Source organism: Lethenteron reissneri, chromosome 53 (genome assembly GCF_015708825.2).
Source record: "Lethenteron reissneri isolate LAM-NWPU_2019-01 chromosome 53, ASM1570882v1, whole genome shotgun sequence".
Taxonomy (NCBI): domain Eukaryota; kingdom Metazoa; phylum Chordata; class Hyperoartia; order Petromyzontiformes; family Petromyzontidae; genus Lethenteron; species Lethenteron reissneri.
Window position 1 is genome coordinate 246,953 of NC_083831.1, and position 127,616 is coordinate 374,568.

The 127,616-nt window shown below is 48.2% G+C and overlaps 1 protein-coding gene across 1 annotated transcript; it reads right to left on the reverse strand.

Moving 5' to 3' along the window:
* Positions 1-18,523: 18,523 nt before the first annotated feature.
* Positions 18,524-121,384, reverse strand: LOC133356269 (ATPase MORC2-like). The gene is made up of 24 exons (XM_061573690.1): positions 121,266-121,384; positions 120,517-120,570; positions 111,784-111,818; positions 110,192-110,257; positions 109,083-109,167; positions 106,913-107,021; positions 106,431-106,525; positions 104,480-104,544; positions 102,067-102,178; positions 99,856-99,984; positions 99,440-99,519; positions 85,677-85,759; positions 84,527-84,612; positions 83,279-83,419; positions 83,017-83,171; positions 81,586-81,717; positions 80,861-80,966; positions 33,932-33,986; positions 32,589-32,690; positions 31,783-31,896; positions 29,180-29,259; positions 21,991-22,084; positions 20,194-20,331; positions 18,524-18,946 (listed from the first exon to the last, which is right to left on the reverse strand). Exons 1-24 carry the CDS (start codon positions 121,382-121,384, stop codon positions 18,641-18,643), a joined length of 2,541 nt encoding a protein of 846 aa, XP_061429674.1. The 3' UTR covers positions 18,524-18,640.
* Positions 121,385-127,616: the final 6,232 nt, after the last annotated feature.

Sequence of the window (127,616 nt, forward strand, 5' to 3'; positions counted from 1 at the left end):
TGGTAAACCTGTAATAGTTGTCTGTCAAATAAGATTGGCAAATAAGTGTAGTTAAATCTTTTTTGTATGGTTAATCACATCTTTCCAATGATTACTCAGTTTGTAACCGTCATCACGGTTGAAATTATGTCTGTGTTTGTATATTTGTATGGCTTCGTGTACAAACCTTTGATGGTAGCCAGGAGGTTTGCAGAGAACCTTGGTCTCGGAAAAGACAATTTCATGAGAGCCCACAGAGTTGTAGCAATGATCGGCAACGGCCGAAGAATAAAAAGTGTGCTGCACTTGGCCTTTACCCCCCCTCCCTTCTCCAACCATTATATAAACGGAGTGGTAGCTCCTGCAATCTCTCATTTACTTGATACAGCTGTCGTGGCTGTGACGGTTCCACCTAGACGGAAGCTTGTGTTGCCTCCGAAACGTCGTGATTTTTATTTTATTTTACTTTTATTAATTTTAATGTTTTACCTACGTGACTTTACCGAAAAACCTAAGAATATGAATCCTTGCAGTCACGAAAGCTTCAAATCTAGAATTTTCACTCCAGTTTGCCTAGAAAACAAATCAATACGTACATTTGCCCGTGACTTGATTGTATTACCTCCATTGGACGTTTATAGTAAAAAATTGCATTTTATCCACACCATATATCCAAAAAAAATACACGTTCCTTCGGAGTGGACAGGTAGGTACTTGGTTGTACAGCGCATTTGTGCACGACAGACAAATAATTCCTGTGGGCAGTGTAAAACCTGGTGTTCCTACCTGTATAAGTGTAGTGTATCGTGTCGTTGTATAGTGTAGTGTGTTGGTTAAACGTTAAGTTTTATAAGGGCACCACGGGGTGAGCAGGCCCTCCGCACCCAGCCCCACCCTCCCCACCCAGCCCCTCCCCTCCCAGCCCCTCCCCATATGCACGACAAATAATCCCTGTTGGGCAGTGTGGAACCTGTTGTTCCTACTCTTAGGTTCTTTTGGTAAAGTCACGTAGGTAAAAAAATAATAATAAATTAAAATAACTGCTCCAGTAAAATTACTTTAGCGTGTGAAGAAAGCTATTCAAGACACGTGTTTTTTTTTATATAAAATGTTGGGCAGGGAGGAGCCAATGAGTCGGGGGAGAGATAACCATCTCGGTGCTTTTACACTGTAAGTACGGTGCTTTTACACTGAAAGTACGGTGCTTGTACACTGCAAGTACGGTGCTTGTACACTGCAAGTACGGTGCTTGTACACTGCAAGTACGGTGCTTGTACACTGCAAGTACGGTGCTTGTGCACTGCAAGTACGGTGCTTGAACAATGCATGTACGGTGCTTGAACAATGCATGTACGGTGCTTGTACATTGCATGTACGGTGCTTGTACGATGCCTGGACGCTGAATGGCGAATGGGAATGAAAAACTGTTGTAAATCAGACTTTTTTCTCTTTAGTGATGGTGGTGTATCAGGCTGGATGACTGTAAAATTATAAGAATCAATATGCATATGATTGAGAGTAAATATAAACTGGCTGTTTAGCAGTAAAATGCACGGCAGCTAAAATTTAAACTTGGTTAATTACATCCTTCTTCAGGTGGGGAATGCGAAGCGTAAGCACAACAGCTTAAGTGTGTCTAAGAGGTGGCTTTGACGAGGCGTTAAATCTTTTTTACATGGTTAATAACATCTTTACAATGATTGCTCAATTTTTACCCATCATCACGGTTGAAGTTATGTCTATGTATATCTGGATGGCTTCATGCACAAACCTTTGATGGTAGCCAGGTTTGCAGAGCACCTTGGTCTCGGAAAATACAATATCATAAGAGCCCACAGCGTTGTAACAATGATCGGCAACGGCGGAAGACTCAATTTTGCCGTGTTTCAGATCTGACTTGTGTTCGCGGACACGATCGGAGACATGACGTTTCGTTTCCCCAATATAACAATCACCACAGATGCAACTCAGTTTATATACTCCAGGGTATTGCAAGTCAGGAATGACATCTTTCACAGATGGGATTAGATCACGGATGTTATGTACTGTACTGAATCGGACCTGGATCTTATGTTTGTTTAGAATTTGAGATATTTTGGTCACGCCTGCTATGTATGGTAACGTGATGGGTTTGATCGGAGTTTCAGGTGGTTGTTTCTGTATGGTGGGAAAAACAGCTTGGCGGATAGTACGGTCAGAGTATCTGTTCATCTTGAGGGCCAGGTGTACATGTTTTAATTCACTGGTCAGGTGGTGTTGGTCAGAGATGCAATGAGCTCTATGGTATAGTGTTTTGATGAGAGCATTCTTTTGAGCCGGGTGGTGGTGGGAATCAGGTTTCAAGTAGGAATCTGTGTGGGTGGCCTTCCTGTAAACAATGTCCCAATGAGCCATCAGGTCTCCTCTCAAACAGAGCATCCAAGAATGGTAGTTTGCCATCTTTCTCCACTTCCATGGTGAATCTGATGGATGGGTGTCTGGAATTGATGTGGTCCAGGAAATGGTTCAATGCTGGGAGGCCATGTGGCCAAATGACGAAAGTGTCATCCACACATCTCTTCCACAGGGAAGGACGCATGGTAGATGTCTGGATGGCGTCCGATTCAAACTTCTCCATGAAAACATTGTCTATCACTGGTGACAAGGGGGAGCCCATAGGGGTACCCTCATTCTGTTTGTAGAAAGTGCCATTCCAGGTAAAGTGTTGGTGAGGCAATGCCTATAGGTGTAGGGGTGTTACGGAGGGGCTGTATACATAGGATCACACGGGAAACAAACACAGTGGGCGGGGCTCCGGGAGCACACGGGGAGGTGCTCGCAGCGACGTCCGCACCGGGCAGCCTGGGGGGCTGGCCCGGAGTTGTGATCCCCCGGGGGCCCCACCCCTCAGCGGGGGGTTGTGGTATAAAGGGGGATGAGCCGGAGGGCTCGGGGCACAATGTTACAGCTAAAGGAGTGAAGACCCAAGATCGTCTAGCTAGAGCCCTGGACTCCCCTGGGACGCCGCCCTTGTCAGGGTCGCGCAGGACCGAGCCAGCGGCGTGGTCCCGAGAACCAGAGCTAGTGCTCTGGGACTCTGGGTACCGCAGCCCGACTTACCAGTGTCGGGCCAGACAGCCTCCCCTAGCCCGTTAGTGGAGGACTAGGAGGTAGGTCAGAGATAGCTAGCAGTGTATTCCCAGCTAGCCGGGTGAGGGGGCCGATACCCCCTCCAGTATCGTATGTTCGCGGTTGTAACCACTGTTGCGGAATAAATACGTGTGCCTCAACCCCGAGTGTCCAAGAGTCCTCAACGGTACTACATCTGGTGACAGAAGTGAACGACCACGAACATGGACACGCGCCGGACAGCTCGAGCCGGGGTACCGGAGGCGGAGGACACCGCTGAAATTGTGGAGCCCGAGACGGCTGCAGAAGGCATCGAGCAGCCGGGGCCGGACGCATCCTTACCTGGGCGTCGGGATGAAGGGGAGCCGGCATCAGAAGGACTGAGGCTGGCTCACGCGAGGCTGGCGGAGCTGCTGTACGCTGCTGCCGCCACGCTCGAACACATCACACGGCTGGGCGCTGGTGGACCGCCACGGGGCGAGGATAGCCGACGACCGGCGCGCCTTCCCGCCATTTCAACGGACTCCAACTTTGAATCTCCCGCCATCGCCGCTGCAGCTGCTGAGGGCGTGGCCGGCCTGAACCTCGGGTCCGACATCGGCCTCACAGGGGCTGCCGCGTCATCACCAGCGGACAGAGCGTCACCACTGGTGCGACCGGCGATGCCATCCGTCGTTCGCGCCGAGGCACAGACGAGTAACGGGGACAGCAAAGTGCGAGCTTCCACGGCGACCGCTGCGCTGCACCAACGGCTACCCCCGCTCAAAGAGTTTGTGGGCGAGGAGGGCGACTGGGGCGGCTTCCAGCGGCGCTTCCTCGCGCACCAGGAAATGGCGCAGTGGTCGGATGCCGAGGCGCTCTGCGCGCTGCCGGCGCTCCTCGACGGCGACGCCCTCGCCGCTCTTACATCGGCGCCGAAGGAAAAACGCTCCACGCTACAAATGGCGCTGCAGTTGCTGGCTGCGGTCTACGGACCTTCAGCGGAATGCAGGCAGCGCTTTAATGATCGCCAGCGGGGTGCAAAGGAGTCGCCCCTCGCGTACCGTACGAGTCTCCTGGCGCTGGCGAAGACGGCCTTCCCTCGAATGGACGACGAAGGCGTGGACGCGATGGTAACGGAAAAAATCCTCCTGCTGGCGGACGACCTGGACATCGCCGTCGTTGCACAGGAGGACACAGAAATGGGTTCCCTCCAGGCGGCGCGGCTCCTCCACGCCAACCTGCTGTCGCAGCGACGGAAGGCCAGCAGGGCAGCGGCCAGGCGTACGGTGGCTGCAGCCGCCCTCCCGACGGAGGAGGTTTACGCCATCGACCATCGACAGCAGCAGAGGGCGGGTGTACGGGCGGGCCGCGACGGGTCGAGCCGCTCCGACCGTCCCTCATCGCCGCCAGCGCTCCCGCGCTGTTACAACTGCGGCATCCGGGGCCATGTCGCCTCGGGGTGCCGCTCTCCTCGGCAGCGCGGGGCGACGCCTTGACAGGACGCCGGCCCTCCTCCTCCCAAGCTCCATCAACATAACCCGGCGAGTCGCGGCACCCCTCATGTTTGGCCCATGCACACACCCGTCACACACTCGCACACCGCAACGAACGGGGGGCCGACATTGCGCACCGTCGGGCCAACACGCACCACTATGGGGACTCAAATCGAACCCAGCCAGTGGTCCATGTTGGCCCATCGCGTTGTGGCTGCGTCGTCGGGCTCGTCGGCCGTGGTAGGGCACATTGACGGGGTTGAGGTGCGCATCCTGGTCGATACAGGAGCATCGGCGACCATCATTTCGGAACTAATTTACAATATTCTCCCTGTCCAGAGCCGTCCTTTACTGCCGGTTAACGTCCCATTCTATTCTGCTAACGGGGGCTCACTGGGCATCATTGGACAGATTCGAGCCCAAATTTGTATCGGTGATATCAAATTGTCCGGCCCGATTTTTGTTTCCTCCTCGCTGGCGGTTCCGTGCCTGCTGGGGACGGACTTCTTGGGCAAAATGCCGATTCGTATTTTAATAGACCAGGGCTGCATTGAGCTCCCGTCGGGACGACGCATGGCGTTTCTGCCTTCCCCTACTGCGGCTCGGACGGCGTTCGCGACAGTACCGGCGTTCGTCGTCAAAACGGTTCGCGTACCGCCAGGGGCACAAATGTTGGTGCCTCTCAAACTTCGTCGGCCCTTCGCTAAGGGCATTGGGGACCAGGGAATTCTGCTGGGGCCATCTAGGGCCGGGGTTAGCGGACCTGATTTAATTCCGGCCCAGACCATCGTAAAGGGGGACGGGGACCCTTTCATCGCGGTCCTCAATGTGGGGTCGCAGACAGTGGTAGTTCCTCAAGGGACCGTGCTTGCTCACGCAACGCCGGTGCCCTGTGAGGAACCTGTCGCGAATCACGTCGGCACTGTCCCTCTGCCGCATCCACATTCGGACACCGATGAAGGGTGGCTCGAGGCGCTTTGTGCGGGATCGACGGACCTGTCGGATTTAGAGCATCAAAAACTTAGTACACTGCTGCGCGATTTTTCCGACGTTTTCAGTCAGAACAAATTCGATTTAGGCTGTACCCATCTGCTGCGTCACCATATTGATACGGGTGACAGCGCGCCAATATGCCAAAATCCCTTTCGGTTAAGTCCCGCCGAAAAGGACCATGTCAAATCGGCTGTTGATGACATGTTAGCCGCCGACATCATTTCTCCCTCTACCAGCCCGTGGGGAGCGCCGATCGTCCTGGTTAAGAAACAGGATGGCTCGTTGCGGTTTTGCGTCGATTTTCGCCGCCTTAACAAAATTTCCGTTGCCGACGCATACCCGCTCCCACGGATTGACGAATCGCTGGACGCCTTGGCGGGAGCGCGATTCTTCTCCACATTGGATTTGCTTTCGGGATTCTGGCAGCTTCCTCTGGACGATGATTCTAAGCCTAAAACTGCATTCCGTACACCGCACGGTCTCTTCCAATTCAACCGGTTGCCGATGGGACTCCACTCGGCGCCGGCGACTTTCCAGCGATTGATGGAATTGGTTTTGGCTGGATTGCAATGGGATTCGTGTTTAATTTATTTGGATGACGTTATCGTCTTTAGCAGAACATTTGACGAGCATCTCCAGAGGTTGCGGGCGGTTTTCCTCAAAATGCGGGCTGCTAATTTGAAATTTAAACCCCAAAAATGTCATCTGTTACGCGAATTGGTGCGTTATTTGGGGCACATCGTCGGACGCTCAGGTATTGCTACCGATCCCGCCAAAACGCAGTGCGTCAGCTCCTGGCCGACTCCCACCTCTGTGGGAGAGGTCAGGAGTTTCATTGGATTCGCGTCATATTACCGACGCTTTGTCGCGGATTTTGCCACGATTGCTAAGCCCCTACACGCTTTGACGTCAAAGGGGGTCCGCTTTCATTGGGGACAGGAGGAGGAGGCTGCTTTCAGCTCCCTTCGGGACGCTCTGGTTAAAGCCCCTCCCTTGGTATACCCCGATTTTTCTAAACCCTTTGTGCTCGACACCGATGCGAGCAACACAGGTATTGGGGGCGTGCTTTCCCAGGTGGTTGATGTGGTTGATGGCGTGGAACGGGTAGTCGCGTATGGCAGTCGGGTGTTGTCTCCAGCGGAGCAACGATATTGTGTCACCCGTCAGGAACTGTTGGCAATTGTCTATTTCATCCAACAGTACCGGCCATATCTGTACGGTCAGCGGTTCACCGTCCGTACAGATCATGCGGCACTACAGTACGCCCTGCGAGTTCAACAACCATCGGGACAATTGTCTCGATGGTTGGAGGTTCTCCAGGATTTTTGATTTTGAAACCACGTACCGTAAGGGCGTTCGCCACACCAATGCGGACGCTCTGTCGCGCATGCCAACCACCCCCGAATGCGCATGCCTCCTAGGGTCGGGTCGTTGCAGGCATCCGGGTGAAATATCTGTTCCGGTCTTGGCGGCCGCAGACGACGCAGCGTCAATGACGAATTCGATCGCACAACAGGGATCAGATTCCCTGTTGGGGTTTGTTGTATGTATCGGGTTATGAAATTTTGATAAAAATAATAAAAATTAATAATTTTCCGAAAAATGCGCAAATCGCATTAATTATGATAGTGTGTGTATTAACATGCATAAATTATGATAATGCATGTAATTATATGCATAATTTATGATAATCACGGAGATAATCGTAGTAATTTATGCGGAGGCTTGCGATTATGTTAATGTGTGCAGTTATGATAATTTGCTTAGTTTCGTTTATCCAGAGTTATCAATCAGGATAACACGATTATCATCAATTAAACGTTTACCGATTATCCTAGTGTGTGTTATAATATTTTAGGTCTCCATTTTCATATCTCATCGCAGGTAACAGCTCTTATGAATAAGACAGTTTTGCATGGACTTGGAAAGAACACTCGATATGCTTCTGTGATAACAATTTTATTCTAACAAACACGTGACATTCTATCACGCAGGTCAAACATGCGTCAATAATTCATGGGCAAGATTATGCAATTAACTAATATGAACGACAAAACTTATGCAGTTGCGAAATTATGCAATTATGCAATATGAATAACGAAAACTCTTATGCATTTGACTAAAATGAATGAATAAACACTTATGCATTTAACGAATTGAATGACTAAAAACACTTCTATCAATTGTAACCTCTACTTTTCCTACCAGGCATCTCATTAGTTCGCCCATGTATCGATCACAATCGGCGACTGGTCGAGTTTGAAAACAAGCATGACACACTTCCTATGGCGGTAATATAGCACTTATTATACCCAAGAGGCGAAAGTATATGTCAATAGATTCATCGGCAAGTATAAAAATCCTCTTAACGGAATGTTTGATACAATGGTGGGTGAGGGCGTGTTGCGGGAGAGCTAATCTGGCTCTGTTTTAATTAATTCTTCAGCGAGACTCTTTGACAAAGGAACCGGTTTGACAAGATTTCTCTGTTTCCTTGAGTCTGTATGTGGGGAGCGATACGACCTCTCTGCTGTCTGTGCGAGCGGCAGCTGAGACTTTCTCCGCTGTGAGGTGAGCGGCGGCGCTCGTTCAGAAGACTTTGACTCTTTTTCTCCACGGCGGGATGACGAGTCGGTTTTGGTTGATGCTGGTCGATCTGGGTGTCGCTCGTTGTCGCTCGGTGTCGCTCGTTGTCGCTCGGTGGCGCACGGTGGCGCAAGGTGGCGCACGGTGGCGCAAGGTGGCGCACGGTGGCGCACGGTGGCGCAAGGTGGCGCACGGTGGCGCACGTTGGCGCTCGTTCAGCGATCTCCGCCTTTCCTGCGGGTTGTTGGCTGGTCGTCACTCTGACGAGGAGCGATGCTTCGTTCGTGGCAGGGTGGACGTTGGCGTCTTTGTTGGCTTCACTCGCAGCTCTGCGACTCAGGGTAGCGATTCTTCTCAGGTGGTGCAGACCTCGGCTTGTAGCTACGCGTCGCTACTCCGCGAACCTCGTCATTCTGAGTGACGAAAACTTCTTGACGATCTGTGGTGGAGTCGAAGCCCTGGCGACGAGTTGGGGCTCAGAGCCCTGGCGATCTGCTGGTGGAGCCGAAGCCCTGGCGACGAGATGGGCTCGTGGCCCGGATGATCTCTGGTGGGCCTTAGCCCGGAGACGAGATGGGCTCAGAGCCCTGGCGATCTGTGGTGGAGTCGAAGCCCTGGCGACGAGTTGGGGCTCAGAGCCCTGGCGATCTGCTGGTGGAGCCGAAGCCCTGGCGACGAGATGGGCTCGTGGCCCGGATGATCTCTGGTGGGCCTTAGCCCGGAGACGAGATGGGCTCAGAGCCCTGGCGATCTGTGGTGGAGTCGAAGCCCTGGCGACGAGTTGGGGCTCAGAGCCCTGGCGATCTGTGGTGGAGTCGAAGCCCTGGCGACGAGATGGGGCTCAGAGCCCTGGCGATCTGTGGTGGAGTCGAAGCCCTGGCGACGAGTTGGGGCTCAGAGCCCTGGCGATCTGTGGTGGAGCCGAAGCCCTGGCGACGAGATGGGCTCGTGGCCCGGATGATCTGTGTTGGAGCCGAAGCCCGGACGAGATCTGCTTTGAATGGATTTTTCTTCGGTTTATATCTGGAAATTCCACTCAGTTTCCCGAGTTGTTCAAAGGCTGTCATAAAACCCTCCTGTGGGCTGAACCATCTGTGTTCGTTGTGTGTGTGTCCGTCCGTGTGTTTCGCGTGCGTGTTTGTCCGTGTGTTTATTAGCTTTGAAGACACAGCTGTGTCGTTCTGGAAGAAAGGGGTGGGGGTGCCTCGTGACGGCGCCACCGAAGTTATCCATTAGCCAGACCGATGATTCGCGTCGAGTTATATATAAAAAAAACATTCGAATCCATGTTTTGTTACTGAATAATATTTGTCGAGAAAACCTACGCGTTAAGCGAGCTTAATTGTTCTCTCCCTTGCTCGGGGATCATATTTTTTGTCTCACACAGCTTAAGTTGTTTTGGTTTGGAAGTTGAAATGCAACTTATTTGCTGCTTGGTTCCATCTGCACAGTTATGCCGAAACCGTGTTCACGATGTTATTTCCTCGCGTGTGCAATTTTTTTCCTGTCCGTGTTGTGGGAAGACAAAGACGGTTGTTTCCACGGTGGAAGCACCCGGCGCATGCTTTTATTTATTGATCTTCGAAGACGTGTTAATTTCCTTTGAGCCATTGCCCCCTTTATGGGTGTCATTTCCTAGCTTTGTGCCTGCGTGTGGAGATCCTCTCGGAAAGACAAAGACGGCCGTGTTGCTCGCTTCCCATGGGTTGTTGTGTTTGGTTAATTTTGAGAGCCTTCTCCGCCCTTGATTCCTCTTCTACTTTAATTCCGTACTTATTATTTGACTTCTTGTGATTATTTAATCTGATATCCCGGCTTATCTTTGTTCAGAATATAATTATCTCTTCCTCCATGGTGCCCGGCCCTGCAACCCCCCGCCTGCCATTCCCCCCCTCCCTTGTTTCTCTTGTGTGAATTTAGGGGAGTTTTTATTACCTTATTGCCCCCCTTTCATGTCCTCTTTCCTTTGAAATGAGGTGTGCGCACATCTGTGGTAGTGTGGGGGCCTCTGTGGAAGTGTGGGGGCGTGTTCGTTCCACGTTGCCCCGTGTCTATTAAAAAAAAACATATTATATATGATGGCAGAATAATTCTTAAAAAAAAAAAATAACATTAAAAAAAATAAAAAGGGGGTATATACACAACAGGTTGCCTGTCACTGAATGGGGGCGCTTGCAGATGGAGGATACCTCCCTCCTCACGTTGCGTCGTCGCGTCGGGGATGCTGGACGGGGGAGGGGTGATACCGACGCATGGGAAATGCTCGCGGGTCTGCTGATGCATTGGGACGGGAAATCCCATCGACACCGGCTGGTGGTCCCTTCGGGGTTACGGGGTAAGGTGGTGTGGGCCGCTCATGAGCGCCTCCTCCACCTGGGGACCCATAAGACCCTCGCCTTGCTCCAGCTTTATTTTTTTTGGCCAGGCATGACGAGGGATGTCGCAGATCTGTTGGGGTCATGCCCTCAGTGTGCGCAGCGAAAACCACCAGCACGGGAGTCAAACCCGCCTTTGCAGTCTATCAGAGTCTCCAGAGTGAACGAACTTGTCGCGCTGGATATTCTGGGCCCATTCCCCGCCACCCCCAGGGGAAATAGATATTTGTTGACCGGGGTGGAGTACTTTACGCGCTGGCCTATGGCCTGGCCCCTGGCCAACCAGTCGGCAGCAGCCATCGTGGAGGCCTTTGTCCAGGGATACGTCCTGGACAAAGGTGCTCCGGAGCGGCTGCTGACCGACCAGGGCAAAAAATTTTCCGGCAAACTGCTCCAACAGGTCTGTGAGCTCCTGGGCACGAAAAAAATTCGTACCTCTCCCTATCACCCGCAAACTGACGGGATGGTCGAGCGTCTGCACCGAACCATCACGTATATGTTGTCACAGCAGGTTTCGGACTCACAGACCGATTGGGACTTGCAAATTCAAGGGGTCCTCGCAGCATACAGATTGGCCCCCCATGCTGCGACGGGATTTTCCCCCTTCTTCCTCGTGTATGGCCGCGAACCTGACCCACCTGTTCGGGCCCAGCTGCAGATCCCCGCGCCGCAGGGAAAAACTAAATTGGCTGACCATGTTAAATTTAACCTTGCGAAATTGACAGAGGCGCGGGATGCGGCCATGCAAAATTCCGACATGCGTCAGAAAGCTAATGAGCGGCTCAGATTGGGTCGCGTGCACGTGCTACAGTGGAAGCCGGGAGACAGGGCATGGCTGCACTGTCCCCAGGTACCACTCGCGACCTCCTCAAAACTGGTGCGGCCGTGGCGGGGCCCCGTCGAGGTGGTTGAGGTTTTGCGCCCTCAGTGCGTGCGCATCAAATGGAGGAAGCGCCGGTGGTTTGTACACCCCTCCAGACTGAAACCCTTCGTTGCGGTGCGAGGTCCCACTCCACACACGCGTGGCCAAACATGTGGGGGGTCGACCGACTCAAAGGGTCCGTCTCCGCTGCTCTCGCCTGACGTGTTGCCGGCTGTCCCGCCCCCAGGTGCACCAGGAATGACGGGCTCACGCCCGACAACCCCGACGGGGGATGCCGAGGGTCTCGCGACATCAAGAACAGACCCACTCGGAAATGGACAGTTGCCACCCGACGGGCCGCCATCCGGGGTTGCCCCGTGTGACGGGCCAGCGGCAAGGACGCGCGCAAGAATGCGCAGACTCTTGTGATGAAATTTTTTTTTTTTCACATGTTATGTTCACTGTGTGCTGCGTTGGTGGTGTGTTCCTGGCACAATGGATCGTACGTATGTTGTGTTCCTGGTGTGTTGTGTGTGTGCTGGGGTTCCCTGAAAATTGTATATAGGTTGGTTTTACGGAATTCGTATTTATTCGGGGGTGGGGTGCGTCGGGTTATTTTCCCTTCTGGCTTTTCTGGTTTTTCTTGTTGTTCTCGTCGCGTTATGGTTCAAAAATTGTGAGGCACACGCGGGGTCAAGGGGTAAATAAACTTTTATTGTTGTTTTTGCAGCCGGGACGGCTGCGGGCTATGTAGGGGGGGTGATGTAGGGGTGTTACGGAGGGGCTGTATACATAGGATCACACGGGAAACAAACACAGTGGGCGGGGCTCCGGGAGCACACGGGGAGGTGCTCGCAGCGATGTCCGCACCGGGCAGCCTGGGGGGCTGGCCCGGAGTTGTGATCCCCCGGGGGCCCCACCCCTCAGCGGGGGGTTGTGGTATAAAGGGGGATGAGCCGGAGGGCTCGGGGCACAATGTTACAGCTAAAGGAGTGAAGACCCAAGATCGTCTAGCTAGAGCCCTGGACTCCCCTGGGACGCCGCCCTTGTCAGGGCCGCGCAGGACCGAGCCAGCGGCGTGGTCCCGAGAACCAGAGCTAGTGCTCTGGGACTCCGGGTACCGCAGCCCGACTTACCAGTGTCGGGCCAGACAGCCTCCCCTAGCCCGTTAGTGGAGGACTAGGAGGTAGGTCAGAGATAGCTAGCAGTGTATTCCCAGCTAGCCGGGTGAGGGGGCCGATACCCCCTCCAGTATCGTATGTCCGCGGTTGTAACCACTGTTGCGGAATAAATACGTGTGCCTCAACCCCGAGTGTCCAAGAGTCCTCAATGGTACTACATAGGTAGGAGTTGATCGTGGACACTATAGGCCGTAGTGGATGATCTTGTTGGTAGCCCTCAGAGGCATAGGACACATCCAAGCGGACGTAGCAAGAGCTGATATAGCCACCATTCTCAAGAATTCTAAGAAACCTACTAGCAACATTAGCAAAAACGAACGCTCTGAACTCACAAATTTAAAAAAAGAGATGATATCGTCATCCTCTCGGCCGACAAGGGCAATGCTATGGTTATCATGGATAAAGACTCATACAACAAAATCCAGGACCTATTCATCAATGATGGTAGTTACTCCAAAATTAAAAGTGATCCTACTAACAGCCTAACGACAAAAACCAACAAGATCACGAGTTCGACTTCCCTAATCGAACCAACCAAACGTCCCTCCCTAAAACCCTCGGCTGCAAGACCTCCCAGATTCTATGGTCTTCCCAATATCCATAAAGGCACCCCACTATGGCCCATAGTGTCCACGATCAACTCTCCTACCTACAAGCTAGCCCGTTTTCTATCAGATACTCTGCTTCCCTTCACTTCAGCAGTATTTAACTCAACCCAATTGGTTTCTACGGTCAAGGACATGGTACTGTCTCCTGACGATATCATGTACATCTGGCCCTCAAGATGAACTTGATGTTTTCATGGAGAAGTCTGAATCAGACACCATCCAGACGTCTACCCTGCGTCCTTCCCTGTGGAAGAGATATGTAGATGACACTTTCGTCATTTGGCCACATGGCCTCCTAGCATCGAACCATTTCCTGGAACACATCAATTCCAGACACCCATCCATCAGATTCACCATGGAAGTGTAGAAAGATGGCAAACTACCATTCTTGGATGCTCTGTTTGAGAGGAGACCTGATGGCTCATTGGGACATTGTTTACAAAATTAAGATTCAGCCAGTTTATATTTACTCCCATAATCATATCCATATTTATTATTATAATTTTACAGTCATATCCAGCCTTATACACCACCCACACTAAGGAGAAAAAAGTCTGATTTACAACAGTGTTTCATTCCCATTCGCCATTCAGCGTCCAATGCACCGTATATGTATTGTACAAGCACCGTACATGCATTGTACAAGCACCGTACTTGCAGTGTACAAGCACCGTACTAGCAGTGTAAAAGCACCGAGATGGTTATCCCCCCCCCCCCGACTCATTGGCTCCTCCCTGCCCAGCACCCTATATAAAAAACACGTGTCTTGAATAGCTTTCTTCATACGCTACATTAATTTTACTGGAGAAGTTACACCTGACGGAAGCTTGTTGCTTCCGAAACGTCGTGATTTAATTTAGTTATTTTCATTTATTTTAATATCATTTTTTTACCTACGTGACTTTACCGAAAGAACCTAAGAGTATGAATTCTTTCAGTCACGAAAGCTTCAAATCTAGAACTGTTGTTCCTTCCTGTATAATTTATCCAAATTATGAGGGGTGGGTCCGAAATGACCTCTCTCCAACCCCTCGTGAAGCAGTCCAGCCCACCCGAGCTCCCAGCACACAGCCACTCCTCAGCGCAGTTGACCAAAACGAACCATCGGCTCTTGCAAATAAAACTTTAATAAAACACTTAACCATTTTAACCAACCCACACTTTAACCAACCCACTCGCATGCTGCACCAGCAGAACGTGCTGGAGGTGGATGGAGGCAGCTGCCTCGAGTTCCATCCTCTTAACACTACATTTAAGGCGACCACGCAGTCGTGCCGCGCCGATGGCCGTCTCTCGTGGCCCTCCTGTCACTCACTCAGCCTTGCCCTACCCTCCCGGGGTGGGGCCTCCCGGGTATCGCCTCCCCTTTCCCACAACAAACAGCACGAAACAGGGGGAGGGGTGGAACTCTGGTGGGGGGGGGGGGGGCTGCAATGACATCACATATTCTTGGTTCTTTCAGTAAAGTCACGTAGATAGAAGAGATACGTAGATGACACGTTTGTCATCTGGCCACATGGCCGACCGGCTCTGAAACAATTCCTCAACCACATCAATTCCATACACTCAGCAATCAAATTCACCATGGAGGTAGAAAAGGATGGAATGCTACCTTTCTTGGATGTCTTAATCAAAAAGAGACCAGATAGCTAATTGAGCCACTCTGTTTACCAAAAGAACCAAAGAGTAATTCCTGCAGTCACGAAAGCGCCACATCAGGAAAGTAACCATGACTGATGCCTACCAAAACTTGATTCCCACCACCATCCATCACAGAAGAATTCCCTCATCAAAACGCTAGACCATAGAGCTCAATGTATCTCCGACCATGAACACATGACCAGTGAACTCAACACATACACCAGGCTCTCAAGGCATATGGATATTCTGACTACTCAATCTGTGAGGAAGGAGCCATCTGAAGATCCAATCTTAACCATCACCTTGCCTTATATAGTAGGGATAACCAAAAAGATTTCCAAAATCTTGAACAAACACAACATAAGATCCAGGTCCGAGTTAACACAGTGCATAAAATTCGTGATCTGATCCCATCTGTGAAGGACAAGATTCCTGACATGCAATATCCCGGCGTCTATAAACTAAGCTGTATCTGCGGCCGCAGTTACATTGGGGAAACTAAACAACATGTGTTCGTGAACATAAGGCATATATGAAACACGGCAGGACCAATACTTCTGCCGTGGCTGATCATTACTTTAATGCGGCTGGCTCACACGAAATCGATTTATCTAGGACGATGGTACTTCACGAAGCCATCCATATATACAGACACAATTTAAACCGAGACGACGGTTTTAAACTCAACAATCATTGGAAAGATGTCATCAACCACTTTGGGTCATGACTTGATTTGTTTTCTTGTCAACCTCTACCGTCAGCAGTGTGGATGGGTGTAGCGAGGTGCAATGCCCCCTCCCCACCTCTATTCCCTTCTCTCCCCCCCATCTCTACCCTCTTCCTCCCTCCATTGTTTAACACTTGGACTGCGCCCTCGCCTTTCAGCTCTACCCCCCATACTCTCCCTCCCCCATTGTCTAACGCACTCGCTTTACTTGTACTTCTGGTGCTTTGCTCTTACATGTGCGCTGGCTGCCCCACCTATGCTATTTACGCCGCACAGCTTTGCTCAATTTGAAAGCCCTTATAAGGAGTTGCATTTGGAGGCTTGCCCCCTCTTTTCTCTCCGCCTGATGAAGACCACTTGTGTTGCGATCGAAACGTCGTGGGTTTTTTGCTTGTATAATTTGAAATTTATTATTTATTTAACTTTATTATTTGTATTTCTTTTATTTTCTATCTACGTTGACTTTACCGAAATAACCAAGAATATTAATTCCTTCAGTCACAAAAGTTTTACGTCAAAACGGCATCACATCCAATGAGAAGCGAATGATTGCCATTGTATTTATATTGTTACCGACCCGCGTGAAATGTATACATACGGAAGTGTATGTGTGGGGTGCGGTGGTGCACTTGTTGATGCACTCCCTTATGAACCCGACAGTTTGTTGCTGATGGCAAATATTATTGAAAAGTGATAGCTGAACTTATTGTGGACCTTCATCGGGTTTATTGCTACTCAGTTGAGCAGATGAAGGTGGCCAGGCATGGTTGACCACACCACCACCTTGTTCACTGTGCCTGTGAGTGTAAAGTTTTACTGATTCCCGGCATCCTTCAATTAGCCACACACGGTGCGGTGCGAAAGAAATGCAAAAGACGTTCAACATACATATTAACCCAATTAAACTTGTAGATTTAAATAAAACTATATTTTTTTTCCTATGGAACTTTTTACAAGCATGAAGGCAGAATACGAAAACAGCTAAAGAGAAATCTGAGCCTGGAGTCACACCTCTAAGTTGCGATTGAACATTAATTTGTCCATTTCTCAAAATGTATACGCAAAAATCAAGAGTTATATTAACACGCTTTGCTAGTGTTCCCTGAATTTTGTTTAAATAAATGTCTTCAGGAGCCAGACAGATTATATACAGGTGGATTCATGGGTTAACATTGATTTTGAAGATATAACAGCCTCCAGGCATAATGCTGACCACTTGCACTCACACTGTGTGCCATGATAGGCCAACAGATAAGTGGGTAAGTGAATTGCTGGATGGGTGAGTGGGTGATTGGGCGAGTGAATGAATGGGGCGAGTGAGTGAATGAATGGATGAGTGGATAAGTGGGTGAGTAAGCGGTTGAGTGGGTGCATGGGTGAGCGGGTGAGCGGGTGCATGGGTGAGCAGCTGAGTGGGTGAGTGGTTGGGTGGGTGAATGGTTGAGCGGGTGACTGAGTGGGGTGGGTGGGTGAGTGGTTGAGCTGGTGAGTGAGCGGGTGTGTGGGTGAATGGTTGAGCGGGTGAGTGGGCTGGTGAGTGAGCAGGTGAGTGGACGAGTGAATGGTTGATGCGGTGAGTGGATGGGTGGCATTAAGTAGCCATGTAATAACTCATCCCACCCTCACAATTCCCCTTAGCTTTGGTTCATTAATGTCCAGTATGTTTTATATGTTAAACATATCACCTCAAGTTATCCCATTATAGTACAGCCAGATTATAAATTGTAGTTCCCACACATTGTGAGCATGCCGAGTGTACAGGCGGATTACAGCCTAAATGTTTCACTTCCACTGTGAGCCATGCATTGTGAACATGCCGAGATCAAAGTGCAGCGCGCTAACCTTAACACTTACCACTCCCTACGCATGTGTGCAAGCCTGGGAATTATCTACGTCTCTGCAACTCCAAACCAGTATAAACTCCATTCCTGCCCTGGTTGAAGTCAAGATTTAACTCCCCATTAGTTTTCCTGTACATATATATCGTAATATATATTTATATAGATTTAAAGTTTTCGTGACTGCAAGGATTCATACGTTTTGGGTTTTTTGGTAAAGTCACGTAGTTAAAAATAAAATAATAAAATTAATTCTCGATTTGAAGCTTTCGTGACTGTAATGATTCATATTCTTAGGTTTTTTCGGTAAAGTTACGTAGGTAAAAAACATTAAAAAGTAAAATAATATAAAAATCACGACGTTTCGGAGGCAACACAAGCTTCCGTCTTCAGGTGGTACCGTCACAGCCACGACAGCTGTATCAAGTAAATGAGAGATTGCAGAAGCTACCACTCCGTTTATATAATGGTTGGAGAAGGTGGTGGGGCAAGGGCCGCATACTTTTATTAATATGGTAAGGTGAGGCTTAAGACTAAGAATAGACTGCATAACAAAGGCTGAGCCTTTGTTATGGAGAGGTGCGGTTTGTGACTCAACCTGTAACAGGGAGACCACCACTAGACATGGTAAAACTGTGATGGTTGTCTGTCAAATAAGATTGGCAAATAAGTGTAGTTAAATCTTTTTTGCATGGTTAATCACATCTTTCCAATGATTACTCAGTTTGTAACCGTCATCACGGTTGAAATTATGTCTGTGTTTGTATATTTGTATGGCTTCGTGTACAAACCTTTGATGGTAGCCAGGAGGTTTGCAGAGAACCTTGGTCTCAGAAAATACAATTTCATGAGAGCCCACCGAGTTGTAGCAATGATCGGCAACGGCCGAAGAATCAGTTCTGCTGTGTTTCAGATCTGACTTGTGCTCGCGGGCACTTTTTAACCGTCACAGAAAAATAACTGTATCAAGTAATTTTGCTGTGACGGTTCCACCTGAAGACGGAAGCATGTGTTGCCTCCGAAACGTCGTGATTTAATTCAGTTGTTTTTTCTTTTATTTTTAACTATGTGACTTTACCGAAAAAACCAAAGAGTATATTTATATTTTGCTATGCATATACACAATCTTTCCCCCCTCTGAAGTGTTTGGAGACCCGCTTGCATTTAGATGCTACTAGTGCACAAATGTTAATCGTATGAGGGGGTGGGAGGGCTAATTATGCAGGGGAAGGGGGTCTATCTCCTCTAACAGAACCTCCACGACCTTCTACTCCGCCACCGGCACATCCATCGTCACGTCCTGCAGGGTCTGCACATCCACCGTGGGCCTGTCCTGTGGGCCCAGGCTGAGCGGGGACGCAGCATCGTTCTCCTGCCCCTCCTCCTCATAGTCAGCGAAAAGCACGGTGTGGGGGCCCTCCTGGGCGTGGGCCTCCCCCCCCCCTCCCGTGTCATCCTTCCCCCCTGCGTCATCGCTCGACCGCTTGGATTCTGCCGTCTGCGCATAGGTTGCGACCAGTCGCGCGAAGAAGGCGTCCGTGCCGGCGTCCGTGTTGTCGACGGGATTTTCGTCCTGCGTGAGAGGGAGAGGAGGAGGGTGTACGACGGTAGAGATTCGCAGCTCAAATCCCACAGGCCGCCCCGGTTAATACCATGGCGGTGCGTATTAACGCTACCACCGCGCCGTCTGTTTAGTTCGCAGTGGTCGTGAAAGATGCCGTGACGGCACTCGGTAAAAGTTAAGCCGCTGCGCCAACGTCGCAAAAGTCAAAACAACACAAGGATACACCACGGCAATTATTGGATTGAAATTAAGCGCAGCACCTGCAATGATCGCTCACCCACCACCCCCCCAAACTGCTAAACACTCAGCAGGACCCGTCTGCTAAATGAGACTCCGCAAAGCTGTTCTGGGTGAGCAATCACGACAAGTAAAAATCAACAACTGCCATTCACCATATTCTTTGGGTCTTTCGGTAAAGTCACGTAGATAACAACTGCCATTCACCACTAAGTGGTGAATGGCAGTTGTTGTAGGTGCACTTTACGGCCACATGAAGTGTCAAAGGCCCGCTGGCAGGTCAAGGGACAGACCCAGGTGCCACGGGTTTACTGAAATGACTGGCGGATGCACCACCTGTGCCCCCTACTGTGCTAAATCGCTGTGTTTTAGCTACTCGGCACTAAGCTCGTTGTTGCAAGTGTTGCTCCTCTGCCCTCCGTTGTTGCTGGAGGGTGACTGCCTCCAACTGCCCAGTAGCGTTCTTTATGAGTATCATCCACAGAGGCTGATCTTGACACCGCTGGAACCAGTCATCATAAAATCCACTCAGCCCCATATCCTCTTGTACCACATCAGTCCATCTCTTCTCTAGCCTGTACCGCGCCCATTTAGCCCCCTATATCTGGCCAAATAAAAGCTGTTTGGGTATGCAGTGGCTTGGCATGCGGGTTACGTGCCCCAGCCAATGCAGCCTTGCCTGCTGGAGGAGCTCACCTATGGCAATGTGTCCACATCTTCCAAAGATTTGTGAGCTCCTCACAGAATATAACCTAGTTCCAGGATGGATCGTAGGCAGGCTAGCCTGAATGTTTCTAACCGGCGCAGATGTTCCATTAGGGGGAACCAGGTTTCGCAAGCATAGAGAAAGAGGGCGTGACCGTGGCCAAGAATACCCAAATCCTTGGCCTTGCCTGCATCCCTCCACTGATGTTTATCTTCAGTGGGGGCATAAGCCACCACCACCATTCCTTGTCTCGCGTTGATAGGGAGGCGAGCCCACGGTAGACTGGGTAAACACTTCCACCATGTACACGCACCTTCACCATGACGCTTCTAAGCACTCGCACTTTCTCGCGGAAGCAGCATAGCTGCTCCTCAAGGTGCTGCTGGTTCTGCACCACCACCTGCTCCATAATTTGAAACATCCTCTGCTGGTACATCTGCAACAGCTGCACCTGTCGCAAGCCAAGCAACACAGAGCACCAAAGGAGATGTGGGCACAAACAAGAGGGAAAGAAGGATGTAAAGGCTCTTTATTGATAGATGAGGCAATAATCACCTTATATCACTCATAGGTCATCTCGAGCATTTAAATGCGCTGCTGCAGATTAGCCTGGGAGAACCTACTGTCCCCCCCACCACCCATAATCCCAGCAGCAGTTGTCTCTGTGTGGCACAAGGTGTACGCAACACCAGCCTGAATAAGTATAACCCGTAAAAACAAAGTTTTTCACTATAAATCCTTTATATGCGTGGCAGCGAACTTAATATAAAGGATTTAAAATATATTCGCCTGTGGAGGACGCGGGGATCGATCCCACGACTTTTGGCATGGGAAGCGAGGGCGCTACCAACTGCGCTACTCCGCCACGGCCTGTGGAGGGGTTACGCTCTGGGCTCTTATACTGTGACGTTCAGCCAAAGCGATGAGTTATATTTGAATATATGTAAAATAATTTTTTTTTGCCTAAGAAGTGTACAATTTTGGGAATTTTTTTTTCACGAACAATAATTGTCTGGCACAACGAGTCTGTGTGGAAAATGTCAGCTCGATTGGATCACGGGAAGTGGGTTAAAAAACGACTGAAAGATTTGCACGGTCCTAAGCAAGCAAGCACGCAAGCAAGCAAGCATGCGAACTTAATATAAAGGATTTAAAAATGGTAAGACCCATGGACTTGCATCACCACTATGACAAATGTTTAACCCGAGCTATGAATACTTTGGTACTTGCAATTTCCTTGTACTGCTCGCCTTGTCTATCTTGTAATATCTTGATAATGGAAAAAAGGGGTCCCATAGATACCATCACCACTACCATTATCACCACCAACACCATCATCATCACGACCACCACCATCTCCAACACCATCACAACAACCACCGACAACAACCGCCGTTCACCACTAAATGGCAGTAACGTCACCATAGTGCATGTGCCATGTTATCTGCATCTTGAGGCCCGCTGGCAGAAGGTCATGAAACACTCAGGTGTCATGAGTTGACTAACAGATGCACTATCAATTTTCTGTGTTTTAGCAGCCCGGCGCTCTGCTCCTTTTGAGCATCGCTCCTCTGCCCTTTGTTATTGCTGGAGGATGACGGCTTCCAACTCCCCATCAGCATCCTTCACGAACCGCACAGACGCCGATCTGGACACTGCTGGTACCAGCCATCGGCACGTCCAATCAACTCCACATCCTTCTGGATCACATACGTCCATATCTTCTCTAGCCCATGCCTTGCCCGTTTAGCCCCATCTATCCGGCCAAACAGGAAATGCTTGGGCATGCGGTGGCTGGGCATATATAGGCTACATGACCCAGCCAGTGCAGCCTCGCTTGCCTCTAGCACTGTAGGCAGCAACGGTCACCACCATCGCTACCACCATTGTCATGACCACCATCACCACCGCACAGATTCGTACAGAGCTATACATTTATAAAGACACACAGACTCGCACAGAGATAGAGATTTACAGAGAGATAGACTCACATAGATACAAACTCACAGACACACATACTCACTTAGAGACACATATAGACACAGATTTACATACACACAGAAACAAGCAGAGATGCAGACATTGAGACTTACACAGAAACGCCTCTTACCAGTGGAAAAGCGTTGAGTTCTTCCACGCTCATGGTGCGGATGTTGTCCAGAGAAATGTGGTATTCGGGGAACCACAGGAACTCCAGACAATTCCTGTTGAAAATTCAAATTATCGGCCAAAATCTATTCACTGCTGAATGACGCCCCAACCCCACCGAGCTCCCCCGCACCATTGCTATTTTCTATGCTCTCCCAATTTCACGATGCAACACTATCCATCTACCCCCTCCGCACGAGAAGATTGAATCATTCCATCACCGTTCCATCTCCGCGGTGGGACGTAATTTTCTTGGAGGCATTCCCTGCTTTGGCTCTCACTCCATCGCTATTCTTGACCACTGGCTACCATGACTTCTGGCCGTGAAGTATACGGACACATGGCCTTCTGGGAGTGCCTCCATTCAACGCAAGCAAACAAAGCTAATGATTGTTGTGTTGTGTAATGTGTAGATTTTGTATCGAATTAAAAGTAATTTTTTTGTCTGTCTGTGGACGAAACTTGCCCAGATACCACGTGATCAGCCCCGTGGTGAGCCAGCGCTATTCATATTTCACGCCGGTCAACTTTCAAGTAGTTAATTTAACAATTTATTACTATTAATTATTATATTACTATGCTGAGCGCGTGCCAAAGCACGCATCTGCGCATGCTCAAGAAAGTTGAACCGTGGTTGCCCCTAGCAATGCACACACGCGATCGGTGGGGGTAATTCTCATTCGCGTCAACAATGCAGAAAAAAGTACACACAACGCTGAGGTAAATTCTTCAAAGTGTGATGTCCTCTTCTCCCCCCCCGCCCCAATGTGTGCACTTACTACTATATAGTCGGTAGATACTACTACTATAGTCCGTAGCTACTACTGTAGAGCGGGCGGGGAGAGGGTAGCAGCGCAGCCCCAGCCTGCCAAGGTGCCACCTCGGCCGGCTGAGCAATCTAGGCGAGGCCGGGGATTCTGCACATTACTAGGACTCACCACACCACTCTGTTAAGTTAGTACTATTATAGAGTTTATATATACTATTATAGAGTCGGTATATATGACTATAGAGTAGGTAGATACGACTGTAAAGTTTGTAGTTACTGCTACTGTAGAGCGAGCGATGGGGGGGAGGGGGGTTATAGCAGCCCAGCCCCAGCCTGCCAAGGTGCTACCTCGGCGGGCTGGGCAATCTAGGCGAGGCCGAGGGGTCTGCACGGGACTAGGCCTCACCACGACACTCTGTTAAGTAGCAGTTAACTGCTATAAAGTCGATAGATACGACTATAGAGTCGGTAGATACTACTGTCGAGTCGGTAGATACTACTGCAGAGTCGGGAGATGCTACTTTAGAGTTGGGAGATACGACTGTAAAGTCGGGAGATACGACTGTAAAGTCGGGAGATACTACTGTAGAGTCGGTAGATACTACTGTCAAGTCGGTAGATACTACTGTCAAGTCGGGAGATACGACTGTAAAGTCGGTAAATACTACTGTTGAGTCGGTAGATACTACTGTAGAGTCGGTAGATACTACTGTAGAATCGGTAGATCCTACTGTAAAGTCGGAAGATACTACTGTAAAGTCGGTAGATACTACTGTAAAGTCGGGAGATACGACAGTAAAGTCGGTAAATACTGTTGAGTCGGTAGATACTACTGTAGAGTCGGTAGATACTACTGTAGAGTCGGTAGATACTACTGTAAAGTCAGGAGATACTACTGTAAAGTCGGTAGATACTACTGTAAAGTCGGGAGATACGACAGTAAAGTCGGTAAATACTACTGTTGAGTCAGTAGATACTACTGTAGAGTCGGTAGATACTACTGTAAAGTCGGGAGATACTACTGTAAAGTCGGTAGATACTACTGTCAAGTCGGTAGATACTACTGTCAAGTCAGTAGATGCTACTACAGAGTCAGTAGATACTGCTATAGTCAGTAGATACTACTATAGAGTCTGCAGGTACTCCTATAGTCTGCAGATACTAATATAGATTCAGTAGGTACTACTAAAGTCATTAGATACTTCTGCAGTCAGTAGTTACTGCTATAGTGTCGGTAGATACTACTCTAGTCATTAGATACTACCGTACGGTCAGTAGATACTATAGTCAGTAGATAATACTACAGTCAGTAGATTCCACTACAGTCAGTATATACTGCTGCAGTCAGTAATACCAACTATAGAGTAAGTAGATACTGCTATCGAGTTAGTAGTTACTACTATAGTTAGTGGATACTACTGTAGAGGAGTAAAATGGGGACGTGACGTCAGGTGTGCCGTTCAGTGTGATGACGTCACGTCTCCTAGGGTACTTAAGGGATACCCCGTGACGTAAGCGGGGTCACTGTGGGAACGGGTAGAGTAAGAAGGGTGAAGAGGGAACCAGGGGTAGAGAGGGATCGAGTAGTGAGTCTGGGGAGAAGCCGGTGGTAGCCGATAGAGGTGCTTATCTCTCCGGTCGGTGGAGTCGGCAGAGTCCCCGATCCGACACGAGAGAGAGAGACCGGAGCTAGCCGGCAGGGACCCGGACTCAGAGTAGGACCCCTAGCCCCTGGGAGTTGTGTACCCTGCTGTGTGTTATTGTAACAGCTTTAATAAATCCTCGGCGAAAGCCCATAACTTACCTCCGTCTCCGAGTGCGTCCGTGGGAGCTTCTCTACACTACTATCGAGTCAGCAGATACTACTATGGAGTTAGTAGTTACTACTATAGAGTCGGTAGATACTACTGTAGTGTCAGTAGCTACTACTACGGTCAGTAGTTACTAGTCAGTAGATATTACTAAACAGTGAGTAGCTACTACTGGGCTCAGTAGATACTACTGTACAGTCAGTAGATAAAACTAGTCAGCAGATACTACTATAGAGTCAGTAGATACTACTAAAGAGTAAATAGATACTACTATAGTCAGAAGATACTACTGTAGAGTCAGATACTACTATAGTCACTGGATACTACTCACTCTAGTGAATGTAGGGTGTTTAGCCTACGCGGGGGTAAACATATTTTTTGAGGGGTGGGGGGTCAACAATTTTCGGGAACCTTTTAGATCAACCATTTACCCCCTACTTTCTATAACTTTTTGGACTTCTGCAAGCCTCTTCTTGGTTCTTTCGGTAAAGTCACGTAGAAGGGAAATAATAAAAATAACACGTAATAAAAAACAATTCTCACGACGTTTCGGCCACAACTCAAGCAGACGTCCTCAGGTGAAGAACAGGTCTGTCGGAAAGACAGCGTCTGAATGAGCACCACCACGCTTGGCAGCGTATATTTAGCTGGGTTGGAGGGGGAAGGGCGCCTTGACAAAGCAATTTGCATATCAAGATAAATTCAGCATATTTATGGGAAATGCAGATATGGGATTACTCACTACTTGTGGAATGTGTAGGAGGTGGGGGGGGTTTCAAAATCATATTATGCCCGTGCATTATGTAAGATTAGCAGCAACAAAGGGAGGAAGTAGGGTTAGCAGTAATAAAGGGAAATAATTTTAATAGTAAGGAGCTGCAGCAGCTAAACCACCACGTAAAAAACTAAAATATAAACTACATCAGTATCATCAATATACTAAAAATACTCTCCAATAAGCTGAGCTACTAACAGTAAGGCCAGAACCACTCAACGATGGCAGCGATACAAAAATAAAAAGAGACCCCACCAACAGCCTCGTCATTAAAACCAACAGAATCATTCCTGATTCAACCGCATTAATTGATCAAACCAAACAGTTCTCGTTGAAACCTTCTGCAGCCAGGCCACCAAGATTATATGGCTTGCCAAAGATACATAAAGAAGATACACCCCTTCGTCCCATTGTCTCTACTATCAACTCCCCCACCTACAAACTGGCTCGTTTTTTGTCTGAAATCCTGCGGCCTTTCACTGGAAAAACCACCTCTGCGGTACTAAACTCTACTGACCTGGTATCGACAATAAAGGGAATTTCCCTGTCCCCAGACGACCTGCTTGTCAGTTTTGATGTGGTTTCCTTATTCACCAAAGTTCCTGTACGTGACACCATCGCAATCATTGAAGACTTGGTTCATCAAGGACTGAATACTGAGGTACCCCCCCTGGTGAGACACTCCCCCCTATCATGGAGAAATTTGAGACTGACGCCATCCAGACTGCCACTCTATGCTCGACCTTATGGAAGAGGTATGTAGATGACACATTTGTCATCTGGCCACATGGCCGGCCTGCTCTAGACCAATTCCTCGACCACATCAATTCCATACACCCAGCCATCAGATTCACCATGGAAGTCGAAAAAGATGGCAAGCTACCCTTTTTGGATGTCCTAATTAAAAGGAGACCTGATGGTTCAATGAGCCACTCTGTCTACAGAAAAGCCACCCATACGGATGCTTACCTAAAACCGGATTCCCACCACCATCCATCCCAGAAGAATTCCCTCATCAAGACTCTACACCATAGAGCCCAATGCATCTCTGACCAGGAACACATTGCCAGTGAACTCAAGCACGTACGCCAAGCTCTTAAGGCTAATGGTTACTCCGACTACACAATCCGCAAAGCCATCACTCCAACCATCAAGAAGGATCCTGTTGAGGAGCCTTTCAAAACCATCACCTTACCCTACATTGCTGGGGTCACAAAAAAGATCTCCAAAATCCTGATTAAACACAAGATCCAGGTCCGATTCAACACAGTACATAAAATCCGTGATCTGGTCCCGTCTTTAAAAGATGTGGTTCCAGACATACAGTACCCTGGCGTCTACAAACTAAGTTGCCTCTGTGGTAGCAGTTACATTGGAGAAACCAAACGACATGTCTCGGACCGCATCCGTGAACATAAAGCAGACCTGAAACACGGTAGGACAAACACCTCAGCCGTGGCAGATCACTGTTACAATTCAGTGGGCTCACATGACATTGACTTCTCCAAGAAAGAGGTTCTCTGCAAGCCATCTGGCTCCCATGAAAAATTCGTTCATGAGGCGATCGACATATACAAACACGGAGACAATTTCAACCGAGAAGATGGATTCTGGCTCAGCAATCATTGAAAGAACGTAATAAACCATTTCAGATCTTAACTGATTGTTTACGGTGACTTTCAGACCGCGTTCCACTCACTGGCATTGTATTCTTTGCAGGGAATGGATTCTTTGCTCCGCTGCAAGTTTCCCTCACTTCTCTCCCATTGACATATTTCGATGCTTCCTCTTAGTATCTTTCATACGACGGTCAATGGTACAGTGTATAATAACAAATAGTATTAAAAAATTATATGCTTAATACAATGTACAAAGTAATATATAGTATCGTAATTGTATAGTGAATATACAGCAGTGTGATATACATTAGGGTGGGTAGAATAATACATACTGTATAATACAATGTATAAGGTTTAGGGTGGTTTATAGCAATACAGTATATAATTTAACATTGGGTTTGTCTATGGCAGTATATAGTACGGTGTAGACTCGTTTGATGTAAGAAAATAAAGTTTAGATGGAAGCATATATTTTTTTTACGACGTAGAATTGTAACGTATTACTTACTGTTAGTAACTCAGCTTTATTGTAGAGTGTATTTAGTATACTGATGATACTATGTAGTTTATACTTTGTTTACGTGGTGGTTTTAGGTACTGCAGCTACATATTATTAACACTCCTTCCCTTTATTAATGCTACCCCTATCCCCTCCCTTTGCTGCTAATCCTGCATAATGCACGGGCATAAGTAGTACTAATCACATACCTGCATTTCCCATATCCCCTCCCTTTGATGCTGCTAATCCTGCAAAATGCACGGGCATAAGTAGTACTAATCACATACCTGCATTTTCCATAAATATGCTAAATTCCTCTTGATATGCAAATTCCTTTGTCAAGGCGCTCTTCCCCCTCCAACCCAGCTTAAATATACGCTGCCAAGCCTGGTGGTGTTCATTTCGACGCTGTCTTTCTGACAGACCTGTTCTTCACCTGAGGACGGCTGCTTGTGTTGTGGCCGAAACGTCGTGAGAATTATCTTATGTTTCATTTTTATTATTTTATTATTTCCATTCTACGTGACTTTACCGAAAGAACCAAGAAGATGTAATGTATGACTTACTGTTAGTAGCTCAGCTTATTGGGAGTATATTTAGTATATTGATGATACTGATGTAGTTTATATTTTAGTTTTTTACATGGTGGTTTAGCTGCTGCAGCTCCTTATTATTAAAATTCCTTCCCTTTATTACTGCTAACCCTAATTCCTCCCTTTGATGCTGCTATTCCTGCACAATGCACGGGCATAATATGACTTTGAAACCCCCCCTACCTCCTACGCATTCCACAAGTAGTGACTAATCCCATATCTGCATTTCCCATAAATATGCTACATTCCTCTTGATATGCAAATGCCTTTGTCAAGGCGCCCTTCCCCCTCCAACCCAGCTTAAATATACGCTGCCAAGCTTGGTGGTGTTCATTCAGACGCTGTCTTTCCGACACACCTGTTCTTCACCTGAGGACGGCTGCTTGCGTTGTGGCCGAAACGCCGTGAGAATTGTATTTTATGTTTAATTTTTATTATTTCCCTTCTACGTGACTTTACCGAAAGAATGAAGAAGATGAATCCCTGCAGTCACGAAAGCTTTAAATCGAAATTCTGCAAGCCTCTTATAATATTGTTGACGGACAAATGGACAAACGGCACGCTGATCTTTCATAATAGCTTAGAAATGTATATGTTATGTTTTTAAAAGAAGTTTTGAAATATATTTTTCCCCCGGGCAACGCCGGGCACTTCCCGCTAGTAATAAATAAACCTCTCGTACCATTCGCCAGCATTTAAGTGGGAGTTACCTCCCACTTTAGCCCACCACGCATCAGATGATTCTGGAGGGTCGGGAGGTGGAGTCGAACAGGAGATCTCTGCGGTCACGGTGCGCCCAGTGGAGCTGCTGACCGAGGTTGGGCCCACCAAATACAAAGATCCCCCGTATAGCCTTAATAGAATGCTGAGGCAATTGTTAGCGAGTAGCACCTATGGAGGCCGGCACGGCACATGAGGGGGTGGGTGGATAAAACCACGCCGGGCTGCCTTTGACCTCCTCAGTGGCAATGTTTACACACTGCACCAGGTATTCATTTGAGGCCGAGCCGACCAAGGGGAGGCCCAAGACAGGTTCAGATATTCATCACCACCACTATCAACACCACCACCATTATGACCATCACCTGAAGAGGTCGGATATCCCAGTCACGACATCGGCGTCACGCGACACGCCGGCCTCTGTCCGTGTCGTCTCGTTACGCTCCTGAGAAAGTGGAGGAAAGGTAAAGGAAGAGCCCCTGAAATTGCAGACTCAAGCCACTGCTTGTGAAGGATACGTCATCAATTAGGGCACCTCTGAAGGTGTTAAAGTGCAGTGAGAGCGGTGGTGCAACGGTTAGTGTGCTGCACTACAAACTTGATGTCAGCCTTCTTAGGTTTTTTCGGTAAAGTCACGTAGGTAAAAAAAAATTACAATTACTAAAAGTAAAATAAAATAAAAATCACGACGTTTCGGAGGCAACACAAGCTTCCGTCTTCAAGTGGAACCGTCACAGTCACGACAGCTGTATCAAGTAAATGAGAGATTACAAGAGATACCACTCCGTATATATAATGGTTGAGGGGGGAAGGGCCAGGAACGGCACACTTTTCATTAATATGGTAAGGTGAGGCTTAAGACTAAGAATTGACTGCATAACAAAAGACTGAGCCTTTGTTATGGAGAGGTGCGGTTTGTGACTACGCCTAGCCTACATAACAAAAGTGTGAAAAAAGAAAAACTAAAACTGGTAAAACAAAACTGGCTGTCTATCAGTAACCCGTAATAATTGTCTGTCAAATAAGATGGTCCAAATAAGTGTAGTTAAATCTTTTTTGCATGGTTAATCACATCTTTCCAATGATTACTCAGTTTGTAACCATCATCACGGTTGAAATTATGTCCGTGTTTGTATATTTGTATGGCTTCGTGTACAAACCTTTGATGGTAGCCAGGAGGTTTGCAGAGCACCTTGGTCTCAGAAAAGACAATTTCATGAGAGCCCACAGAGTTGTAGCAATGATCGGCAACGGCCGAAGAATCAGTTCTGCCATGTTTCAGATCTGACTTGTGCTCGCGGACACGATCAGAAACATGACGTTTCGTTTCTCCAATGTAGCAATCACCACAACTGCAACTCAGTTTGTAGACTCCAGGATACTCTAAGTCAGGAACGACATCCTTCACAGATGGAATCAGATCACGGATTTTATGCACTGTACTGAATCGGACTTGGATCTTATGTTTGTTTAGAATTTTGGAGATCTTTTTGGTCACGCCTGCTATGTATGGTAACGTGATAGTTTTGGTCGGAGTTTCATGTGGCCGTTTCTGTATGGTGGGAGAAACAGCTTGGCGGATGGTGCGGTCAGAGTATCCGTTCATCCTGAGGGCCCGATATACATGTCTTAATTCACCGGCCAGGTGGTGTTGGTCAAAAATGCCATGGGCTCTGTGGTATAGCGTTTTGATGAGAGAATTATTTTGAGATGGGTGGTGGTGGGAATCCGGTTTCAGAGCCCATGGCATTTCTGACCAACACCACCTGGCCGGTGAATTATGACATGTATATCGGGCCCTCAGGATGAACGGATACTCTGACCGCACCATCCGCCAAGCTGTTTCTCCCACCATAAAGAAACAGCCACATGAAACTCCGACCAAAACTATCACGTTACCATACATAGCAGGCGTGACCAAAAAGATCTCCAAAATTCTAAACAAACATAAGATCCAAGTCCGATTCAGTACAGTGCATAAAATCCGTGATCTGATTCCATCTGTGAAGGATGTCGTTCCTGACTTACAGTATCCTGGAGTCTACAAACTGAGTTGCAGTTGTGGTGATTGCTACATTGGAGAAACGAAACGTCATGTTTCTGATCGTGTCCGCGAGCACAAGTCAGATCTGAAACACGGCAGAACTGATTCTTCGGCCGTTGCCGATCATTGCTACAACTCTGTAGGCTCTCATGAAATTGTCTTTTCCGAGACCAAGGTGCTCTGCAAACCTCCTGGCTACCATCAAAGGTTTGTACACGAAGCCATAATTTCAACCGTGATGATGGTTACAAACTGAGTAATCATTGGAAAGATGTGATTAACCATGCAAAAAAGATTTAACTACACTTATTTGGACCATCTTATTTGACAGACAACTATTACAGGTTATTGATAGAAAGCCAGTTTTGTTTTTCTTTTTTCATACTTTTGTTATGTAGGCTAGGCGTAGTCACAAACCGCACCTCTCCATAACAAAGGCTCAGTCTTTTGTTATGCAGTCTATTCTTAGTCTTAAGCCTCACCTTACCATATTAATAAAAAGTGTGCCGTTCCTGGCCCTTCCCCCCTCAACCATTATATATACGGAGTGGTATTTCTTGTAATCTCTCATTTACTTGATACAGCTGTCGTGGCTGTGACGGTTCCACCTGAAGACGGAAGCTTGTGTTGCCTCCGAAACGTCGTGATTTTTATTTTACTTTACTTTTATTAATTTAAAATATTTTACCTACGTGACTTTACCGCAAAAAACCTAAGAATATGAATCCTTGCAGTCACGAAAGCTTCAAATCTAAAATTGATGTCAGCCACCACAAACACCAGTAATGAAATTAGTACATGGTGCGGTGTGTAGTAAACATTACATAGGCGCTGTTACTCGCTTACAGCGCTTGCCAGAACAGTCCGTTAAAGGCTTTACGGGGGACATTTGTCTTTGCTCGTGTGTAGCAGGCAGTCGAAAACCTTGCTCTGCTGGGATCTGCGCTTGGGATCAGAAGAGGTGTCGCTCTCTTCTCCTCCTCCTTGTTCTGTTTCCGAGCTGCTAGAAATGATGACCGTAACGCTCGCTTCTTCGTTCTGCAGGAACCATTTATAATAAAAAATATATATACAGGGGGCCCAAAAGTCAGGACACATAGGGTTATATTTTATCTATTATAATTATTAATATATCTTTGTATGCTTCCTATTTAGATAACATTTAAATGGAAATAAAATTGACTGAATCGAAACAAAACATAATTGATGAATGTTGATGGATTACCCCTGTAATGTTAAAAAGAAAAAATACTAAATTCATAAATAAATATAATTAATGCATCATGAATTGAACTTATGGCAGGACCCCGGGGTTCCGAATAAACGGAAGTCAAAATCGTGTATTTATTTTTGGCGACTCAGTCCCACCGCGCACATAAACTCCGCGAACCACCTGGCGCGGATCATTCTGTTGTCATGTCATCCAAGCGCAGCAAGGACAAATGCGCAGAAGAAACGTAACTTTTAAACTTTGATTAGCGCATCGTGTAGATCTCGTCGAGAGGAATAGATTGCCGTATCGTTCGCCTTCAACAGACATAAAATTACGTCACAACGCAGTTTATGTGAGAGCCGGGGGCTTATGGGACACCGGGGTCCCGCCATAAGGTTCAATTGATGTTAATAACGTAAACTAGTTTGGGGTCAAGCCTAGGGGCACGGCCCAGTAGCAGCAGTCCCTGTGCATTAGTCTGCCAGTAGGGGGCGATGATTTCCACGTGCAACCCCACCCTCGTCGTTATCCGTCGCTTCTTCCCCCGAGCTGTGGAGCCACAGGAGGTGCTGGGGCTGTCTCTGCAAGCGTGCGAGCTGCCGCCAGAACTACGCGCAACCTGTATAGAAAAGACAAATTAAAATCAGAATTTTTATTTAGAGCGAAGGAGGAATCTGTTGAGCAATGATGCCCCATTGTGGCATTCAACTCTTGCGCAACTGCCATTCACCGCCATCATCATTCATCAGCCATGTTTTATCCACTGCTGGATGATGGCCACCCCCCATCCACCCCAAGCAGTTGCCACCTCTTGGGGTCTGACCATGCAACGACTCGGTTCCAGTTTCCTGCGCACAACACAAATTAATCGCTCCGTTTCCCGTGTGTGGACGTCCCTCCTCTCTGGCACTCGTTCCCTTCCTTTGCCTGGCGCTCTGCTAGTCAGAATCATAACCTTTTTTTATCCTGGAGGAGGAATCTGATGAGCTATGCAGCTCTCTTTTCCAGATGTCCAATAAGGGTGGGTGGTCAGCAAGTTACAATAACAAATAATACAAAACAAAGACTTGGAATGCAACATAGAGAAGAGGTAAGAAAGTCACAAAAAAATTAGAAAAATAAATCAAGTATATAAGTACAAATGGTATAAGTACATCAATTCCTACTGGTTTTTCAACACTAAATTCAAGCTTGGGCAAGGCAAAAAAACAACAACCACAGTCTCAGACCACACCAAGACAACAACACACAGTATCTCACATTAACATTGATCGATACACAAGTGAGGATAAACGTTTCAAATCACATTTGCAAATGTGGGAGGAAATGTGAATGTACGATGTTAAGGGAGGAAACGTTGTTCCAAAACATTGGTGCTGCCATCCCTTCCGGCCGTGACACATCCAGCCCAAGTCCATTAAACAATTCAACACCCCCCTGACATCCACCATCCTACTCTAAGAATAAAATGCCAAATGACGAGTGGGGAAGAGCTGGTAACAATTTGGAAGGAGGCACCTTCTCTGACTCTCTCTGTGCCAGCTATTGCCTGGAGGCAATTGTGTCCAAGAGACAAAAACCCATTGTAGGTTACGACTACAAATGATGGCAGCTGCTGCGTCTAGAAGCGATATCACACACAGAGTGACACGTGTTGGACTGTGCCTCTGTGCGAGTCTGGGTGTCTGCGCGAGTCTGTGGGAATCTTTACAAATCTGTAGCTCTCTGCGTACATCCCTGTAAGATGCAGTGACACACCACTTGCTTATAAGAGGCTATGGCGAGTAATTGTCCCTGCACAGTGTCCATGCTGCAGCCTGCTCACTCCCCCGCTGTGTAAGCACTATGCACTGGTTCAACCTTTTGCTTCATGATCTGCAGGGGAATGTGAGGGTCCTGTTCCACAGCCTCGCAACTGTAAAACAGCAGCAACAACAACACAACCCATCACTCAATCCCTACAACTGTACACCATCTCACCCATGTCTTCATTCAGACCCATTAATTTGATCCCATTTAATCGAAACTTGGTCAACTTTTGAAAAACGACATTGTGAATCACTTGTAATTGGATCGCACACATACAGCAGCAATAGTTGCCCCCCACTGGCAAATTGATGCCCCCAGGTCACCCACTCTTGCAAATGAGACTGAGTATATTAACCACTAGCGGTAAGTACTCGGCGTTGCTCGGGCAAAAAAGGCAGACACACACATGGACTTACACACAGACATCGACCCACACACATAGAAACACATCGACTTAGACGCACACACACATATGGTTAAACCCAGGATGGATCGTTAGCAGGCCAGCCTAAATGTTTATAACCGGCAAAGATGTTCCATTAGGGGGGTGCAAGTTTCGCAAGCGTAGAGAAGGGAGGGAATTACCGTGGCCGAGAAGACCTGGAGCTTCATGCGGAGCAAGAGACCAGGTAGCTTCCACACAGCGTTACGCAGCGGATGAAAAGATAATGGCGCTCGACTGATTCGGAGTGAGACCTCTGCTGTTTAACCGGGCAGGTATGGGAACTCTGTAATCTCTCCACAACTGGCCCAAATAACCGGGCAGGTATGGGAACTCTGTAATCTCTCCACAACTGGCCCATCAGCAATTGTGAGTTCTGGGGGTGGATTGTCCGATGGTACAAAATACCCAGGCAGGTGCTTAGTTTTGGTGGGGCTGATGGTAAGGCCGCACCTCATAGTGGCAAGCTCCAGGTTCAGCAGCAGTGCCTCCAACTCCTCCTCTGAGTGAGCAGCAATCACCAGAGCATTGGCATACACAATATGGTTGAGCAATAGGGAGCCATCCCTCGACCGCACCCCAGCATCGATCAGCCTTCCAATGTATCTGTACCATATGGTAAATCCTCCGGTACAGCCATTGCAGGCATCACGAACTACGTGGTCAAAATAGATGTGAAATAATGTGGGAGCCAGAGGACATTCCTGTGGCACCCCAAGGTGAACAGGGAATGGCTCTGACTCCCGGGCACGTAGTTTGACCTGTGCCCGCTGACTATCATGAAGGTCCTTAAGGATCGTGAGCAAAGGTTGAGGGACTCCGAAAGCATGAAGAACAACCCAGAGGCCAGGCCTACTGATGGTATCATAGGCCTTGAGCAGGTCAAGAAAGCACACACATGGACTCACACGCACACATGGACCTACAGACACGCAAAGAAATGGACTCACACTGACTCACATGGAGGCACGCACACAAAGCGACTAACACACACGCACATGGACTGACACATATCGACTCACCCACACACACACACATAGACGCACACACACATACATAGACTAACACACACATTGCCATACACACACATACGGACTCTCACATACAGACACCGACTTTAGATACACACACATGGATGAACACACACATATCGACTCACACGCACGCATTGAGTTACACACACACATCGAGTGACACGCACACATGTATGGACTTACACACACACATGGACTGACACGCATAGACACACAAACGCACATTGACTTACACACTCAGATGGAGGCATGCACACATGTCGACGAACACGCACACATGGACTAACACACACACAGCAACTGATACGCACACAAATGGACTGACACGCACACTTGGACTGACACACAAACACTTAGACGTACAGACACATACATTGGGCGTTGTCCGTTAGAAAAAGACAGACACACACATGGACCTACACGCACACACATATCGACTCAAACACGCACACATCGACTCGCACACACACATGGACGTGCACAGCAATCCCCGATGATGGCACAGCTATCAGCATCACAGTACAACGTACGAGTAAATAGCGTGACGTGAGCAATCGAAATAGAAATGCATAGAAGAAATACGTTGAAATGAGTGTAAATTAAAGAGCAGCAGTATGCACAGGTAAGTAGAGAAGCAGGCTACAGTCTAGATTATAGACTGGCAGTTCGCCGACTCAATGATATAAGCATTTCCACAGCCGACATAAAAAGCTTGCAATACGGGCAGCAGCTAAAAAAGCAGGATACAGTGACATGAAAGGCTCGCAGGATACTTAGTGAGGTAAAGAAGCAGGCAACAGATTATAGACTGGCATACAATCATAATGGGCAAAAGCAAAATTAAGTGTAGATAATAGAGTGGCAGTGCAATGACATTAATGAATCAGCAGGCAGCAGGCCATATCGCAGACTGGCAGTACACCGTCGCAGCGTAATAAAAACACAGGTAAACAAGAATTGAGGAAGCTAATAATGAAATATTAGTTTTCTGCACAGAAACATTATTATTGTAATATTTGTTTCATAATAGTAAGCAATGAACGTGATGAATAATCTGCACACAAACATTATTATAGTAAGATTTGCCAACTGATTACTTTAATAATCGTAAACAATGAACCAGAGTTGTTATGTGCACACAAAGATAATTATTGTAATATCTGGCGACGTATTTGTTTTATAATAGTAAGCAATGAAGTTGAGTTTTGATCTGCACACAAACATTATTATTGTAATGTTTGTCAACTAATGTTTAACAATAGTAAACAATGTACTTGAGTTGTTAGCCTAAGAAGCAAGCAAATTTGTACTTACCATAGGCATGTTGAGGCCTTGTGCCATGCGTAGCCCCCATCCTGGGCGAGGTGGCAGAGTTGTCACGTTGCCAGGCTAGGGGCTGGGCTGCTACCCCCCGCCAGCATCCCTCGCCCGTGCAAGAATAATGCTAATTAAGCAGTTAAATATTATAATCTACGGAGTCTGTAGTATAAACTGGACGCATCGTGTTGGGGGGGGGGGGGGGGGGGGGGGCGATGAGGACATCACACTGTGAAGAAATATCCGCAGTCATGTGTGTATTGCCTGTAAAACGCATAAAAGGAAATGTCCCCCATGAGGTCGAGCGAACGCGCATCACTTGGCAGGGTCCGCCCCCCCCCACGCAATTGTGTCAGTTGGTACGGTCGACGTCGAGCAATAAGTACATAATTAATATTCTTAGGTTTTTTCGGTAAAGTCACGTAGGTAAAAAATTAATAAAAGTAAAATAAAATAAAAATACAGACATAATTTCAACCGTGATGATGGTTACAAACCGAGTAATCATTGGAAAGATGTGATTAACCATGCAAAAAAGATTTAACTACACTTATTTGGACCATCTTATTTGACAGACAACTATTACAGGTTATTGATAGACAGCCAGTTTTGTTTTACCAGGTTTAGTTTTTTCTTTTTTCACACTTTTGTTATGTAGGCTAGGCGTAGTCACAAACCGCACCTCTCCATAACAAAGGCTCAGTCTTTTGATATGCAGTCTATTCTTAGTCATAAGCCTCACCTTACCATATTAATAAAAAGTGTGCCGTACTTGGCCCTTCCCCTCTTCAACCATTATATATACGGAGTGGCATCTCTTGTAATCTCTCATTTACTTGATACAGCTGTCGTGGCTGTGACGGTTCCAACCTGAAGACGGAAGCTTGTGTTGCCTCCGAAACGTTGTGATTTTTTATTTTTATTTTATTTTACTTTTATTAATTTACATTTTTTTACCTACGTGACTTTACCGAAAAAACCTAAGAATATGAATCCTTGCAGTCACGAAAGCTTCAAATCTAGAATTAAATAATTAATAATAGAAACGGCACAAATGTGTTAATTAAACTACTTTAAAGTTTACGGATGAGAAAACGGAATAGCCTATTCCCAACGCGGGGCTTAGGGCGTGTCGCCTGGCAAATCTTTTTCTACGTGAAGGCCACCGTCCGAGAGCCAAATCCCCCGCAAGCGCGCGGAGACTTTTATCTTATATATAAAAAAAAGTCTCCGCGCGCTCGCGCTTGCGGGGGATTTGGCTCTCGGACGGTGGCCTTCACGTAGAAAAAAATTGGCCAGGCGGCACGCCCTAAGCCCCGCGGTGGGAATAGGCTATTCTGTTTTCCCATCCGTAAACTTTAAAGCAGTTTAATTAACACATTTGTGCCGTTTCAATTATTCATTATTTGCTTATTGCTCGACATGGACCGTACCACCTGCCGCCAATTGCGTGGAAGGGGGCGGACCCTGCCAAGTGATGCGCCTTCGCTCCACCTAACGGGGACATTTCCTTTTACGCGTTTTACAGGCAACACATACACACATCATGCTGCCGATATTTCTTCACAGTGTCATGTCCGCCGCCTCGCCAATGTAAGCCAGGACGGGGGGCCACGCATGCCACAAGGCCTCAACGTGGCTATGATAAGTACAACGTTCCTTGCTTCTTATGCTAACTCAAGTCCATTGTTTACTATTGTTAAACACATTAGTTGACAAACATTACAATAATTATGTTTGTGTGCAGATCAAAACTCAGCTTCATTGCTTACTATTATGAAACAAATACCTTGCAAGATATTGTGTGCAGATAACAACTCAGGTTCATTGTTTACCATTATGAAACAAGTTGACAGATGTTACAATCATTATGTTTGTGTGCACAAAAGTCTTTTTGGATTTTTACGTTGCTAATTTTTCCCTTTTTTGCTGCGTTTTTATGACGCTACAATGGTCTACTGCCAGTCTGTGATTTCTGATTATTTCTACATTTCTATTGATTCCATCGCTCACGTTACGCTATTTCATCATACGTAGTACTGCCATACTGATAGCTGTGCCATCATCGGGAATTGCTGTGCCCGTCGATGTGTGTCTTTGAGTCATATGTGTGTGCGTGTAGAGCCATGCATGTCTTTAACTCCATATGTGTCTGTCTTTTTGGAATGGACAACGCCTCATGTGTGTGTGTACGTCTAAAGTGTTTATGTGTGTGTGTCAGTCCAAGTGTGCGTGTCAGTCCATTTGTGTGCATATCAGTCGCTGTGTGTGTGTAAGTACATGTGTGTTTACGTCAATGTGTGTGTGAGTCCACGTATTGGTGTGAGTCAGTGTATGTGTGTGAGTCGCTGTATGTGTGTACGTCCATATATGTGTGTGTAACTCCATGTGTGTATATCTCAAGTGGATGTCTGTGTGACAGTCCATATGTGTGTGTGTACGGCAATGTGTGTGCCACTCTATGTATGTATGTATGTGAGTCGCTGTATGTTTGTGAGTCGCTGTATGTGTGTACGTCGACATGTGTGTGTATCTCAAGTCGATGTATATGTGTGTGTGACTCCATATGTGTGTGTGTAAGTCGATGTGTTTGTGTGTGTCAGTCTATATGTGTGTGTGTCAGTCTATATGTGTGTGAGTCTCAGTCCATGTGCATCTGTGTTAGTCAGTGTAAGTCCATTTATTTGCGTGTCTGTAGGTCCATGTGTGTGTCTTAGTCCAAGCGTGTGCATTATTGACCTGCTCAAGGCCTATGATACCATCAGTAGGCCTGGCCTCTGGGTTGTTCTTCGTGCTTTCCGAGTCCCTCACCCACTGCTCACCATCCTTAAGGACCTTCATGATGGTGAGCGGCCCCGCGTCAAACTACATGGCCGTGAGTCAGAGCCATTCCCTGTACACCTTGGGGTGCGACAGGGATGTTCTCTGGCTCCCACATTATTTTACATATATTTGGACCACGTACTTCGTGAAGCCTTCAATGGCTGTACCGGAAGAATTCCCATCTGGTACAGATACAATGGGAGGCTGATCGATGCCCGGGTGCGGTCAAGGGATGGCTCCCTATTGCTCAACCACGTTATGTATGCCGATGATCTGCTAATTGCTGCTCACTCGGAGGAGTTTGAGGTGCCGCTGCTGAACCTGGAACGTGCCACCAAGAGGTGATGCCTTACCGTCAGTCCCACCAAAACTAAGCACCTGCCTGGGTATTTTGTACCATCGGACACTCCACCCCCACAACTCCCAATTGTTAATGGGCCAGTTGTAAAGAGAGTGGAAAGTTTCCCATACCTTGCCAGTGTGCTAATGACCGGCTCCGGTTTAACAGCAGAGGTCTCACTCCGAATTAGTCGAGCGGCAATATCTTTTGATCGATTGCGTAACGCTGTGTGGAAGCTACCTGGTCTATCACTCCGCACGAAGCTTCAGGCCTTTTCGGCCACGGTCATTCCCTCCCTTCTCTACGCTTCTGAAACTTGGACCCCCCTAATGGAACATCTTCACCTGTTACAAACATTTAGGATGGCCTGCCTACGATCCATCCTGGGTTTAACCAAGCTGCATTGTGTGAGGAGCTCACAAATCCTTGAAAGATGTGGACAAAGTCCCATTGGTGAGCTTCTCCGGCAGGCAAGGCTGCGTTGCCTAAACAGCTTTTGTTCCGCCGGATCGAGGGGGATAAATGGGCGCGGCATGGGCTAGAGAAGACATGGAGTGATGTGGTACAGGAGGACGTGGAGCTGAGTCGACTTGCCGATGACTGGTACCAGCGGTGTCAAGTTTGGCCTCTGTGGAGGAGGCTCCTGAAGGACGCTACTGGGCAGTTGGAGGCAGTCGCCCTCCAACAACAACGGAGGGTGGAGGAGCGACGCTCAAAACAACGAGCGGAGCGCCGGGTGGCTAAAGCACAGCAAGTGGCCACAGTAGGGGGCACAGATGGTGCATCAGCCAGTCGTCTCGGTCAGTCGACCTGTGCCATCTGGGTCTGTCCTGTGACCTCCTGCCAGCGGGCGTTCGACACTTCACGTGGCCTCAAGGTGCACTTAGCCTGGCACAAGCGTTGTGGTGACGTCACCGCCACTTACTGGCTAATGCCGATTGTTGTTGTTCAGTCTATGTATGTATGTGTGAGTCGATATGTGTGTGTAACTCTATATGTGTGTGTCAGTCGATTTTTTTCGCCCGAGCAACGCCGGGTACTTACAGCTAGTATATAAATAAGTATCATAGGCCTTGAGCAGGTCAATAAAGCACACACATGGACTAAGACGCACACATGGACCTACAGACACGCAAATAAATGGACTTACACCGACTAACATGGAGGCATGCACACACAGCGACTAACACACACGCACATGGACTGAGACACACACACATATCGACTCACCCACAAACACACATAGACGCACACACACATACATAGACTAACACACACATTGCCATACACACACATACGGACTCTCACACACAGACACCAACTTTAGATACACACACATAGATGAACACACACATATCGACTCACACACGCATTGAGTTACACACACACACATCGAGTGACACGCACACATGTATGGAGTTACACACACACATGGACTGACACGCATAGACACACAAACGCACATTGACTTACACACTCAGATGGAGGCATGCTCACACGTCGACGAACACGCACACATGGACTAACACACACAAACACATCGACTTACACACACACATTTGGACTCACACATAGACATCCACTTGAGATACACACACATGGAGTTACACACACATATCTACGTACACACATACAGCGACTCACACACATACACACAGAGTGACACACACATTGCCGTACACACACATACACATGCAGCGAGAGAAAAAAGTATTTGATCCCCTGCTGATTTTGTACGTTTGCCCACTGACAAAAAAATGATCAGTCTATAATTGTAATGGTAGGTTTATTTGAACAGTGAGAGACAGAATAACAACAAAATCCAGAAAAACGCATGTCAAAAATGTTATAAATTGATTTGCATTTTAATGAGGGAAATAAGTATTTGACCCCTCTGCAAAACATGACTTAGTAGGTAAAAAATAAAATTGAAATTAATAAAAGCCGCACCAACCTCACAATAATAATACAAAACTCCGATCCAGGTGCCTACCTTGGCTCCTCCCCCCCTTAACAAGTATATATACTTGTGTTGCCTCCGAAAAGTCGTGATTTTTATTTTATTTTACTTTTATTAATTTTAATTGTATTTTTTACCTATGTGACTTTACCGAAAAAACCTAAGAGTATGAATCCTTGCAGTCACGAAAGCTTCAAATCTAGAATTAATACCCTCTACGGGGAGGAATTTCACCTATCTGTTAAGAGTTTTTAACAGACGAGACAAGAAGTCACAGCTTCTCGAGACGCTGACCTTCCTCAAGAGATGCCGTGATAACAAGATAATACCCATAGCTTTCACACTCACATCTGCTGCTGTGTCCTCACCGAACTCTAAACAGATTTTATTTAAAGCTAGCCTATCACTAATCTCGGAGAGAATAAGGTTACTCCGATCTGAACTCGATAATTTAGACAAGACTCTCTTACAAACACATTTAATGTTAATACTAAAAATGTCCCCTTCTGATTGGAACCACGTTGACAACATGACTTCTGCTTCTGCTGACTCAATGTCAGCCAAATGCAAAGCTAACCTGATTTCTAAATTCAACCTCCTATCTAAGAAGAAACCAGAGCCACACATCACAAGGCTGGATGTCAACAAGACCGTTATTAATCAGAGTAACATCCCAATTTCTGACAATCTGAAAACGGTACTGGCCAAAGGGCTAAATTTCGCTGTCACCCCTAAATATATACCAATAGAGGATGTGATTTCTCAGATTGATGTAGCCCTCAGAGGCATAGGACACATCCATGCGGATGTAGCAAGAGCTGAAATAGCCACTATTCTTAAGAATGCTAAGAAACCCACTAGTAACATTAGCAAAAACGAACGCTCTGAACTCGCGAACCTAAAAAAGAGAGATGATATAGTCATCCTCTCGGCAGACAAGGGCAATGCCACGGTCATCATGGATAAAGAATCATACAACAACAAAATCCTGGACCTACTTAATGATGGGAGTTACTCCAAAATTAAAAACGATCCTACTAACAGCCTAACGACAAAAACTAACAAAATCATCACGAGTTCAACTTCCCTAATCGAACCAACCAAACGTCCCTCTCTAAAACCATCGGCGGCAAGACCTCACAGACTCTATGGCCTTACCATGATCCATAAAGGCACCGCGCTACGACCCATCGTGTCGACGATCAACTCTCCTACCTACAAACTAGCCTGTTTTCTATCAGATACTCTGCTTCCCTTCACAGGCAAGACCTCTTTGCCAGTACTCAACTCAACCCAATTAGTCTCTATGGTCAAGGACATGGTACTATCTCCTGATCATATCCTTGTCAGTTTTGATGTAGTATCTCTGTTTACCAAAGTCCAAGTGCCTGACACCCTAACAATAATTGAGGACTTGGTCCAACATGGATTGAATTCGGATGTACCTGCGCTGGTTAGGCATTGCCTCACCAACACTTATTTTACCTGGAATGGCGCCTTCTATAAACAGAATGAGGGTACCCCAATGGGCTCCCGCCTTGTCACCAGTGATAGCCAACATGTTCATGGAAAAGTTTGAATCAGATGCCATCCAGACATCCACCCTGCGTCCTTCCCTGTAGAAGAGGTATGTGGATGACACTTTCGTTATTTGGCCACATGGCCTCCCAGCATTGAACCACTTCTTGGACTACATCAATTCCAGACACCCATCCATCAGATTCACCATGGAAGTGGAGAAAGATGGCAAACTACCATTCTTGGATATTCTGTTTGAGAGGAGACCTGACGGATCCTTGGGACATTCTGTCAACAGGAAAGCCACCCACACAGATTCCTACTTGAAACCTGATTCCCACCACCACCCATCTCAAAATAATTATCTCATCAAAATACGATACCACAGAGCTCATGGCATTTCTGACCAACACCACCTGGCCAGTGAATTAAGACATGTACATCGGGCCCTCAGGATGAACGGATACTCTGACCGCACCATCCGCCAAGCTGTTTCTCCCACCATACAGAAACAGCCCCTTGAAACTCTGATCAAAACTATCACGTTGCCATAAATAGCAGGCGTGACCAAAAAGATCACCAAAATTGTAAACAAACATAAGATCCAAGTCCGATTCAGTACAGGATATAAAATCCGTCATCTAATTCCATCTGTGAATAATGTCATTCCTGACTTACAATACCCTGGAGTCTACAAACTGAGTTGCAGCTGTGGTGATTGTTACATTGGAGAAACGAAACGTCATATCTCTGATCGTGTCCGCGAGCACAAGTCAGATCTGAAACATGGCAAAACTGAGTCTTCCGCCGTTGCCGATCATTGCTACAACGCTGTGGACTGCAAACCTCCTGGCTACCATCAAAGGTTTGTACACGAAGCCATACAAATATACAAACACAGACATAATTTCAACCGTGATGATGGGTACAAACTGAGTAATCATTGGAAAGATGTTATTAACCATGCAAAAAAGATTTAACTACATATATTTGGATCATCTTATTTGACAGGCACTATTCTTTAGTTACCGTACAGTTTACTGATAGACAGCCAGTTTTGTTTTATCATATTTAGCTTCTCTTATCACACACTGGTTTCCTGCTTTAAGTTTTACCCACCCAGCAACATAGCAAAGGGCTGTTTCATCTACATAACAAAGGCTCAGTCCCATTTACAGCAGCCGAACCTTAACAACTGTGGCATCTCCCAGTTCAACCAGTCTACACAACAAAGGCTCATTCCTAGCATCAGCCTCAGCCACACCAACCTCACAATAATAATACAAAACTCCGATCCAGGTGCCTACCTTGGCTCCTCCCCCCCTCAACCAGTATATATACAAGGATGGGTCTCTTAGAAATTATCTTACTTGATACAGCAATTGTGCTGTGACGGTTCCACCTGAAGACGGAAGCTTGTGTTGCCGAAAAAAACCTATGAATATGAATCCTTGCAGTAATGAAAGCTTCAAATCTAGAAATGACTTACTACTTTATGGCAAAACCCTTGTTGGCAATCACAGAGGTCAGACGTTTCTTGTAGTTGGCCACCAGGTTTGCACACATCTCAGGAGGGATTTTGTCCCACTCCTCTTTGCAGATCTTCTCCAAGTCATTAAGGTTTCGAGGCTGACGTTTGGCAACTGGTACCTTAAGCTCCCTCCACAGATTTTCTATGGGATTAAGGTCTGGAGACTAGCGAGGCCACTCCAGGACCTTAATGTGCTTCTTCTTGAGCCACTCCTTTGTTGCCTTGGCCGTGTGTTTTGGGTCATTGTCATGCTGGAATACCCATCCACGACCCATTTTCAATGCCCTGGCTGAGGGAAGGAGGTTCTCACCCGAGATTTGACGATACATGACCCCGTCCATCGTCCCTTTGATGTGGTGAAGTTGTCCTGTCCCCTTAGCAGCAAAACACCCCCAAAGCATAATGTTTCCACCTCCATGTTTGACGGTGGGGATGGTGTTCTTGGGGTCATAGGCAGCATTCCTCCTCCTCCAAACACGGCAAGTTGAGTTGATGCCAAAGAGCTCCAATTTGGTCTCATCTAACCACAACACTTTCACCCAGTTGTCCTCTGAATCATTCAGATGTTCATTGGCAAACTTCAGACGGGCATGTATATGTGCTTTCTTGAGCAGGGGGACATTGCGGGTGCTGCAGGATTTCAGTCCTTCACGGCGTAGTGTGTTAACAACTGTTTTCTTGGTGACTATGGTCCCAGCTGCCTTGAGATCATTGACAAGATCCTCCCGTGTAGTTCTGGGCTGATTCCTCACCGTTCTCATGATCATTGCAACTCCACGAGGTGAGATCTTGCATGGAGCTCCAGGCTGAGGGAGATTGACAGTTCTTTTGTGTTTCTTCCATTTGCAAATAATCACACCAACTGTTGTCACCTTCTCACCAAGCTGCTTGGCGATGTTCTTGTAGCCCATTCCAGCCATGTGTAGGTCTACAATCTTGTCCCTGACATCCTTGGTGAGCTCTTTGGTCTTGACCATGGTGGAGAGTTTGGAATCTGATTGATTACTTCTGTGAACAGGTGTCTTTTATACAGGTAACAAGCTGAGATTAGGAGCACTCCCTTTAAGAGTGTGCTCCTAATCTCAGCTCGTTACCTGTATAAAAGACACCTGGGAGCCAGGAATCTTTCTGATTGAGAGGGGGTCAAATACTTATTTCCCTCATTAAAATGCAAATCAATTTATAACATTTTTGACATGCGTTTTTCTGGATTTTGTTGTTGTTAATCTGTCTCTCACTGTTCAAATAAACCTACCATTACAATTATAGACTGACCATTTCTTTGTCAGTGGGCAAACGTACAAAATCAGCAGGGGATCAAATACTTTTTTCCCTCACTGTATGGACTGTCACACATAGACATCCACTTGAGATATACACACATTGAGTTACACACACATATATGGACGTACATGCATACAGCGACTCACACACAACAACAACAACCGCCATTCGCCACTAAGTGGCGGTGACGTCGCCACGATGCTTGTGCCAGGCCCTGTGCACCTTGAGGCTACGTGAAGTGTCGAACGCCCGCTGGCAGGAGGTCCCAGGTGTCACGGGTCGACTAACTGAGATGACCGAGATGACTGGCTGATGCACCATCTGTGCCCCCTACTGTACCAACTTGCTGTGCTTTAGCCACCCGGCGCTCCGCTCGTTGTTGTAAGCGTCGCTCCTCCGCCCTCCGTTGTTGTTGGAGGGCGACTGCCTCCAACTGCCCAGTAGCGTCCTTCACGAGCCTCCTCCACAGAGGCCAATCTTGACATCGCTGGTACCAGTCATCGGCAAGTCCACTAAGCTCCACGTCCTCCTGTACCACATCACTCCATCTCTTCTCTAGCCCGTGCCGCGCCCGTTTAGCCCCCTCGATCCGGCCGGACAAAAGCTGTTTAGGCATGCGGTGGCTGGGCATGCGGGCTATATGACCCAGCCAATGCAGACTTGCCTGCCGGAGGAGCTCACCGATGGGACTTTGCCCAGATCTTTCAAGGATTTGTGAGCTCCTCACAAAATCCAGCCTGGTTAAACCCAGGATGGATCGTAGGCAGGCCAGCCTAAATGTTTCCAACCAGCGAAGATGCTCCATTAGGGGGGTCCATGTTTCGCAAGCGTAGAGAAGGGAGAGAATGACTGTGGCCGAGAAGACCTGAAGCTTTGTGCGGAGCGACAGACCAGGTAGCTTACACACAGCGTTACGCAACCGATGCAAATATATTGCCGCTCGACTGATTCGGAGTGAGACCTCTGCTGTTAAACTGGAGCCGGTCATAAGCACACTGCCCAGGTATGGGAAACTCTCCACTCTCTCCACTACTGCCCCATCACCGATTGAGAGTTGTGGGAGTGGAGTGTCCAATGGTACAAAATACCCAGGCAGGTGCTTAGTTTTGGTGGGGCTGATGGTAAGGCCCCACCTCTTAGTGGCATGCTCCAGTCTCAGCAGCAGCGTCTCGAAATCCTCCTCTGAATGAGCAGCTATTACCAAATCATCGGCATACATAACGTGATTGACCAATAGGGAGCCATACCTTGATCGCACCCGGGCATCGATCAGCCTCCCATTATATCTGTACCAAATGGAAATTCCCCCGGTACAGCTATTGAAGGCCTCATGAACTACGTGGTCAAAATAGATGTTAAATAATGTGGGAGCCAGCGGACATCCCTGTCGCATCCCAAGGTGTACAGGGAAAGGCTCTGACTCCCGGCCACGTAGTTTTACCCGGGCCCGCTCACCAGCATGAAGGTCCTTAATGATCGTGAGCAGAGGGTCAGGGACTCCGAAAGCACGAAGAACCCAGAGCCCAGGCCTACTGATGGTATCATAGGCCTTGACCAGGTCCATAAAGCAGAGATGTAGGTCTTGTTGGAATTCCCTACATCTATGCTGTAGCAGACGGACAGAAAATATGGCATCTGTGCAGGACCGCCCTTTCCTGAAACCGCATTGGGGCTCCGCAAGCCTCTCCTCAGCGTGCCTAGCAAGGCGATGTTGAATAATCCTTGCCAGGACCTTTCTCGGCACACTGAGGAGTGAGATGCCCCTGTAGTTGTTACAGTCTGTGCAGTCCCCCTTCTTAAAGAGGGAGACAACCAGGGCATCCTTCCAATCCTGCGGAACCCGTCCAGTGGTCCAGACTGTTGTTATGATGTCATATAGGGCAGTCTGTGCACAAACGTCACCCTCCCTGAGCATTTCGCTTGGGAGATAATCTCTGCCCAGTGCCTTTCCTGGTCTCAGACTCCGGATCGCCTTCAGTACTTCCTCAATAGATGGCACCTCAGCCAGCCACTCACAGGGGGTGACCTCTTCCAATATTTGAGGCACCGCAGCCTCAGCAGAGTTATCCCCACATTATGCCATGATGTTTTCCTGGCTGAGGGATTTCCCCTCCCCCAGGACCTCACAGAAATGCTCAGCAAATTTTTAAACCTGTTCCTGGGGGTCGGAGATTGGATCACCGTTTTTTCCCCTAATGATGGTAATAAGTGTGTCGCTGCAGGTCACTTTTTTGATGGAGTTAAATAGTGATTTGTGATCGCGGGCCACTGAGGCAGACTCCATCTCCTCAGCAATCCGCGACCACCACCCATCCTTGCAGCGCCTTACGGCTCTCCGAACCTCCGAGCGAAGGCTGCGGTAAACCTCCTCATTCTCTGACGTGGGATGCTGTAGCCGATGAGTGGGCCTGTCGCTTTTTCTCAACTAACCTCAACACCTCCTCTGTCAGCCAGGGTTTCTGGGGAGGTCTGGACTGCGTACCCAAAGCAGCCATTGCAGCTGCATGAGTCACAGTCCTTAACCTCGCCCATTTACCCTCGACATCAGGAGGAGTGGGGGACGATGCCAACCTCAGCTGCAAGCGATGATGAAATTCTCGCTTACAACTTTCATCAGCTGAGACCAGGCCACTTTAGGTTGGAATGGGGTCCTGGGTGTACACCCACCACCGGAGTGGAAGAATGGCAGGCGCATCTTACAGATGACTAGTCGATGGTCAGAGGGCAGATCAGCTCCACGGTAGGTCCTGGTGTCAAGGACATGGGCTCGCATCCGCTGGTCCGTCACTATGTAGTCCAGCAGATGTTCTTGCTTGGACCCGGCATGCATCCATGATGTTGTGTGGATGCGCCGATGCCGGAAGAGCGTGTTGGTAATTACAAGCCCATGGGCTGCACACAAATCTAGCAGCCTCCTACCGTTGTTATTGAGCTGATCTGGCCCATGCCTTCCAATCACTCCAGACCAGGTGCCAGTATCATGACCAACTCGGGCATTGAAGTCGCCCAACAAGATGACTTTATCCCGAGAGGCCACTTTAGCCAGCACCTGTGACAGGTCATAGAAGGCATCTGACTCATTGGCTTTGCCTGCATCCCTGCACGGATGTTCGTCTTCGGTGGGGGCATAAGTAACCACGACCACCACTCCTCGCCTCCGGTTGATGGGAAGGCGAGCCCAAAGTATCCTGGGGCTTACAGCTTCCCACACCTCACCGCCACGCTCCAACGCCCCCTTCAATATTTTGTTCAGAAGAAGAGCCACACCCTGTTGTTTGGCAGTCTCCTGCCTCAAGTGGAGGACTGTCCACCCCTCATGGTGGCAGGAGCCCGAACCGGTCCACCGGACCTCCTGAATGCCACCGAGATCCAGGCAGTACCGGTCCAGCTCCCGACAAAGGAGTGGCAGCCTCTCCTCCGCAGTGAGTGTTCGAACATTCCACGTGACCATCTGTAGTAGGTTTTTCGTTGTTTCTGGAGGAGCCCCGAGGGTGAAGATTCAATCTCCTGGCTTCGCCAATTGGGGTTTGGCCAGGAGACGTCATACACGCCTGTCCCCCCGGGGCCTCCGGCACAAGCTTATTTGTTACATATTTATGTTTAATTCGTAGTCTCGTGGTAATGAATTTAAGGTGGATGGGTTACCAGCCCCTCGCACCCATCCAGAGCCCCCGTTTAGCCACTGTGGTGGTCAGACGCCATGAGGGGAGAGGGCCAATGGGCATTGGCCCTCCCCCCACAGCACTGTCCACGACAGTGTTGCCCGTCCGGCACCACGACTCACACACAGACATACGTGGACTCACACACACATTGACGTAAACACACATATGTACTTACACACACACATATGGACTAAGACACACACACATGGACTTAGACACACATACATAGACTGACACACACATAGCCCTACACACGCATACACATGGACGTACACGCACACATCGACTGACACACATAGACACACATAGACACACAAACGCACATTGACTTACACACTCAGATGGAGCCATGCACACACATCGACTAACACACACACATGGACTAACACACAGACACAGCGACTGATACGCACACAAATGGACTGACACGCACACTTGGACTGACACAGACACATAAACACTTTGATGTACACACACACATGGGGCGTTGTCCGTTCGAAAAAGACAGACACACACATGGACTTAAAGACACGCATGGCTCTACACGCACACACATATGGACTCAAAGACACACATCGACGGGCACAGCAATCCCCGATGGTGGCACAGCTAACAGTATCGCAGTACTTCGTATGAGTAAATAGCGTGACGTGAGAGATGGAAACAATATAAATGCATTGAAGAAATAAGCAGAAATAAGTGTAAATGAAAGAGCAGCGGTATGCACAGGTAAGGTGAGAAGCAGGCTACAGTCGAGATTATAGACTGGCAGTATGCCGACTCAATGACATAAGCATTGCTACAGTCGACATGAAAGGCAGGTAGTACACTGAGTGAGGTCAAGAAGCATGCAACAGATTATAGACTGGCATACACTGTAAATGTTGAAAATGAAAATTAGCAGTGTAGATGATAGGTTGGCAGTGCACTGACGTTAATTAATCAGCAGGCCACATGATAGACTGGTAGTAGACCGTTGCATCATAAAAGCGCAGCAAAGAAAGTGAAAATTTAGCAAATTAAAAAAAAATTGTGCACACAAACATTATTATTGTAACATCTGTCAACTTGTTTAATAATAGTAAACAATGAACCAGAGTTGTTATCTGCACTCAAACATAATTATTGTAATATCGGCAAACTTATTTGTTTCATAATAGTAAGCAATGAACGGGATTATTATGTGCACACAAATATTATTATAGTAAGATCTGGCAACTGTTTAGTGCAATAATAGTAAGCAATGAACCCGAGTTGGTATGTGCACACAAAGATAAATATAGTAATATCTGGCAACATTGTTGTTTCATAATAGTAAGCAATGAAGCAGATTTTTTATCAGCACACAAACATTATGATTGTAATGTTTGTCAACGAATGTGTTTAACAATAGTAAACAATGGACTTGAGTTGTTAGCGCAAGTAGCAAGGAAATTTGTACTTACCATAGCCGTGTTGAGGCCTTGTGCCATGCGTACATTGGCGAGGCTGCGGAGTTGGCGTGTTGCCAGGCTAGGGGCTGGGCCGCTACCCCCCCCCCCCCCCCCCGGCATCCCCCGCCCGTGCAAGAAGAATGCTATGCAAGCAGTAAAATATTATAATCTATGGAGTCTGTAGTATAAACTGGACGCATCGTGTTAGGGGGGGCAAAGACGACATCACACTTTGAAGAAATAACCGCAGCGTTATGTGTGTATGTATTGCCTGTAAAACGCATAAAAGGAAATGTCCCCTGTGAGCTCGAGCGAACGCGCATCACTTGGCAGGGTCCGCCCCCCCGACGCAATTGTGTCAGTTGGTACGGTCGATGTCGAGGAATAAGTAAATAATTAATAATAGAAACGGCACAAATGTGTTAATTAAACGACTTTAAAGTTTAGGGATGGGAAAACGGACTAGCCTATTCCCACCGCAGGGCTTAGGACGTGCCGCCTGGCAAAAAAAATTTTCTACTTGAAGGCCACCGTCCGAGAGCCAAATCCCCCGTAAGCGCGAGCGGAGACTATTATATATAATAACTAGCGGAAGTACCCGGATTTGCCCGGGTGAAAAATATATTTCTTAAAAACCTTACATATATATACACAGATACTAAGGTATTGTCAAAGCCCGGTGGGCTGTTTGTACATTTCTCCACCAACAAATATATAAGAGGCTCGATTTAAAGCTTTCGTGACTGCAGGGATTCATCTTCTTGGTTCTTTCGGTAAAGTCACGTAGAAGGGAAGTAATAAAATAATGAAAATAAAACATAATAAAACAATTCTCACGACGTTTCGGCCACAACGCAAGCGGCCGTCCTCAGGTGAAAACCAGGTCCGTCGAGGCGACAGAGTCTGAATGAAACAGCACACGAGCTTGGAGCATATATCTAAGCTGGGCGCATTGACAAAGGAATTTGCATATCAAAAGGAATTTAGCATATTTATGGGAAATGCAGGAATGTGATTAGTACTGCATATGCATGTGCATTATGCAGGATTAACAGCATCAAAGGGAGCTGCAGTTACTGCTGCTGCAGCAGTTGCTGCTGCTGCAGTTTCTGCTGCTGCTGCAGTTGCTGCTGCTGCTGCACTTGCTGCTGCTGCTGCACTTGCTGCTGCTGCTGCACTTGCTGCTGCTGCTGCACTTGCTGCTGCTGCTGCACTTGCTGCTGCTGCTGCACTTGCTGCTGCTGCAGTTGCTGCCTTATTCCATTTTAATATAACACTATGTATTATTCTACCCACCCTAATGTGTATCATACTGCTATATGTTTACTGTACAATTACGACACCATACATTACTCTGCACACTGCACCATGCCAGTGAGTGGAACGCGGTCTGAAAGTCACCGTAAACGTGAACACAATCAGTTAAGATCCGAAATGGTTTATTACGTCCTTCCAATGATTGCTAAGCCAGAATCGATCTTCTCGGTTGAAATTGTCTCTGTGTTTGTATATGTGGATCGCCTCATGAACGAATCTCTCATGATAGCCAGATGGCTTGCAGAGAACCTCTGTCTTGGAGAAGTCAATGTCATGTGAGCCCACTGAATTGTAACAGTGATCTGCCACGGCTGAGGTGTTTGTCCTACCGTGTTTCAGGTCTGCCTTATGTTCACGGATGCGGTCCGAGACATGTCGTTTGGTTTCTCCAATGTAACTGCTACCACAGAGGAAACTTAGTTTGTAGACGCCAGGGTACTGTATGTCTGGAACCACATCTTTTACAGACGGGACCAGATCACGGATTTTATGTACTGTGTTGAATCGGACCTGGATCTTGTGTTTAATCAGGATTTTGGAGATCTTTCTTGTGACCCCAGCAATGTAGGGTAAGGTGATGGTCTTGAAAGGCTCCTCAACAGGATCCTTCTTGATGGTTGGAGTGATGGCTTTGCGGATTGTGTAGTCGGAGTAACCATTAGCCTTAAGAGCTTGGCGTACGTGTTTGAGTTCACTGGAAATGTGTTCATGGTCGGAGATGCATTGGGCTCTATGATATAGAGTCTTGATGAGGGAATTCTTCTGGGATGGATGGTGGTGGGAATCCGGTTATAGATAAGCATCCGTGTGGGTGGCTTTCCTGTAGACAGAGTGGCTCATTGAACCATCAGGTCTCCTTTTGATTAGGACATCCAAAAAGGGTAGCTTGCCATCATTTTCGACTTCCATGGTGAATCTGATGGCTGGGTGTATGGAATTGATGTGGTCGAGAAATTGGTCTAGAGCAGGCCGGCCATGTGGCCAGATGACAAAAGTGTCGTCTACGTACCTCTTCCATAAGGTCGGGCGTAGAGTGGCAGTCTGGATGGCGTCCGTCTCAAATTTCTCCATGAAGATGTTGGCTACAACCGGAGATAGGGGGGAGCCCATTGGGGTGCCCTCAATTTGCTTGTAGAAGGTTCCATTCCAGGTGAAGTATGTATTGGTTAAGCAGTGTCTCACCAGGGGGGGTACCCCAGCATTCAGTCCTTGATGAACCAAGTCTTCAATGATTGCGATGGTGTCAGGCACAGGCACCTTGGTGAACAAGGAAACCACATCAAAACTGACAAGCAGGTCGTCTGGGGACAGGGCAATCCCCTTGATTGTCGATACCAGGTCAGTAGAGTTTAGTACTGCAGAGGTGGTTTTTCCAGTGAAAGGCCGTAGGATTTCGGACAAAAAGCGAGCCAGTTTGTAAGTGGGGGAGTTGATAGTAGAGACAATGGGACGAAGAGGTGTATCTTCTTTATGTATCTTTGGCAAGCCGTACAATCTTGGTGGCCTGGCTGCAGAAGGTTTCAACGAGAACTGTTTGGTCTGATCAATTAATGCGGTTGAAGCAGAAATGATGTTGTTGGTTTTGGAGACGAGGCTGTTGGTGGGGTCTCTTTTTATTTTTTTGTATAGCTGCCATCGTTGAGTAGTTCTTGAATTTTGTTGTTGTATTCTATTTTGTCCATGATGACAGTGGCATTGCCTTTGTCGGCTGAGAGGATGACAATGTCATCCCTCTTTTTTAATTGAGCTAATTCAAAACGCTCATCTTTGCTGATGTTGCTAGCTGGCATCTTAGCGTTTTTGAGGGTTACAGAGATTTCAGATCTTGCTACGTCTGCAGCGATGTGACTCAAGCCCTTGAGAGCTACATCTACTCGAGCAATTATATCATTAACTGGTAAGTGTCTAGGTGTGACTGCAAAGTTTAGTCCTTTAGCTAAAACGGATTTCAGACCTTCAGAAATAGGACTGTTACTACGATTAATTACGACTTTGTTAACATCTAGCTTTTCAATGTGTGGGTCCGGTTTCTTGTTTGAGAGGCGGTTGAATTTGGAAATCAAGTTGTCCTTACATTTAGTCGACATAGCGGCAGCTGAAGAGGCAGTCATTTTTTCCACATGTTCCCAATCCGATGTGGACATTGTTACACTCAAAGATAAGTGTGATTTGTAGAGTGTCTTGTCTAACTGATCTAGTTCGGTGCGCGTAAGTCTGATTTTCTCTGAGATAAGAGCTAAGCTAGTTCTAGACAGAATTCGTTTCGCATTAGAAGAAGTTACAGCAGCAGATGTTAGTGTAAATGCGTTTGGTATTACCTTAGAGTCGCGGCATCTCTTCAGAAAGGTGAGAGACTCGATTAGCTGAGCCTTCTTATCCCGGAGCTTGTTGAAGGATCTCAAAGTTATGTGGAAACCCTCCCCGTAGAGGCGGTTAAATTTCGATTTAAAGCTTTCGTGACTGCAGGGATTCATCTTCTTGGTTCTTTCGGTAAAGTCACGTAGAAGGGAAGTAATAAAATAATAAAAATAAAACATAATAAAACAATTCTCACGACGTTTCGGCCACAACGCAAGCAGCCGTCCTCAGGTGAAAACCAGGTCCGTCGAGGCGACAGAGTCTGAATGAAACAGCACACGAGCTTGGAGCATATATCTAAGCTGGGCGCATTGACAAAGGAATTTGCATATCAAAAGGAATTTAGCATATTTATGGGAAATGCAGGAATGTGATTAGTACTGCATATGCATGTGCATTATGCAGGATTAACAGCATCAAAGGGAGCTGCAGTTACTGCTGCTGCAGCAGTTGCTGCTGCTGCAGTTTCTGCTGCTGCTGCAGTTGCTGCTGCTGCACTTGCTGCTGCTGCTGCACTTGCTGCTGCTGCTGCACTTGCTGCTGCTGCTGCACTTGCTGCTGCTGCTGCAGTTGCTGCCTTATCCATTTTAATATAACACTATGTATTATTCTACCCACCCTAATGTGTATCATACTGCTATATGTTTACTGTACAATTACGACACCATACATTACTCTGCACACTGCACCATGCCAGTGAGTGGAACGCGGTCTGAAAGTCACCGTAAACGTGAACACAATCAGTTAAGATCCGAAATGGTTTATTACGTCCTTCCAATGATTGCTAAGCCAGAATCCATCTTCTCGGTTGAAATTGTCTCTGTGTTTGTATATGTGGATCGCCTCATGAATGAATCTCTCATGATAGCCAGATGGCTTGCAGAGAACCTCTGTCTTGGAGAAGTCAATGTCATGTGAGCCCACTGAATTGTAACAGTGATCTGCCACGGCTGAGGTGTTTGTCCTACCGTGTTTCAGGTCTGCCTTATGTTCACGGATGCGGTCCGAGACATGTCGTTTGGTTTCTCCAATGTAACCGCTACCACAGAGGCAACTTAGTTTGTAGACGCCAGGGTACTGTATGTCTGGAACCACATCTTTTACAGACGGGACCAGATCACGGATTTTATGTACTGTGTTGAATCGGACCTGGATCTTGTGTTTAATCAGGATTTTGGAGATCTTTTTTGTGACCCCAGCAATGTAGGGTAAGGTGATGGTCTTGAAAGGCTCCTCAACAGGATCCTTCTTGATGGTTGGAGTGATGGCTTTGCGGATTGTGTAGTCGGAGTAACCATTAGCCTTAAGAGCTTGGCGTACGTGTTTGAGTTCACTGGAAATGTGTTCATGGTCGGAGATGCATTGGGCTCTATGATATAGAGTCTTGATGAGGGAATTCTTCTGGGATGGATGGTGGTGGGAATCCGGTTTTAGATAAGCATCCGTGTGGGTGGCTTTCCTGTATCTAAAACCGGATTCCCACCACCATCCATCCCAGAAGAATTCCCTCATCAAGACTCTATATCATAGAGCCCAATGCATCTCCGACCATGAACACATTTCCAGTGAACTCAAACACGTACGCCAAGCTCTTAAGGCTAATGGTTACTCCGACTACACAATCCGCAAAGCCATCACTCCAACCATCAAGAAGGATCCTGTTGAGGAGCCTTTCAAGACCATCACCTTACCCTACATTGCTGGGGTCACAAAAAAGATCTCCAAAATCCTGATTAAACACAAGATCCAGGTCCGATTCAACACAGTACATAAAATCCGTGATCTGGTCCCGTCTGTAAAAGATGTGGTTCCAGACATACAGTACCCTGGCGTCTACAAACTAAGTTGCCTCTGTGGTAGCGGTTACATTGGAGAAACCAAACGACATGTCTCGGACCGCATCCGTGAACATAAGGCAGACCTGAAACACGGTAGGACAAACACCTCAGCCGTGGCAGATCACTGTTACAATTCAGTGGGCTCACATGACATTGACTTCTCCAAGACAGAGGTTCTCTGCAAGCCATCTGGCTATCATGAGAGATTCATTCATGAGGCGATCCACATATACAAACACAGAGACAATTTCAACCGAGAAGATGGATTCTGGCTTAGCAATCATTGGAAGGACGTAATAAACCATTTCGGATCTTAACTGATTGTGTTCACGTTTACGGTGACTTTCAGACCGCGTTCCACTCACTGGCATGGTGCAGTGTGCAGAGTAATGTATGGTGTCGTAATTGTACAGTAAACATATAGCAGTATGATACACATTAGGGTGGGTAGAATAATACATAGTGTTATATTAAAATGGATAAGGCAGCAACTGCAGCAGCAGCAGCAAGTGCAGCAGCAGCAGCAAGTGCAGCAGCAGCAGCAAGTGCAGCAGCAGCAGCAACTGCAGCAGCAGCAGAAACTGCAGCAGCAGCAACTGCTGCAGCAGCAGTAACTGCAGCTCCCTTTGATGCTGTTAATCCTGCATAATGCACATGCATATGCAGTACTAATCACATTCCTGCATTTCCCATAAATATGCTAAATTCCTTTTGATATGCAAATTCCTTTGTCAATGCGCCCAGCTTAGATATATGCTCCAAGCTCGTGTGCTGTTTCATTCAGACTCTGTCGCCTCGACGGACCTGGTTTTCACCTGAGGACGGCTGCTTGCGTTGTGGCCGAAACGTCGTGAGAATTGTTTTATTATGTTTTATTTTTATTATTTTATTACTTCCCTTCTACGTGACTTTACCGAAAGAACCAAGAAGATGAATCCCTGCAGTCACGAAAGCTTTAAATCGAAATTTAACCGCCTCTACGGGGAGGGTTTCCACATAACTTTGAGATCCTTCAACAAGCTCCGGGATAAGAAGGCTCAGCTAATCGAGTCTCTCACCTTTCTGAAGAGATGCCGCGACTCTAAGGTAATACCAAACGCATTTACACTAACATCTGCTGCTGTAACTTCTTCTAATGCGAAACGAATTCTGTCTAGAACTAGCTTAGCTCTTATCTCAGAGAAAATCAGACTTACGCGCACCGAACTAGATCAGTTAGACAAGACACTCTACAAATCACACTTATCTTTGAGTGTAACAATGTCCACATCGGATTGGGAACATGTGGAAAAAATGACTGCCTCTTCAGCTGCCGCTATGTCGACTAAATGTAAGGACAACTTGATTTCCAAATTCAACCGCCTCTCAAACAAGAAACCGGACCCACACATTGAAAAGCTAGATGTTAACAAAGTCGTAATTAATCGTAGTAACAGTCCTATTTCTGAAGGTCTGAAATCCGTTTTAGCTAAAGGACTAAACTTTGCAGTCACACCTAGACACTTACCAGTTAATGATATAATTGCTCGAGTACATGTAGCTCTCAAGGGCTTGAGTCACATCGCTGCAGACGTAGCAAGATCTGAAATCTCTGTAACCCTCAAAAACGCTAAGATGCCAGCTAGCAACATCAGCAAAGATGAGCGTTTTGAATTAGCTCAATTAAAAAAGAGGGATGACATTGTCATCCTCTCAGCCGACAAAGGCAATGCCACTGTCATCATGGACAAAATAGAATACAACAACTAAATTCAAGAACTACTCAACGATGGCAGCTATACAAAAAAATAAAAAGAGACCCCACCAACAGCCTCGTCTCCAAAACCAACAACATCATTTCTGCTTCAACCGCATTAATTGATCAGACCAAACAGTTCTCGTTGAAACCTTCTGCAGCCAGGCCACCAAGATTGTACGGCTTGCCAAAGATACATAAAGAAGATACACCTCTTCGTCCCATTGTCTCTACTATCAACTCCCCCACTTACAAACTGGCTCGTTTTTTGTCCGAAATCCTACGGCCTTTCACTGGAAAAACCACCTCTGCAGTACTAAACTCTACTGACCTGGTATCGACAATCAAGGGGATTGCCCTGTCCCCAGACGACCTGCTTGTCAGTTTTGATGTGGTTTCCTTGTTCACCAAGGTGCCTGTGCCTGACACCATCGCAATCATTGAAGACTTGGTTCATCAAGGACTGAATGCTGGGGTACCCCCCCTGGTGAGACACTGCTTAACCAATACATACTTCACCTGGAATGGAACCTTCTACAAGCAAATTGAGGGCACCCCAATGGGCTCCCCCCTATCTCCGGTTGTAGCCAACATCTTCATGGAGAAATTTGAGACGGACGCCATCCAGACTGCCACTCTACGCCCGACCTTATGGAAGAGGTACGTAGACGACACTTTTGTCATCTGGCCACATGGCCGGCCTGCTCTAGACCAATTTCTCGACCACATCAATTCCATACACCCAGCCATCAGATTCACCATGGAAGTCGAAAATGATGGCAAGCTACCCTTTTTGGATGTCCTAATCAAAAGGAGACCTGATGGTTCAATGAGCCACTCTGTCTACAGGAAAGCCACCCACACGGATGCTTATCTAAAACCGGATTCCCACCACCATCCATCCCTATATCATAGAGCCCAATGCATCTCCGACCATGAACACATTTCCAGTGAACTCAAACACGTACGCCAAGCTCTTAAGGCTAATGGTTACTCCGACTACACAATCCGCAAAGCCATCACTCCAACCATCAAGAAGGATCCTGTTGAGGAGCCTTTCAAGACCTTACCCTACATTGCTGGGGTCACAAAAAAGATCTCCAAAATCCTGATTAAACACAAGATCCAGGTCCGATTCAACACAGTACATAAAATCCGTGATCTGGTCCCATCTGTAAAAGATGTGGTTCCAGACATACAGTACCCTGGCGTCTACAAACTAAGTTGCCTCTGTGGTAGCAGTTACATTGGAGAAACCAAACGACATGTCTCGGACCGCATCCGTGAACATAAGGCAGACCTGAAACACGGTAGGACAAACACCTCAGCCATGGCAGATCACTGTTACAATTCAGTGGGCTCACATGACATTGACTTCTCCAAGACAGAGGTTCTCTGCAAGCCATCTGGCTATCATGAGAGATTCGTTCATGAGGCGATCCACATATACAAACACAGAGACAATTTCAACCGAGAAGATGGATTCTGGCTTAGCAATCATTGGAAGGACGTAATAAACCATTTCGGATCTTAACTGATTGTGTTCACGTTTACGGTGACTTTCAGACCGCGTTCCACTCACTGGCATGGTGCAGTGTGCAGAGTAATGTATGGTGTCGTAATTGTACAGTAAACATATAGCAGTATGATACACATTAGGGTGGGTAGAATAATACATAGTGTTATATTAAAATGGATAAGGCAGCAACTGCAGCAGCAGCAGCAAGTGCAGCAGCAGCAGCAAGTGCAGCAGCAGCAGCAAGTGCAGCAGCAGCAGCAAGTGCAGCAGCAGCAGCAACTGCAGCAGCAGCAGAAACTGCAGCAGCAGCAACTGCTGCAGCAGCAGTAACTGCAGCTCCCTTTGATGCTGTTAATCCTGCATAATGCACATGCATATGCAGTACTAATCACATTCCTGCATTTCCCATAAATATGCTAAATTCCTTTTGATATGCAAATTCCTTTGTCAATGCGCCCAGCTTAGATATATGCTCCAAGCTCGTGTGCTGTTTCATTCAGACTCTGTCGCCTCGACGGACCTGGTTTTCACCTGAGGACGGCTGCTTGCGTTGTGGCCGAAACGTCGTGAGAATTGTTTTATTATGTTTTATTTTTATTTTTATTATTTTATTACTTCCCTTCTACGTGACTTTACCGAAAGAACCAAGAAGATATAAGAGGCTTTCACAAGTCCAAAAAGTTGTAGAAAGTGTGGGGTAAATAGTTGATGTCAAAAGGTTTCCGAAAATTGTGGTCCCCCCCCCCCTCAAAAAATATCTTTATCCCTCGTAGGTATATATACTAACAACACCTTACATACAACAGAGGAAGTGGTATCTATTGACTCTGTAGTAGTATCTACTGACTGTACCGTAGTGTCTACTGAGCCAGTAGTAGCTACTGACTGTGTAGTAGTATTAAGTGACTGTAATAACTACTGACCATAGTAGTATTTACTGGGCCTACAGTAGTATCTACCGACTATATACTCGTAACGACTAACTATATAGTATCTGCTGACTCTATAGTTGTATCCACTGACTATAGTAGTAACTACAAAATCTATAGCAGTATCTACTCACTCTATAATAATATCTATTGACTCTAGTCGCTACTCACCGTGGTAGTATGTACTGACTGTATAGTAGTATATACTGACTGTAGCAGTATTGACTGACTGTAGTGGTATATACTGACTGTTTTAGTATTTACTATAGCGGTATCTACCAACTCGATAGCAGTATCTACTATCACTACAGCAGTGTATACCGACTGAGGTCGTACCTGCTATCACTACAGCAGTGCATACTGCTGTGTTGGTACCTGTTATGATGACAGCAGTGCATATTGTGGTGGTGGTACCTGGTATGATAACAGCAGTACATACCGAGTGTGGTGGCACCTGCTATGACGACAGGGGAGGACAGCAGTACATACTGTGGTGGTGGTACCTGCTATGATGACAGCAGTACATATTGTGGTGGTGGAACCTGCTATGATGACAGCAGTACATACCGAGTGTGGTGGTACCTGCTCTGATGAGAGCAGTACATACTGTGGTGGTGGTACCTGCTATGATTACAGCAGTGCATATTGACTGTACTAATCATTCACCCTCACCATTCACCACTCACAACTCACCCTTACCACTCATTCTCACCACTCACCACTCCCACTCACTATTCACCATTCACCCTCACAACTCACCACTCACCAATCTCCCTCACCAATCTCCCTCACCACTCACCCTCACCACTCACCCTCACCATTCAGCCTCACCACTCACCCTCACCACTCACCGTCACAACCACCACTCACCCTCACCACTCAACCTCACCCTCACTACTCACCATTCATCCTCACCAATCACCACTGACCAATCACCACTCACCACTCTCCACTAACCCTCACCACTCAACCTCACCACTCACCCTCACCACTCAGCACTCACCCTCACCACTCACCCTCACCACTCACGCTCACCACTCACGCTCACCACTCACGCTCACCACTCACCCCTCACCGCTCACCACTCATCCATTACCACTCACAACCGTCACTCACCCTCACCACTCATCCTCACCACTCACCCTCACAACAACCACTCACACCCTCACCGCTCACCCTCACCACTCACCCTGACCACTCACCACTCACTCACCAATCACACCCTCACCAATCACCACTCACCCGCACTGCTCACCCTCACCCTCACCACTCATCCCTCACTAATCACCACTCATAACCGCCACTCACCCTCACCACTCACCACTCACCCTCAACACTCACCCTCACCACTCACCCTCACCACTCATCCTCACCACTCACTATTCACCACTCACCCTCACAACTCACCAATCTCCCTCACCACTCACCATCAAAACCACCACTCACCCTCACTACTCACCACTCATCCTCACCAATCACCACTGACCAATCACCACTCACCCTCACCACTCTCCACTGACCCTCACCACTCACCCTCACCACTAACCACTCTCTCACCCCTCACCACTCATCACTCACAACTCACCCTCACCACTCACTAATCACCACTCACAACCGCCACTCACCCTCACCACTCACTCTAAACACTCACCCTCACCACTCACTGTAACCACTCACCCTCACCACTCACCCTCACAACAACCACTCACCCTCACCGCTCACCACTCACCCTCACCATTCATCCTCACCAATCACCAGTCACCCTCACCACTCACCCTCACCATTCATCCTCACCAATCACCAGTTACCCTCACCACTCACCCTCACCATTCATCCTCACCAATCACCACTCACCCTCACCGCTCACCCTCACCGCTCAGCACTCACCCTCACCACTCACGCTCACCACTCACGCTCTCCACTCACCACTCACCATTACCACTCACCCTCACCACTCACTAATCACCACTCACAACCGCCACTCACCCTCACCACTCACCCTCACCACTCACCCTCACCGCTCACCACTCACCCTCACCACTCACCACCCATCCTCACCAATCACACCCTCACCAATCACCACCCACCCTCACTGCTCACCCTCACTGCTCACCCTCACCACTCACCCTCACCACCCACTCTCACCACTCACGCTCACCACTCACCCTCACCACTCACTACTCACCACTCATCCTCACCAATCACACCCTCACCAATCACCACTCACCCTCACCACTCACGCTCACCACTCACCACTCACGCTCACCACTCACTATTACCACTCACCCTCACCACTCACTCTCACCGCTCACCCTCACCACTCACCATCACCACTCACCCACCCTCACAACAACCACTCACCCTCACCAATCACCACTCACCCTCACCACTCACGCTCACCACTCACCCTCACTACTCACCACTCATCTTCACCAATCACACCCTCACCACTCACCCTCACCACTCACCACTCACCCTCATCAATCACACCCTCACCAATCACCACTCTCCCTCACCACTCACCAGTCACGCTCACCACTCACCCTCACTACTCACTAATCACCACTCACAACCGCCACTCACCCTCACCCTCACCACTCATCCTCACCAATCACACCCTCACCAATCACACCCTCACCAATCACCACTCACCCTCACCACTAACCACTCTCTCACCCCTCACCACTCATCACTCACCACTCACCACTCACCCTCACCACTCACTAATCACCACTCACAACCTCCACTCACCCTCACCACTCACCCTCACCATTCACTCTCACCGCTCACCCTCACCACTCACCCTCACAACAATCACTCACCCTCACCGCTCACCACTCACCCTTACCACTCACCCTCACCACTCACCACCCATCCTCACCAATCACCACTCACCCTCACTGCTCACCCTCACTGCTCACCCTCACCACTCACGCTCACCCTCACCATTCACCCCTCACTAATCACCACTCACAACCGCCACTCACCCTCACCACTCACCCTCACCAATCACACCCTCACCAATCACCACTCACCCTCACCACTCACGCTCACCACTCACTCTCACCACTCACCCTCACTACTCACTACTCATCCTCACCAATCACACCCTCACCACTCACCCTCACCGCTCACCCTCACCACTCACGCTCACCACTCACTATTACCACTCACCCTCACCACTCACTAATCACCACTCACAACCACCACTCACCCTCACCACTCACCCTCACCACTCACTCTCACCACTCACCCTCACCACTCACCCTCATCAATCACACCCTCACCAATCACCACTCTCCCTCACCACTCACCAGTCACGCTCAACACTCACCACTCACGCTCACCACTCACCCTCACTACTCACTAATCACCACTCACAACCGCCACTCACCCTCACCCTCACTACTCACCACTCATCCTCACCAATCACACCCTCACCAATCACACCCACACCAATCACCACTCACCCTCACCGCTCACCACTCACCACTCACGCTCACCACTCACCCTCACCACTCACCCTCACCACTCACAACCGCCACTCACAACCGCCACCCACCCTCACCACTCATCCTCACCACTCACCCTCACTACTCACCACTCATCCTCACCAATCACACCCTCACCGCTCAACACTCACCACTCACGCTCACCACTCACCCTCACTACTCACTAATCACCACTCACAACCGCCACTCACCCTCACCCTCACTACTCACCACTCATCCTCACCAATCACACCCTCACCAATCACACCCTCACCAATCACCACTCACCCTCACCACTCACCAATCACCACGCACGCTCACCACTCACCATTACCACTCACTAATCACCACTCACAACCGCCACTCACCCTCACCACTCACTCTCACCACTCACCCTCACCACTGACCCTCACAACAACCACTCACCCTCACCACTCACCACTCACCCTCATCAATCACACCCTCACCAATCACCACTCACCCTCACTGCTCACCCTCACCGCTCACACTCACCCTCACCACTCACCCCTCACTAATCATCACTCACAACCGCCACTCACCCTCACCACTCACCACTTACCCTCACCACTCTCCCTCACCACTCACCCTCACCCTCACCACTTACCCTCACCACTCACCAGTCAAGCTCACCACTCACCATTTACGCTCACCACTCACCCTCACCACTCACCCTGACCACTCACTAATCACCACTCACAACCGCCACTCACAACCGCCACTCACCCTTACTACTCACCACTCATCCTCACCAATCACACCCTCACCAATCCCCACTCACCCTCATCAATCACGCCCTCACCAATCACCTCTCATCCTCACCAATAACACCCTCACCAATCAGCACTCACCCTCACCACTCACGCTCACCACTCACCCTCACCACTCATGCTCACGACTCACCCTCACCACTCACCCTCACCACTCACCCTCACCACTCACCCTCACCACTCAACCTCACCACTCAACCTCACCACTCACCAGTCACGCTCACCACTCACCACTCACCCTCACCAATCACACCCTCACCAATCACCACTCACCCTCACCACTCATGCTCACCACTCACCCTCACCACTCACCCTCACTACTCACCACTCATCCTCACCAATCACACCCTCACCACTCACCCTCACCACTCACGCTCACCGCTCACCCTCACCACTCACGCTCACCACTCACTATTACCACTCACCCTCACCACTCACTAATCTCCACTCACAACCGCCACTCACCCTCACCACTCACCCTCACCACTCACTCTCACCCTCACCACTCACCCTCATCAATCACACCCTCACCAATCACCACTCACCCTCACCACTCACCCTCACCACTCACAACCGCCACTCACAACTGCCACCCACCCTCACCACTCATCCTCACCACTCACCCTCACTACTCACCACTCATCCTCACCAATCACACCCTCACCAATCACCACACACCCTCACCAATCACCACACACGCTCACCACTCACCCTCACCACTCACCCTCACCACTCACTAATCACCACTCACAACCGCCACTCACCCTCACCACTGACTCTCACCACTCACCCTCACCACTGACCCTCACAACAACCACTCACCCTCACCACTCACCACTCACCCTCATCAATCACACCCTCACCAATCACCACTCACCCTCACTGCTCACCCTCACCGCTCACCACTCACGCTCACCCTCACCACTCACCCCTCACTAATCATCACTCACAACCGCCACTCACCCTCACCACTCACCACTTACCCTCACCACTCTCCCTCACCACTCACCCTCACCACTCACCCTCACCCTCACCACTTACCCTCACCACTCACCAGTCACGCTCACCACTCACCATTCACGCTCACCACTCACCCTCACCACTCACCCTGACCACTCACTAATCACCACTCACAACCGCCACTCACAACCGCCACTCACCCTCACCACTCACCCTTACTACTCACCACTCATCCTCACCAATCACACCCTCCCCAATCACCACTCACCCTCACCAATCACGCCCTCACCAATCACCTCTCATCCTCACCAATCACACCCTCACCAATCACCACTCACCCTCACCACTCACGCTCACCACTCACCATCACCACTCATGCTCACGACTCACCCTCACCACTCACTAATCACCACTCACAACCGCCACTCACCCTCACCACTCACCCTCACCACTCACCCTCATCACTCACCCTCACCACTCAACCTCACCACTCAACCTCACCACTCACCAGTCACGCTCACCACTCACCAATCACGCTCACCACTCACCCTCACTACTCACCCTCAATACTCACCCTAACCACTCACCCTCACCACCACCACTCACCCTATTCCCGTTTTAAAAAAAACTTGCTTACGTGTCGCCAAGTATGCTTAACATTTCTTACAGACACACACATTCACTAATTTAGCTTTTGACATTACACATACAAAACGTCAGCTTGTACTACTGTCATGATAGCAGGTACCACCACCACAGTGATGGTGAGTGGTGAGGGTGAGTGGTGAGCGGTGAGGGTGAGTGGTGAGGGAGAGCGGTGAGTGGTGAGGGTGAGTGGTGTGTAGTGAGGAGTGAGGGGTGAGTGGTGAGGGTGAGTGGTGAGGGTGAGTAGTGAAGAAGAGTGGTGAGTGGTGAGGGTGTGTGGTGAGGGTCAGTGGTTAGGGTGAGTGATGAGGGTGAGTGGAGAAGGTGAGTGGTGAGTGGTGAGGGTGAATGGTGAGGGTGAGTGGTGAGAGTGGTGAGTGGTGAGGGTGAGTGGTGAAGGTGAGGGTGAGTGGTGAGTGCTGAGGTTGAGTGGAGAGGGTGAGTGGTGAGAGGTGAGGGTGAGTGGTGAAGGTGAATGGTTAAGGTGAGGGTGAGTGGTGAGGGAGAGTGGTGGTGAGGGTGAGGATGGTTGGTGAGGGTGAGTGGTGAGCGTGAGTGGTGAGGAAAAGGGGTGAATAGTGAGGGTGAGTGGTGAAGGAGAGTGGTGAGGAAGAGTAGTGGTGGTGATTAGTGAGTAGTGAGGGTGAGTGGTGAGGGTGATTGGTGAGCGTGAGTGGTGAGGAGTGAGGAAGAGTGGTGAGGAAGACTGGTGAGGAAGAGTGGTGAGGGTGAGTGGTGAGCGTGAGTGGTGAGGGAGAGGGGTGAGCGTGAGTGGTGAGGGTGAGTGGTGAGGGTGAGTGGTGAGGGTGAGTGGTGAAGGGTCTGTGGTGAGTGTGAGTGGTGAGGGGTCTGTGGTGAGTGTGAGTTGTGAGTGATGAGTGGTGAGGTGGTGAGTGGTGAGGTGTTGAGTGTGAGTGGTGAGGGTGAGTGGTGAGGGTGAGTGTTGAGGGTGAGAGGTTAGGGTGAGTGGTGGTGAGTGGTGGTGGTGAGGGTGAGTGTCGAGGGTGAGTGGTGGTGACGAGGGTGAGTGGTGAGGATGAGTGGTGGTGGTGAGGGCGAGGATGATTGGTGAGGGTGAGCGTATTGAGGGAGAAGGGTGAGTGGTGAGGGTGAGTGGTGAGGGTGAGTGAGGAAGAGTGGTGAGGGAGTGGTGAGGGTGTATATATTTTTGCCTATGATGACAGCAGTACATGCTGACGTTTTGTATGTTAAATGTAAAAGCTAAATGTGTGAATGTGTGCGTCTGTTGGCGACACGCAGTTTGTTAAAAAGGGAATAGGGAGATTCTAAAGTAATCTCCAACCCTCGATTCCTTCACAACGATTTCAAAGAATCGCTTCTTTTCGCGCTTGGGCTACATTTTTAATTACAGAGTTTTATTTTCATTGATATGTTATGTTTTAAAGTTGTCAGGAGTTTTTAATTATATTTTTGACCCGGTCAACGCCGGATATTTCCCATTCATAGCAGTTTATATCAACTCTATAACCAACTTATATTAAACGGGAACAGGGCGATTCTAAATGAATCTACAACCTTCGATTCCTTTGCGCGATTCAGAGAATCGATTCTTGGCGCGGTCGGTTTTACATTTTAAATTACACAGTTGTATTTTCATTGGTATGTTATGTTTTAAAGTTTTCAGAAGATTTTAAATGTATTTTCTCTCCGGGCAACGCTGGGTATATCGAGTTTATAGCACAAAGTCGTCGCCTGACAAGCGTGGGGTGTCGAGGCCTAGTACCGTGCAGAGCCTCCGGCCTCGCCTAGATTGCCCACCCGGCCGAGGCTGGGTGCTGTGGCTGTTACCCCCCCCCCCCCCGCGCTACAATAATACTGTCTAATCGCTATAATTTTATTATCTACCGACCCTATGATAGTAATTGCACACATTGGGGTGGGGGGGGGGGGAGTGAAGAGGACGTGAAACTTTGATGAATTTACCTCAGCATCGCGTGTTAATGCGTGCGCATATTTTTAACGGGAATTAAAAATGGCGTCCACCCCGCAGCGACGGCGTTGCTGCCCGTTGCCAGGGGCTAACCGCCCGTTGGCAGGGGCCAACCGCCCGTTGCCAGGGGCAACCGCCTTCGCGCATGCGCAACGGCGTGCATTGTTACGTGCCGGTCGGCAATAGTAAATAAATAAATAAAGAGAAATCGCACTAAGTCGATAATCGGTCCGATTTAAAGTTTAGAGACGAAAAATCGGAAATGCCTAAGTTTACCACGGGGCCGGGGGCGTGCCCACCTGCAAAATTTAATCTCGGCGAACCCCACGGTCCGAGAGCTAAATCCCCCGGAAGCGAGTGTAAGCAGACGGACAGACGGACAGACGGACGGACGGACAAAAAATGAATTATATAGGTTAGACTAGCAGAAGTACCCGGCGTTGCTCGGGTAAAAAATATATTTCTTAATAACCTTACATATATACACAGATACTAAGGTATTGTCAAAGCCCACCAGGCTTTGACAATACTCATCACTCACGCTCACCCTCACCACTCGCCCTCTCCCTCAACACTCACGCTTACCACTCACCCTCACCACCACCGCTCACCCTCACCACTCACGCTCATCACTCACCCTCTCCCTCTACACTCACCCTCACCACTCACCCTCACTAACCACCCTCACCACTCACCATCACCACTCACCACTCAACCTCACCCTCACTACTCAATACTCATCCTCACCAATCACTACTGACCAATCACCACTCACCCTCACCACTCTACACTAACTCTCACTACTCACCCTCACCACTCACCCTAACTAGTAACCACTCTCTCACCACTCACCCTCACCACTCACAACTCACCCTCACCACTCACGCTCACCACTCACCCTCACTACTCACCACTCACGCTCACCCTCACCACTCACTAATCACCACTCACAACCGCCACTCACCCTCACCACTCACGCTCACCACTCACGCTCACCACTCACGCTCACCCTCACCACTCACCCCTCACTAATCACCACTCACAACCGAGGGAGAGTGGTGAGGGTGAGTAGTGAGAGTGAGTAGTGAGGGTGAGTTGGGAGGGTGAGTGGTGAGCGAGAGTGGTGAGGGTGAGAGGTGAGCGAGAGTGGTGAGTGGTGAGGGTGAATGGTGAGGGTGAGTTGTGAGGAAGAGTGGTGAGCGGTGAGGGTGAGCAGTGAGGGTGAGTGGTGATTGGTGAGGGTGAGTGGTGAAGGTGAGAGGTGAGCGGTGAGGGTGATTGGTGAGGGTGAGTGGTGAGGATGAGTGTTGTGGGTGAGTGGTGAGTGGTGAGGGTGAGTGGTGAGGTTGAGTGGTGAGGGTGAGTGGTGAGTCGTGAGTAGTGAAGATGATTGGTGAGGGTGAGTGAGGGTGAGTGGTGAGGACGAGTGGCGGTTGTGAGTGGTGTTTAGTGAGGGGTGAGTAGTGAGGGTGAGCGGTTAGTGGTGAGGATGAGTGGTGAGGGCGAGTGGTGAGGGCGAGTGGTGAGGGTGAGCAGTGAGGGTGAGTGGTGATTGGTGAGGGTGAGTGGTGATTGGTGAGGGTGAGTGGTGAGGGCGAATGGCGGTTGTGAGTGGTGATTAGTGAGGGGTGAGTGGTGAGGGTGAGCGTGAGTGGGGAGTGGTGAGTTGTGAGGTTGAGTGGTGAGGTTGAGTGGTGAGGGTGAGTGGTGAGGGTGAGTGGTAAGGGTGAGTGGTGAGGGAGAGGGGTGAGCGTGAGTGGTGAGAGTGAGTGGGGAGTGGTGAGGGTGAGTGGTGAGGAAGAGTGGTGAGTAGTGAGGATGATTGGTGAGGGTGAGTGGTGAGGGTGAGTGGTGAGGGTCAGTGGTGAGTGTGAGTGGTGAGGGAGAGGGGTGAGTGGTGAGGGGTGAGCGTGAGTAGTGAAGATGATTGGTGAGGGTGAGTGGTGAGGGCGAGTGGCGGTTGTGAGTGGTGATTAGTGAGGGATGAGTGGTGAGGGTGAACGTGAGTGGTGCGGGTGAGTGGTGAGCGGTGAGGGTGATTGGAGAGGGTGAGTGGTGAGGAAGAGTGGTGGTAGTGAGTGGTGAGGGAGAGGGTTCAGTGGTGAGGGTGAGTGGTGACGGAGAGGGGTGAGTGGTGAGGGTGAGTGATGAGCGTGAGTGATGAGCGTGAGTGGTGAGAGTGAGTGGTGAGGGTGAGTGGTGAGGGTGAGAAGTGAGGATGATTGGTGAGGGTGAGTGGTGAGCGTGAGTGGTGAGGGAGAGGGGTGAGTGGTTAGGGTGATTGGTGAGGGAGAGGAGTGAGTGGTTAGGGTGAGTGGTGAGGGAGAAGGGTGAGTGGTGAGGGTGAGTGGTAAGGGTGAGTGGTGAGGGTGAATGATGAGCGGTGAGGGTGAGTGGTGAGAGATGAGTGGTGAGGGTGAGTGGTGAGGGAGAGGGGTGGGTGGTGAGGGTGAGTGGTGAGGGTGAGTGGTGAGGGTCAGTGGTGAGTGTGAGTGGTGAGGGAGAGGGGTGAGTGGTGAGGGGTGAGCGTGAGTAGTGAAGATGATTGGTGAGGGTGAGTGGTGAGGGCGAGTGGCGGTTGTGAGTGGTGATTAGTGAGGGATGAGTGGTGAGGGTGAACGTGAGTGGTGCGGGTGAGTGGTGAGCGGTGAGGGTGATTGGAGAGGGTGAGTGGTGAGGAAGAGTGGTGGTAGTGAGTGGTGAGGGAGAGGGTTCAGTGGTGAGGGTGAGTGGTGACGGAGAGGGGTGAGTGGTGAGGGTGAGTGATGAGCGTGAGTGGTGAGAGTGAGTGGTGAGGGTGAGTGGTGAGGGTGAGTGGTGAGAAGTGAGGATGATTGGTGAGGGTGAGTGGTGAGCGTGAGTGGTGAGGGAGAGGGGTGAGTGGTTAGGGTGATTGGTGAGGGAGAGGAGTGAGTGGTTAGGGTGAGTGGTGAGGGAGAAGGGTGAGTGGTGAGGGTGAGTGGTAAGGGTGAGTGGTGAGGGTGAATGATGAGCGGTGAGGGTGAGTGGTGAGAGATGAGTGGTGAGGGTGAGTGGTGAGGGAGAGGGGTGAGTGGTGAGGGTGAGTGGTGGTGGTGAGGGTGAGTAGTGAGAGTGAGTGGTGAGGGTGAATGGTGAGTGGTGAGAGGTGAGTGGTGAGGGTGAGTGGTGAGGGTGAGTGGTGAGGGCGAGTGGTGAGGGTGAGTGGTGAGGGTGAGCAGTAAGGGTGAGTGGTGATTGGTGAGGGTGAGTGGTGAGGGCGAATGGCGGTTGTGAGTGGTGATTAGTGAGGGGTGAGTGGTGAGGGTGAGCGTGAGTGGGGAGTGGTGAGTTGTGAGGTTCAGTGGTGAGGTTGAGTGGTGAGGGTGAGTGGTAAGGGTGAGTGGTGAGCGGCGAGGATGATTGGTGAGGGTGAGTGGTGAGGGTGAGTGGTGAGGGTGAGTGGTGAGGGAGAGGGGTGAGTGGTGAGGGAGAGGGGTGAGTGGTGAGGGTGAGTGGTGATGGGTGAGTGGTGAGGGAGAGGGGTGAGCGTGAGTGGTGAGAGTGAGTGGGGAGTGGTGAGGGTGAGTGGTGAGGAAGAGTGGTGAGTAGTGAGGATGATTGGTGAGCGTGAGTGGTGAGGGAGAGGGGTGAGCGTGAGTAGTGAAGATGATTGGTGAGGGTGAGTGGTGAGGGCGAGTGGCGGTTGTGAGTGGTGATTAGTGAGGGATGAGTGGTGAGGGTGAACATGAGTGGTGAGGGTGAGTGGTGAGCGGTGAGGGTGATTGGAGAGGGTGAGTGGTGACGGAGAGGGGTGAGTGGTGAGGGTGAGTGATGAGCGTGAGTGGTGAGAGTGAGTGGTGAGGGTGAGTGGTGAGGGTGAGTGGTGAGAAGTGAGGATGATTGGTGAGGGTGAGTGGTGAGCGTGAGTGGTGAGGGAGAGGGGTGAGTGGTTAGGATGATTGGTGAGGGAGAGGAGTGAGTGGTTAGGGTGAGTGGTGAGGGAGAAGGGTGAGTGGTGAGTGGTGAGGGTGAGTGGTAAGGGTGAGTGGTAAGGGTGAGTGGTGAGGGTGAATGATGAGCGGTGAGGGTGAGTGGTGAGAGATGAGTGGTGAGGGTGAGTGGTGAGGGAGAGGGGTGAGTGGTGAGGGTGAGTGGTAGTGGTGAGGGTGAGTAGTGAGAGTGAGTGGTGAGGGTGAATGGTGAGTGGTGAGAGGTGAGTGGTGAGGGTGAGTGGTGAGGGTGAGTGGTGAGGGTGAGTGGTGGTGGTGAGGGTGTTGTGGGTGAGTGGTGGTGGTGAGGGTGAGTGTTGAGTGTGAGTGGTCAGGGTGAGTGGTGGTGGTGAGGGTGAGTAGTGAGAGTGAGTGGTGAGTGGTGAGGGTGAGTGTTGTGGGTGAGTGGTGAGGGAGAGTGGTGAGGGTGTATATATTTTTGCCTATGATGACAGCAGTACATGCTGGCGTTTTGTATGTTAAATGTAAAAGCTAAATGTGTGAATCTGTGTGTCTGTTGGAAATGTCAAGCAAGCTTGGCGACACGCAGATTTTAAAACGGGAATAGGGCGATTGTAAAGTAATCTACAACCTTCGATGAGTCCTTTGTGCGATTCAAAGAATTGATTCCTGGCGTGTTGGGGATTTACATTTTTAATTACAGAGCTTTATTTTCATTGATATGTTATGTTTTAAAGTTTTCAGGAGTTTTTAATTATATTTTTGCCCCGGGCAACTCCGGATATTTCCCGTTCGTAGCAGTTTATATCGACTCTATAACCAACTTATAGTAAACGGGAATCGGCGATTCTAAAGGAGTCTACAACCTTCGATTCCTGTGCGCGATTCAGAGAATCGATTCTTGGCTCGGTCGGGTTTAAAATTTTAATTACACAGTTGTATTTTCATTGGTATGTTATGTTTTAAAGTTTTCAGAAGATTTTAAATGTATTTTCCCCCCGGGCAACGCTGGGCATATCGAGTTTATAGCACAAAGTCTTCACCTGACACGTGTGGGGTGTTGAGGCTTAGTACCGTGCAGAGCCTCCGGCCTCGCCTAGATTGCCCACCCGGCCGAGGCTGGGGGCTGGGCCGCTATCCCCACCCCGCGCTACAAAAATACTGTCTAATCGCTATAATTTTATTATCTACCGACCCTATAATAGTAAGTGCACACATTGGGGTGGGGGGGAAGTGAAACTTTGATGTATTTACCTCAGCGTCGCGTGTTAATGCGTGTGCATATTTTTAACGGGAATTAAAAATGGCGTCCACCCCGCAGCGACGGCGTTGCTGCCCGTTGCCAGGGGCAACCGCCCTGGTCGGCGTCTCGCGCATGCGCAACGTTGTGCTTCGTCACGTGCCGGTCGGCAATCTAACCTATATAATTCATTTTTTGTCCGTCCGTCCGTCCGTCCGCGTACGCTCCCTACCGGGGGATTTAGCTCTCGGACCGTGGGGTTCGGCGAGATTAAATTTTGCAGGTGGGCACGCCCCCGGCCCCGCGGTAAACTTAGGCATTTCCGATTTTTCGTCTCTAAACTTTAAATCGGACCGATTATCGATTTAGTGCGATGTATCTTTATTTATTTATTTAACGCTTTATTTATTTATTTACTCTTGCCGGCCGGCGCGGACCACGGCGGTTGCCCCTGGCAACGGATAGCAACGCGTTCGCTGCGGGGTGGACGCCATTTTGAATTACCATTAAAAATATGCGCACGCATTAACACGCGATTCTGAGGTAAATTCATCAAAGTTTCACGTCCTCTTCACTCCCCCCCCACCCCAATGTGTGCAATTACTATTATAGGGTCGGTAGATAATAAAATTATAGCGATTAGACAGTATTATTGTAGCGCGGGGGGGGTATTGGCCCCAGTACACAGCCTCAGCTGGGTAGGCAATCTAGGCAAGGCCGGAGGCTCTGCACGGTACTAGGCCTCGACACCCCACCCGTGTCAAGCGACGACTTTGTGGTATAAACTCGATATACCCGGCGTTGCCCGGGGGGAAAATACATTTAAAATCTTCTGAAAACTTTAAAACATTACATACCAATGAAAATACAACTGTGTAATTACTTTTAAACCCGACGCGCCAAGAATCGATTCTCTGAATCGCGAAAAGGAATCGAAGGTTGTAGATTCCTTTAGATTCGGACGATTCCCGTTTACTATAAGTTGGTTAAAGTCGATATAAACTGCTACGAACGAATATCCGGCGTTGACCGGGGCAAAAATGTTATTAAAAACTCCTGAAAACATTAAAACATAACATATCAATGAAAATAAAACTCTGTCATTCAAAATGTAAACCCCCAACATGCCAGGAATCGATTCTTTGAATCGCACAAAGGACGAATCGAAGGTTGTAGATTACTTTTGGAAGGCGCTGTTCCCGTTAAATATAAGTTGGTTATAGAGTTCATATAAACTGCTACGAATGGGAAATATCCGGCGTTGACTGGGGCAAAAATATAATGGTGAGGGTGTGATTGGTGAGGATGAGTAGTGAGGGTGAATGGTGAGTGGTGAGTGGTGAGGGTGAGTGTTGAGGGTGAGTGGTGAGTGGTGATTGGTGAGGGTGTGATTGGTGAGGATGAGTGGTGAGGGAGAGTGGTGAGGGAGAGTGGTGAGGGTGAATGGTGAGGGTGAGTGGTGAGGGTGAGTGTTGAGGGTGAGTGGTGAGTGGTGATTGGTGAGGGTGTGATTGGTGAGGATGAGTGGTGAGGGAGAGTGGTGAGGGAGAGTGGTGAGGGTGAATGGTGAGGGTGAGTGGTGAGGGTGAGTGTTGAGGGTGAGTGGTGAGTGGTGATTGGTGAGGGTGTGATTGGTGAGGATGAGTGGTGAGGGAGAGTGGTGAGGGAGAGTGGTGAGGGTGAATGGTGAGGGTGAGTGGTGAGTGGTGAGGGTGAGTGGCAAGTGGTGAGGGTGAGTGGTGATTGGTGAGGGTGTGATTGGTGAGGATGAGTGGTGAGGGAGAGTGGTGAGGGAGAGTGGTGAGGGTGAATGGTGAGGGTGAGTGGTGAGGGTGAGTGTTGAGGGTGAGTGGTGATTGGTGAGGGTGTGATTGGTGAGGATGAGTGGTGAGGGAGAGTGGTGAGGGAGAGTGGTGAGGGAGAGTGGTTAGGGTGAATGGTGAGGGTGAGTGGTGAGTGGTGAGGGTGAGTGGCAAGTGGTGAAGGTGAGTGGTGAGGGTGAGTGGTGAGGGTGAGTGGTAAGTGGTGAGGGTGAGTGGTAAGTGGTGAGGGTGAGTGGTAAGTGGTGAAGATGAGTGGTGAGGGTGAGTAGTGAGGGTGAGTGGTTGTTGTGAGGGTGAGTGGTGAGGGTGAGTGGTGAGGATGAGTGGTGAGGGTGAGTAGTGAGGGTGAGTGGTTGTTGTGAGGGTGAGTGGTGAGGGTGAGTGGTAAGAGTGAGTGGTAAGAGTGAGTGGTGAGGGTGAGTGACGGTTGTGAGAGGTGATTAGTGAGGGTGAGTGTTGAGCGTGAGTGGTGAGGGTGAGTGGTGATTGTTGAGGGTGTGATTGGTGAGGATGAGTGGTGAGTAGTGAGGGTGAGTGGTGAGGGTGAGTGGCGGTTGTGAGTGGTGATTAGTGAGGGGTGAGTGGTGAGGGTGAGCGTGAGTGGTTAGGGTGAGTGGTGAGGGTGAGCGGTGAGGTTGAGCAGTGAGGGTGAGTGGTGATTGGTGAGGGTGAGTAGTGAGGGTGAGTGGTGAGCGTGAGTGGTGAGTGGTGAGCGTGACTGGTGAGGGAGAGTGGTGAGGGAGAGTGGTGAGGGAGAGTGGTGAGGGAGAGTGGTGAGGGAAAGTAGTGAGTGGTGAGGGTGAGTGGTAAGTGGTGAGGGTGAGTGGTGATTGGTGAGGGTGAGTGGTGAGGGTGAGTGGGGAGGGTGAGTGGCAGTTGTTAGTGGTGATTAGTGAGGGGTGAGTGGTGAGGGTGAGCATGAGTGGTGAGGTTGAGTGGTGAGCAGTGAGGGTGAGTGGTGATTGGTGAGGATGTGATTGGTGAGGATGAGTGGTGAGGGTGAGTAGTGAGGGTGAGTGGTTGTTGTGAGGGTGAGTGGTTGTTGTGAGGGTGCGTGGTGAGGGTGAGTGGTAAGAGTGAGTGGTGGAGGGTGAGTGACGGTTGTGAGAGGTGATTAGTGAGTGGTGAGGGTGAGTGGCGAGGGTTAGTGGTGAGGGTGAGTGACGGTTGTGAGTGGTGATTAGTGAGGGGTGAGTGGTGAGGGTGAGCGTGAGTGGTGAGGGTGAGTGGTGAGGGTGAGCGGTGAGGGTGAGTGGTGATTGGTGAGGATGTGATTGGTGAGGATGAGTGGTGAGTGGTCAGGGTGAGTGGTGAGCGGTGAGGGTGAGTGTTGAGGGTGAGTGGTGAGTGTTGAGGGTGAGTGGTGAGTAGTGAGGGTGAGTGGTGAGCGTGACTGGTGAGTGGTGAGGGTGAGTGGTGAGGGAGAGTGGTGAGGGAAAGTGGTGAGGGTGAGTGGTGAGGGTGAATGGTGAGGGTGAGTGGTGAGGGTGAGTGGTGAGGGTGAGTGGTGAGGGTGAGTGGGGAGGGTGAGTGGCAGTTGTGAGTGGTGATTAGTGAGAGGTGAGTGGTGAGGGTGAGCGTGAGTGGTGAGGGTGAGGTTGAGTGGTGAGTGGTGAGGGTGAGCAGTGAGGGTGAGTGGTGATTGGTGAGGGTGTGATTGTTGAGGATTAGTGGTGAGTGGTGAGGGTGAGTAGTGAGGGTGAGTGCTGAGCGGTGAGGGTGAGTGGTTGTTGTGATGGTGAGTGGTGAGAGTGAGTGGTGACGGTGAGTAGTGAGGGTGAGTGGTGACGGTGAGTGGTGAGGGTGAGTGTTGAGGGTGAGTGGTGAATGGTGAGGATGAGTGGCGGTTATGAGTGGTGATTAGTGAGGGGTGAGTGGTGAGGGTGAGCGTGAGTGGTGAGGGTGAGTGGTGAGGGTGAGTGGTGAGAGAGTGGTTAGTTTTGAGGGTGAGTGGTGAGGTTGAGTGGTGAGGGTTAGTGGAGAGTGGTGAGTGGTGATTGGTCAGTGGTGATTGGTGCGGATGAATGGTGAGTAGTGAGGGTGAAGTTAAGTGGTGAGGGTGAGTGGTGGTTGTGACGGTGAGTGGTGAGGGTGAGTGGTGAGGGTGAGTGGTGAGGCTGAATGGTGAGGGTGAATGGTGAGAGTGAGTGGTGAGTAATGAGTGAGAGTGGTGAGGGTTAGTGGTGAGGGTTAGTGGTGAGGGTTATTGGTGAGAGTGAGTGGTGAGGGTGAGTGGTGAGGGTGAGTGGTGAATAGTGAGTGGTGAGTGGTGAGGATGAGTGGTAAGGGTGAGTTGTGAGTGGTGAATGGTGAGGGTGAATGATGAGTACAGTCAATATGCACTGCTGTTATCATACCAGGTACCACCACCACAATATGTACTCCTCTCATCATAGCAGATACCAACACAGCAGTATGCACTGCTGTAGTGATAGCAGGTACGACCTCAGTCGGTATACACTGCGGTAGTGATAGTAGATACTGCTATCGAGTTGGTAGATACCGCTATAGTAAATACTAAAACAGTCAGTATATACCGCTACAGTCAGTCAATACTGCTACAGTCAGTATATACTACTATACAGTCAGTACATACTACCACGGTGAGTAGCTACTAGAGTCAGTAGATACTATTATAGAGTGAGTAGATACTGCTATAGATTTTGTAGTTACTACTATAGTCAGTGTATACAACTATAGAGTCAGCAGATACTATACAGTTAGTCGTTACGAGTATATAGTCGGTAGATACTACTGTAGGCCCAGTAAATACTACTATGGTCAGTAGTTATTACAGTCACTTAATACTACTACACAGTCAGTAGCTACTACTGGCTCAGTAGACACTACGGTACAGTCAGTAGATACTACTACAGAGTCAATAGATACCACTTCCTCTGTTGTATGTAAGGTGTTGTTAGTATATATACCTACGAGGGGTAAAGATATTTTTTGAGGGGGGGGGGGGGGGGAGACCGCAATTTTCGGAAACCTTTTGACATCAACTATTTACCCCACACTTTCTACAACTTTTTGGACTTGTGAAAGCCTCTTATATATTTGTTGGTGGAGAAATGTACAAACAGCCCACCGGGCTTTGACAATACCTTAGTATCTGTGTATATATATGTAAGATTTTTAAGAAATATATTTTTCACCCGGGCAAAGCCGGGTACTTCCGCTAGTAGTAAATAAATAAATAAAGAGATATCGCACTAAATCGATAATCGGACCGATTTAAAGGTGACGGACGAAAAATCGGAAATGCCTATGTTCACCGCGGGGCACGGGACGTGCCTCCGGGCAAATTATTTTCGTCCTAAACCCCACGACCCGAGCGCCAAATCCCTCGCAAGCGAGCGTACGCAGACAGACGGACAGACAGACGGACAGACAGACAGACAGACAAAAAGTGACGTTTATAGGTAAGATAAGAAAGAGAAGAATAAAATAAAAGAAAGATAAGATACAACACCATAACTACAACTACACGAACGTGCCCGTTACAACACGGAACATGCAGTTACAATGCATAATGGGCCCGTTACGTGGAAAGCGCAGCTGAGCCCTACGATACAGTACACAGAAAAATCGAGTATGCGTCGGCGTACCCTCATCTAAGTTGTTTGTCATGCCACCTCACTGTATCGCGTACATATTCTCTTGCCAAACCTTGTTACATTTATGGGAAAATTGTCTCAACACGTTTTTAGCTTAACAAGGTACTTTTCAGGAAGTCATCTACTCCTGCGTTAAGTGAGGAATTGCTGTGTGCGGTTTTGCTTTGTGCACCCCTCTTTTGAAATGCATCTACCGCAAAAAGTGTGGGAAACCTGTACCACTATGTCGTGGGTATGCCATTAAACCCATTAGTTGAGTATAATAATGCAATAGCTGCTGTAGCTGCATAACGTTATATGTTTTGAGAACATATAACGTTATGGAGTACTCAACTAAACTTTTTAATTTTACCAGGTAAGGCCCACTGTGCTATGTAGCTTATGTTCAGAAGCTACTTTGCCACAAATTATAGCTCAACAGTGGCTTAATCATGTGGAAATTCATAGCAACCAAATACTCTAAACGCATGATTATAAAGGTGGAGGGACAAACCAGAGGTACCGGAGACGACCACAGGGAGAACACGCAAACTACAAATAAACAGGCGTCAGGGTCAGGATCGAACCCACGACCTCCTCAGTATCAGGCAAGTTAGTTAACATCTCACCGCCACGACACCCCGAGTTGTGGGGCCACAACACAAAACAGCATTTAAAGCTGACTTGGGCACAGGGAAGAGTACTCCTCCCCTTTGCTGACCATGAAGTGGATGTCTCACAGCTGTGTAAATATAAACAATGTCTACCTCTGACAGGGGGCACCAGGAGTGGAACATGAGGCCAAACACACACTCACTTGCCTCATAAGAGAGAGCACTTCTTTTTCTCATGAGAAAGATTGGATAAGAAATTAAATAATCAGTATACATTGGTCAATTCATGATGTATCCTGAGAGATGACGCCTGTTCATAGACTCTAATGATAACAAACTGTGCTTAAAGTCCATTTATTAATGAGTATCACAAGTACTTTGGTCTCTAGTATCCTTATTAAATTTGAGTCGTGCATTTACATTACTTTTGATATTGGGTTGTTTTATGTTGATTACTTTTCCATATAGAGCACTGCCCGATTTGATTTGCTGTTTGATGAATACCAATACCTTCGTAACAGTATTATAAGTTATACTGACCAGCGGTTGCCTATTAATGACTGCTTTGTTTTTTGGTAAACAAATGTATTTCTTGCACTAAAGTCCTGTTCCCGTGTGTGTGGTTACCAGTGTGCTAAACCTTTCCATTGCATGTGACAATATAAAACGAATCTGGTTAAATTGGGTAACTGTCATTATCCAATTATGCTCTAGACAACAAAACACCCAAATAATATACAAATAACCTTTGTAACGACAACGTTCGCTAGCCGACGTCAAGGACTCCAGTGACGTCATTCGACAAGAGGAGGCCATCGTGTGCTGGGCATCTCGGTTCACATTTGCCATCGATTCCTAAAATGAGAGCGTGAGTTGGTGTGGTTTTGAGCATGTGTCCCCTGACCCGCGACTGACCGGTTGTCCCTGGGGTCGGGGTTCATGGAGCAAACCCAGACTTCCGGGAAAGGGTTGTGGAGGTCTTCCGAGCAGAAGGGAAGTGAGCGCCACTTGAGACACGTGTCTGCGCCAAACAGACCCCCACCCCCACACAAAGATAAAGGTCCCCCACGTGGCTTGCACAAGGTGGCTGGGGCAAGTTCCATTGGAGAGGAGCGTGGCCGGCACTGCGCACGAGCGTGGTGGTTTGGTCAGCTTTTCGCCCCAGCCATCTTTGTCTGCCAGGTATTGATTAAAGGCAGAGTTTACCTAGGGCAAGCCCGAGACGGATTCAGATATTCACCACCGTTATTGGCCGTAGAGCGGGAATCGAACTCGGGTTGTCGGGTTTGTAGCCCAGTGCCACTGCTCCCCAAAAACACCTACTCAAAGATCCCATATAGCCTTAACAGACTGCTGGGGCAGTGCTGTGGCACCTACGAAGACCGGCACGGCACACGAGGGGGTGGGTGGCCAACACCAGGCCCATCCGCCTTTGTTTCCCTAGTGTTGTAATTACAAAATGCACCAGGTACTCAATTAAGGCTGAGTCGACCTAGGAAAGGCCCAGGACCAATTTAAAATATTCGCACTGGTCGTGGGGTTCGTAGGGCATCGTGGCAACCGCTGCACCACTGCTTCCACACCTCCTACACACTCGCTCACCCCGCCGACGCTCGCTCGCTCAACCTGCACACCCTTACCGCACTGCACGTTGGTCGGTACTTCTATGGCTCTACAGCGGCGGTACTGAGGCTCCGAGCTGGGGACCTGGACCCAGTCCCCCCGGCTCAGGTACCCAAACCTAGCCCAGAACTTGGAGACATCGTTGCCGGCTGCACACCCACACAAACACAAAGATGTCCCATGTAGCATACAGACTAACACGTAGGCTTTCGCGACCAATATTATTCATAATCAACGTTTTTGGGTTTAGATCGCGTTATTTATAAATGTGTCGTAACCCTCCACCACCCGACACGGCCAATCAGTAAAAAAGTGTCACATTGAAAAAAGACAAATAGTTCACTGCTTTAGCCCACCGGTGTGTTGAGGCGTGAAACCACAACATTTACAAAGGCGTGAAACCACAACATTTACAATTGTAAATGTTGTGGTTTCACGCTTCAACACACCGGTGGGCTAAAGCAGTGAACTATTTGTCTTTTGTCAACGTGACACTTTTTTACTGATTGGCCGTGTCGGGTGGTGGAGGGTTACGACACATTTATAAATAACGCGATCTAAACCCAAAAACATTGATTATGAGCATACAGAATGTTGAGGCAAGTGCGGTTAGCGAGTAGCAACTATGACAGCTGGCACGAAACACCTACAATGGGGTGGTGTGGCTAAAACCATGCTCAGCCACCTTTATCTGACGCGATTATGTTTACACATTATACCAGGTACTAATTTATGGCTGAGTTGAATAAGGGGACACCCAGGACCGATTCACAGATATTCGTCGTCACCATAATTGATCATGAGGGAGAATCGAACTTGTGTCGCCGGGTTCGTAGCGTGGCGTGCTAACCGCTGTGCCACTGCTCCCTCTCTGTACAAATACAGCCTTGGTCACTCCACTGCTGGATTAGGCTGGGGGCTGACGGTGGATGTGATTGTGGTTGGGGGGGGGCGAGGGTGTTTGAGGGGGAGGGGGGGATGATGGTTGTGGGGGGGAGGAGAGATGGCGATTGTGGGGGGGAGGGGCAATGGTGATGGGAGGGGAGGGGGGGATGGTGGTTGTGGGGGGGAGGGGCGATGGGGATTGAGGGGGGAATGGTGGTTGTGGGGGGAGGGGCGATGATGGTTGGCGGGAGGGGGCGATGGTGGTTAGGAGGGAGGTGGTTGTAGGAGGGAGGGGCGACAATAGTTGGGGGGGAGGGGGGGTGGTGGTTGTGGGGGGGAGGGGTGACGGTGGTTGGGGGGGAGGGGGGGTTGTGGGGGGTTGTGGGGGGGAGGGGTGACATGTTTGGGGGGAGGGGGGGGGGGATGGTGATTGGGGGGTAGAAGGGCGTTCATCCAACAGCAGATTGACTGTGGGTCAATGACCGTGGTGGTAGCCAGATGGGGGTTCTGGGCAGCTGGGGGTCTGGGGTGGGGTCAGCGCTTCATCTGCTGCTGCTGCTCACCGATGCCCAGCATCCTGCGGTAGTGCTCCACGTGCTCCGCGAGCGCCCGAAGCAGCAAGGTGACCTCAGTGGAGTCGGTAAAGCCCTGCTTGTTGTGCGTCGGCTCCAGTACCATGCAGGGCAAGTCGACCACCGCCACCACGCCGCCACACCCCCTGGGACAACCGCCACGGCAGCGTTCACGTCAACAGGGTTCACCCCCCCCACCTCTTCACCTGTCCCCATGTGTCGCCCCCTCACCTGTCCCTGTGTGTCCCCTCACCTGCCTGAGGTAGACCGAGGGCCCAAGTGGTCGTACATGCGGATGAGGCGGCCGCTGGTGTAGATGCAGGCACCGTCGTGGTGTCTCCTCTCAACATTCAGCCCTAGCACAAAACAGAGCTGCTTGGGCCTGCGTAGATTCCTGTAGGTGTTCACAGAAACACAGAGAGAGACAGAAACTGACTCGGTCTACCAGACTGACCCCTTCGTCTTATCTACAGAGGCCAATCTACCTGGACACCGCTGGCACCTGTCATCGGCAAGTCCAGTCAGCTCCCAAGTCGAGCCGTATCACATCATCAACTCTACTCCAGCCCGTGTTGTGCCTATTTAGCTCTACCAACAACAACCGCCATTCTCCACTAAGTGGCGGTGATATCACTACAACAGTTGTGCCTAGTGAGGTGAACCTGAGGCTACTTCAAGTGTGGAAGGCTCGCTACTGGCAGAAGTACACAGGCAGGACCCAGGTGCCATGGGCTGACTGAGATGACCCGCAGATGCGCCATCTGTGCTCCCCATTGTGCCAACTTGTTGTACAGTATTTTATCTGCTCGGTGCTCTGCTCATTGTTGCGAGCGTCGCTCCTCTGTCCTCCGTTGTTGGAGGGCGACTGCCTCCAACTGCCCGGTAGCATCCTTTACGGGCCTCTTCCACCACAGAGGCTGACCTTGACACCACTGATACGGTCATCGGCAAGTCCACTCAGCTCCATATCATCCTTCACCGCATGAGTCCATCTCTTTTCCAGCCTGTACTGTGCCTATTTAGCCCCTTATATCCTGCCAAACAGAAGCTGCTTGGGCATACGGTGCCTGGACATGCGGGCTACACGGTCCAGCCCCTCATACATTATCTATCTCACACACACACACAAGTCCGCGCGCACGTGCCGAAAGACAAAGGCAATTAACACCCATGTTGCCTCAAAGCAACTGTCGGGACAAGTGTTGTTAGTGAGCAGCCCCTATGAGGGCCGCCACAGCACACAAGCGGTTGGTGTGACCAGCACCACGCCCTGCTGCCTTCGTCTCCCCAGTAGTGATGTTGTTTACACACCGTATCAGGTAACTGTGTGACGAACCGGTAACCCAAGTTAAAGTCCTCATGGCTGATATCAGAATCGAATATCTAAAACGGTTCTGGGCCATGCTTAGGTCACCAACAATACTTCCCTCAATGGTCTTGAGTAGGCTACACGGGGCTCTTTGTCCTTGGACACACACGCACACACGCGCCAAGTAGTTACCCCAGGTTTTGCTGCAACTCGTTGCGGAGGTGTTGCAGCTCACACTGCTGCTCAGAGGCTGCGACCTGAGCCTGGCGGACCTGTGCCTGCACCGACACAGTACGGATACAACCACACAATGCAACCATACAATTATATAATACTACTATACAATTAAACAACTATAGAATACAATTATACAATACTATACAATTATACGTAGGGCAGTCCTCAACTTAAGAACATAAATCGTTCCTGGGACCTGTTCGTAAGTCGAACGGCCCGTAAGTCGGAACACAGCAATGTGCTATATTTAAATGCCCATATGGTCATCTTGCGGAGGATCACTCCACTGAACAAAATAGCTCCCTGATTCAGTTTGAAAGTACGAGTTCACGTTTTAAGTCAATGTTCAACAAAAAAAAATCACGAAAGCTGGTTTGTAAGTGCGAGTGTTCGTATATATGTTGAACTTCTTCCGCACCATGCATAACCAACCATGGTAATTGGAGGTGCGATGGATGGACAACTAAACACAAAAACCATGCAATACAATGAAACAACTATACAATACAATTATATAACTATACAATAAAACTACACAATTATATAATACTATACAATACAATTATACAACTATACAGTACTGCTGTACTATAAAACACTACTCTATACAATAATACCAAGATACTATACAATACAATATTACTATACAATACCACTTTACAACTGTGCCCCTTTTCCACTGGCGCATCCGAGCCAAGTCAGCGGCTTTTCCACTGGCACGGTGTGGGTGTTTTTTTTCCACTGGGGCCATTAAGCAAGCCAAGACTGGAACCAAACTTTGATGTGCACATCTCAATATCGCTCGGGGCTAAGCAGGGCCACGGCCAGGGGCAAGACTAATGACGCGTTGGTCGTGCGCGATGTCAGTGAGCACGCCGCGAGGGCTCCTCGTTATCCATGTGCGTCTCCTCCTCCGCTTGATCACCGCGAGCGAAACCACTGGCATGGCTCGGCTTCTGCAGTGGAAAAAACCTGGCCCCTCCTGACCTGAGCCGCGCCGGGCTGGCTCGGCACGGCCCAGTTACAAAGTGGAAAAAAAGAGGCATTGCGACAACAATGTCACACATTTCTCTGACCGACTGACCGCCCTTGCGCACCCACTTACCCTGGCGTTCTGCCCCATGTCAAAGTCAAGTTTCCTTTCCAGTTCTCGGGCCTGGCTCTCCAACTCACGGGCCTTCTCCTCCGCTGTGATGGAGCAACACCAATCGCACATGAGGGTTGAGTGTGAATGAGTGCGAGTTTGTGTTTGTGAGCCTGCATTGGATGGGCATTGGCTGGGTCGTATCGCCGGCATGTTTGGCTGGATATATGGGGCTAAACGGGCATGGCACGGGCTAGAGAAGAGATGGACTGATGCAGTACCGAAGGATGTGGGGCTGATTAGACTTTCTGATGACAGGCACTAGCAGTGTCAAGATCTGCCCCTGTGGAGGAGGTTCGTGAAGGACACTGCTAGGTAGTTAGAGGCAGTCGCCCTCCAGGACCAACGGAGAGCAGAGGAGTGACACTCACAACGAGCAGAGCGCCGAGTGGCTATGACGCAGAAAGTTAGCACAGTGGGGAGCAGAGTTGGTGCATCTGTCTGTTATCTCAGTCAACCCAATTCACGTGGGTCTGTTCTGTAACCTTCTGCCAGCAGGCCTTGGACGCTTCACGTGGCCTCAAAAGTACACCTCGCATGGTACAAGCGCCGTGGTGACGTCACTGATACTTAGTGGTGAGTGGCTGTTGACATTGTGTACAAAGACAAAGTTATCCCGTGTAGCCTACACACAGCTATTGGGGCAAGTGCTGTTGGTGACCTAAGTGAGAGCCAGAGCCATCTAACCTATATAATTCATTTTTTGTCCGTCCGTCCGTCCGTCCGCGTACGCTCCCTACCGGGGGATTTAGCTCTCGGACCGTGGGGTTCGGCGAGATTAAATTTTGCAGGTGGGCACGCCCCCGGCCCCGCGGTAAACTTAGGCATTTCCGATTTTTCGTCTCTAAACTTTAAATCGGACCGATTATCGATTTAGCGCGATTTATCTTTATTTATATATTTAACGCTTTATTTATTTATTTACTCTTGCCGGCCGGCGCGGACCACGGCGGTTGCCCCTGGCAACGGGTAGAGAGAGACGCGTTCGCTGCGGGGTGGACGCCATTTTGAATTACCATTAAAAATATGCGCACGCATTAACACGCGATTCTGAGGTAAATTCATCAAAGTTTCACGTCCTCTTCACTCCCCTTCCACCCCAATGTGTGCAATTACTATTATAGGGTCGGTAGATAATAAAATTATAGCGATTAGACAGTATTATTGTAGCGCGGGGGGGGGGGGTATTGGCCCCAGTACACACCCTCAGCTGGGTAGGCAATCTAGGCAAGGCCGGAGGCTCTGCACGGTACTAGGCCTCGACACCCCACCCGTGTCAAGCGACGACTTTGTGGTATAAACTCGATATACCCGGCGTTGCCCGGGGGGAAAATACATTTAAAATCTTCTGAAAACTTTAAAACATTACATACCAATGAAAATACAAGTGTGTAATTACTTTTAAATCCGACGCGCCAAGAATCGATTCTCTGAATCGCGAAAAGGAATCGAAGGTTGTAGATTCCTTTAGATTCGGACGATTCCCGTTTACTATAAGTTGGTTAAAGTCGATATAAACTGCTACGAACGGGAAATATCCGGCGTTGACCGGGGCAAAAATGTTATTAAAAACTCCTGAAAACATTAAAACATAACATATCAATGAAAATAAAACTCTGTCATTCAAAATGTAAACCCCCAAAATGCCAGGAATCGATTCCTTGAATCGCACAAAGGACGAATCGAAGGTTGTAGATTCCTTTAGGAGGGGGAGAGTGGTGAGGGGGAGAGTGGGGAGAGTGGTGAGAGTGGTGAGGGGGAGAGTGGTGAGGGGGAGAGTGGGGAGAGTGGTGAGAGTGGTGAGGGGGAGAGTGGTGAGGGCGAGAGTGGTGAGGGGGAGAGTGGGGAGAGTGATGAGAGTGGTGAGGGGGAGAGTGGTGAGGGGGAGAGTGGTGAGGGGGAGAGTGGGGAGAGTGGTGAGGGGGAGAGTGGTGAGGGGAGAGTGGTGAGGGGGAGAGTGGTGAGAGTGGTGAGGGGGAGGGTGAGGGGAGAGTGGTGAGGGAGAGAGTGGTGAGGGAGGAGAGTGGTGAGGGGGAGAGTGGTGAGGGGGAGAGTGTGGTGAGTGGGGGGGAGAGTGGTGAGGGGGAGAGTGAGAGTGGTGAGGGGGAGAGTGGTGAGGGGGAGAGTGGTGAGGGGGAGAGTGGTGAGGGGGAGAGTGGTGAGGGGGAGAGTGGTGAGGGGAGATGTGGGAGGGAGAGAGTGGTGAGGGGGAGAGTGGTGAGGGGAGAGTGGTGAGGGGGAGAGTGGTGAGGGGGGAGAGTGGTGAGGGGGAGAGTGGGGAGGGGGAGAGTGGTGAGGGGAGAGTGGTGAGGGGGAGAGTGGTGAGGGGAGAGTGGTGAGGGAGAGAGTGGTGAGGGGAGAGTGGTGAGGGGGGAGTGGTGAGGGGGAGAGTGGTGAGGGGGAGAGTGGTGAGGGGGGAGAGTGGTGGTGAGGGGGAGAGTGGTGGTGAGGGGGAGAGTGGTGGTGAGGGGGAGAGTGGTGGTGAGGGGGAGAGTGGTGGTGAGGGGGAGAGAGTGGTGGTGAGGGGGAGAGTGGTGGTGAGGGGGAGAGTGGTGTGAGGGGGAGAGTGGTGAGGGGGAGGAGTGGTGAGGGGAGAGTGGGTGAGGGGGAGAGTGGTGAGCGGGAGAGTGGTGAGGGCGGGAGAGTGGTGAGGGGAGAGTGGTGAGGGGGAGAGTGGTGAGGGGGAGAGTGGTGAGGGGAGAGTGGTGAGGGGGAGAGTGGTGAGGGGGAGAGTGGTGAGGGGGAGAGTGGTGTGGGAGAGAGAGGCGAGGGGGAGAGTGGTGAGGGGGAGAGTGGTGAGGGGGAGAGTGGTGAGGGAGAGAGTGGTGAGGGAGAGAGTGGTGAGGGGGAGAGTGGTGAGGGGGAGAGTGGTGAGGGGGAGAGTGGTGAGGGGGAGAGTGGTGAGGGGGAGAGTGGTGAGGGGGAGAGTGGTGAGGGGGAGAGTGGTGAGGGGTAGAGTGGTGAGGGGGAGAGTGGTGAGGGGGAGAGTGGTGAGGGGGAGAGTGGTGGTGGTGTGGGTGAGTGGTGAGGTTGAGTGGTGAGGGTGAGTGGTGATTGGTGAGGGTGAGTGGGGAGGGTGAGTGGCGGTTGTTAGTGGTGATTAGTGAGGGGTGAGTGGTGAGGGTTAGTGGTGAGCATGAGTGGTGAGGGTGAGTGTTGAGCGTGAGTGGTGAGGGTGAGTGGTGATTGTTGAGGGTGTGATTGGTGAGGATTAGTGGTGAGTAGTGAGGGTGAGTGGTGAGGGTGAGTGGTGAGGGTGAATGGCGGTTGTGAATGGTGATTAGTGAGGGGTGAGTGGTGAGGGTGAGCGTGAGTGGTTAGGGTGAGTGGTGAGGGTGAGCAGTGAGAGTGAGCAGTGAGGGTGAGTAGTGATTGGTGAGGGTGTGATTGGTGAGGATGAGTGGTGAGTGGTCAGGGTGAGTGGTGAGGGTGAGTGGTGAGCGGTGAGGGTGAGTGGTGAGTGGTTAGGGTGAGTGGTGAGCGTGAGTGGTGAGTAGTGAGGGTGAGTGGTGAGGGTGAGTGGTGAGTGTGAGTGGTGAGTGGTTAGGGTGAGTAGTGAGGGTGAGTGGTGAGCGTGAGTGGCGAGTGGTGAGCGTGACTGGTGAGGGAGAGTGGTGAGGGAGAGTGGTGAGGGAGAGTGGTGAGGGTGAGTGGTGAGGGTGAGTGGTGATTGGTGAGGGTGAGTGGTGATTGGTGAGGGTGAGTGGTGAGGGTGAGTGGGGAGGGTGAGTGGCGGTTGTTAGTGGTGATTAGTGAGGGATGAATGGTGAGGGTGAGCGTGAGTGGTGAGGTTGAGTGGTGAGCAGTGAGGGTGAGTGGTGATTGGTGAGGGTGTGATTGGTGAGGATGAGTGGTGAGGGTGAGTAGTGAGGGTGAGTGGTTGTTGTGAGGGTGAGTGGTTGTTGTGAGGGTGCGTGGTGAGGGTGAGTGGTAAGAGTGAGTGGTGAGGGTGAGTGACGGTTGTGAGAGGTGATTAGTGAGTGGTGAGTGGTGAGGGTTAGTGGTGAGGGTGAGTGGCGGTTGTGAGTGGTGATTAGTGAGGGGTGAGTGGTGAGGGTGAGCGTGAGTGGTGAGGGTGAGTGGTGAGGGTGAGCGGTGAGGGTGAGCAGTGAGGGTGAGTGGTGATTGGTGAGGATGTGATTGGTGAGGATGAGTGGTGAGTGGTCAGGGTGAGTGGTGATTGGTGAGGGTGAGTGCTGAGCGGTGAGGGTGAGTGGTTGTTGTGAGGGGTGAGTGGTGAGTGGTGAGTGAGTGGTGAGGGTGAGTTGTGAGGGTGAGTGGTGATTGTTGAGGGTGTGATTGGTGAGGATGAGTGGTGAGTAGTGAGGGTGAGTGGTCACGGTGAGTGGTGAGGGTGAGTGTTGAGGGTGAGTGGTGAGGGTGAGTGGCGGTTATGAGTGGTGATTAGTGAGGGGTGAGTGGTGAGGGTGAGCGTGAGTGGTGAGGGTGAGCAGTGCGGGTGAGTGGTGATTGGTGAGGGTGTGATTGGTGAGGATGAGTGGTCAGGGTGAGTGGTGAGGGTGAGTGGTTGTTGTGAGGGTGAGTGGTGAGGATGAGTGGTGAGGGTGAGTGGTGGTTGTGAGTGGTGATGGGTGAGTGGTGAGCGGTGAGGGGTGAGTGGTGAGGGTGAGTGGTGAGGGTGAGTGGTGAGGGTGAGTGGTGAGGGTGAGTGCTGAGTGGTGAGGGTGAGTGGTGAGGTTGAGTGGTGAGGGTTAGTGGAGAGTGGTGAGTGGAGAGTGGTGAGTGGTGATTGGTCAGTGGTGATTGGTGAGGATGAATGGTGAGAGTGAGTGGTGAGTGGTGAGGGAGAGTGGTGAGTGAGAGTGGTGAGGGTTAGTGGTGAGGGTTAGTGGTGAGGGTTAGTGGTGAGAGTGAGTGGTGAGGGTGAGTGGTGATTGGTGAGTGGTGAGGGTGAGTGGTGAGGGTGAGTGGTGAGGGTGAGTGGTGAGGGAGATTGGCGAGGGAGGTTGGTGAGTGGCGAGTTGTGAGGGTGAATGGTGAATAGTGAGTGGGAGTGGTGAGTGGTAAGGGTGAGTTGTGAGTGGTGAATGGTGAGGGTGAATGATGAGTACAGTCAATATGCACTGCTGTTATCATACCAGGTACCACCACCACAATATGTACTGCTCTCATCATAGCAGATACCACCACAGCAGTATGCACTGCTGTAATCATAGCAGGTACCACCTCAGTCGGTATACACTGCTGTAGCGATAGTAGATACTGCTATCGAGTTGGTAGATACCGCTATAGTAAATACTAAAACAGTCAGTATATACCGCTACAGTCAGTCAATACTGCTACAGTCAGTATATACTACTATACAGTCAGTACATATTGCTACGGTGAGTAGCTACTAGAGTCAGTAGATACCAGAGGTGGGACAAAGTCATTGTTATGCAAGTCCAAGTCGAGTCTGACGTCATCAAATTCATGACTCGAGTCTGACTCGAGTCCAAGTCACATGACTCGAGTCCACACCTCAGAGGTGGGACAAAGTCATTGTTATGCAAGTCCAAGTCGAGTCTGACGTCATCAAATTCATGACTCGAGTCTGACTCGAGTCCAAGTCACATGACTCGAGTCCACACCTCTGGTAGATACTATTATAGAGTGAGTAGATACTGCTATAGATTTTGTAGTTACTACTATAGTCAGTGGATACAACTATAGAGTCAGCAGATACTATACAGTTAGTCGTTACGAGTATATAGTCGGTAGATACTACTGTAGGCCCAGTAAATACTACTATGGTCAGTAGTTATTACAGTCACTAAATACTACTACACAGTCAGTAGCTACTACTGGCTCAGTAGATACTACGGTACAGTCAGTAGATACTACTACAGAGTCAATAGATACCACTTCCTCTGTTGTATGTAAGGTGTTGTTAGTATATATACCGATTTAAAGCTTTCGTGACTGCAGGGATTCATCTTCTTGTTTCTTTCGGTAAAGTCACGTAGAAGGGAAGTAATAAAATAATAAAAATAAAACATAATAAAACAATTCTCACGACGTTTCGGCTACAACGCAAGCAGCCGTCTTCAGGTGAAGAATGAGACACTACCAAACTAGGAGCTTATATATAAGCTGCATTGGGGGTTGAAGAGCGCCTTAACAAAAAGAATGTGCATGTGAAGAGGGATTTAGCATATTCATGGAAAATGCGTAGGCGTTGGGCGGGGGGGTGTCAAAGTCATATTATGCCCATGCATTATGCAGGATCAGCAGCAACCAAGGGGGGTGCAAGGATTAGCAGTAACAAAGGAAAGGAATGTTAATGATATGTAGCTGCAGTTACTCAACAACCACGTAGAAAACTAAAGTATAAACTACATAAAAAACTAAAGTATAAACTGCATCGCACCATCAGTATACTTACTATACTCTATAATAAGCTGAGTTACTAACAGCAAGTAATACATTACAATTTTACCTCGTAAAAATGCTATAATATGCTTCCATCTAAACCTTATTCTCTTACATCACACGAGCATATACCGTACTATATACTGCCATAGATAAACCCAACATTAAATTATATACTGTATTGCTGTAAACCAACCTATATCTTATACATTTAATATCACACTATGTATTATTCTACACACCCTAATGTGTATCGAAATGGTTTATTACGTCCTTCCAATGATTGCTGAGCCAGAATCCATCTTCTCGGTTAAAGTTGTCTCTGTGTTTGTATATGTGGATCGCCTCATGAACGAATCTCTCATGATAGCCAGATGGCTTGCAGAGAACCTCTGTCTTGGAGAAGTCAATATCATGTGAGCCCACTGAGTTGTAACAGTGATCTGCCACGGCTGAGGTGTTAGTCCTACCGTGTTTCAGGTCAGCTTTATGTTCACGGATGCGGTCCGAGACATGTCGTTTGGTTTCCCCAATGTAACTGCTACCACAGAGGCAACTTAGTTTGTAGACGCCAGGGTACTGTATGTCTGGAACCACATCTTTTACAGACGGTACCAGATCACGGATTTTATGTACTGTGTTGAATCGGACCTGGATCTTGTGTTTAATCAGGATTTTGGAGATCTTTTTTGTGACCCCAGCAATGTAGGGTAAGGTGATGGTCTTGAAAGGCTCCTCAACAGGATCCTTCTTGATGGTTGGAGTGATGGCTTTGCGGATTGTATAGTCGGAGTAACCATTTGCCTTAAGAGCTTGGCGTACGTGTTTGAGTTCACTGGAAATGTGTTCATGGTCGGAGATGCATTGGGCTCTATGATATAGAGTCTTGATGAGGGAATTCTTCTGAGATGGATGGTGGTGGGAATCCGGTTTTAGATAAGCATCCGTGTGGGTGGCTTTCCTGTAGACAGAGTGGCTCATTGAACCATCAGGTCTCCTTTTGATTAGGACATCCAAAAAGGGTAGCTTGCCATCATTTTCGACTTCCATGGTGAATCTGATGGCTGGGTGTATGGAATTGATGTGGTCGAGAAATTGGTCTAGAGCAGGCCGGCCATGTGGCCAGATGACAAAAGTGTCGTCTACGTACCTCTTCCATAAGGTCGGGCGTAGAGTGGCAGTCTGGATGGCGTCCGTCTCAAATTTCTCCATGAAGATGTTGGCTACAACCGGAGATAGGGGGGAGCCCATTGGGGTGCCCTCAATTTGCTTGTAGAAGGTTCCATTCCAGGTGAAGTATGTATTGGTTAAGCAGTGTCTCACCAGGGGGGGTACCCCAGCATTCAGTCCTTGATGAACCAAGTCTTCAATGATTGCGATGGTGTCAGGCACAGGTACCTTGGTGAACAAGGAAACCACATCAAAACTGACAAGCAGGTCGTCTGGGGACAGGGCAATCCCCTTGATTGTCGATACCAGGTCAGTAGAGTTTAGTACTGCAGAGGTGGTTTTTCCAGTGAAAGGCCGTAGGATTTCGGACAAAAAACGAGCCAGTTTGTAAGTGGGGGAGTTGATAGTAGAGACAATGGGACGAAGAGGTGTATCTTCTTTATGTATCTTTGGCAAGCCGTACAATCTTGGTGGTCTGGCTGCAGAAGGTTCGTTTTTTGTCCGAAATCCTACGGCCTTTCACTGGAAAAACCACCTCTGCAGTACTAAACTCTACTGACCTGGTATCGACAATCAAGGGGATTGCCCTGTCCCCAGACGACCTGCTTGTCAGTTTTGATGTGGTTTCCTTGTTCACCAAGGTACCTGTGCCTGACACCATCGCAATCATTGAAGACTTGGTTCATCAAGGACTGAATGCTGGGGTACCCCCCCTGGTGAGACACTGCTTAACCAATACATACTTCACCTGGAATGGAACCTTCTACAAGCAAATTGAGGGCACCCCAATGGGCTCCCCCCTATCTCCGGTTGTAGCCAACATCTTCATGGAGAAATTTGAGACGGACGCCATCCAGACTGCCACTCTACGCCCGACCTTATGGAAGAGGTACGTAGACGACACTTTTGTCATCTGGCCACATGGCCGGCCTGCTCTAGACCAATTTCTCGACCACATCAATTCCATACACCCAGCCATCAGATTCACCATGGAAGTCGAAAATGATGGCAAGCTACCCTTTTTGGATGTCCTAATCAAAAGGAGACCTGATGGTTCAATGAGCCACTCTGTCTACAGGAAAGCCACCCACACGGATGCTTATCTAAAACCGGATTCCCACCACCATCCATCTCAGAAGAATTCCCTCATCAAGACTCTATATCATAGAGCCCAATGCATCTCCGACCATGAACACATTTCCAGTGAACTCAAACACGTACGCCAAGCTCTTAAGGCAAATGGTTACTCCGACTATACAATCCGCAAAGCCATCACTCCAACCATCAAGAAGGATCCTGTTGAGGAGCCTTTCAAGACCATCACCTTACCCTACATTGCTGGGGTCACAAAAAAGATCTCCAAAATCCTGATTAAACACAAGATCCAGGTCCGATTCAACACAGTACATAAAATCCGTGATCTGGTACCGTCTGTAAAAGATGTGGTTCCAGACATACAGTACCCTGGCGTCTACAAACTAAGTTGCCTCTGTGGTAGCAGTTACATTGGGGAAACCAAACGACATGTCTCGGACCGCATCCGTGAACATAAAGCTGACCTGAAACACGGTAGGACTAACACCTCAGCCGTGGCAGATCACTGTTACAACTCAGTGGGCTCACATGATATTGACTTCTCCAAGACAGAGGTTCTCTGCAAGCCATCTGGCTATCATGAGAGATTCGTTCATGAGGCGATCCACATATACAAACACAGAGACAACTTTAACCGAGAAGATGGATTCTGGCTCAGCAATCATTGGAAGGACGTAATAAACCATTTCGATACACATTAGGGTGTGTAGAATAATACATAGTGTGATATTAAATGTATAAGATATAGGTTGGTTTACAGCAATACAGTATATAATTTAATGTTGGGTTTATCTATGGCAGTATATAGTACGGTATATGCTCGTGTGATGTAAGAGAATAAGGTTTAGATGGAAGCATATTATAGAATTTTTACGAGGTAAAATTGTAATGTATTACTTGCTGTTAGTAACTCAGCTTATTATAGAGTATAGTAAGTATACTGATGGTGCGATGCAGTTTATACTTTAGTTTTTTATGTAGTTTATACTTTAGTTTTCTACGTGGTTGTTGAGTAACTGCAGCTACATATCATTAACATTCCTTTCCTTTGTTACTGCTAATCCTTGCACCCCCCTTGGTTGCTGCTGATCCTGCATAATGCATGGGCATAATATGACTTTGACACCCCCCCGCCCAACGCCTACGCATTTTCCATGAATATGCTAAATCCCTCTTCACATGCACATTCTTTTTGTTAAGGCGCTCTTCAACCCCCAATGCAGCTTATATATAAGCTCCTAGTTTGGTAGTGTCTCATTCTTCACCTGAAGACGGCTGCTTGCGTTGTAGCCGAAACGTCGTGAGAATTGTTTTATTATGTTTTATTTTTATTATTTTATTACTTCCCTTCTACGTGACTTTACCGAAAGAAACAAGAAGATGAATCCCTGCAGTCACGAAAGCTTTAAATCGAAATTTAACCGCCTCTACGGGGAGGGTTTCCACATAACTTTGAGATCCTTCAACAAGCTCCGGGATAAGAAGGCTCAGCTAATCGAGTCTCTCACCTTTCTGAAGAGATGCCGCGACTCTAAGGTAATACCAAACGCATTTACACTAACATCTGCTGCTGTAACTTCTTCTAATGCGAAACGAATTCTGTCTAGAACTAGCTTAGCTCTTATCTCAGAGAAAATCAGACTTACGCGCACCGAACTAGATCAGTTAGACAAGACACTCTACAAATCACACTTATCTTTGAGTGTAACAATGTCCACATCGGATTGGGAACATGTGGAAAAAATGACTGCCTCTTCAGCTGCCGCTATGTCGACTAAATGTAAGGACAACTTGATTTCCAAATTCAATCGCCTCTCAAACAAGAAACCGGACCCACACATTGAAAAGCTAGATATTAACAAAGTCGTAATTAATCGCAGTAACAGTCCTATTTCTGAAGGTTTGAAATCCGTTTTAGCTAAAGGACTAAACTTTGCAGTCACACCTAGACACATACCAGTTAATGATATAATTGCTCGAGTAGATGTAGCTCTCAAGGGCTTGAGTCACATCGCTGCAGACGTAGCAAGATCCGAAATCTCTGTAACCCTCAAAAACGCTAAGATGCCAGCTAGCAACATCAGCAAAGAGGAGCGTTTTGAATTAGCTCAATTAAAAAAGAGGGATGACATTGTCATCCTCTCAGCCGACAAAGGCAATGCCACTGTCATCATGGACAAAATAGAATACAACAACAAAATTCAAGAACTACTAAACGATGGCAGCTATACAAAAATAAAAAGAGACCCCACCAACAGCCTCGTCTCCAAAACCAACAACATCATTTCTGCTTCAACCGCATTAATTGATCAGACCAAACAGTTCTCGTTGAAACCTTCTGCAGCCAGACCACCAAGATTGTACGGCTTGCCAAAGATACATAAAGAAGATACACCTCTTCGTCCCATTGTCTCTACTATCAACTCCCCCACTTACAAACTGGCTCGTTTTTTGTCCGAAATCCTACGGCCTTTCACTGGAAAAACCACCTCTGCAGTACTAAACTCTACTGACCTGGTATCGACAATCAAGGGGATTGCCCTGTCCCCAGACGACCTGCTTGTCAGTTTTGATGTGGTTTCCTTGTTCACCAAGGTACCTGTGCCTGACACCATCGCAATCATTGAAGACTTGGTTCATCAAGGACTGAATGCTGGGGTACCCCCCCTGGTGAGACACTGCTTAACCAATACATACTTCACCTGGAATGGAACCTTCTACAAGCAAATTGAGGGCACCCCAATGGGCTCCCCCCTATCTCCGGTTGTAGCCAACATCTTCATGGAGAAATTTGAGACGGACGCCATCCAGACTGCCACTCTACGCCCGACCTTATGGAAGAGGTACGTAGACGACACTTTTGTCATCTGGCCACATGGCCGGCCTGCTCTAGACCAATTTCTCGACCACATCAATTCCATACACCCAGCCATCAGATTCACCATGGAAGTCGAAAATGATGGCAAGCTACCCTTTTTGGATGTCCTAATCAAAAGGAGACCTGATGGTTCAATGAGCCACTCTGTCTACAGGAAAGCCACCCACACGGATGCTTATCTAAAACCGGATTCCCACCACCATCCATCTCAGAAGAATTCCCTCATCAAGACTCTATATCATAGAGCCCAATGCATCTCCGACCATGAACACATTTCCAGTGAACTCAAACACGTACGCCAAGCTCTTAAGGCAAATGGTTACTCCGACTATACAATCCGCAAAGCCATCACTCCAACCATCAAGAAGGATCCTGTTGAGGAGCCTTTCAAGACCATCACCTTACCCTACATTGCTGGGGTCACAAAAAAGATCTCCAAAATCCTGATTAAACACAAGATCCAGGTCCGATTCAACACAGTACATAAAATCCGTGATCTGGTACCGTCTGTAAAAGATGTGGTTCCAGACATACAGTACCCTGGCGTCTACAAACTAAGTTGCCTCTGTGGTAGCAGTTACATTGGGGAAACCAAACGACATGTCTCGGACCGCATCCGTGAACAAAAAGCTGACCTGAAACACGGTAGGACTAACACCTCAGCCGTGGCAGATCACTGTTACAACTCAGTGGGCTCACATGATATTGACTTCTCCAAGACAGAGGTTCTCTGCAAGCCATCTGGCTATCATGAGAGATTCGTTCATGAGGCGATCCACATATACAAACACAGAGACAACTTTAACCGAGAAGATGGATTCTGGCTCAGCAATCATTGGAAGGACGTAATAAACCATTTCGATACACATTAGGGTGTGTAGAATAATACATAGTGTGATATTAAATGTATAAGATATAGGTTGGTTTACAGCAATACAGTATATAATTTAATGTTGGGTTTATCTATGGCAGTATATAGTACGGTATATGCTCGTGTGATGTAAGAGAATAAGGTTTAGATGGAAGCATATTATAGAATTTTTACGAGGTAAAATTGTAATGTATTACTTGCTGTTAGTAACTCAGCTTATTATAGAGTATAGTAAGTATACTGATGGTGCGATGCAGTTTATACTTTAGTTTTTTATGTAGTTTATACTTTAGTTTTCTACGTGGTTGTTGAGTAACTGCAGCTACATATCATTAACATTCCTTTCCTTTGTTACTGCTAATCCTTGCACCCCCCTTGGTTGCTGCTGATCCTGCATAATGCATGGGCATAATATGACTTTGACACCCCCCCGCCCAACGCCTACGCATTTCCATGAATATGCTAAATCCCTCTTCACATGCACATTCTTTTTGTTAAGGCGCTCTTCAACCCCCAATGCAGCTTATATATAAGCTCCTAGTTTGGTAGTGTCTCATTCTTCACCTGAAGACGGCTGCTTGCGTTGTAGCCGAAACGTCGTGAGAATTGTTTTATTATGTTTTATTTTTATTATTTTATTACTTCCCTTCTACGTGACTTTACCGAAAGAAACAAGAAGGAGTATATATACCTACGAGGGGTAAAGATATTTTTTGAGGGGGGGGGGAGACCGCAATTTTCGGAAACATTTTGACATCAACTATTTACCCCACACTTTCTACAACTTTTTGGACTTGTGAAAGCCTCTTATATATTTGTTGGTGGAAAAATGTACAAACAGCCCACCGGGCTTTGACAATACCTTAGTATCTGTGTATATATATGTAAGGTTTTTAAGAAAGATATTTTTCACCCGGGCAAAGCCGGGTACTTCCGCTAGTATAAAATATTCGCCACCAATGTCAGCAAAGTTCAGTCGAACTCTGAACTCCGGTCGCCAGGTTCATAACAAAGTAGCGTCGTGGTTAGAGCGTAGTAGACTACCTGGTGTGGTGGGAGGCAAAGGCAGCCGGGCGTACGTGATGCATGCCACCCACCCTGTCGTGTGCCGTGCCGGCCTTCATAGGTGCTACTCACTAACAGCACTTACCCCAACAGTCTACGTATGCTATATAAGGGATCTTTGTGCATGTGTTTGCAAGGGAGAGGCTCTGTGTTTCACCTGCACACAGAAGTGAGGCTCTAATTTTGGCCAAGGAGACCCAAGAACGTCGCGTGGAGCGATGGGCCAGGCAGGTGTTACTCGCCCAGCCGATGCAAAGATAACGTGTGGCTCACCCAGTTTCACTTCCTGCGACTTCTGCTTGGTTTCCTTCTCAGCCTGGGCCCGGAACCGGCACGACTCAAACTTATACATGCTGTGCACACGCCAACACAAAACAACCACAAGGGGCCCCTCGTCACTGCTGTTTGTCGTTAAACAGTTTCTGTTACCGGGTTTACTCATTGCTCTCGTAAAGAGAGAGAGGACAACTCAGAGGTGCCACGAAGAGGAACCATAGACGGACGGGAAGGCAGCAGCAGCAACAGCCACACGTCGAGCCAGCGTTAAACCCCCACCCACGGGTAGGGGGTTTCACGACGTCTGTGCGGCGATCCGCCAACCCTCCCTGACAACTCCCCAGTGCCGGATCACCATGAGCAGTAACAGCAAAAAGGCCACGTGGTTCATCTGAAGGAGGCACGGTCCGTACCAGGGTCTGTAGAGGTCGTGGTCCAGCCTCTTGGTGATGACCTTTTGGTGCTGCAGGTAGAGGCGCATACGCGGCTTCAGGTAGAGGGTGGCAAGGTACGCGCGGAACGACACCCGCTCCGGAGGGGTGCTGTACAGAGACACAGATCCCAAGTACTGTTACCGACGGCTGGAACCGAGCATCGATTTGAACATGGGGGGGGGGGGGGGTCGGTGTGGCCAGCACTGCTCCCGGCCACCTTTGTGTCTCTCCAGTGCTGATCTTTACGAAACAAACCAACGCCATGTCCGGCCACCTTTGTCTCCCTAATGCCGATGTTTACACACCACACCAAGAATAAGTAGTAGTCCAGATGGTTAAAGATCACAGAATGAACCAGGAGTTTGGTGGCAGAAATTAAATGAGGGCAGATTTTCCTAATGTTGAATAAATGAAAGCGGCAGATGTGAGTAGAAGTGGAGATGTGGGTGGAAAAAGTCAGGGAAGACTCAAAAGTGACACCAAGGTTGAGGGCAGAGAAAACAGGAGAAAGAGAGAGGAGGAGATGGTTGTGATGGGAGCATGAAAGCAAGAGGCCGGAATGAAAATTATTGTTAGCTTGGAAGGATTGAGAGACTGAGGCACAATCCAGGATTGGATGGCTGCCAGACAGGAGATACGAGAGGAAAAGTCACAGGGGGTAGATTAAGGAAATAAGATTTGTGTATCATCAGCAAAGAAATGATGAGGAAAGCAGAACGATTCAAGTGGTGAAATATAAGAGAGAACAGTAAGGGACCCAGAACCGAACCCTGCAGAACACCAACACTGAGAGTGAAGCGTGGGAGTATGGAGTGATTGGAGATGGAGGATGTGTGAGGTGAGACTTGAGCCAGGAGAGGGGGTGGCCAGAGCTGCTGAGCTTGGAGAGTGGAAAGAAGAGGGGGGTGAACTAGAGTCAAAGGTCAAGATGCATGAGAATAGATGACCGGCATGGAAGGAATTTGCAAGATGGTTCTAGACATTTAGATGGGCTGTTTTAGTGAAATTGTAGATCCAGGAAATGTGAAGACATGCGGAGTGAGCGCTGGTTATGAACAAGGCGTTCCAGAATTTTAGAAAAGGTGGAAGAAAATGGTGGGGTCAAGGGAATGTCTTTTGAGCAGAGGAAAAATAATAGCAGATTTTAATGTAGAAGAAGGAAGTCACCTTAGGAGTGAAAAATGACCACAAGGTAGGAAATGATATAGATGGGGAGGCAAGGAAGAAGGGAGGCAGAAATGGGGTCACGGGGGGAGGAGATAGGGGACGAGTTTTGGAAATGACAACAGAGAGCTCAGATGAAGATGTCAGGGTGATGGCGGAGAGAGGTGCAGTGACGCAGGGAGGAGAGGAGAGTGCAGCAGACCGAGCAGTGGGGGGAGGCTGAAGGGACAACAAATGAGCTCAACCTCAGAGGAAAAACAATGAGGGAAGGCTAGAGGGGGAAGGGGCACTGGGAGGAGAGGAGGATGTAGAAGCAGAGGGACGGAGTGAGTTGTTGATGGTGGAGAAGAGTCGTTGAGAATGAGGGACAAGGGAAGAGACGAGGGATAGAAAGAGGACTGTTTTGCAGATTCAAGAACTGAATTTGGAATGAAGAGAAAGGTAACGAGGTGCCTGGACCCGGGCTGGAGGGAGAGGCTTTCCATCAGTGATCGGCTTTGCGAAATGAGCGCCGGTCGAGTCTGAGTGAGGCAGCAAGCCATGCACTGGGAAACTAAACAGAAAACTATTTTTGTTTTACCTGGTAAGGCCCAATGAGCTATATAGCTCTTTTTCAGAAGTGACCGGGCCACAAATGATAGCTCAATTAAGTGGCTTATCACGTAGAATGCATAGCACCCAATATACTCTAAATGCGTGTATATTTGAAATTTGGAGGGAAAAACCGAAGGACCCGGTGAAAATTCCACGCAACCACGGGGAGAACATGCAAACTCTAAATATACAGGTATCAGGGTCGGGACCGAACCCACAACCTCCTTCATACCAGGCGGGAGCAATAACATCTCACCACTGCGGCACCCATAGGAACCCCAGCGATCCCAGTTTGCCCCCCCACAAACTCCCCTCAGTACTTGTAAAAGGGCTTCACCCTTTACAGGAATACCTGGGAATCGGACACAGGAGGTGTATAATGGCCACGTTGGGATTGTTAATTCCAGGGGTAGCCCTCCCACTCGCACCCACCTCAAGTCCCTCTGCACGCCCCGCATGAGGATGTCCTGAGGATCAGAGGTGATGTCCAGCTCAGACTCCCCGTCATCCATCAGCATGAGGTTGTAGACCATGACGAGGGTTCCTATAAAGCAACAGCAACGGCGGCCACCGTTTGCCTCTCAGTTCAAGTTGATTTTGTGTTGCCAGGTGAGACCTCCAGTGACCAGGATAGTCTCAGTTGCAAGAGTAGGTGAATGGGTGAGTGAGTGAATTAGTTAATGGGTGAGGGAGCAAGTGAGTGAATGAGCGAGTGAATGAGTGAAGTTGATTGTGTCACACGGTGAGAAATCCAGTGACCAGAATAGAGGAGCCACATTTGTAAGTGGGTGAAAGGGTGAGTGGGTGGGTGAGTGAGTGAATGAGTACATGGGTGAAGGACTGAGTGAATGAGTGAGTGAATGGGTAAGTGAATGGGTGAATGAGTGGGTGAATAAATTATTTGAGTGGGTGAGTGGTTGAGTGAGTGAATGGGTGAGTAAAGGGGTGAGTGCATGAGTAGGTGAGCTGAAGTTGATTGTGTAACAAGATAATAACTCAAGTAGTAAGAGGAGTCCCATGTGCAACAGTAAGTGACCTGGGTCACAAAAAAGACAGCAATGCAGCAAATAGAAATCAGAATAAAACAGCGTCACGTGAGAAAGTGATATTGCACGAAAAATATATCAACTGAGTCGTGGTGACAAACAGCACTTGTGCAAGGCTAGGTGCACTTCTAGGCCACATGAAGTGTCGAAGGCTCACTGCTGGCAGGTTACAGGAGATAGGCAGGTGTCATGGGTTGACTGACTCATAACTAGCAGATGCACTACGTGTGCCCCCTACTGTGCCAACTTGCTGTGTTTTAGCCACCCAGCGCTCTGCTTGTTGTTGTGAGCATCGCTCCTCCACCCTCCGTTGATGCAGGACGGCGACTGCCTCAAACTGCTCAGTAGCCTCCTTCACGAGCCTCCTCCACAGTGACAGATCTCGACACCGCTGGTACCATCGGCAAGTCCACTCAGCTCTATACCTGCCTGTACCACATCAGTTCATCTTTTCTCCAGCCCATGCCATACCCATTTACCCCATCTCTCTGGCCAAATAGAAGCTACTTGGAAATGCGGTGGCTGGGCATACGGGCTACATGAGACTTGCATGTCAGTCTATGACCACCAAGCTAAAGGGTTTGCATAGAGAATGGCGCTTGCTTAAACGTCTGAGCAACTCCAAGCACCTGAAATCTTCTCATCTCAACTACTCCACTGTCCTACTGCAGTTTATACAAGGAAAACCCCCACTGGCAGCTGTCCCTATGTGGCATAACGTTTATACAACTCGCCTGCAAATGTATAAGGAATCACACAGGGCCAGATTAACTCAGAGAGAATCCTAGCCTCACACAGAGACCCATAGACTTTCACAGAGCCCTATAAACTTGTGCAGAGACCCAGACTCACAAATATGTAGTGTCATTGGTATGAGTACCGTTGTGTAGAGACAGTACCGTGTGGGTGGTACTGTTGGGGGGGAGCCTCTCCCCAGACACCGGATGGGCATACCAGGGGAGGCTGGGTAAAGAAGAAGGGGCACGTGACCGGCGGTGGTGTGGACGGGGGGTGCCAGGGTTGAGGTTGACTTTACCGAAAGAACCAAAGAGTGTGGGCCTTGAACCCTCACAAAAGATCGGGAAAAGAGGTGTGGCCAAAGGCGGGGCCTGGCCATGCCGTAATGATAAAAGTCGAGCGCCGGGGGGGGGGGGACCGGGGTCGATGCTGCTGGAAGAAACCTTCGTCGTAGGCGGGTCTCCGCGCACGTGGACCAGGCAGCGCATTGGCTGACCTGGTCCGGTTTGTCGTTGCCCATCCAGAATGTAAATAGCCACCTACTCCAAGTTTATAGAGCTAAGTGTAGGAACGGTTGTTATTCCGTTAAGAGTTATGTGATGTTAGTTAATAAACCGTGTTGACTCCAAGTTATAGTGTGCGCCTGATTGAACCCACTACAAAGAGACCAATAGACTCACAAATATACCAGAAGACTCAGCAGGCCCAAAGATTTACCCAGAGACTTACACAGAGAGCCAAGACTCATACAGGGACCCAGAGACTCATACAGAGATCCATAGATAAGAATTTGCATGTATATATCAGTGGCTAAAATGTAAAATTGTTTCATAGAAACCATTCCATTGCACTGTGGCAGGCCAGGCAAGGGGAACCCCTCCTCACCAGCAGCAGCTGTCTCTACACTGCAGGAAAAGTGGCGAGCCACGGTGAATTTACTGCAGCCGAAGAAAGTTGTAGTAAAATATATGAAAAACCCTCCAAACACGATTGCGAGGGAAGACAGACAGCAAAATAATGGGACGCACCGTATCGCCTCGTGACAAAAATTATACGAGTACCGGAAGATCCATGAATCTTCTTGAACTGCTGCTTCAGTATTTCCTGGGATTTGAATGGCGAGTACCTGTATGGGGTGACAGCGGGTCACGCTCTATATGGAAGAGAAACCAGCCATGCACATGTATTATTTACACATGCTCTCCTCTGACACGCAGGTTCGTCCCCAGAGCGTTTGTTTTCGCCGATCATGACGTCTGCCTTTTTCTGGGAGCGTGCGACATCACCGCTTCGGTTTGAAACCCTCAATAATTATCGCTGGTGTCTTATCACCAAGTTTCGGGCGGCGACCAATTGATGGATGTGGCTGGGTTTCTCTAGGTTGAGTCCCCACCAGCAGTGCAACTTTACACGAGTTTCACTCAAATCGGATCAACCCTTAAGTTAGTTACAGCGACCCCACGTTACTTTACGGATGGACGGACAGGGCATTTGCACCACCTGCACACTCAACAGCTTCGCCACTGAGAGTACTCAGAGGGGACCCTGCCTGAGTGGGCTTGAGATGGGATGGAGTCGGGTCTGATGCCCACAACAAGTATATACGTGCGTGCAATACGTCCATGGGCCAGAGCATAAATTGTATACCACCTACGTGTAGCACTCTAATTTTACCAATGTATTTATACGGCTACGAGCAAACTTTGCACGAACCTCGATATAAGTTTTGGTTGCATTCTTGAAAACCTGAACGTAAAGCGAAACATCGTACCGTATATCAAAACATATTCTCCCATAAGGTCCCATTACACTGGTCAACAAAAATAAAGCATTTTTTTCTGGCCTGGACTTTTGCAGCTGTTTTAGACTAATTTCAGGGTGCTGATTCCAAATCCGATCTCAGATTTATGCTATCAGCATACCCCATTTTCATTGATTTTACCCGAAATTAACTCTGTCACTTATGATTGCAAGTTGTTGCGAGTCAGTGACTGCTTTAGTGTTAAAATATGGTGCTGTATTTTTAGGATAGTGTGTTTATAATATAATTTTATATAGATATCCACATTTATTTAATATTTTTCTTCTGCAGTTTTTCTTGAAAATGCAATATTTTATATCTCAAAAACCTGATGTGATAGACAAAAACTGATGCCAGATTTGGAATCAGCACCCCAAAATTACCTTAACCCCGTTGGAATACCTTATGCCAGAAAAAGTGTGTTGACCAGTGTTATAACCTAATATATAACCTATAAAAATAACTTCCAACCCAAAGCCTACTAAAATAATGCTTATTAACACAACTAAGATATTTCAATGCCTAAATATGGAGAATAATGAGCCAGGTGATAAAAAACAAATACTGTACGCTCTAATTTACTAACCAGAAACCGTGGTGCACATTGTCACGTGAGGAGTTGAGGGGTGATTAGGAGGGTGAGGGAGGGGTAGTAGGTAAGGTGGCGAGGGGTGGAAGGGTGACTGAGTGGGTGAGGGGCACTACGAGTGGGTGGAGCTTCAACATGCAGCACCTCCCCCAAATCTTCCACACTCTCGTTGTGGTGGAACAGTACGGTAATTTGAACGCGGATTATAAACAACGAGCGAAGTATGGCAGCAATGCAAATGGCCCGAAAGCGTATAAAATGCACTCGCGGTTAAACGACATAATGTGAATTTACTATAAGGTTGTTAACAACAAAATTCCCACCCAAAGAAAATCCTATTTTGAATAAAAACTAAATGAAAGAATATTTATCATAAATAAACAAAGGAGACATACACCAAAAAAAGGTGTTACTTCACAACGTACATAACGAATCACCGTAAATCAATTTAACGTACATCCAGGTACCACCAGTATCCGATATCCGCACTAATTTCAAGTGGTTATCACATAACCCACCGATGTTGGCCACACAGAGAAATTGAAACCAGTAAAGACATGTCACAACAGGTGACATTGATCATTTGGGATTTCTGCTCATGGCCCTATGGACTAAATGTCACCTGAAGATAATGTCCATCTCCGTTTGATATCTCTGCGCATTTGACAAGATGACCTCCATGTCGTCGTTCCTCCACGATGGGAGTGGAATTATGACCTGGCGGAACAACATCAACTACAGAGGCAACAATAACAACCGCAGCCGGCTTACACTGATGCAGGCATTATTATCCTATTGAGACAGAGGGTCTCAGTGTCACTGGCTTAGCAGCCCAACACGGCCATTATGAACCCCACTCTGGGCCCCAACACGGACCAATACCTCTTTTCCACTGCAGAAGCCGTGCCGTGCCGCCAATGTCACATGCAATGCACGACACATTGTTATGCACGACCCATGGCCCTGCTTGGCCCCAATCTAGGATCAGATATTTCTAGTTTCGGCACAGACTGGCTTTAGCAAACAGGCCCAGTGGAAAAATCCACTTGTGCACCCGTGCCGGCTCGGCTTGGTTCTCTTACATCTCGTCATGGTCAGTCTCACCTCTTCAATCTTCTCCTCCTCGTGGAAGGCGCGGGACAGGAGGAGGCAGCTCATGGTGGCCGCCTGCTTCGTGAGAATGATCATGTCCCTCCCGATCCGCATCGTTCCCCTAGGAGAGGCACCCACCCCGCCCCCCATGGTGGAGGGAGGGTGACAGACACGGGGCGTGGTGGGGGCGGAACGACGGGCGAGTAAGTTTGTTTCCTCACGACGCTAAATATTTGTCACCAAAGTGAGTTTGTTATTCGGTTAGCGATGACAGAGTGGACAAACATCATCAAGAGTGACGCTGATGCCACATGATCACCACTACTGCTACCACCACTTTTGTAGTGGGTTGTTTGGAGACGGAGTCTTCTTAGGAGGCAACACGTATTTATTTAACAATAATGTGAACACACGGGGTCCCTGACACGAAGGGTCAATGGCCCTTTCTACTCGACGACCTGTGGAGGTATAGCCTCCGGGCTAACGTGCCCTAGCCACTGGGACCACCTAATCTTAGCCCTCCGGCTAACGGGACCTAGGGGGAGGCTGACCCGACCCAGCCAAGGTACTCGGGTCTCGGCCACTGGCACACTCAGACCCGGCCCTGATAAGGACGTCGGGTCCCGGGATCTTCAGGTTCCTAGTCTTCAGCGAGCTCTTCGGTCTTCGGCTTGACGCTGACTGCCGGAGCTGCTGTGGGGTCCGTCCGGCTTTTATGGGGCTCCCAGGGTTACTCAGTGCCTGGCCATGCCCACTCTCTGGATCCTTCTGGAGGGACCTAGATTTTTGCGCAATCCCCCAGCCCCCACTGGGGGCCTGGGGTGTTCACCTCCGGTTCCAAACCGCCCTCCAGTTTGCCTGACCCTCCAGTCCTACTTGGTACAGGCCGGACCCGCTATTGTCCCCTGTTGGGCCCTGACTGGAGATACATATTTCCAGTAGCGGTGACGGCGTATTACGCCTGACAATTACCCACCACACTTTCACCAGCACCAACATCACCACCACCAATTACCAACACTATCATCATCACCACTACCACCACCACCATCACCACAGCTACCACCACCATTATCATCACAATCTTCATCACGATTACCACAACACTTCGATCATTATATCATCACTACGATACCGCCATCATCTATCCAACAAAGGTCAGGCCCAGGTGATTTAGTAGCGTTCCTTTTCCCTCTTACTCTCTGCACAACAATCCAAAGGCCCAACATGTCAAGCGGCCAGTAACAAACAGCACTGTAGAAGGCATAGTTGGTAAGAGTGTAACACATTTCTTGCATTGAGTAAAGGCTGTAAGGATATGGGAAAACAAGCAGAAGTGTTGTCACCTGCAGTATGGTGAGTGAATGAGTGGGCAAATGGTTGAGTGAGTGGGTGGGTGCAAGGGTGGGTGTGTGAATGGGTGAGTGTTTGAATGATAGTTGTGACCTGCAGTGCGGTGAATGAGTGGGTGAGTGTATGATTGTGTGAGTGGGTATGTGTGTCGGTGAGCGGTAGTGTAGCGGTTCACTAGCTGTGCTATGAACCTGGCAACCCGTGTTCGATTCCTGCTCACGGCCAACACCAGTGACAATTATCTGAACCAGTCCTGGGCCTGCCCTAGGTCCACTCAGCCTCAAATGAAGACCTGGCCTGTAAACATCACCACTGGGGAGACAAAGATGGCCGAGGGTGGTGCTGGCCTAACACCCTATTGTTTGCCGTGCCGGCCTTCAAAGGTACTTGATAACAGCACTTGCTCCGACAGTCTGTTAAGGCTTCGTCTCGTGGGTGGGTGAGTTTGCCAAGGAGTGTGTTGTTATGACTTGCAGTGTGGTGAGTGAGTGGGTGTGGAATGGTCTGGTGGATGGGTGAGTGAGTGCATAAGCGTGAGTGAGGAGTGTGTTGTTGTGACCTGCAGTGTGGTGATAGTGGATGAGATTACACCGTCAGTGTCTGGTACAGACCAAGTAATTAACACTGGCTGAGGGGGAGTCAATGAGTGAAGTCCACGGGAGCAGTAGCCACGGCAGTAGCAGCAATAGCAGTTATTAGGAGGCAGCTGAGTGAATGAACGGAGTGACTCGGTGAGTTAAATTCACGGGAGCAGTAACCAGTGGTAGTAGTAGCAATAGAAGAGTAACAGGGAGACGGCTGACCGCCGGCGAGCATCAACATAACTCACGACTTGAGTCCGTTCCCATAGCGCCCGATGTGGGCCGTGGTGCGCTTAGTGGATTTTCCAAACTTCATCACGTTTGCCAGATCGCCTGGAGCAACATCAGCATCATCATCATCAGCATCGTGGTCATCATCACCAGTGGCAGCACTCACCAACAGTTGGTCATGGAGGTTGTGCCATACTTCATCAAGCCAGTCAGCGCAGGTTACTGAATAGCGAGCCCCAGGACATTCGCTGACGCAACACTAAGTGGCTGCTCACGAGCGTAAGACTCAATGTCTTGCAATCGGTGTCTATTTGGCGGTGGCATTGTCCTTGTACCGTTCACCTTTTGGCATACTTGGTGATACGAAGCCATGAAGATGGCTGTGTCTGGTTTAAGCCAATCAGTTTCAAGGACAGTGCATACATTACCACAAGTATGTATGTTTAATGCAGACATGATACCTTGTAATATCTGTCTATTTGGTGTTTGAACATCTTAACATCTCCCGTATTTATGGCAGAAAGGGTAATGATTTCTCAATAAATGAAACTGAAAATGTTGATACTGGCAAACAGGTGGTCCCACATAATCACCCAGCGTTTGAACCAGAACTCACTCTGGCTGTTTATTTCGCCCCAGCTAAGGAAAGGATTCCCCCAGCCCCGAACTAACCCTGCACCACTGCCGATTCACTTGCTCTTCTGTCGTGTAATTTGCTGCAGAATAGCAGATTTATTTTCGGGGAACAGGGAGTTGTCAACGGTTTAGGTCACAGTTCTTCAGCCAGCCAAGGGCCTCTGGGGTGCAGTTGTGCATGGCTTCTCTACCGCCTCCGAATGAGCGGGAGGCACACACATTGATGAGGTGTGGTGTGTTTGTAAGGCTTCCCCATTCAGAGTGGGGGCTGCTTTTTATCATCCACTTAATGGAGGTGATAAGCACAGCGACCTTGAGACGTGCCCAATTCTGTTGAGCGTGCACCACCACGGTGATGGTAACCTTCACGAGGTCCTCTCCATTAATGGTTCAGCACGACTGATACCATCACAATGGTAGACCGAACGCTGTTGTACATCAGCCTCCCGGTCGGAGCAGCAAGCGATCAAAGAATGGCCGGTTCACTTACTCGGGTTCATGCCATGGCCGTTGTCTAGGAAGCACAGGATGTACCCCCCACGGAAGTCCCCATCCACTGCAAGTTAAACGAGAGGGGTGGGGCGTTTGAGATTCAACTAAATAGTATATGCACACACAGTGTTTACATACAACCAAAATGACCAACTGTTTCGTCCACAATGATCAAACATTGGACAGCAGGTCTCAACAACTCGCTCATTCACCCACCCACCCACGCAAACACTCCCTCACTCATCCACCAACCTACTCACTAAACACCCTGCAGATCACACTATTACTCTTTCTGCTTCTTCCTCCACACTGCTCCACGCTAGAAATCCTCCCATCACAGTCTCTTTCTGAAAAATGTTTAATAATCCTTGCTCATTTCAACTCTGTCTATTCCACACTCCCTTCTCGTAGGTGGGTGTCGAGGAGCCATACCCTGGCTCTTCCAGAAGGCAGGGCAGCAGCGTGAATTGATAATAATCTGTTCCTTCTGTACGACAGGATAGAGTGTTGCCCTCTAGTACGTGTGGCTTTTCTCCAGGTGCTCCGGTTTCCACTCACATGTATGATGATAAACACTCAGTAATTGGCAGAAAACATCTTAGTATATCGAGGACTGCAGAGCATTTGATGGTGACTGGCTTAACACTATCTGTGGCTATGAATGACGGCCATTGCCATAAACAACAATTACAGAAGCCTTTCCTGTAAGGCCACAGTGATATTGACGAGCGTGTTGAGTTTGTTTTGTGGTAAATAGTGCTTGTGGTTATATTGCGGTTGTCGTAATGTGTTAATTTAACACGTAGGCAATTTAATGATTACCAATCTATGATATAATTATAATACCCTCCCCCTCTCCGCCTAAAATCCCTGCACCTAAATGAATTAAATGATGACGGTACCCTGCTGCTCTATTTAAGACCGGGAGCAAGAGGAGAGCCTCACCATCCTGGCAAATTGCCCTATGAAGCTGGATGTAATTACCAGGGAAACGTCGTATTCAAATTTTAAATGATGTTGATTCACTCTTCAACACACCGGTGGGGTAAAGTAGTGAATTATTTGTCCTTTGTAAACGTGACACATTTTTTACTGTTTGGCCGTGTCGGGTGGTGGAGGGTTACGACACATTTATAAATAACGCGATCTAACCCAAAAACCATTATTATGAGTAATGTGGCAATGTTGGAGCCATAATGTGGTTACGTTTGGGTTTATGTGGTTATGCTTGTAGTTAGAATGTTATTGTTGTGTTTATGGTTAGAATGTGGTTATCCTTGCGATTATAATGCTTGTGCACTACTGCCAACAAATGAGCATCACCGGATAATTTATACGATTATTGACATTCTAAATAGGGGTGGCTAGGGAGAGCCACATGTTTTCTATAATGGACATCAGCAAGAACTTGGTTGTTAGATTATACAAAACATTTTCAACACATCTCGGGAGTCCGTCCTTTGACTTAAGTCACGATAACAAACTTTTAGAATTGTTCCGTTTTGTATATAACCATGCAAGTAGAGGGTTAATAATGAAAACTAATTTCTGTGAAACCACAGCCACCGCTCCCCCACATACACAACCCACCTGAAAATATGTTCATCCTCGATGCCTCCGCATCCCTGCAACACATTCCAAACACCACACCGCAGATCACACGGGACTGCAATTACACAACACAGCAGCACTCAATGCCCTCCACTACTGGCAGACTATTGCCCGGTTTGCAGGGCAGGTGCTGGAATTATGGCAGAGGCGCAGCTGCCACCTGGGGTGCCCCGACGCAGATAGTAATCATCGCTCCCTATTGGCAGAGTAATGCCCCTTCTGCAGACCAGGTACTGGATTCACCTTTGTGCCGCACAGGGACAGCTGCCACTGGGGGTGCCGCTAGGCTAAACTGTAGTGATTGCTTCCTATTGGTAGACCAATGCCCCTTGTACAGGCCAGGTGCTGGAGTCACCTTGTGTTGCTGCATCACACGATACAATATGCATTTACATCGCAATGTCTAAACTTGAGACAGCATTCGTTCCTGAGCCTGGCCTGGAACAGGAGCAGGAAGCCCACAGCATGGATTAACCATGCACCTTAGATTTTGGCATAAATTAATAACTCATAGATTTTCCCTTAAGCCCAAATTAATCATCTAAAAAGTAATACATTTTTATGCTTAGAAATGTTATTACAACTCACGTGCTTAAACCGAACAAAAATATGCTCCGGTTAATCCAAAATCTATGAGATTTCCTCTACAGTACTGTAATTGCATATCTTTACAACAGTGGGCAGAGTTTGATTGATGTTAATTGACGTGGCTCTGCTGCTGTCCACTTAGTGGGGCCGAGTCTTCTGCGTGGGACCAGGAACGTGTTATGTATTAATCGGTCAATTGTTAGTTTTTGTTATAAATTGAAAGAATAATAATCAAAATGTTCAGTTGTGCTTCATCGATGAGTGGTTTATCAGATAATTTATTTTCTGAGTTTTAATTTAAACTGTTCATTAACTAAATTTTCTTAACCTAAACATAATTTATACTTATATAGTGACTGACTCATAGACACTAATAGTAGGAGGCATTCTGTTTATTAACACAGCCTTAACAGTTCACACTTTAGTAACTACGGTTCCCAGTCAGGACAGCTGGCAGACTGCCTGACTGGCGACGCCAAAATGGTGAAGACGAAGATGGTGAAGACGAAGACGGCGGACGAAGACTCCAGCAGCACGATGGGATCCCACTCCAAACGACATCCCCGAGGTCCCCTCCCCTAGAACCCCTCTTATACTGTCAGTGTGACCTGACTCCGCCCCGGCCACGCCCCCCTTCTGGAACCTACTAGCAGGTTCTCGATGTGCCCCTTCCGTAACCTTTCCCCTACATCCCTCTCTGGTCTATCACGTGACCTGCTGTCAGTCAGGGCTGCTGTAGCTGTAGATCCCCTTCCCTGCCAGCAGCCAGTGCTATGCTAAGTGACCGATTCTATGTCACTACACTTATATTAGTGTTTTTTCGCAAATACATTTGTGGAAATAAATATTTTTGTAATATCTGCCAATTTGTATTATCCGCAGCCATCCTCCCCATCATTAGCGCGGAAAATCAATAGACTACTGTAATGTGTTTGCGAGACTGCGCTTGTAAGTGGTGCATAGACACGAATAACCAAAGTTCAACCATGTTCCAATACGGGTAGCCCCATGCACACTGCACAACAAATTCAAACGTATGCAATGTGACTTTTAGGCAATGAGCCCAAAGTGTGAGATATCAGATAGCCCAGCCAGGCAGTGGTGGCTGTGCTGCACGTGGCTGCCTGTGATCCAGCACTGTAGAGGCAGCGGCGAGGGTTGGTGGCTCACCGCACAAATGTATAAACAAGCGTTTAGAGTATTTGGCTGCAATAAATTTACACATAAGCCAGTTCGTTGAGCTATCATTTGTGGCCAGTCACTTCTGAAAAAGAGATAATAGCTTGGTGGGCTTGACCTGGTAAATAAACTTGTTTGAATAAGTTTTGTGAAACTCTGCCAGAAGCCAGTACAGCAGAAATGTGGATTCTACCTGTTCCGTCTGTATGGGAATAGTGTTTAACCCTCACATGCGTGGGTTTTATCCAGGTGCTCCAGTTTCCTCCCACGTAAACCCTCATCAAACTGCATCACACCACACTGAACACCGCATCACACACCATACCGCATCACAATGAACACTGTTCGCCATGTCACATCACAACGCACACCATATTGCCACCGTATTGAAAAGCACTCACCACATCACACTGCGCCAAACACCGCTCATTGCATCACACTGCAGTGTCGATACATGGCACACATCATGCACACCACACATAGCCACCCACATCATAAACCTCATACACACCACACTCACCATACACCCTTATTTCTTTAGAAATGCTTGGTGTTTAGTTTGTTGTCCTTCCCCCGCACCTCCGATTTGCACGGTTGGCTACGTATGGTGTGAAAGTTTAACATACAGTGAGGGAAAAAAGTATTTGATCCTCTGCTGATTTTGTACGTTTGCCCACTGACAAAGAAATGATCAGTCTATAATTGTAATGGTAGGTTTATTTGAACAGTGACAGACAGAATAACAACAAAAAAATCCAGAAAAACGCATGTCAAAAATGTTATAAATTGATTTGCATTTTAATGGGGGAAATAAGTATTTGACCCCTCTGCAAAACATGACTTAGTACTTGGTGGCAAAACCCTTGTTGGCAATCACAGAGGTCAGACGTTTCTTGTAGTTGGCCACCAGGTTTGCACACATCTCGGGAGTGATTTTGTCCCACTCCTCTTTGCAGATCTTCTCCAAGTCATTAAGGTTTCGAGGCTGACGTTTGGCAACTCGAACCTTCAGCTCCCTCCACAGATTTTCTATGGGATTAAGGTCTGGAGACTGGCTAGGCCACTCCAGGACCTTAATGTGCTTCTTCTTGAGCCACTCCTTTTGTTGCCTTGGCCGTGTGTTTTGGGTCATTGTCATGCTGGAATACCTATCCACGACCCATTTTCAATGCCCTGGCTGAGGGAAGGAGGTTCTCACTCAAGATTTGACGGTACATGGCCCCGTCCATCGTCCCTTTGATGCGGTGAAGTTGTCCTGTCCCCTTAGCAGAAAAACACCCCAAAGCATAATGTTTCCACCTCCATGTTTGACGGTGGGGATGGTGTTCTTGGGGTCATATGCAGCATTCCTCCTCCTCTAAACACAGCGAGTTGCGTTGATGCCAAAGAGCTCCATTTTGGTCTCACCTGACCAAAACACTTTCATCCAGTTGTCCTCTGAATCATTCAGATGTTCATTGGCAAACTTCAAACGGGCATGTATATGTGCTTTCTTGAGCTGGGGGACCTAGCGGGCGCTGCAGGATTTCAGTCCTTCACGGCGTAGCGTGTTATCAACTGTTTTCTTGGTGACTATGGTCCCAGCTGCCTTGAGATCATTGACAAAATCCTCCCGTGTAGTTCTGGGCTGATTCCTCACCATTCTCATGATCATTGCAACTCCACGAGGTGAAGCCTTGCATGGAGCCCCAGGCCGAGGGAGATTGACAGTTCTTTTGTGTTTCTTACATTTGCGAATAATCGCACCAACTGTTGTCACCTTCTCACCAAGCTGCTTGGTGATGGTCTTGGAGCCCATTCCAGCCTTGTGTAGGTCTACAATCTTGTCCCTGACATCCTTGGAGAGCTCTTTGGTCTTGGCCATGGTGGAGAGTTTGGAATCTGATTGATTGATTGCTTCTGTGAACAGGTGTCTTTTATACAGGTAACAAGCTGAGATTAGGAGCACTCCCTTTAAGAGTGTGCTCCTAATCTCAGCTCGTTACCTGTATAAAAGACACCTGGGAGCCAGAAACCTTTCTGAGAGGGGGTCAAATACTTATTTCCCTCATTAAAATGCAAATCAATTCATAACATTTTTACATGCGTTTTTCTGGATTTTGTTGTTGTTATTCTGTCTCTCACTGTTCAAATAAACTTACCATTAAAATTATAGACTGATCATTTATTTGTAAGTGGGCAAACGTACAAAATCAGCAGGGGATCAAATACTTTTTTTCCCCTCACTGTAGTCATCGACTTACGAACATCATTAGTTCCTGAGACCCATTCGTAAGTCGGAACACAAAAATGTACCGTATTTAAATGCCCATACCGTCAATGTTTTGAAATGTGCTGCGGTTCAACAAAAAAGGGAAGCCTTGATAAAACTCAAAATAAGAAATATTATACATTTGTATGCAACACCGTAAAAAAATGCTGTATAGTAAAACACATAAAATTAAGTAACATAAATGTTTAATTTTAACTTACCTTCAGTCCTGATTCTAGTTTTATTATCGGAAGGGGGACATTGAGTCACCACAAATGCACACACGCATAGGGGCACTCGCATGCACATACACACGCAGGCACACACACAAGAGGCATGCACAGATGCGGGCATGCGGAGATGCATGCACGCACAGGCACACACCATAGATAATGATCCCCTTATAGCCTTAACAGGCTGTTAGGGCAAGTGCTGTTAGTGAGCAGAACAGCGCCTATGAAGGCCAGCATGGCCATGTTTACACACTGCACCAGGTACTGAATCGAGTCGATCTAGGGGAGGCCCAGGACCCATTCTGATCATCACGAATCGAACTTGGGTCGCTAGGTTGGTTAGCACACCGTTCTAACCATTGGACTACCAGGCACCCACCCCCCCCCCCAACAACAAAAACAAACTCCATTCGCCACTATGCGGCGGTGACATAACCACGCCACTTTTGCCAGGCTATGTGCACGTTAAGACCACATAAAGTGGCGAACGCCCGCTGGCAGGTCACGGGACAGACCCAGGTGCTGAGATGATTGGCCGATGCACCACCTGTGCCACCTACTGTGCCAACTTGCTGTGTTTTAGCCGCCCGGCACTCCGCACATTGCTGTGAGTCACTCATCTGCCCTCAATGTTGCTGGAGGGCGACTTCCTCCAACTGCCCAGTAGTGTCCTTCACGAGCCTCCTCCACAGAGGCCGATCTTGACATGGATGGAACCAGTCATCAGCAAATCCACTCAGCTCCACATCCTATTGTACCACACGAGTCCATTTCTTCACTAGCCCGCGCCATGCCCGTTTAGCCCTCTCTATTCGGGTGAACAAAAGCTGAGCATGTGGGTTTGATCAGCGGTCCTCAACCTTTTTGGCACCAGGGACCGGTTTCGTGGAAGACAATATTTTCACGGACCGGGGGGGGGGGGGTTCATCATTGGGTCGTTCCCCATTTTCAAAAGAAGCTCTCCAGCGACGTTTATTTTTTACTCATTTTGGCTAGGGTTAGCTTGTGGGATTACCAAAACTGTGACTGAGGCAAGTGCGCAGTGCGGGAAAGAGGCGCGGACGGAAGTGGTAAATAAAATAATGGGCGGGCCACGCGCAGACTCACCGCTCACCTCCTGCTGTGCAGCCCGGGCCACGGACCGATACCGATCCACGGCGCGGGGGTTGGGGACCCCTGGGTTAGATGACCCAGCCAACGCAGCCTTGCCTGGCGGAGCTCACCGATGGGACTTTGTCCCGATATTTCAAGGATTTGTGAGCTCCTCACACCAGCCTGGTTAAACCCAGGATGTGTCGTCGGCAGGCCAGCCTAAATGCTTTTAACCGGTGAAGATCTTAGGGAGGTCCACGTTTCGCAAGCATAGAGAATGGAAGGCATGACCGTGGCCGAGAATATCCGAAGCTTCGTGTTGAGCGACAGACCAGGTAGCTTCCACACAGTGTTATGCAGCCGATGAAAAGAAATAGCCGCTCGACTGATTCGGAGCAAGGTCTCTGCTGTCAAACTGGAGCCGGTCATGAGCACACTGCCCAGGTATGGAAAACTCTCTACTCTCTCCACAACTGCCCCATCACCAATTGGGAGTTGTGGGGGTGGAGTGTCTGATACCCAGACAGGTGCTTAGTTTTGGTGGGGCTGATGGTAAGGCCCCAGCTCTGAGTGGCACACTCCAGGTTCAGCAGCAGCACCTCCAATTCCTACTCTGATTGAGCAGCAATGACTCGATCATTGGCAATAGGAAGCCATCCATTCCTTGACCGCACCCGGGCATCGATCAGCCTCTCATTGTCGTTCTTATGTTCTGCTCTGTCTGTGTGTCTCCGTTCCTCTTGTCTTATGTTTTGTCTTTCTTTGGAATTTTCACACTTAAATTCTAACTTAGCAATCTTTGAAATACATAATCGACCAGGCTATGCGTTAATTGTGTTGACCGACTCTCTGTGTTGTATTACGTAACATTTCGATATTTTGCCAAGTTATTTAATTTAGTGTGTTCTTTCTCCCTCTCTCCTAATGTTCAAGCTTGCGTACTTTACCAGGCGTGTTTCGTATTCATTGACATATTAATTTTTTCTCTAACCCCTCCAACTCTCTCTGCCTCCGCCCCCCTCAGTCTATTTAAGGCCTCGCTACATAGACAATCTCCGTCTCTGTGCCCGTGTTACTCTCTCTCTATGTATCTTGGTGATATCTGTCTGCTTATATGTCTGTCTATAGCTTTCTGGTTAAAATTTTTGCTGCTATTTCATTTATACCTGATGACGAATGCTTGTGTCGCAATCGAAACGTCGTATGTTATTATTTAATTTGTTATTTTATCTTTATACGTGACTTTACCGAAAGAACCAACGAGTAATTCCTGCAGTCACAAAAGCTCCAAATTCAAGATTGAACCACTTCTACGGGGAAGTTCCAAGTTTATCTTTTTCTCTCTCTCTGGGTTTTTTGTTTTCTCTCTCTACCTGTGTATTTAGTATATTTTTTCTGTCTCCACTCGTTTTTTGTCGTTCTTATGTTCTGCTCTGTCTGTGTGTCTCCGTTCCTCTTGTCTTATGTTTTGTCTTTCTTTGGAATTTTCACACTTAAATTTTAACTTAGCAATCTTTGAAATACGTAATCGACCAGGCTATGCGTTAATTGTGTTGACCGACTCTCTGTGTTGTATTACGTAACATTTCGATATTTTGCTAAGTTATTTAATTTAGTGTGTTCTTTCTCCCTCTCTCCTAATGTTCAAGCTTGCGTACTTTACCAGGCGTGCTTCGTATTCATTGACATGTTAATTTTTTCTGTAACCCCTCCAACTCTCTCTGCCTCCGCCCCCCTCTGTCTATTTAAGGCCTCTCTACAGAGACAATCTCCCTCTCTGTGCCTGTGTTACTCTCTATGTATCTTGGTGATATCTGTCTGCTTATATGTCTGTCTATAGTTTTCTGGTTAAAATTTTTGTTGCTATTTCATTTATACCTGATGACGAATGCTTGTGTCGCAATCGAAACGTCGTATGTTATTATTTAATTTGTTATTTTATCTTTATACGTGACTTTACCGAAAGAACCAACGAGTAATTCCTGCAGTCATGAAAGCTCCAAATTCAAGATTGAACCACTTCTACGGGAAAGTTCCAAGTTTATCTTTTCCTCTCTCTGGGTTTTTAGTTTTCTCTCTCTACCTGTGTATTTAGTATATTTTTTCTGTCTCCACTCGTTTTTTGTCGTTCTTATGTTCTGCTCTGTCTGTGTGTCTCCGTTCCTCTTGTCTTATGTTTTGTCTTTCTTTGGAATTTTCACACTTAAATTCTAACTTAGCAATCTTTGAAATACGTAATCGACCAGGCTATGCGTTAATTGTGTTGACCGACTCTCTGTGTTGTATTACGTAACATTTCGATATTTTGCTAAGTTATTTAATTTAGTGTGTTCTTTCTCCCTCTCTCCTAATGTTCAAGCTTGCGTACTTTACCAGGCGTGCTTCGTATTCATTGACATGTTAATTTTTTCTGTAACCCCTCCAACTCTCTCTGCCTCCGCCCCCCTCTGTCTATTTAAGGCCTCGCTACAGAGACAATCTCCCTCTCTGTGCCTGTGTTACTCACTATGTATCTTGGTGATATCTGTCTGCTTATATGTCTGTCTATAGTTTTCTGGTTAAAATTTTTGTTGCTATTTCATTTATACCTGATGACGATTGCCTGTGTTGCAATCGAAACATCGTATGTTATTATTTAATTTATTATTTTATCTTTATACGTGACTTTACCGAAAGAACCAACGAGTATCTGTACCAGATGGAAATTCCTCCGGTGCAGCCATCGAAGGCTTCACAAACTGTCTGAAATAGATGTTAAATGTGGGAGCCAGAGGACATCCCTGTCGCACTCGAAGGTGAACAGGGAATGGCTCCGACTCCCGGCCACGTAGTTTTACCTGGGCCTGCTCACCATCATGAAGGTCTTTAATGATTGTGAGCAGAGTCAGGGACTCTGAAGGCACGAAGAAAAACCCCGAGTCCAGGCCTACTGATGGTATCATAGGCCTTGACCAGGTCAATAAGCAGAGATGTAGGTCCTGTTGGAATTCCCTATACCTCTGCTGTAGCAGACGGACATAAAATATGCCATCTGTGCAGGATCGCCCTTTCCTAAAACCACATTGGGGCTCCGCAAGCCTCTCCCCTCAGTGTGCCTAGCAAGGCAATGTTTAATAATCCTTGCCAAGGCATTTCCCGGCACACTGAGGAGGGAGATGCCCCCCCACACCCACGGGGGCATGCGCGCGCACATAGACACGAGCGAACGCACTCACTTTCGCACACAAACACATAAGAAGCAGCAGGAGAGTAAGCCTGGAAAGTTGCTCGTTAAATTTGTTCCTTTGCAAGGCCACGTGCACCAAAATTACCGACGGGAACGTGGCCGTGTTTTTCGAGCACAACCAGAGTGGGCGGTGAGCAACGTACCTCGCATTGTCCACCATCTCGGCCATGGCTCCAAACAGAAACTCGTGGGTGGTTCTAGCACAGAGATATGCGCACAGAGTGTGCACGAGTCAGCGGAGCCATCAACTTACGGCAGTTAGCGCAATGTGTTTCACAGCCATTGGAATTTGACAGGTCATATAAGTGGCATGTGATGTGAACCAGTGCGAATGCCCTGACCTTCACCAATCCGCACTGACCACAATGGTGAAGTATGGTCAAACAACTACAATGCCACACGGCTTGGGGAGGCTTCATCCAGCAGTGGATTGACAAATGAGACTTACATTATCAACTGTAAATCCACTACTGGATGTGCGCATTACGTTGTACAAGTGTGAAGTATAGTCAACAACCCTTATGACAGGATACTGCTTAGGGAGGCCCTTATCCAGCAGTAGATTGATCAAACTACTGCTGTTGACTTGTGAATGCACAGTACACTATATCGTAATCCAACATGGTTGACCACGTGGAAACCTCTAATCTCCACCCAGCCGCTCGAGTTGATTCCTGTCCAGGGCTATAACATCAATGTCTGAACAGGACCTGGGACTTCCCCCACCCGCATTGACCCGTGTAGTGAAGTATGCTCAAACAACCCCATTTTACGTCCATCACACAAGATGGTCGCGCCCATCACCCAAGATGGTGGCGCCCGAGTGGGCAGCGCGTGGCACCCAGAGCCAACACGCGGTTCCTCCCCGAGCCCAACAATCCCCGCCACTCACGAGTTGCTGTGTAGATAGTTGCAAGTAATCTCGGCCCTTTGAAGGAGCCCGTAGTCACCCTTCCTGCTTCGGCCGCTGCCGCTGCTGCCCGCCGTCTCGTCAAAAGTCATGTCAGCCATTTGCTGCAGTCTTCACGGAACTGGGATCGATTCGATTCGATTATCTCGGACGTAGAATCGTGATCTCAGACAAATATTCGTCGATTCCTTCCTTATCGATTCCTACCGTGTAATGCTGTGGAGCCGAACGTGACTTGATGGTGCCTCGATATGCGAATGTTGGAAGTACACGTATAACGAATTTTGTATGTATTACCATTTACCCAGGGGCGGTTTCTTCATTAGGGCGATTGGGCGACGCACCACCAAAGTGTGAAAGGGACTTTTTCAATCACATTAACAATCTCATTCAACCACAGAGTTACGCTAGCCGTTACTGTGCCTCTGGATATAGTCCAATCAGCGTCATGTCACGTTCTTTTTAGGCGATTTCACTCTGGCTGAGAATCGCCCAGATTGTTCCCATAGACTTACATTCAAAGATGCTTTTTTTCGAATGGCGGGCGCTACAATGCATTCTCTATGGCTTCCGGGAGGCTCGCACTAACGTGCTTACGTCATCATACGTAAGCACGTTTCAGTCAATAATATTATTTGTCGCCACCTAGTGGAATTTCAATTTAAAGCTTTCGTGACTGAAGGGATTCATCTTCTTGGTTCTTTCGGTAAAGTCACGTCGAAGGGAAGTAATAAAATAATAAAAATAAAACATAATAAAATAATTCTCACGACGTTTCGGCCACAACTCAAGTAGCCGTCCTCAGATGAAAACCAGGTCTGTCGAGGCGACAGCGTCTGAATGAAACAGCACACGTGCTTGGAGCATGTATATAAGCTGGGTTGGAAGAGGGGAAGAAATGGGGAGCCTTGACAAAAAAAATTGCATATCAAGAGGAATTTAGCATATTTATGGGAAATGCAGGTATGTGATTAGTACTGCATATGCCCGTGCATTATGCAGGATTAGCAGCATCAAAGGGAGGGGATATGGGAAATGCAAGTATGTGATATGGGAAATGCAGGTATGTGAATAGTACTATTTATGCCCGTGCATTATGCAGGATTAGCAGCATCAAAGGGAGGGGATAAGGGTAGCATTAATGAAGGGAAGGAGTGTTAATAGTATGTAGCTGCAGTAACTAAAACCACCACGTAAACAACTAAAGTATAAACTACATATTATCATCAGTATACTAAATATACTCTACAATACGCTGAGTTACTAACAGTAAGTAATACATTACAATTCTACGTCGTAAAAAAAATATATAATATGCTTCCATCTGTTGTATGTGTGTGTATTTATGAAATTTTGATAAAAATAATAAAAATTAATAATTTTCCGAAAAATGCGCAAATCGCATGAATTATAATAGCGTGTGTATCAATATGCATTAATTATGATAATGTGTGTAATTATATGCATAAATTATGCTAATAACGGAGATAATCATAGTAGTTTATGCAGATGCTTGCGGTTATGTTAATGTGAGCAGTTATGATAATTAAGTTTAGTTTATCCAGAGTTATATCAATCAGGATAACACGATTATCATTGATTAAACATTTACTGATTATCTTAGTGTGTTATGTTATATTAGGTCTCCAGTTTCATATCTCGTCACAGGATACAGTTCTTGGGAATAAGACAGTTTTGCATGGACTTGGAAAGATGCACTCGAACAGTTGGTGTTAAGCAATTTTAATTCTAAACAAACACATGACACTCTAGTATGCAAAAGCAAGTATGCGTCAATAAATTTATGGGCAAGATTATGCAATTAACGAAAATGAATGACTAAAACATTTCTTATTCATGTAACTCGACGGCAGCAACTGCTTTGCACGATCAGTTGATATTGAACGCACCACCTTGAAATGGCAACCCTTTTTGAAACGCAAAGATCACTTTTTGAAAGTCTTATTCGTGTGCGTGTTGTGTGTGCGTTGTCCCCTTGTAATATTAATTAAATTTATTAGAGCCGGGAGTTGTGTCGTTAGCTTGTGTGGTGTGGGAGGGAATATACAAACAGCGGCCAGGTTCTCTCTGGGTTGGGCGTGGCCGCAGCGAGTCGTGCTGCCTTCCTTTCTCCACTGCTCGATAGAGTTTGCACGACGCTTGCCGTCGTGGTGCGCGATGATTCCGTCGTCGGATAGCGCGCAGCTCCACGAGTCGGCACGACGCTCGGTGACGTCCGAGTCGTGCTGCTCTTGCGCTCTCTCTCTCCCTCTACTGCTAGATGACGAGTTGGCACGATGCTCGGTGACGCCCGGGTCGTGCTGTTGCTGTCGCTCTCTCCTTGATTGCTGCCAACTTCACATGGACACTCGCCCTTGCTTCAGGCTGTGTTGGCTTGTGGCTCTGGACGACGCGGCTGTGCTCACTGCGTGTTGGTCGGTCTGTGTATCAAACACACTGCGCATTCGATGGCGCTTTCTCTCTCTTGGTGGCAGCCCCCGGCTTCTCCACTGCTCGATTGAGTTTGCACGACGCTCGCCGATGTGGTGCGCGATGATTCCGTCGTCGCTGCGGACGTCTTGTCTGTTCTCACTGGGTGTTGGTCAGTCTGTGTATCAAACACACGGCGCATGCATTGGCGCTATCCTCTTCCTCACAGCCGTTTGATCAGGCTTTCTCCACTGCTTCGCGCTCTCTGCTTTGCTCGCTTGGTCGACGCTCGGCGATTTCCGCCCTTTTACAGGTTGATTGCTTGTCGTCACTCGTCATTCTCTCTTCTCCGTGCTTCCCCTTGTTCGTGCAGCTGCCAGCTTCACTCGCACTTAACTTCGTTCTGCGAGAAGCGACACCTGCTATCGGCATCGGTGTTTGCTCCCTCACGACGCTCCGCCAGCCGGAGCACGGCTGCAACCCAGCCTCGACCCAGGTTGAATTCAGACTTCTGCGACTCGAACGACTCCTCCTCGTTCCATCTCCCTCGAGGCACGATCTGCCCCAGCTCTCTTGCGAGCCCCGTCGCAACGCTGCGTCGCAAGCCGAGTTGCGAGACTGAGCGCGACTCGAACCAGACTGCACTCAGGCTGTCACCTTAACGATGTCTCGTCGTCCCATCTCTCCTCGAGGCATGACTGCCACAGCTCCCTTGCGAGCCCCGTCGCAACGCCGCGTCGCACGCCGAGTTGCAAGACTGAGCGCGACTCAAGCTAGACTGCTCATTCGTGATGTGCGCATTTCTTGCGAGAGGGAAACAAAACAACAAAACGAGCGAGAAGAACCAGACACCCCCGCGACCCCTCCTCGCGACCTTTCCTAACCCCCCAAGCATTCATGGGCCATCTGTTTGTGCCGGACCGTTGGAGACAAAGGTGGCTGAGGAAATTTTTGCAATACATTTATGCGGTCCTGTGTGTTACATTTATTCTTGAGTTATATTTTAATGTCCTGAGGTTAAGTGCAACTAAGTTTCCACTTACGCTTCCTTAACTGTTGGAATTCGTAATTATTTTTTTTTGGTCAGGTAGATAGAAACATACAATACAAAATAATATATATATACTGTGAATACGAGTAATACAAGGGAATTACTAATAAAAAGCCCCTATTGTTTGTTGGTTAATTCTTTTTGTTAAGTTTCTACTTTTCGGTACGGAAAACGTTTAAGGAAAACGAGAGTTGCAAAAGTTGTTTTTCTCTGCTCTGCACCCCCTCCGTGCATCTCAAGATGTCTTGGGAGGTCAGGCCATCGATCTTTGTCCATCTGGATGTCTCTGACCTCTCTATGACCGAATTCTTATCGTTTTAATGGCCCTCCATGTTTCATAGATTCCTGGTATAGCCGGTGGAGAAGTGGGTTGTTTTCATTATTTAATTTAAAAACATATATATAGATATAATAAAAAATATATATATAAATTTTTTTTTGAATTGTTCTTAATAAAAAAAAGGTTATAGACACAACACATCTAAACTTTATTCTCTTACATCACACGAGTCTACACCCTACTATATACTGCCATAGACAAACCCAACATTAAATTATATACTGTATTGCACACCAAAGAAAGGTTCTTCTTTACTGACCACCTTGTAAGTGCCACGCTGCTACAAGGAGAGATGTTTCAACAGCATGGCCATACATTCCCTGTTGAGGCTCTGAACATCACTGTCAGGGCATACCCTATGTTAAATATGGCGAAGCTGAAGACTGAACTGTCTGTCATTTATGAGAGTCCAGAATGCAAGGGCTGCTGTGGTGCACTAGCGCTGTACCAGGTTTTGCTGAAGTACAACCTCCAGGATACTTTTTCAGAGACTGTTGCTCTGTTGAACATCCTCATAACCACTCCCATGACAACTGCTGAAGCTTAGAGGTGTTTCTCAACCTTAAAGAGAATCAATACATTCCTGAGAAATGTAATGGGACAGGAACGTCTGAATGCAATGGCTATGCTTTCCATGGAGAGGGAACTAGTCAGGAACATGCCTGCTTTCAATGAGAGAGTAATTGATCACTTTGCTACTTTGAAAGAGAGAAGAGCAAAATTTCAGTATAAGTAAGCAGTGTATTAAGCGAGTAATGTGATGTAAGCAGTGTAATAATAGTGAGTATAGAAACAAACAAGGAGATGTATTGTAAGAGTCACTTTATTTTTCATTAATATTAAAGTAGTGAAGTTGCCTTTACATGCTTAAGCTGTTAATTTATCCATTGCATGGGTGGACCTTATCCTTATCAATCATCCAAACATTTGCCCCCCCTGAGAGATTTTGCAGGAGCCGCCACTGCATTTACCATTGTATTAATGGTAATAATACAGAGCGCTTCAAAAAATGTTAACACTTCGGAGAATTTTCAACAATGCCAAAAGAAATGTGCATCTGGGCTCTGGAGACCACCCGGAGAATGATGGACAATAAGTGGAGACTCTTTTTTAAGCTATTAATATACATTTGTTATCATGTTATAGTGTATTATCCGTTCTTTTTCCGTAAAAAACGATAGTCCCATATAAGTGTTAAAAAAAATTGAAGCACCCTATTTATAAAATGAAACAAATGCGCATAACATAGGTATATAGTTGCTTGCATGTTCACCACAAGTGCTTGTGTGATGCCACAGCAACGGAGCAGCTCTGCCGGCGCTGCTCCCCCCTCGCAACCCCTCACACGAACACACACACATACCCCCACGTAGGACCTCGGGGGAGAGTCACCTGACCCCTAGGTTTTCACCCGAGAGCCCCCTCGTGGGGGTGCTCCACGGTTTCCCGGGGCCAGGGAATTGGCCGATTTCCTCCAGGTTAAAGCGCACTGCGGCGCCGTGGACTGACCTAACATTGCATGGCCACAGCGAAGCCCATCTGGCAACCACAGCGAAAATACAGCCCGCACAAAGAAAGGGAGCCGAACTTCCAGCGAGGAGCGGGGTTTGAACCCGATTGTGGGGGGCGGGGTGAAGGGCAAGCATGTGAACAATAGACTAAGGCACCGTAGGGGGGGGAAATGTGGTACGAGGGCAGGCAACGGGACACGAACAGACGTGGGGACACGGGCAGACTCAGATGGCAGGGGGAGGACAAGACCAGATGGGGCGAGATGGACAGACGCAGACAGCGGGACATGGACAGACACACACAGGGGGACATGGAAATCGCTCGATGCCCGTCCGCCCAGGTTTCCCCACGTGGAGCGCTCTTGTGTATAGGAAGTGACGATTGGCTCACGGAGCCATTTACCTCCACTCAATTGACCACCCCCCCCACATTCCTATCTGCGCCCAATGGATTTCAACTGAATTCATTCCTTGAATTGCTTGAAAACAAATTCAACCCTTACAATTAATTTTGCTTGAATTAAATCCTTTACTTTGATCGTGGGAAAATCTGGTCAAGATTTGATTAGTTCCTTTGCAGCTGCTGTCGATTTCTTAACTCGAAAGATCCGTTTCGTTAAATCCATTTTTTTAGGCTGCGGCGAATTCGTCCCCGTTTTATTGGAGCCACCCTGGTTCGCCGGGCGTTCTTTATATAAACACACGCGAGCCTGTTGAAATTAATTCGGTTTTTACCGTTGTAAGCGATGACAATGATCGGTCAAAACTGAAGACCTTTCAGAAACCAGAGGTTGCAAACGGGTTTTGATTCCTTACCCGTACCCATACCCGGCCGCACCAGGGTCGCAAACGGGTACCCGTACCTGTACCCGGCCGTACCCGTACCCTACCCGTACCCGGCTGGGTACGGGTAGGGTACGGGTATCGGGTACCTGGTTGCGACCTCTGGTCGCTACCCTCTTAGTGTTTTGACGGCCGTTGGGAGAAAAAATTCCTTTTTG

Coding starts and splice junctions, on each gene's coding strand:
- LOC133356269 (XM_061573690.1), bottom strand. CDS start 121,384: ATGGCTGACATGACTTTTGACGAGACGGCGGGCAGCAGCGGCAGCGGC. Junction 111,819..120,516: donor GAGATGGTGGACAATGCGAG/GTACGTTGCTCA, acceptor AATGTGTTGCAG/GGATGCGGAGGCATCGAGGA. Junction 109,168..110,191: donor CGGCCATGGCATGAACCCGA/GTAAGTGAACCG, acceptor ATGTTGCTCCAG/GCGATCTGGCAAACGTGATG.